Below are 139742 nucleotides of genomic sequence, written 5' to 3' on the forward strand. Positions count from 1 at the left end.
ACCCTCTGTACCAATTGGCTACCTACCTAGCCGCCTTGGATCAGCTCTTTGACGAGCAAGCCAACATTCTGAGGGAGCAGACCCATCGAGCCGAGCAAGCAGAGCTCGCGGTGAGACTGCAACAGGTACGAGCAGCCCAAGCCGAGGCAAGAGCCGCAGCCGCGGTCAGCAGTGAAGCAATCGCTCAGAAGAGCCTCAGGCAAGCCCGAGACCAGCGTATGCAAGAATGGACCAGAAGTGGAACCCCGGTCCCGGCAATTGGGGAAGACCAAGTTCTACTCGGGACACCCGTCATAGGATGGGGACCACTCGTGATAACCCCACAAGCCCCACCCGAGAACCCTGGAAGGACTACTGCCGCCGATGAAGGAGAAACTACTACGCAACCCTTGGCAAATGGAAACCTAGAGGACGGTGAACAAGGACTACTTGCACACTCCGCCCCAGAAGAAGGCTCGCCCCGCGAGTAGAATGCCCGATGCAATCCTAGTGTGGTACCCTCCCAGCTTCCCTGGCTTAAGTTGTACCCTGAAGTGTGAACCTGTACTCGGTCGTGTAGTACACATTTTAGTCTTGCCTCGTGTTGTACCCTCCCTTGCAGTAATGAAGTTGTTTGTGCTTGTTGTTTGCCATGTTTGTGTGCTTCTTAGTTGTGTGCTTATCGGCAGAAGTTAGATAATGCCTTTTCAAAATTTTGAATTAAATAACTTAAACATCACTTAATCCCAGTCTCACAAAACTCTACCCAATTTACAGATGGCCTCCCGAAGCGTTACGAGGGCCTCCCGCATTCGGAACCCTGCAGTCGCTGGCACGGGAGTGCAGCCTAATGGACAGAACCCTCCCCAGGACGAACAGGAAGTGAGTCAGAACCGAGGAGAGAATCAAGGAGAAGTGCCACTGCCACCACCTCCACCCCTCGGAGATCTGGCCCAGATAATTCACAACCAGACCCTCATCTTGGAAACACTGGCCAATGCTCTCGTAAACAAGCGGCCCCGAGAGCAAACCATGAATGACAAGCTGACGGCTTTTCTGAGGACCAAGCCGCCCGCCTTTGCCGGATCCAGCAACCCATTGGATGCAGACGATTGGCTGCGTGTGATTCAGAGGAAGCTCGAGCCGTTCGAGTGTCAGGCACGAGACAAAGTCCTGTTGGCAGCATACCAACTCACCGGGACTGCCTTAGCCTGGTGGGAGAATTACTGTGCCGCCGCCGAAGATGCCTCCACCATCACCTGGAAGGAATTTGTGAAGGAATTCCGCCGATATCATATTCCTTCGGCCACCATGAAGTGCAAGGCAGACGAGTTCCGCGCACTATAGCAAGGGAGTATGTCAGTAGAAGAGTATACCCATCAGTTCATGGAGTTGGCCCGATATGCCCAGAATAGGTGAATGACGATGAGAAGAAGCAGGATATGTTCAAGAAAGGATTAAACCCAGAACTCAGGACCTTGCTTACTCCATAGATCTACCCGAATTTAATACCCTGATGAACAAGGCTATTCCTACAGAGAGGGCCAAAATTGATGAGAGGAAAGATAACAAGCGCAAGTTTCTGGAAAGCAAGTCCCACCAGCAGGACCGCTTCCAGAAACCAAGAAGCTTCAACTATACTGCACCAAAGTATCAGGCTCCAATACAGTATAGGACTCAATCTCAAGTGACAGGCCCACAAGCCTCTAACACGCAGTTCCGGAGCCAGAACACCATAAAGGCCCCACAGAGCAATGCAAGCCAGGTGGTCCAACAACAGTAATGCTAGGGTTTGTTTCAACTGCCGAGAGACGGGGCATTTCATTGCCAACTGCCCAAATGCCAAGAACAAGCCGGCTACATCAGCCTTCTCCAATACAGTGAATGGACCAAGGACGGTTCTGTCAGGTGCCAACCGAGTGCCCATCCGCAACAACAGCAACGTCAACAACAATAGTCAGCAGATGAGGCAGCCCCAGCAGTCATTTGGACGAGCCCGCGTCAACCATATCAATGCACAGGAGGCTCAAAGAGCTCAGGGCGTAGTGCTCGGTGAGTACCTAGTCAGCTCAGCTCTTGCAACAGTGTTATTTGATTCTGGAGCATCACACTCATTTATATCCTCATGTTTTGTGGAAAAGCACAACATACTTACAGTACTACTAAAAACACCCCTAATAACCCGGACGCCTGGAAGTGACATCAAGTGTCAACTAGGTTGTCTACGGGTAAGGATCAATTTAAGTGGGGTAGAATTTTTAGCAGACTTAGTAGTACTAAAGTCCAAGAGAATAGACGTGATCCTTGGAATGGACTGGCTAAGCCGACACAATGGCCTCATAGGTTGTACGGACAAGGTGGTACACCTGACAAACCCGGAAGGAGTACGAGTCACCTGCCATACCCGGGTAAGTGGATCAGACCCAATGGTGTTTACCATGGAAGTCAAGTCCTTAGAAGAAGTCCCAGTAGTAAATGAGTACCCAGATGTTTTTCCGGAGGAACTTCCAGGAACGCCACCAGATAGGGACATAGAGTTTGTTATTGACCTTGTCCCTGGAACCGCCCCTATAGCCAAGAGACCCTATAGGATGGCAGCTTCCGAATTGGCAGAACTAAAGAAGCAGTTAGAAGAATTACAACGAATTGGCTTCATCAAACCAAGCTCGTCGCCTTGGGGAGCCCCAGTACTATTTGTCAAGAAGAAAGATGGGAGTATGAGGTTGTGTGTAGATTATCGGGCGCTGAACGAAGTAACCATCAAGAATAAATATCCCCTCCCCAGGATCGATGATCTTTTTGATCAGTTAAAAGGGGCCAAGTACTTCTCCAAGATCGATCTGAGGTCAGAATATTTTCAGCTCAAGATCAGAAAGAGCGACATCTCAAAGACAGCCTTTGTCACCCGATACGGGCAATTTGAGTTCACTGTGATGTCTTTTGGACTCACAAATACCCCTGCTTATTTCATGAACCTCATGAACAAGATATTTATGGATGAGTTAGATAAGTTTATCGTAGTCTTCATCGACGACATACTTATTTACTCGAAGAGTGTCCAGGAGCACGAGCAACACCTGAGAGTAGTTCTGGAAAAATTAAGAGTACACAGGCTATATGCCAAATTCAGCAAATGTGAATTCTGACTGGAGAAAGTAGCTTTACTTGGTCATATTCTGACCGCGGAAGGAGTAGCAGTGGACCCCGAGAAGGTCGAAGCAGTCTCCAACTGGCAGCAACCGACCAACGTCAGTGAGATCAGAAGTTTTCTCGGATTAGCTGGGTATTATCGGAGATTCATTGAAGGATTTTCCAAGATAGCCTGGCCCATGACAGAGCTGCTCAAGAAGGAAAAGAAATTCACTTGGACAAAGTCATGTGAAAGGAGTTTTCAAGAATTGAAGAATAGGTTGACGACCGCCCCAGTGTTGACCCTACCGGACATTCATCGGAATTTTGTCATCTATTGTGATGCATCCCGACAAGGATTGGGTTGTGTACTCATGCAAGACGGGAAAGTCATTGCATATGCTTCCCGCCAGCTCAGGCCTCATGAGTAGAATTATCCAACCCATGATCTGGAACTTGCAGCTGTAGTGCACGCACTTAAAATTTGGAGGCATTATTTGATTGGAAATAAGTGCGAAATCTATACCGACCATAAGATCCTGAAGTACATCTTCACCCAACCGGATCTGAACCTAAGGCAGAGAAGATGGCTGGAATTAGTTAAGGATTATAACTTGGAAATCCATTACCACCCGAGGAAAGCAAACGTAGTAGCCGATGCCCTAAGTCGAAAATCCTATGGACCCAAGGATGATCATCTGCGAGAGGAAATGGCACGACTAAATATGCACATTGTCCCTCGAGGTTCCAGCCAAGTGCTGAACGTCCAATCCACGCTAGAAGACAGAATCCAAAAGGCACAAAGTTCTGACAAGGGGCTGATGGAAATCCGGAGGCAGACTGGAGAAAATAAGGCACCAGATTTTAGAGTGGTTAATAAGGGAACCTTATGGTACAAAGATAGAATTTGTGTGCCCCAGAAAGGAGACTTCAGACAAATAATCATGGATGAAGCTCACAACTCGGCATATTCCATTCACCCAGGATCCAGCAAAATGTATATGGACTTAAAACAAAAATACTGGTGGAATGGGATGAAGGCGGATATTGCATGGTTTGTCGCCCGTTGTGATACTTGTCAAAGGATCAAGGCCGAACATCAGAAGCCAGCAGGGCTGTTGCAACCCCTACCCATCCCGGTTTGGAAGTGGGACGAGATAGGAATGGATTTTGTAGTGGGTTTGCACAGGACCCAGAAAGGTCACGACTCCATATCGGTAATAGTGGACCGACTCACTAAATCGGCTCACTTCATACCCGTACGAACCAACTATGGCGGGGAAAAGCTAGCAAAGCTCTATGTGAAAAACATAGTAAAGCTGCATGGTGTGCCCAGCCGAATTGTCTCAGATAGAGGGACCCAGTTTACCTCCAGGTTTTGGAAAAATCTGCATAAAGTCATGGGCACCAAATTGGATTTCAGCTCTGCTTATCACCCGCAGACAGACGGCCAGACAGAAAGAGTGAATCAGATCATGGAAGATATGTTGAGAGCATCTGTCCTTACTTATGGCAAAGATTGGGAGCAGAGTTTACCTTATGCAGAATTTTCATACAACAACGGCTATCAAGCAAGCTTGGGCATGTCACCGTTCGAAGCTCTTTACGGGAGAAAGTGCAGAACTCCCCTAATGTGGTCAGAAGTTGGAGAACGGGTCCTAGTCGGACCCGCACTCATAAAGAAAGCAGAAGAAAGAGTTGCCGAGATTAGAGAAAAGCTGAAAGCAGCCCAGTCTCGACAGAAGAGCTACGCGGACAAGAAAAGACGTGAAATAAGTTTCAACCCAGGAGATTTCGCGTATCTCAAGGTTTCACCCATTCGAGGAACCCGAAGGTTTCAGGTACAAGGAAAGCTGGCCCCTCGGTACATTGGACCGTACCGAGTTCTGAAGAAAGTCGGAGCAGTAGCGTACCATCTGGAGCTACCGGAAGAAATGTCGGATATACACCCGGTGTTTCATGTCTCGCAATTAAGAAGATGTTTAAAGGTACACGAGGCGGAACACGTGCCAATAGAAGCAATAGATCTGTAGCCGGACTTGCGATATCAGGAGATACCGGTCAAGATTCTAGATACTGTAACCAGGTGAACGAGAAATCCCGAAGTACGGATTTGCAGAGTCCAGTGGAGCAGACATAGAGTAGAAGAAGCTACGTGGAAATGCGAAGACGCTCTGAAGAAGGAGTTTCCCCATCTATTTAGGAGCCAGCCGAATCTCGAGGACGAGATTCATTTTAAGTGGGGTAGGTTTGTGACATCCCGGAAAAATTTACTAATTAAATCACGCGCTAAGTTATTTTTCAAAATTTATTTTTCATCGTTGAGCTCAAACCCTAATTCCTCCCCAGAGCTTTCCGCCGTCCCGACACCCGACTTCATTCATCGTTCCATCCTTTTTCCGCTGACCGTACTTCTCTCTTTTTCCTCGCCGCTGTCCCATCCCACGTCGCTCGACCGCCGGTCGGCCACGAACGACCGATCGCCGCGGTCGGCGCCGACGCATCTCCCCCTTTCTCTTTTTCCTCTCCCCTTTTCTTTTTCTTTTTCCCTTTTTCCCATTTTCTTTTCTTTTCTTTTCTCTATTTTTCTTTTTCTTTTTCCCTTCCTCCCTTCCCTCTCTCTGCCCCGAGTCAAGATGGCAATGGGCACAGAATACCCGCATACCCGCGGGTATCAAACCCGACGGGCGCGGATTCGGGCGCCAATATGCATCCGCGGGCACGGGCGTGGGTAGACTTTGAAACCCAACGGGCATTCTTTAACGGGTAAGAAAAGAGTCCCCCCGTATCCGCAAACCCGTATACCCGCTGACAGGTGGGGTCACAGCCAAACAAATATCCCCTCTCGGCCATATCTATTCCCTAATCCCTACAGCCGCCAGCCCGCCACTGCCTTCCATCCAGATCGAGCCCGTGCCTACTGCCTACTCGCCTCGGCGCCGTCCCCGCCACGCCCATGCGCCGCCGCCTCGCCTCAGCGCCATCCCCACCGCGCCCGCACGCCACCGCCTTGCCTCAGCGCCGTCCCCACCGCACCCGCACGCCGCCGCCTCAGCGCCATCCCCGTCGCACCGGTCGCCGTCCCCGACTCCCCGCCCCCGTCGCGTCGGTCACCGTCCCCGAATCCCAGCCGCCGACGAGCCGGACGCCATCCCCAACTCCCTGCCACCGTCGAGCCGGATGCCGTCCCTACCGCTCCAGGGCCGCCGGCTCCCCTCCGGTCGGCGTCTCCCCCTCCGGTCGCTGCTCTCTTCCACCTCCCGCTCTCGGCACCCTCTCCCACCCCGACCAGGCCTCCGCAGTCCGCAACCGGCGCCAGATGCGCCGCCGCCCAACGTCCCCGCCGCCGTCCGCTGTCCCCGCTGCCCTCCGCTGTCCCCGCCGCCGTCCCGGCCGCCACCGCCCTCCGCCGTCGTGCCCTCCCCAGAGCTCAGATCCAGCGGCCGGCCTAGCGGGTACGGGCATGCCCGCGGGCATGTGTTACCCGCGGGTAGCGGGCGCGGGCGTAAGTTGGTGCCCGTTGTGGGTGATGGGCGCGGGTGCGGGCACGGTTTTTTCTCCACGGGTTCGGGTTTACAGAGTCACTATCCGCGCGGATAGTATCCGTTGCCATCTATAGCCCCGAGCACGGCTCGGACCGGCCTGCCCCGGCCCCCTTCCTCCCCTGTCGCGCATGCCCGGCCGCACCGCCCCTCCTCCACGCTCGGCCCGCCGCCGCACCTGGCCCACGCGGATGCGCGCGCCCAGCGGCCGCCTGCCCACGCGCGCACGCCCCCGAGCCACGCCGCACTCCGACCGCCCGAGCGCCCCTCCCCGCTCCGGCCAGTTCCTGGCCGCCACGCTCGCGCCCACCGCAGTGCCCGCTCGCCCGCGTGCACACGCGCCACCTCGGCCTGCCCGTGCGCCCGCGTGCGTGCACGCACGCGGCGCTCGGCGCGCCGAGCCGCGACACGGGCGCACGCGCACCGCGTGCTCGCGACGCACGCCGTGCCACCCGTCGCTGCCACCCCCGCGTGCCCACGCCGCTCGCCCAGCCGTACCCGCGCCGCTCGCCGTGCCCCGACCCCGCTCGCCCTTGCTACCGGCTCGCCCACGCACGCCCGGCCGCTGCTCCACGTGCACCGCCGCGCCGTTCGTCGCTTAGCAGCAGCGCCCAGCCTCCCCCTCCACGTGCCACAGTGAGCGGCCTCGACGCCCTCGCCGCTGCACGCCGCTCCGCGACAACCCAACGCGGCCACCCGCCATAAATTCCGCCCGCGGAGCTCGCCGACCGACCTCACCGCCACGGCCTCCCCCACCGACCTAAATCTCCTATAAAAGGGCACCCAGCGTGGCTCCCCCTCACCACAACCCCGCTCGCCGGCCATAGCCTCCTTTCCTAGCCCGCAGCGCCGCCGCCGCAGTCTCCTCCACCCGCCGCCGCCAGCTCCCGCCGGCTCGCCTCTGCGCACCGCCCCAGCCCGAGGTGAGGACGGGAATCACACCCGTGCACCTCCCTTCCCCTTTCCCCCTCGCTCCCGGCCGCCGCCATGGCCCTGGACGGCCGGATTGGCCGCCGTCAGCGAGCGACGTCCCCCTCCCCTGTTCCTCAGCGCGAGGGGAGGAAGGAGACGGGGCACTTTTGCCCATAACCCCCTCCCTTCTATTATATTTATTAAAGAATCCCTCCACCCTTTAGCTTTTATGCAAAAACATCCCAGCCCTTTATGATATTCACAAACAAACCCCTCCACTATGCAACATATTTATAAATAAGCCCCTGACCCTTTTTACAATAACCCAAATAGTTTCTAAAATACAAACCAAGCCCCTGCCTTCTTAAATATAATTACAAATAGGCCCCTGGACCCTGATTTAACCCCTAAACCTTTATATAACCTACCATTTCATGCGCCAAACGACCTCAGATCTACCTAAAACTTTACCACGCCTCTCATGACATAATTTTGTCCATGCCATTAGGAAACCACCCGAAAATATTACTCCGAACTCCATATCTTAATTATTTCCTATTCGAGCTCGACGGTAAAACTTTTATTTCTTTTTCTTGATTGTGTGTTTGTTTGTATGCGTCGTAGATCACGGTGTGAATGAAGGAGAGCCTGTTGACGAGCAGTACTGTGAGCAAGCGAACGAGGATCAGTTCTGCGATCTCGAGCCCGAAGGACAGCACCTTGATCAGGACTTCCCCGAAGGCTTCGAAGACGACAAGTTCAATCATGCCCTTTGATGCATGTTTTGTCCTAGTTTTTATAAACACAACCTATTGGCCTGTTTTACAAAATTGCATATGCTTTGCTTGCTGAAAACACGGTTGGATAGCCACCCCTTGATTTGTTATAACCATTCCTTGACCACCTAGGTTAATGTCTGAATGCGTTTGGACGTTAATCGCTATTAGAACGCTTAGGATCTTAAACCCAATACAATTTGTTTTATAAAGGAAAATGTGTGAGTGTGTGGGAAGGGGAAAATGTGAAATTTTGAAAGATGAGTTTAGACGGGATGGATGGCATTTCTGTGTGATTTGCCGATTGGTGTGCTCGTGCCTGTGTGGCAGAGCAAGGAAGGGAGATATCCATCTTGTCACAATTAAGGACCGAGTTGGTGTGTCATCTCACCTAACTCCACTATCGTGCAAACCACTCGACCGTTGAATGGGCAACGGCTTAGCATAAACCCCACTAGTTAGTCTGATAGCCATCAGGAGAGCTGAGAGCAACGGGTGATCAAGGAGAAGGGATTAGCTCTGTGTGACTTATGCCCCGGTTAGAACCTCTGTGATAGGTCGATAACCCCTTGGTGCATCCCGTGATGGCTAGTCAGGTCTAGCTAAGGTGTGTAATGGCTTTATTGGGATCTGCACCGACACTAAGGTGATCGTGTTGCGGTATCCCGCTTGTACACCTCTGCAGAGTTAAGAATCTATTCGAATAGCCGTGCCCACGGTACTGGGCGAGTTATGGTTTGGTCACATAACTAGTGTTTATGGTGGGATGGGTTGGCGTGAGTTGTTTTGGAGATGTGTTCGGCAGTTGTGCTGTGTGCTACGGCGGATGAGGAGTCCGGTAGCAGCTTAAAACTGGGATCCTGTGTGGATCAACCCTTCGTGTTACTCGGTACAAGAAAACTGTTTTTGGAAATATTTTCTTTCAAATGAGCCCTTGCATAAAGTATTGCTTTCCGCAAAAGTAAGCCTTAACCCTATCCTTAAATTATCCTGTGCATTATACTCTGTTTATACCCCCTCCGTGGGTGTGGTTGGACTTGCTGAGTACGTTTGTACTCACCCCATTCTATATTTTTACAGAAGAAGATCCAGACTTTGTATCTGACGACGTTGAGTAGGGGTACCGTCCTGCACCCAGTCTTGCCTATGGATTTGGGTCACCCGCAGGAGATACCGCATGTCGCAAGACTCTGATGACTTTCTTTTTATATTTAATATCGTTGCGTGTGTGGTTTGTAATCCTCGCGATAGTGGTGCTTCTCTGCTCACTACCGCGTAGAGTTGTACGGTAATGAACCATCTGATGTAATAAATGTGTCATCAGTCTCTTAGGACTGATGTTTGTAACACATTTAAGTCTTCTCTTACGAGGGGACGCTTCAGAGTGAAGCTCAGATACTCTCTTTCTATTTGGAGCTTCACTTAAGGCTAACACTGATATATGACGTCGAGTTTGTCTGGGTATCAAATTTTGGTTGTTCAAAAGTAACATGTGCAATGTGCAGCTGCTCTCAAACGTCCGCCGGTTATCCGCATCCAGGTGCTCTCAATGACCAGGCTCCACTAATAACGTTGACAAAACAGTGATAATATGGTTGGATGACAATGGAGACCAGCTGCAAGCTGCTGCCGTGATTCGAGTTGCCATGTCAAATGACCTTTCTGTCCCTCACCAGTCCTCACCGCATGAGCTGTCTTCTTGCCAGGAAGAAATATATATATATATATATATATATATATATATATATATATATATATATATATATATATATATATATATATATATATATATATATATATATATATATATATATATATGCGAGCTCTGTCTTCACTCTTCAGTCTTCACACAGAATAGTTTATCTGTCAGCAGAATAGCAGATTAAGCACTTAATATGATGCTGGTGTTGTGATAATCAAGGCGCAAGCTTTAATCAAGGATTCAAGGTGGTTGTTGCAAATGCGGCAACCGCAAAAGGCTCCGACGGATGGTGGCACGCCGCAGCTACCCTCCTCCCCCGTGCCTGCCCGCCGCCAACACCAACAGCACAACCAGCGCACCACCCAAGAAATGGAGCTGAGCCTCCCCCTCCGCCCCGCCTTTCCTCCGCGCGCGTAGCTGCGCCCCGCTCCCCTGCACTCTCGCCGTCGAGCTCCCATCCGTGCGCGAGGTACTTGCTGCCCCGCCCTGCCGGTCCCCCGGCGCGGATCATTTGTTGGCGTCTGTTTCTTAATCCTTTGGGCTTGTTTTATTCATCTCCCCCCATTCTTTCTCGGTGGGGTTGGGTTGAGTTGACCCTTCCGCGGATCTTGGGCTTATTGGCTTCCTGCGATTTGGGGGGATTTTTTGTTCTTGGGGCCATGCCGCCGTCGGTGGCGTTTATTGGTGAAGTACATCGTGTGCTCCGATCCTATGTGCGTTTTGACCATTTGGTGGCAAGTTTGGTACATTACCTTTGCGTAGGTTGCGGCGTTCGGAGTATCGCTTTATGTTGCTGCGCATGGAGATCTGCCTGTGTCACCGACACCGAGCCGACTTGATGATGTTTGCAGCATCTGTATCTGAGCCATGAGTTGCTTAGAGTTCGTCGGTGTGATCGTTGACACGGATTGCTTAGTGGTGTGTGCTCGGTCCTATACCTTTTCACAGCCTTGGGACCGGAGTGATAGAAGTTGTGTGGAAATGCTACTGAGAATAGGTTTGAGCTTATCAATGAGCATAACAGACGCGTTGCTAGGAAAATCTGGTAGATGTTACAGGCACCACGAAGATCCAATTTTGGATTTTTGGGATGTTCTCTGGATGTAGGTTCATGTCAGTATTCATCTTGTGATGCAGGTGCTGTTTGAGCCGCAAAGATGGCTGCCGTGACAGCTTACAAGTACCAAGCTCAGGCATTGATGAGGGACTACCTGCTAGCTGATCCACTTGTTCCGTACACCTCGGTGCTCATGGGCATTGTCTTCTGCAAGATGGTAGGTTGATTTTCGCTTCCAATGTCTAAGCTATGAACTTACGGTTCATGATTGCATTGGATAATCAACTTAATGTGAGCACCAATCCGTGCTTCTGGCTTACTCACCAATCCGTGCTTCTGGCTTACTCTTTTGCACAGGATGACTACCTTCTGAGAGATTAGTTACACCAAACTGAAGTTTTTCTTTCTTCTCTACTAAACCCAAATGAGTAACACCAGTGTGTCCATAGTGGTGTGAAATGCTAACCGCCACGAATAGGACTAGTTGTTGGCTTATTAATAGAAAGAAGACCAACTGTGCCTACAACATTTATTATTCCTCTGTTTAAATCCTTGACTGTTGATTCGAAATGTAGCTTTCCTTGCCAAGATTGTTGACAACCTCCAGACCTTACAGTCCAGTAATTGTACTATCAATAGCTTCATGCTAACTGTAATTTCCTAACCAGCAATGTTTAGTAGACATATTGATTTCCTCCCTCGCAAGTACAAGGCTTATTAGCAGAAAGAAGACGCAATGCACCCACAATATTTATTAGTGCTTCCTTCTTATAAATTCTTGACCATTGATGCTAAATTTCCTTTTTGTGATTTTGTCACCAACATTTTGACAACCCTTATATCTCTCAGTTCAATCGTACCATTGACAATTTGATGTAACTGTTATTTCACAACCAGCAATGTTGATTGAACACGCTGATTTTCCCATATGAATATCCTTGGGCAAGTTTTAGTTGTGGACTTGTGGTTTAAATCAATTTGTCCAAAGTCAAGTACTGCTGTGTCTACTGTATCCTCAATCCGATGCCATTTTTCATCTGAGTCAAATTAGCCTGTCACAAACAAGTGTATAGATCAGGACAAAGATAACTTTTTTTAGGTGAAAAAGATAACTTATCTGGCGTGAGTTTGTTATTCAAGTCCCGCCATCCTCCAGAAACAACAAAAAAACCTTCTTGAGTAACTTCTATATGTGACAGAATATATGCCATCGTATGGCTGGTTGCTGGCCTTTACATTTCTGGACCTTGTCAGCAACTTTTTGTATGACAGAAGTCAAGTCTTTTGACAAACAGCATGCTTTCTTGTTTAGGCTTATGATTTCACTCGGATATTGAGCTCCTTTTACTTCAAGGGCTATACTTCATTAACAAAAATACAACGCATCGAATGGAACAACAGGTTAGTATTGTGTGAGAGCTATTATATCTAAATGACTCATATTCCCATCTTTTCTTTTCAGAATCTTCATACTGACGATCAATTATATGTTTTAGGGGTATGTCCAGTGCACATGCAATCTTTATCACAGCTGTGTCGTTATATCTTGTTGTGTCGACTGATCTTTTCTCTGACCGGATCAAGGGACCTATTACATTCCGTAATTCAATCATATCCACTTCTGCATTGGGGGTACTGAATACCATTTATTATCATAAAGTAGCATTTCTTTTATTTTATTCTTTATATAATGTGCTTACATTTCATCTTCAATTGACATAGTTGTGGCTTGAATGTATGCTTTACAGGTTTCTGTCGGTTACTTCATCACAGATCTTGCAATGATCTTCTGGCTGTACCCTTCCCTTGGTGGAATGGAATACGTAGGTGCCCACTAAACATTACATATATGCACTAAAAGGTTCATAGGTGTCCCTGACTAGCATTATCTAATGGTTATGTATTGCCGTTTCAGGTCCTCCATCATACCCTTTCCTTAGTTGCAATAGCATACACAATGTTGTCTGGGGAAGGGCAGTTTTACACATACATGGTTCTTATTTCAGAGACAACCACCCCTGAAATCAACTTGCGATGGTAAACCAACTGAATTGTTTTGTTTATTTCTTAAAATTGGATTCTCAATCATCAATACTTTTTTTGAAAATCGTCAATACAATTTGATTGTAATGTGCTGTTTCTTCTGCTTTTCTTTAAAGGTTTCTTGACACAGCCGGACTGAAGAAATCAAGCGCTTACTTGGTTAATGGAATTCTGATGTTTGTTGCATGGCTGGTGCGTATACTAGTATTTCTTGAACTAAGAAACAGCCTGTCTTACCTTTTTTATATAAAAAAAAAGAAACAGCCTGTCTTTCCATAAGTATCTCAGCAGCAGGTTGCCATACTGGGATCTTTTCCCTTTCACAACATCATTTGCATGGATAACCATTTCATTCCCTGATATTGAGCTGATGACTCATGATGATAGCATTTGTTCATATTTCTTTCAGGTGGCAAGGATATTTTTGTTCATATATGTATTTTATCATATCTATTTGCACTACAGTCAGGTACAAAGATCTTCGTTCCAAATGCATCAATCTTATTTTACTCAAGTACAAAACATCTTCGAGCCATCTGACACATTTTCTATTCCAAATTACTTAACTACAGATTATGCAGATGCACGCCTTTGGGTATTACCTGACATTTTTTGTGCCATCAGTGCTCTTTGTGATGAACACAATGTGGTTCATGAAGATCTTAAAGGGTGTGAAGAAAACACTGGCAAAATGGCCATGAGAGCTAACAAGACTTGACGTTTCTGGCAGCACCGTGCGACCTTGATTTGTAAAGTTATGAATATCAGGATAACTAGAGAAAGTTAATGTGTAAAGTATTGGCAAACAAGTTAGGTTAGATGAAATAGCCCTATTTTCGGCAAAGCTGGAATTTCATAACCAGTTTGGTTTGTACCGAAGTTCTAGCACGCTGTTACGCTTACACAATCTGCGCCATGTGTATATCCGAAGAGCATTTGAATGGATTGTTTATTCACCAAATAGAATCCCAGCTCTATGTACTTTGAATTTGTTATTCAACAGTTCAAGACAAGAGCTGCCAACACAATTTACCCTTATATTTAACGGTTCCATGCAAGGAATTTGGAGATTAATTTACTCTCAAAATGTAACTGTTGTGCCCGGAAGTTTAATTCCACCAGTGTGTCATATAAACAGGAAACGTCTTCTTTTCTTGGTTTCTGCAGCAATTAAAACTGCGACTGGGTTTACCATATAAAAGGCACTGCTGATCTAGCATGAGTTAGACTGAGGTGAAAACCCCAACAATTGTGATATATGCAAATCTGATAGGAGTGTGCGCAGTCGTATGATAAGAGGACAATCAACATTTGAGTAACACTATCCGTGCAGTGATATTCCAGTATTAGACATTTACATGACAAACACATGAGAAGAAAAGAAGAGGGAAGCCGGAGCATTATCAGGCTGGAATGCAGCCACACAGAAGACTGGGATATTTTGTTTAACTTCCTCTGGTACATTTCACAGGTTGAAACACAGATTCAAGAGCAGCATGAAGAACTGCTGACCATTCTCTCATTTGGTCTCTGGTTCAGAACCATTCCAGCCTGTGGGCTTGGATCCTGTTGCCCTTGGAGCAGTCTCTTTGCTGCAAAGGGAGTAGAAGACAATTAATGTGTACAATGTTAGAACGTAACAGTATCAGCAATAAAAAGCAAGAAACTACCGAGATTATTAAGTATTATAAATAGAGAGATTGTGGAGTGAAGGCACAGTGGATGGTACTATGAATTCAAGATCTGTCTGTTATATCTGAATGTTCAGCCCATGGACCACTGAATTAGAATGGAACTCAACTCACCGATCTCATAAAATATGTCATTCACATTGATCGCAGTTTTTGCAGATGTCTCCATGAAGAAAAGTCCATTCTCCTGTGCATATGTTTTTGCTTCCTGCATCAAAAGAATATTATATAGGACGCACATATCAACAAAGTTCAACTGATTGTAACACACATGGGCCACTACAGACGAAAAAGATGCTATAGCAGCAGGATGCAGTCCAGGCTTATGTATGCTAATTGTAGATTGCAATATTTTTTTTGCCTTTATGCTATATCTATATCACACGGCATGCAAGTGGGGTTGGATTGAAAATTCGGATAGTGTCATAGTAGAAAAATTTTGTGTGCTAAGTTCTCTTTTTTGCAAGGTAGATTGGAAACTTACAATCAAAATGGATTAATTTTATACATAAAGAAAAAATAGGCAAGGTGCCAGAAGGGGTTTATGTGAAGTCAAACTGCCAGACAAAAAAACAACGATGACGATGATGACAACAACAAAAACAACCGACTCAATCCCAAGCAAGTTGGGGTATGTCAGATTTCAAACCCAACATGAGCCACCAAAAAAGGGGAAAGAAAGAGAAGGGTCGTAGGGCATCAATAATAGTGATATTATTAGGCTATTATCAGGCAATCTAAAGCCTCCCGAGATGGCATACCAGAAAACAAAGCAGCTAAATGTTATGACACGATGCTACGCTATATACTGAAACAGAAGAAGGCTTGAACAACATGATTAAGGAAGACAGTAAAATAAATAGGGAGAGGAAAGACAGGGGAAACAGGAATTGCATACCTCTGCTGACACCTGCCTTGCATCTAGCATATCAGCTTTGTTGCCAGCAAGAGCCACTATTGTATTCGGGTTTCCTACACCAAAGTAAAGGGAAAATTCGTTACTTGTGTATCAACAAGCTACATAACTATTTCATGGCTTTGTTTTTTTCATTATTTGCATTACCATCAACCATACCCAAACAAAATGGGCTGGAGGAATCTAAGTTTCAGGAAAAAATAGATTCAGTGCACTATCTCTATTTTTTTCCAAATGATTTAATAGCCACAAAGGAGGTACGAAATAAAAAATAGTATACATGAAGTCATGAACATTACAAGGTTTAGATCAAATGAAAAGGTATAGGCTAAAAAGGGAAGCCTAAAGTGATTTATATTTAAAAAAAAAGACCACTAGATACACCATCATTTAATACTGAAAACCAGAGCATTGGGCGTCGAATGCCATTTTGAGCAAGTATATCAAATATAAAGAGCAGATCAGTGCAAAAAAAGGAACATGAATATACTTCTTTTTGGGTAGGCATAGAAAACATTTCTTTGCAGGAAAACAAACTTAAACATAGACGGAGCATCCTAAAGCTTGAAGTACCTTGAGCTTGAAGTTCTTGGACCCATTTCTTCGCACGAGTGAAGGAGGCCTAACAGTAACATAATAATGATTAAGTACATGCTGTTGTAATTGCATTTAGCAGGGGAAAGGAGATAAAACTGTTGAATGATGTGTTGCTTCTGAATTTTAGCCCCAACTAAATCATTGCATGATGTATGAACAAACAGGGAGCACGAGTGCAATAGGGAGGTGCATAAGTGGTTGGAATACAACAACAACAACATAGCCTTTTTTCCCAAGCAAGTTGGGGTAGGCTAGAGATGAAACCCGAAAGAAAAAAGTTCAAGGTTCAGGCACATTGATTAGAAATTAGAAATTAGAAAAAAGTTCAAGATGAAACCCATCATAAGTGGTTGGAATATGGATACAAATTAGAAATTACAAAATAAGAGAGATAATACGCATCCAAATGCAAGTGTTTATAAGTGAATGAGCAGGCATGTTAAAATTGATGCACATCAATTAGTGCAGAGCATTGAAAGGATCATCATATATAAGTTGTCAACTATGCAAGTATGCATTGCCAATGGCTTTTGGCAATAGCATCAACCAGATATGTATCATAGAAGTATAAGTCATCCAGGACCCAGGCAGGCACTCCATGTCATTTTATCACTGGCTAAAGGCATTTACTATATTGAAAGGTCAAGATTTCTTCACATTACTGAAAGGATGAAAAGCTAGACCTTGTGATATTCCTACAAACATCTAGTTTTAATCCATGTTATACAGTCGTCCGACTAATCGCGATTAGTCGCGATTAGTCGACCTTATCGCTCCGCTGGCTTCGATAAGTGAAACGACTAGCTTTTGTCGATCAGATGTCTGATCGTCCGACTAATCGTCGCCTAATCGCGATTAGTCGTCTGACTAGCTACTTGGACGATCAGGCCAAAACCAAAAGATGTCCAGCAGACCAGCACTCTAGCCCGCCGCCTGTACTGGGCTCAATTAGGCCCATTAGCCATTAGGGTTAGGTTAACTATATAACTTGCACCATTAGCCATTAGCCATTAGCCATTAGGGTTAGGTTAACTATATAACTTGCACCATTAGCCATTAGCCATTAGCCATTAGCCATTAGCCTGTACTGTGTGGGACAAGAATATGGAGTTCTGGACAGTTCAAACATCAAATCTCACAAGTAAGTGTCACCAAACTGACTATCATTGTGGTCCTGCTTGCTATATAGTATATAAGTACATATACATGTACATATATGTCGTGGGATATATAGGACGACTATAGCGACGACTAGGACCGACTAGGGTCGACTAATCGTCGACTAATCGACCTGATCGACGACTAGTCGCCTTATCGGTGCCCTGGCGACTAGGTTCGACTAGACGACTGTATAACATTGGTTTTAATTGCTTGCATCACAAGAATACCATGCATGAATGGAACCATCTGAAAACTTTTGCTAATTATGGTTTCATTACTAATCAGTGCTCATCTCAGCAATGAACTGGTATGAGAGTTGTAACTTCTCATTAACCCTCTAACCGTTATTATTAACCAAAGAATCCATTAAACTATGAACCTTTGAAAGAAATTGCTGGGTGCTAAATCCTGATACATCAATTTATCCAGAACAAGCAAACTATTAGTGTTTTACTAACCGGATTTGTGATATCGTAGACAACGATGGCAGCAGCAGCACCCCTATAGTACATGGGGGCCAAGCTATGGTACCTCTCCTGCCCAGCAGTATCCCAGATTTCAAACTTAACAGTCTCATCATTGACCGCCAAGGTCTGGGAGAAGAAAGCTGCTCCAATTGTTGATTCCTACGAATAGGTAGACCGAAAAATGAGCACAAAAACTAGCAACACACTATCTCATCACGAGAACTATTTCAAATGATTCACCTGGAATTCGACAAACTGTCCTTTCACAAACCGAAGCACCAAACTAGATTTGCCAGCACCCACATCTCCAAGAAGAACCTGACAAATCGAAATATCATGAAACGCTTGTATTCACTTGAGCAGAGATTCTACAATGCAAAATTATATGTTTGACACTTAACTGCAAGCCCCCCACAACCTCGAGAAGTGGAATTTATTCACGGATAAGGGACCAATTAGGACTTCATTTACCACCAATACTAAAAGGCCAATTAAAGTCATGACCCGAAGCACATTTGACAACCTCAAGCCACCAATTGGCAACCAAAAACGCAGGTAATGTTTATCCAAGCTAACGCAGAAATTAACCAGAAGCTAGCCACTTATCTAGAAACATAAGCTGGGTAATTCGCAAAAAAGAAGAAGTATAATTTCTTAACACTACTATCAACAACCATAAAAGGAATGACCCCATCTATTTGTCTCGTCGTAATAATCAGTAGGCAATAAAGAACGTATACGATTGCGACCAAGCCCACGCGACTGAGCACCAACCAGTCCAGCACCGGCGATCAAGATCCGGCCGGCCGGGATGCGATCTGCGGCGAAACCAAGAACGGGAATTGAGCGCTAGGGACAGGGAATTCGCACCAGCTTGGCGTTGCGGATCTTGTTGCCGGCGTTGGCCGCCATCGAATTCGATGGCGGATTGGGGCAGCCGCGGCCGCGCCTCCGACGAGATCAAATCGCACGGAAGGAACCGGACTGGGGAATTTCAGTTCGCTTCCGCCGCTCCCGTGTTCCGCGTGAGGCTTCTCCCCTTGTTTCTTTGGCTTAAGAAAAAGGGTTTCCCACTCTAACCCTCGCTAAGTTACATAATTGCCCTCAGGCTTTCTCAGCACCACTCGATGACTGGAAAACCCAGTTGGTTAATCTGAAGGCTTGAGGCCTCGTTTGGTTGCGCTCCGTAAAATTTTTGAAAAGTCATTTTTCTATATTTGAAATACTAAATATAGACTAATCACAAAAATAATTACAGAACTCGTCTATAAATCGCGAGACGAATCTAATGAGCCTAATTAATCCGTCATTAGAGGTTATTTACTGTAACATTATTGTAGCAATTTAGCATCTGATTATAGCCTAATTAGGTTCATTAGATTCGTCTCGCGATTTACAGACAGCAGTTGCAATGTGTTTTTTATTTCATCTAGATTTAAGTCTTCATGCAAGTGCCGGAAATTTTTTTTGGAATTTTGATTTTTGCATCTAAACACGGGCTGAGCCTTCAAGAGAGTAGCCATGGGTAGAAATGGTCCAAATGGGTGGGACAGAGGAGTATGGAGCAAGTCCACATCCATATTTCCGTGGCGGATATGAAAAGGAATTGGATTGTTTCCAAATTATTTTTTTTCAATCTCGGAAGATGCTAAGTGTAAGTACGAACCTCTTCCTAAATTCGGATATGCTGAGGGTGCGTGCATTATAAGAAGGCATATAAAATAAATGCATTGCATTGTTGCATCTAAGTTCAAATATTTTTTTCAATTTGAAAATTTTACATCATGGTATAATTCAAAAAAAACTCGGGTAATGACTTTAATACAAATGGCCATAGGTTTGTGCTATTGTTCGGCAGCCTAAATTGATCCTCCATCACTGCGGAATGGTGGCACATGCAAGCAATTTTAAAACTAAAAAGTTGTAGTTCTTAAACTATTCATCAAATACAAATTCTGATTGCACAATTTTATCTCTTTCGAGGAGACCTTCAAAGCAAGACCTCACTTGAATATATTTCGATAATATTTTTCAAAACACATAAATTGCTTTATGTACAATGAAAAAATGCCAAAATCAATAAGTTAAAATGCTCGATTGATCTGCTAAAATTGTCTATTATTGATCATACCATTAACATTCACCTGTCTAACAAAGTTGTTTATCATTATCCACTATTGACATTAAACGTTCTATCTTCACAATATAAACACCAATATCCACTTAATTGAACTCGGGCATGCAAAAGCAACATTATATAAACCCACAAGCAATTTTTGCAAACATTATAAGCAATTTAGAATACGCGAAAAAGTATTTTCTCTCAAAAAAATTATATAATTAAAACATAGTGGTGTGAGATTTTATTTTGAAGCTTTTATTGAAACAAACACATCTGTGCAATCGGATTTTGATTTTAATGCTCGGTGTTGAAATTATGATATTTTCTATTTTGAAATTATGTGCATGCATGTGTTTTTCTTTCTCTCCTTGCCTCTCACATACATGCACACATACCACTGATAGAGACGGCCGTACCACCAGTCTAATTCGAAAAACTCGAGCCCTGTGGGAATAACCTTCCCCGAGGTTCGACACGAAAGATAGAAGTTTTCTCTTCGGCATGGTTGAGAAAAGGCCACGAATCCCGGCTATGTATCACGCTGCAACCATCAACCATCAGTGGACCACACATTTCCTATTAAATAGCACAACAAGTAGCCTTTTTTTTACTCCGTGTCCGTGAGCACCAGCATACTGAACCTGGGGTTCGAGCACTAGTGGGCTGGCTGCGCACCGCGAGCCTTCACCATCCGAGCTAACACTCGATCTCGTCATGTTATAATTCTAACCAATGCATTTTTAACTTTATACAATAATATGAAACAGCTCCATATATTTACTATGTAAGGTAGGTGCTAGTTGATTGATTAACCATTACAAATATAAATATTGAGAAAAAGATATTTGAACAAAGAATTTCCATATGTTTTCGCATGTGTTATGATAATGATTTGAATTCGGCGACAACGTTTGCATGGCTGTTATACTTAAATATTGAGTGACTAAGGAGCTGTGTGAATTGCAGTCATACCTCACCTCGCCACAAGTACGACGGCCATACTTGCCAAGATTGCTGCTTGGTTGGCTATTAATTTTTGACTGCCACAGTTTTTTCATGTTGATATTCTCGCCAAGCTATAGTGACCGATTTGCTCGCCACAACTCCGGTGGCCGCGCCAAAGCTCGCGTGGTAGGCGTTGGCTGAAATCCAAACAGCCCCTAAAACATTTTGTATAGTTGTTCTTAAACATTCATTCTCTTCCATATTTGCATTGTTCATAATCCACCCAGCCTCTCACTAATTTCCATATTTTATTTCTTAACGCCCACACATTTACACCACTATATACACAGCTCCGGCATCAAGGTATTTATATGCACCATGGGAGGCATGTCATCATCAACAACATATTATCAAAAACACTCTCGCGCTGGTGGTTCTTGTATTATTTAATCAAGACACACAAATGATGGGAAGAGCAATAACGTAGCGTAACAACAGGAGCGAAGCCGAAAAATACGCCACGTCGCCAGGCTGTGTGCCACCGCCTGCCCCTGCGGTACGCGCACGGCACGGCTCGCCACCGGAAGGCTGGCGGCGAGCATCAAGCCGCGCCCGCCCGCGGCGTACGTCGACGACGAGAGCCGCCGCAGAAGCAGAATACTACTGTAGTTTTCTCTCTCGGTGGTTGGAGGGAGGGAGGGAGAGGATGAGACGTCGCCGTCGAGGCTGCTGTTTTGGACACGGGCATGAGGCCGAGGCGGGCGGGCGGCACCGGCAGCAACCAGCAGGGTCATGGTCGTCCCATCTCATGGGCAGTGGGGGCAGCCGGCCTTGAGGAGTGAGGAGCTTGACGTGCCATTTGCCGTGGCGCGGCAGGGCTACGGCCGCGCGGCAGCGATCGCAGCGGTGTCTAGGGCCTGATTCCTTTGACCGCGCTCCAGTCCTCCGATCCACCCATGGCTCTGCATCGTCTCTCACCTGCCGCGCCAATGAGCTAGCTAGCGAGCTACCACCCTCTGCGCGCGCCAGCCTTGCCGAGCCCCCGAGTACTCCTCTGTCTTGTTGCGCCACCACCGTCAAGAAACTGATCGAGCCCGGGCACCACCAGTCCACCATCCATCTCTCTCTTCTCGCCGGAATTCTCTCCGATTAGTTATCCTTTTCCCCCTGCCCCTGCGTGCTGGCTGCTGTGCTCCTGCTTGCGCTGGCTGCAGCATCAATGCCTGCGCCTGCGCCACATTGCCCGGCCAGTCGTGTTACTGTGCAGTAGGTAAGCACCACAGTAACTTTTCCCTCCTCCACAGCAGCGAGCTGCTGCCTCGAGTCAGTCGTCACTGGCCGGTAACCATGGTAACAATTTTTGTCCGGCTGAGGCCGCGTTCACTTTTCAAATTTTTTTCTATAGTACCCGTCACATCGAATTTTCGAACACATATATAAAGCATTAAATATAGTTGAAAAAATAACTAATTATACAATCTAACTGATTAGCACGAGATGAATCTTTTAAATCTAATTAATTCATGATTAAATATTATTTATCAAATAACAACGAAATATGTTACAATTCGCGAACTGAACGGGGCCTGAATGGCCTGTGTCTGGCTTGTTTTCCTCTCCTCTCCTTGTAGTGCGCCTGCCCCCTCTATCTGTCTGCCATCTCTGATCAGGATCAGTAGCCATCAGTTAAGCCGTGTTTGGTTTGACTTGAAAAAAATTTCATGAAAACTTTTTACCTCTTTAACTATTGATTAGAGGTGTTAAATAAAGTCTAATTACAAAACCACCCCACTATGATACTGTAGCAATTACTCTAGCTAATGAGGTCTTTGACCGAATGATTAGAAAATAATTAGGCGTGGTTACTGTAGCATCACTGTAGCCAATTATGATGGAACTTGGCTCATTAGATTCGTCTCGAAAAGTTACGTCCTTCCGTGAATAGGTTTCGCAAATAAAATTCATGCATGCATTTGTCTTTTTGTGAAAAAAATTCGTGTGGGAATCCAAACACGGCCATGCTGCGGTGCTGGGCTGCTGGCCGTTTCATACTTTCCTTGGTCTCTTCCCCTTGGCCCCGACGAGTCGACGACTGCTTGCAATCGCAAACTGCTTATTGGAATCACTTTCACTGCTCGCTTTTTTCTCTTCTACGTACTGCTCTTACGATGCAAATCGTGGAATCGAATACAACGAACCTTCTCTACAAGCGATTATATTGATCGAGCGTTGTCGCCATGGATGTGATGATGATGAGCATGGCACATGTAGAGAATGCTATGCACATACGTGCATGCAAAGGATGGCATGCGTGTACAACTACAACTAATTCTGAAACGACTATGAAGGCATGCATGCATCCCCGCTAGCTGCTCAGCTAGCTAGCTTTACCTCTCTACAAAGCTACTAGTACAACTCCTTCTCATCTTAGCACAACTCCTTCTCGGCTGTGTTCAGTTCCCCCAATTTTCTCCAAAATTTCCAAAATTCCCATCACATCGAATAATTAAATGTACCAAAAGACGCATGCATAAAATATGAAATGTAGGTAAACAAAATAACTAATTTCACAGTTTAGATGTACATTTCGAGACGAATCTTTTGATCCTAGTTACCCCATGGTAGGATAATATTTACCACAAACAAACGAAAAGTGCTACAGTTCACTATAGTGCCAATTTTACAGGATTTCGCAGGATCTACACACAGCCCTCGTCTCATCCTACCACTGATGTGATGCGAGGAATGTACAACGTGCGACAATGATGCTAGCTTGCGAATCGAGATCGAGCGGCGGCTGTATATATAATTGTTGTGCAGTGTGCACACATCTCGGACAACATGCATTGCAGCCTTCTCCATCGCATCGCATGGCATGCATGATCACCATGACAAGGTTGGCGCTTTAGCAGCATGTAAGAGATCAACTCATGGCTCATGACATATGAGCGCTCCTTTTCTTTTATTAAGTACTCACAATGAGACTTAGACGACAGAGATCTTTGCTTTACTTTACATGCGTAAAACCAGAGAAAGATTGCACGAATCCAAGAGCCCATATTATATATCTAGGTCGTCACTAGTATAGGAACACATCCAACTCTCTTATTTATCTCGATAGGAATTTAGACCCGGAACTAATAGTTTAATGGTCTAAATTTTATGGGCGCAGAGCTCTTTTTAGTCCCAGTTAGTAATATCAATCTAGACTAATGTAAGACCATATAAATAGGTTAATTTAATAGAAAAGCATCACACATCATATAATGGTAAAGAAGGTATGCGCCAGCCAAAAGATATTGCGTTCAAATCCCGCGGATTGTAGAATTGGAGATGCACATGCCCGTGGGTGTTGGTAGCATGGAGCATAGAGTTCCTCTGAATACACACAGTAACTTATGGATCCAGGGGAGGGTCGGGGGCTCAGGCCCCAACCCCACCTCCACCGATCCCGTCCAACAAGGTTCGGGCATCGATGCCGGAAAAGAAGAAAAATGAATGAGAAGAAAAAGATGGAAAGGAAGACGAGGAAGAGAGAGGTGGATGCGCCCTCTATTCGGCAGGCGCCAGACTGGTATGAAAATTTTGATGATGGGGAAGTAACTTTTGATGCTAGTTGATTGATTACTATGCAAGGTTGATGCTAGTTGATTGATTAACCATTACATATATAAGCATATCAGGAAAAGAAATATGAACAAAGAATTTCCATATGTTTTTGTATGTCACGGTAATAATTTGAATTCGGTAACGACGTTTGCATGGCTGTTACTAAAGCATTTTGTAGAATTTTCTAAAACATTCTTTCAAAATGCAAAAATAATGACAAATCTGATCACTCTTCCATGATTGCACTGCTCATAATCCACCCAACCTCTCACTAATTTCCATATTTATTTATTTCTTATTCTCTTCTGTCAATTTGGTTCTTTTCGCAATTAGAAGAGTAATGACCACACGTTCACACCACTATCTACACATGAATACACCTTCAGCATCACATACTAAGGTATTTACATATATGCACCATGGGAGGCATGTCATCATTCATCATCCATCAACATATTACCGAAAACACTCTCGCGCTGGTGGTTCTTTTATTATTTAATCGAAATACAACAAATGAGGAAAGAGCAATAGCGTAGCGTAACAACAGGAGCGAAGCCGAAAGATACGCATACGCCACGTCGCCAAGCTGTGTGCCACCGCCTCCCCCTGCGGTATGCGCACGGCACAGCTCGCCACCGGACACCACGGCTGCAGGCGAGCATCAAGCCGCGCCCGTCCGCGGCATACGTCGACGACGAGAGCCGCTGCAGAAGCAGAATACTACAGTAGTTTTCTCTCTGGGTGGTTGGAGGGAGGGAGAGGACGAGACGTCGCCGTCGATGCTGCTGTTTTGGACACGGGCATGAGGCCGAGGCGGGCGGCCGGCACCGGCAGCAGCTACCAGGGTCATGGTCGTCCCATCCCATGGGCAGTGGGGGCAGCCAGTAGCCGGCCCTGGGAGTGAGGAGCTTGACGTGACATTCGCCGACGTCATGATCTTAAATTTTGATGATGGGGAAGTAACTTTTAGGTCTACATCCAATGATCTTAAATTCAGTGCGGGAGGAGCCAAATAAAATATGTACATACCCCATGGTTGGGCTCTTTGAAAATTTGGAGCTCGCATGATGCTACAACATATGCTCATCAGTAGCAAGCATGGTTGGTTTTTCAATCCCTAAGGCTATCTCCAACCATTCCCCCTATCCAACTCCCCCTAAACATACTTTCTAATATATTTTACTATCTCCCCCCAAAAAATTCCTCCCCTTATAAATCCTCTTCTCCAACCATTCCCCCTACTCATTCCCTCTATACCAACTACCATCTATTTTTAAATCATATTCACCTCACATTCCAACAGAACGTATTTCAACTGTACGCGAGCCGTATTTTTATGATGAACAATGCAAATGTACATCGGTGGACATTTGTATAGTTCGGACAAACTAAAAAAATTAGAAAGTCATTATACCCGTATAAATTATATTTTGCAACTCGGTTTTAGGTACATAAACCGTTTCTAACGATGAGGAATACTCATGTATTTTGTTTTTTCATACAAAAGTTGCGGATTTCAACAGTAACAATTTTGTACCGTTTGAATCAATGAAATTCTAATTTGTTTTGCATTACTGTAGTACATGTTGGTGGAAGAGTGTTCTTCACAAAGATGAAGATAGCCTTCTCAGCACTGAGCTTGATTCTCTTCCTAACAACGTAGACGAACTGCCCAACTGTAAGATCAGCAGGGAGCCAGGGACGCTGCTGCTGGCCGCTGCTGCCCCGAGCGCCGCGCGCCAAGGGTTGTCGATCCCTGCAGCCGCATGAACAGAAGAAAAGAAGGGAAAAGCAAGAGCTAAAACCGAAACTTCGAACTCAAATTAATCACTCAAATCTCAACCAATCCAAGCGAAATTTTGGTCATAGATGCACAACCAAAAGACCTAATAGATACAAGAAGACGATTGCAAAAAGGCTGACTATTCGCTGCGAATCTAGAGAAATACCGAACGTCCCTCTCCAGAACATGATTTTGTGAAAACTCAAAATCCGAGCCGATTCGCGAGAGACTTGAGGGAGGATTGAATCAAATTTTCTCACAAGAATCCTAGCAAGGAAACCCCTCAAACAATTTCACGAATCCAAGCCGAAATCATGACGAGCAAAAATTCATCAAAAAATCATCCGAAAATGGAGAAAAAGAAAAACACCCGGGATGATAAGATGAACACGAGATGAAAAGCGGCACGGTGGGGGCCTGCCCTCATCCACGCGGAGGCGGCCGCCGCCTCCCCCTCGCCCGCCAGCGCCACCTTCGCAAAGCCCTCTTCCTCCTGCGCCAGCACGACGCCGAGTCCCGCAGCTTCCCCGCGCCGCCGGCCTCCCCGCGCAGCTCCTTCCGCTCGCGGGAACCGGCCCTCCAACGACCGCCAGCGCGTGGGGGGAGGTCGTACTCCCTCCACATTTGGGGGGAGGAGCGAGCTCTCCCCGCGTGGGGGGACGGGATGGCGTGCGCCGTTGGAGGAGCGAGGGGGAACACTGTTCCCCGAACGTAGGGTGAGGGGGACTGATACGGGGAACCGTTGGAGTAAGCCTAACACCAAATTGTTTTCTACACATCAAATTGTAACTGTTGGGAACCGAGGAGTCCCTAATACTCACTATACTGAGACCTACATCTAACATGCACCAACTCACTCTAGAGTCGGATAGTCTTTTCAGTGTATAAGATACTTTCGACGACAGAGACGCCTTCTCGCTTCCGGGTGGAGCCTACCAACAAATAAAGCTGGCTTTTGAGCCAACCTACGATAGATCACAACTTATACACTAAGTAACTTAGAAACTAGGAGACTAACATTTACAAGAGAACTCAAACCTTTATTCACAACTCAACTTGATACAACACAAAATAACACTTGCACTCTTTATGTGACTATCCTACTATGACACTACTACACTACATGGCAACCTTGGTATCACTTACGTGAGACCTCTTATGTCATGGTATAGCAATAGGGAGGGGGACACCCCTATTTATAGGACTTTATGGTTCATATGGTGTTACCATGTGTCCACCTTCTACACTCTTCTACATTTAGTTTCTTGTGATTTTCACAATCTTTTAGAATGTTCTAATTATGCATTGCATATTTCAACAGTAACTATGGAGGTATGGTACATATATCGCCAAGGAGCCTAAAAGGCTTGTTCCTAGGGATGTAATGCAAGTTCCATCTTTTTTAATTTAGTCCTTACTGATCATCTAGATTTGTTATTATGAGCTAGGATGGCACATGCCACATAATTTGTGTGTTGGAGAGAGAAACTAAAATATGACATGCAGTTAATTAGCTGAATAAAAAAACACCATTAAATAAAAATTGCACCCCGGCAGTTGTAGCACGATTGTAAAGAACACTTCTCGTTAACCATTCGGTTCTAGAGGCGGAGCTAGGTAGTAAGCTATAGGGGCGGCCGCATCCAGAAAAAAAATACATAATCCCTTATCCCTTCTAGATTTTTATCATATTTGCTTCAATACTATTCATGAAAGTGCCGCACTCTCCTCTATTTTTCTCCAGCTCTGCACCCGGCTACTTCATTTTCTCAAATCACAGTGGCACAGTCACCACAATAAACTAACCCATCGGGCCATTGTATCATGATGCAAACAGCAAACGATCAAAGCATCAACACGTGAGAACCAGGAGTAACTATGAACCAATTTTTTGACATCATAGATTAACCGGTCGAGCTACTCCAGTAGTAGAGATAACCAAAAGATCTCTCCAAGACTCTAGCTAGCATGCATGAATAATGGCTGAATGCATCCTACGACAGTAGTCTAGACTCTAGACCTGTCCGGTTCAGGACGATCAGAAGTTCAGAAAAGCAAACCCAGCGAGCTAGTCACATGCATGCAGAAGAAAACTCCCAGGCGTCTCGGACTCGCCGCAGAAGGCAGCGCGCACGCGCTGACGGCCTCGAGCTGGCCCAGCATCGCCATGCAGCAGCGCCAGCACTCTGGCAGGACGATCTCGATCTGGTGGACGCTCCAGCCCCACTCGTTCGATGGCCCGCGGCGTGCGCGCATCGGACTAGCACGCAGAGTCTGGTTCCGGCAGCGGCCGCATGCTCGGGCACGGCAGCGGCCGCATGCTCGGGCACGGCGGCGTCATCATGCGAGACGGGAGGACCTGCCTCACTTGGGGGGCGCCGCGGGGCCGCCGCCGCCGCCCTTGTCCTTGTGCTTGGCGGCGGCGAGCGCCAGCATGGACCCGGCGAGCTGGTTCACGGCCGCGGCCAGCCCGGCCACGCACTGCTCGCCGGCCTCGCGGCGCGCCTGCAGCGCGCGCCCGCGCCGCTCCTCCACGGCCATCACCTCCCGGTGCCGCCGCTCCTCCGCGGCCTCCCGGCTCTCCAGCGCCTCCGACAGGATCGCCGCGCACCGACCGATCGCGCCGCTCAGGACCTCCTCCTCCTCCTCGTCGGAGCGCTCGGAATCGGAGCTCTCGCCGTCGCGGCCGTGATCGTCGTCGTCCTCGCGGTGGTGGCGTCCTTGTTCCTGACGGTGGACGTGCGGTCCCGGCGCTGGTGGCATGCTGCTCCCTGTCCCTGGCCGCAGCTCGTCCAGCGATGGCCGCCTCCTCTTCCTCTCCGGCGACTCGGGGCTGAAATGCGCCACGCCGTACCCGTGATGCCGCGTCTCTTGTTCTTGATTATAGTGAGAAAGAAACCAGTAATGCACATCACGATCGAGCACAAAATGGCGCCCAAGAACTCAGAGAGAACGCGACAGAGACGTACCTAGAGGAGGTAGAGATCGGGGTAGGAATTGGGCGAGCGGGGAAGCCTGCATGGGGACGTCGAGGAGGCTGGAGGACGCCCCGCCAGCGCCACCGCCACTGCCGCCGCAGCCGCCCAAGCTTATCCTCCTCTCGATGACCTCGCCCATGGCGTTGTATATCTCGCGGAGGAGGTTGCTCGGGAGGCCCTTCTCCTTCCTCTCCGCCCTGCCCATCGCCCAGTAGCTGGGCGCTCTGCCGGCGCCGGCGCCGGCCAACTCGTAGGCGCGCACCTTCTTGTAGTCCCGCATGAGGTTGTCCCAGCGGTCGTTGCACTGGTTGTGGCTGCGCCGGCAGCCGGCGCGCCAGCAGTAGTCCTCGACCCAGCGCCACCGCGCCAGGCCCTGGTCCCCAGGGTGCCGCTCCTCGTGCACCTTCCGCTTGGCCTCGATCAGCAGCATCGTCTCCGGTAGCGTCCAGTTCCCCCTCCGGTAGTCCCTCGCCACCGTCAGGGCGCCGGCGCCGGCCATGACGACGCTCCTGGACTGCTCGTCTCCCGTCTGGCTGAGCAGGGCACGGGAGCCACCGTCCATGGCTGCTGCCTCACTCTGCTGGTGGAGTGGTGGTGTTAGCTTTGCGGTGCTGAGATGTGAAGCTATTTTGTAGCTGGAAGGTGGTGAGATCAGTGTGTTATTTGATGTGATGGCATGCTGAGATCTCACAAGTCACAAGAGGAGGGGAAGCCATGACCTCCTACCTCCTGGCTTTTTTTTTTTTTTGAAGAACTCCTACCTCCTGGCTAGGTGGTGCCTAGTGATGCCATTGTTGGTGGAAGATGTATGTATGATGAGGGTCGCATGCACGATGAGGGGAGGTGAAGTACCACCAATAACTACTTCATGCTTGCAGTAGATTGTAGAATCACATGGGCATCTTGAGATAGCAAGGAGAAAAGTGGCATCTGTTTGGCTCTATGCATTGCCTTTTCATCCTCTCTGCTCTCTCCTCTCCCTTTTGTGTGGGCTTTTTTGACCTGGATTTTGTGAGGTTCTATTGAGTTTGACTACCTTGTTCTTTCTCCCTGCTGGCTGTATCTGATCATCAACAGATGCATGTGGGAGGAGTTTAAGGTCAGAAAGACATGAAGCTTTATTTGCTTAGGGTTTCAGGCATGGGAATGTTTATTCCTCCAAGCTTAAAGGAACTGAGTTATACTAGCACGGTGGTTCTATGATTCTCCTGTTAAAAGGCTCACTTTTTGGGAAGTGGGCAGAACCACTGCAATCATTTGCTGAGGCAGTGATCAGGCCCCATGTTAAGGCATAATAGCCATCTTGTTTTGGTAATGTGAGAGGGATGTGCAGGTAACTAAATTAACACTGGTCTTGGGGAGCAATTGTACGACTGATACCAGAGGCACCACATGGAGTTGGAGTGTGTGGTGGCAGGGGAAAAAGGCTGGAGAAAAGAAGGCTGGGGTGTAGATTGATTGCAGCTACATAGCATCAAGGTTTTTAGGGTGTGTTTAGATCACTTTGCATTTTGAGTTTTTAAAAAGGAATCTTCAATATTTGAAGTATTAAATGTAGACTAATCATAAAACTAATTACAGATCTCGTCTGTAAACTACGAGACGAATCTAATGAGACTAATTAATCCATCTTTAGAGCAAATTTACTGTAGCATTACTGTAGCAATTTAGTGCCTAATCACGTCCTAATTAAGCTCATTAGATTTGGCTCGCGATTTACAGTCCATTTGTATAATGTGATTTATTTTTCGACTACATTTAATACACCATGCAAGTGATTTATAGAAAATTTGTATTTTATTTTTACACCATCTAAACCCGGCCTTAGGCGCATGTGATCTTTCAAGTAGAAAGGTATGTGCATCGACTGACACGACAAAGGTCACCATTCACCACTGCTATTTGGGAGCTTTTGCTTCTACAGAAAGCTCCAAATGCTACAATCTACCCCGTTTACCCCAAACGGGGTAGATTCTCCAAACAGTGAACAGCTCCAAAAGCCTCTTTTATACTACAAGCGAAGAAGATGGAGAGGACCAACTTCCTGAGCTTTTGCTCGGACCGACGCCTCCCATCCCCTGACCACATCTCCGCGCCGGTTCGATGGCGCTCCTCCCCTCCGCGTGGCCCGACGGTGCCGCCGACCCTCCCCTCCACGCCGGTCGCCGCAGCTCCTCCCCTCCGCGTCGACGGCCGCGGCCGCCCCCCTTCCCCTCCACGCTGGCGGCATGCAGCTCCTCCCCTCCGCTGCCCCCAGAACCGTCGCCGCTCACCCCCAGAACCGTCGCCGCCCGCTCGCATGCATTCGGCAGCCTCCTCTCCCCATCCCTCGAGGTCGCCGCCCCCCAGATCCAGCGCGCGGCGGCACAGGAACCGGCAGGGTGCGCGCGGGGCGCAGCTCAGCGGTGTGGTGCGGAGGGGCTCGACAAGCCTCGGCGGGGTGCGGAGGGGCTCGATGCAGGGGCTGCAACGCCCGCGCGCGGCAGGGTGGGGTGCGGCAGGGCGCGGCGCGGCGAGCCAGGCCCGGCGTGGTCGGCACGGCTGGCGGGGCTACACGCCGGGAGGCGAGCAGGGCGGCGGAGGAGGGCGAGCACGACGATGGTGGTGGTGGCCGGCGGGCAAGGAAGGAGGGAGAAGATAGAAGCTGATGGTCAAGAAGCTCCGCCAAACAGACATCTCTAGCTTATCTGAAAAGTAGTTTTTTGAATTAGCTGGTGGAACTTTTCCAAATGGAGCTTTTGGAGAAGATCCAGCTCCCGCAAACAGAGCCTTCCACATTTTAAGACATGTTATGGTGCGCTTTTGTCCCTGCCATATTAATACATCCTAAATCTTCACAGAATTCAGACTGAATTCATGGAATGTTTTTTTACTCCCGAATAAGGTTCTTCACGTGTAAAAAATAAACTTTTTTTTTGCATTTCCCCTTGAATTTCTCAACAAACTAAATAAAACAACCACCATGTATGAGGACAAATCACCCAAACAAGCTGCCCCAGAAGCCAAGCAACAGGGGGGGACTGACACCCGAGGCACCGACGGCGGGCCCACTCTACATGACCGACAGCTCGCGGGTAATGCCCGCCAGCGTAGCACAAGCATTTCCGGCCGCGCGAGGTTTCCTTCCTCCCATCGATCTGTACGCCCTCCCCACCGGCCGCCGGTCGCGCGCCTCCGCCTACCTCCCGGCTCGTCGCCGTCCGTCTCCGCCCCCAAAACCCTGCTGCCCCTGCCGGCTACGCTGCTCCCCGCCCGCGCCATGGCCACCAACGGCAGCTCCCCGGTACGCGGCCCAGCGCGGTTGACTCTGCTGTTTATCCCCTGTGAGGTGGTGTGGTGGTGTTTTGGTTCATATTTTGTTTTGGGCGCTGGGGATTTTGCAGAGGGTTCGGGACACGGAGAGCAGCCTGGAGAAGGTGAAGCGCCAGCTGTCGTCGGGGTCCGGGAGGTACCTGCTTCAGGGGCCCCTGCTCAAGCGATCTGAGACGGTATGATGGTTCCTGGCCTAGATGTTCATGGGGAAATGGCTCGTGCGGGGTTAATTAGGCGTGTGAAGATTCGAATTGTATGCTAGATTTTGTTAACCATAGGGTTTAGGCGTGGGAGGGTTTGGCTTTGGCGCTGAATTTGGTGTTAAAATTGGACTACCGATTAATTATGCAGTAGTAAATCGTACGGTTGGTAGCGGCAACTTTTTGTGATGCGATTAGCTGAGTGTGTTTCTGTACATTGTCTTAGCATATCATGATCATGGGACTTAGTTTTATGAAAATCGCCAGGCGATAATTGGGAATGGTGCGTTGAATTGTGTCTTCCACATAATTTGGTATTGTAGTTTTGGGTTCTAGCAGGGACAGGGAGAGAAAAGAGAAAAGTCAATCTTATTGCATCTGTACAAGTACCTTTGTTGTCCTAAGAAAGGTAGAACTGATTGAAATCCTTGCCGCTGATATTGTGGATGTATCATTACATTGTGAGGGTGGAACTGTGAATGGTTTGGCTGGCCACACGTTGAAAAGTAACTCTGTCGGTGTTCGTTGACTTGCTACTGTCCTAGAATTTACTTTTTGATGGTTCACCTGGAACCAACTGTTTCCATGTACACAACTGTATGATCATAGCGAACATAGTTTTTCTTTTTTCCTAATTAGGTTTATACCTGTGAGTGTTACCCAACAGTTTCACCTTCCAAACTCTTATGATCTTCTTTCAAACAGCTGCGGAAATGGAATGAACGATGGGTCATATTGGACCCCACATCTGGAAAGATGGAATACAAGTATGGAACCTCGCCTGTTTCATAACTGAGAATGCCAAGTAAATTACAATTATCACCTTAGAAAGCACTGATGTTTTGGTGCAGACTCCGGAGGAATGAAACTGCCATAAAGGGGACCATTCTATTTGACGCCTCAAGCACCATTACTTTATCTCCTGTGAACTTTCAGTAAGACCTCTCATCAACATAACCTTTCCATGATATGTTGTACCTAAGTGTTAGGGTTATAACCTACAATTATTTCTCCTTTTATGTTTTTGCAGAGGGATGCCGAAGTATGATGGTTGCTGCTTCTGTATCCTATTTTTCTATATTTTGATCTCAAATTGTTTTTTTTCAGAAAGCATGTTTTAAAATAGTTATATATAAAAATATCGCATGGTTTAAGCTTTTAGTATTCCTTTACTGTATTTAGATATCGGAACTCCTCAAAAGAAGGATTACTTTCTTTGCGCTGAAACTCCTGGTGCTGCGAAAGCTTGGGTATCTACATTACAGTAAGCTTTCTGATCCCTGACCAGTGAATACCTCAATCGGTTTGTTTCACACTGTCTTGTATATTAATAGGCCAAAGACCTAGCAAAAGTTTATCTCAGTGCAAAATGCAAACTCTAATGTGAGTGTAAAGTCAATATGAGTTTGGATTGTCATCCATTTGGTAATTGGATGATTACAGTGTCCCAGTGGAACCTACTGTCTCGAATTTCCAATGATGCAGATCTATAGGATATCATTCATTTCCACATTGATCCGAGAATTTATGATAAGACTCTTCATGCTAAGGCTAGGGATTATCTATTTTCTGTACTCCAATAATGATAAAATAACCTGAAGAACCTTCAATGGAATCAATTTACATGATGTGGTGTAGCGGTGAAATCAACACCCCCCCCCCTCCCAAGCCTGGTAGTTACTAATTTGTCATGTTGCAGTATTATGTTGAATTCCACTTTGCAATTGCATAGTTAAGTTATTCAATGTCAACTGGTTGAGTCCTATTCCTGTTGGTGCATCCTGTCTGTAGTTTTTTTTGTGTGTTTTGTTGCCACTGTACCATTTCCTTTGCATAGTTAAAGTACAACATTGAAGTCATTCTCTTTACTGTATTCTGACTAGTTATCTGTTGTTATTAAACAGCGCAACTCAGTTAGTACTCCGAGCTCATAAAGAGGCAGTAAATTCCTTGGCTGGGAATGGCTCTCCAGCTACATTAGGCACTGTTGCTACTGCGGTTGCTAATGCTAATGCAACAGCCATGGAGGCTACCAAAGAGATAGAAGCTGCAATGAAGGTCTCGATGAGGGCAGCTCTTGGGTTGGGTACAAATAATTCCAATCAGGGCCAACTAGATGACCTAACAATCATGAAGGTCTGCATTCATCTCTTAATGATTTATTTATTGAAGGAAAACTGTGTGGGTGTTCCCCACAGATCTCTCTTAATGATTATCACTTCATTTTCTGTTCAAAAATACTATTCTGATAACACTTCTCTAAAATAGTTTCTACTGGTAACACCTGCAAATTACCTTAATTTTTGCTGCAATCACAGTAATATACCCACGTAAAAGTTAAACTTTGCCTTTTATGGTCATCATATACTACACACATCATTTCTTCAGTATTTTTATACCATTAAGGTTGATGTTAGTTAAGATGCTTGAGGCAAAATACAATGTGCTATAACAAATTTATTTAAAATTCATCACTAGAACAGAACGCTATGAAAAATTTTGTTGTGTTTCATTTTCATACTTCCAATTTTTTGCTGATAGTATAGTAGTTCCATCATTTACATTGCCAAACTGTTCAGATGTCCTTGTGTGGTGACTCATGACTGGGGCATTCTTAATTATATCATCATGCATGATTTGATCAATTCTTCTTGCTCTGTTTTTGCTCTCTCAGGAGACTCTCCGAGTGAAAGATGAGGAATTGCAGCATTTGGCTAAGGATATTCGTTCTCGTGATGCTACAATAAAGGAAATAGCAGACAAATTAACAGAAACTGCAGAGGCTGCAGAAGCTGCTGCTTCGGCGGCACATACAATGGATGAACAGAGACGACTTTTATGTTTGGAGATTGAGCGCCTAAAAAGTGCCTTGGAAAGGCAAATAGAGCAGTCAATGCTTAAGGTAGAATTTCACGTTAATTTTTATTTGTTAGTCCTCTAAATTCATGACATGAACATGGTCTTGGGCACATTGCAGCTAAGACAATCCGAAGAGAAGGTTATTAGCCTGAGCAAAGAGAAGGACCAGTTGATGAAGGAAAGAGATGCTGCATTTCAAGAGGCTCATATGTGGCGCACTGAACTAGGAAAAGCTAGAGAACAAGCAGTGATTCAGGAAGCAACTATTGCCCGAGCGGAGGAGAAGGCAAGGGTTTCTGAAGCAGATGCTGCAGCTCGGATAAAGGACGCTGCTGAAAAACTGCATGCTGTGGAGAAAGAAAAGGAAGAGCTTCTAGCCCTGGTTGGTGTTCTCCAATCACAAGTCCAGAGGTTTGTTCACATTCCTACAACATATATGAAGTTAAAAATTTAATATGCATCAAACATAGATTCATTCATTACACTATGTGATTGCTAATAGCCAAAACACAAAATTCACTTTCGCAGAGAACAGAGCAGCACAAAGCAAGTATGTGAGGAGAGGTCTGAATCATGCTCCGGTGCCGACAATTCTCCTCCCTTAACAAAGCACGTTGATGCATCAGACGATGATGTAGACAAAGCCTGTGTAAGCGACTCTAGATCAGTCCTGGTTTCCAGCGAAAGCACCGAGGTCCAACTGGCTGTGGATGGGGTGGACATCCGTCCTATTGGTGATGCAGAGTGGGGCAGCTTCCAGCAGTCAGAGGCTCTGATCGCTGATGTGCGGGAGGTCTCCCCAGAGGCCGAAGGCTGCAGCTTGGATATTCCTGTGGTAAATCCCCCACCAGTCAATGATCATATGCAGGGAGGCGCGACTCATCCTTGAATGCCCGGTTTGCTGCTGGCCTGCTGCCACCTTCTGAGATTGTGATTGCTGAGAAACCGATCGGGATTTGAATCCTGGAGAGAATTGCCGTTGCTGGTATTTTGCATTGATGCGGGTTGTATGTTCATTGTATTTAAGTACACAACTGAATAAAAAGATAAAGTAGTGTTTGGCTGTGAGATTGTAAATTATTCACCTGGTCCACTTTCCTATAACATTTCATGATGTGAAAAATGACGCAGAGCGAAGTATCGAGGTAAAATCAACAGTGAGCTGAATAAAAATAACCTGAGATATTGGTTTGCCGGTTAAATTCTTATGAAGCATCGCATAAGCAATGTCAGATGTACAAGGGGCCTCCCTTGCGAAAATGAGTATATTGGAACATTAGCAGGTGTCTGAGCAAGACATTCCATTTACAGGGGCGGCACGTCAATTTGTCATGTTAATGTCAATACAACAAACAGTTACCATCAGCAAGGAACATAAGCATTTATCTGAGCTCGCAACAATAAATACATGCTATAATACTTGCAATGAAGGTGATGCGCGATTACAATATCAAAACCTTACACTTTCAATGGATTAGAACACAGAAGTAGTAGTAACCTAGTAAAACAAATAAACTTACACACGCCGTCATAGATAACACCTGAAAATTTTACCACTAAGCCTCTACAGCATTGGGCCCTCTCGGGCTACCGGCACTGCTCTGCTGCTCATACTCCTGACTTGGGAAAACCTCTGGCAGCAGGCTCGTGGAGATGTTGTTCGCGTGAAGCCACGTCAGCTCCCACAAGCTGTCACCCCCAATCGTGCTCCTCTTCGCAAGGATCCCCTTGTTCTTCATCACGAGTAGAATGTTCTTGAGCAGGTCAGGGATCACCTCTTGCAGTTTGTCGCTTCGCTTGCCTCGGACCTTGATCTTGATGTACTTCTCCATCCGGCTCAGGACTCCCAGCCACAGTTTGCAAAAACTGCTTAGGCCGAAAAGGTCTGGCAACAGTTGAAGATATACTTTCGCAACTAGTTTCATGGCAAGCACAAGGGAACCTTCCATGTTTCTGTAGTCCTTCTGGGAGTGATTCTGGCTGATCTCCAGCAAATCATCGAGCAGGGCAAATATGACTAGATCAAAGGCATGAGACCATGTCGCAGACTGGAGGCAAATTTCTTCTGCTGCTGTTAGGCACCGTTGGAGCGAAGCTAGCGCATGATTTCGCACCTCCTCTCTCTGATCCAGGCTCAGTTTTTTGAGTGATTGCAGCAGTTTGAGCCACATCTCTCTGATTGCCTCCAGCCTTTTCTCACCTTCTTCACCTGTTCCTTTTATCTCTTGGGACCACAAGGCAAGACTTCTGACAGAGTCAGCCATCAAATCCAGGGCACGGATAGACCTATCAGCTAAACCAACCCTGGACTCAGCAAACTGCCGTGATGCTTCAATGCAGAAGCCATAATTTGCTAGTGAAAGGTGAGCACCTTCTGTCATGATAAACATGATAGCCTCAAAACCTACTTCTGAAGCATCAGGATGGCGAGCTGTAATGGAGAGCAACATTACTACTGTTCTCCAGCCCATCTGTGACTTTATATGTGCTGCATTTGCTTTGACAAGGCGTGCAACCTCCTGTGTGATGTTTTCGCTGTATGCATCTCCTACACGTGCATCGAGCTTCAGAACTAACTGGAGTGACCTCAGTAATTCATCAGCAAGGTTCTCCTTGTATGGTAGTAACCTCTGGCATATTCTCAGGAGTCCAAAAATAGCTTTCTCCACTAGAGCACATGGCATAACTGTGGACTGAACTATGTTGGCGATATGCTCATATACACCTTGCCAGAGGAGCACAATTCGGTCTCGGTTATTAAGTGTTATGGCAATCAGCAGCTCCAAGCAGAAAACTGCTGTATCCTCATCATCTGGCGAACTGGTAACCTTTTGGGGTCGGCCTGCTGCCCAAATCAGAGCCCTGGCAAGTTGCAATAGTGAATCAGGCTGCAAGAATTTGCTCTCTGTAAATATACTATCAATGCGACATTTCTGAATTGTCTGAAGAGTTCTTTGGTGAGCAGCAAGTTGCTGCTCAGTTGGTTGTGATCTTGGTTCTTCACTGTCAAGAGAGAGCAGCTGACTAAATCTTCCCATAAGCCCAGAAGATTTCCGAGGAGTACCCATCACTGGAATATGAGATGGAGGAACGGCACTAGGAGCAGCCTTTCCTTGGACAGCTTCAGCAGAAAGTTCGGAATCATCAGCGGCATCACTAGCAACACGGGCAGGGAGAAGCCCTAGCTTATGCAGCCTAAGGATGCAATCCAACACGTTCCTCCAGCCAGTACATATGTAATCACCATATCTGTTAGCTATAGTAAATAATGTCTCGGTTGCTAATCTAGCTTTCAGGTCATCTCCAAATGCAGTAACTGGTTCCTCAACCAAAGAGGTATTCAATAGTGTGGTGAATTTGCACAAAGAAACAACAAGATCATCCAAGACATCCTCAAGATGATGAAATGCAGAGATCTTCGCAACACCTAAAAAGCCATCCACGCAGGTCAATAGAACGTCTTCATGCTCCGAATGATCAAATACCACCGCAATGGCTGCAATGGTAGGGCCAGACATAACAGCAAACATATCATGGTCAAGGAAAGGCTGAGAGTCACCAACAATATATGGGGATGTAGACTTTGACTTCCGCATCAGATCTATCCAACGACTGGGAGACATTTCAAAATATCCCATACCCTGCTCAGGGGTGGTCTTAATCTCATTTCGGCAGATTGAATGGTATAGCTCAGATAACATCTCACGTGGGAGGTCGCTGCCCCCATTTATGTTCCTGTTGTTCTTGATGAAGTCCTCCTCAGTCATTTTCTTCTTCACTTGCATGTTATGTTGATCAGTGTTCAGCATTATAATGGAATAGGACAATAGTAGAGCAGTGTCTTTGTTTGCGAAAGCCTGAGGAGACTGCTCGTAGTATCTATCTGAGAAGGCCTCAAGAACCCTCTGTATCTTCTGAGATTCACCGGGAAGCCGGAAAGTCTCCAAAAATAGACGCAGAGCTGTATCCAGGTTCATCTCCTGGAAATCAAAGGTCTGAGCAAACTCACGAAGCACCTGAACACAAAACTCATCATGATTGCCTAGGAAATCTCCAACAAGATTCTTATCCAAACCAGCTGTGTAGCGGAAAAAACAAGCCACACTTTGGGGATCAAGCTTCTCGGGCAACAAATGAGTGCCTTGAAGAAACTCCAGACCTTTCTTTGGGTCCCTGTTGAAGTGATCAGCACCAATCATTAGCCTCCTTTTGACATACTTTCTTTGACGGACAAATTTCACCCAATGCCGAGGATCAGAAAAGTTCTCGCACTTAACAGTCCAGAAAGGAGTGTATTCATCGAGCTCCACAGGCAAGAGCTCAGGGCGTGAGGTTGCATTCCCGATACGATCAGCCATTCCCTGAATCACAGCAATCAAGCCTTCTAGAGCAAGTATGTGCATGGAAGACAAGGGGCAGTTGATAGGAAAAGTGCTCCTCGACAGAAGATTTGCAAGCTCCTCAAAAACATTCCTACAGGTTATATCACAGTCAAGATTGGCATACATCTCCACCATAAAATTTTTCTGTCGACAGAAGTCTACAAGAGCTTCCATTGCAACCTCCTGTTGATGGTATGTTGCTCCAAAACGGGGTTGTGCAAGCCTTATAATTATACAAGAAAAGAAGGCCTCAAGCTGCAGCTTGAGCTCAGTCCGGAGGTGATGATACAGATTCAATGCAATACTGCACACTATTGAAAGGATGAGTGGACTCATTGACAACCCGAACTGCATTAAGTTTCTGAAAAGCTCATCTTGCACTAGGGACAACAGCTTTGGATGTTTCTGAATTGAAGACCCACCAAGCTCAATTGCTGAATTGATCAACTTAAGAGCAAACAAAGGAAGATCTTCATCTAAGCCAATCTGTTCAACAACATTGAGGAGAGAGCACAAGAAATGGAAGATTTCCACCATGCAAGGGACTCCATAAGGCTCCACAACAAGACCACTGCCATCCGCAGAATTCTCATCAGAGGTACCTGTCTCAGACATGTAGCTTCCATTACCATTTTCCATTTGCCTGATACCAAAAGGATGATTCATATCCGTGCCACCCATCTGTCAAGAACATAAAAAAGCAGTCACTAAACCTTTTCCATCAACCAAAAATACTAGCATGTTGTGCATGCAATAACACTTGGCAACGGTTCACAATAGGGAAACAAACACCAAGGAAGACTTCCACATCTAAAGGCCCTTTTCTGATACTCCAATGAGCGAAACAATTATAAGGGTGTAGACTGACACATACCTTGTTAATTTTTATTCCACCTAGATAAAACTCGGATGCACGGACATAAAATTGCCAACTGGGTTACCTTACTGTTAAGCAAGTTTACTTATTGGATGCAGCGATCTCTGTGTATTCCTATTTCATGCTAGAAATAGCAATTTCCAATGGTCCGAACAAGATTTCTGTTGTAAATTCACCAAACTAGTTGAAAGTTGAAACACATAAAAACACTCCACAAACTAAACCCAACACGACCTTGATTTCCTCTCACGACCCGAAACAAAAACTCAATTAGCAGTAGGATGGTTGAGTTGCAACGCCAGCTGTTACACAAGTAGCGTAGAGCTAGAAGATGCAAGTCAGTCAACAGTGATGCGGCAGTGTCAGTGTGTCACATAGGCCAACTTTGTTGCAGCAATGTCGCATCAACTGTTCGTGTAGCTATATTTGAGGAGGGAAGCTACAAAGGCAAAACATCAAAGGCCCCTGTAGTGGTGATGCTACTTTTGAAACAGTTGTCATGTTAACAGAGTAATGGAGTAATGGAGTGTGTTTCTCAAATTAGCTGATTTTGGCTCTGATTTAAGAGGTAACTTTCATGAGTTCAAGTATGAAGATGTTTCTTCCCAAACTTGTCATAAAAGCTTCATCGACCATATATGCATCAACATTTTGGGATTCAGCCTGTTTGCAATGTTATCAAGCGTAAAAGGGTAGATAACCACCATTCTCTGCCTCACAGATCTACCTCGCTTGTTCCACCATACAGTTTCATTTGCATTTTTCACTCGATAAGAGGCGCTACAGAGGCATCTCCAAGAGAGGTCAAGACAAGATATGAAGTTAGATGACACAAAACCACCACCATATCAAAGGTATATATTTCTGAAACCTAACACTTAGATATAATGGATGCACTAAAGGTAATTCCCATCTCAAGCGTGTGATTTTCTACCACGATGGTTTGAAACTACACAAGAGATGTCTATCGTTTGGCCAGTGTAGCACTGAACAAGCTATTTAATTGAGAATGTCGTACTAGAATCCCATTTTGTGTGTGCAATGCCGCTTTTATATCCAGTAACTTTGGTATGGTCAGGAGTGAGATGCGGGGTTGACTGGCACTTGTAAACTCAGCGCAGGACTAGCAACTATTAATAGCAAAAGCGCAGCCTCTTACCTCTGGTTTGACAGCACTGTTAACTCCATCAGCACTGCCTATCTGCGGGAGGCGTGCGAAGATGCAGCGGATGAGCTCGTGCATCGCGTGACGCGAGAACCGCTGCAGGAGCTCGCCCTTGGCGGCGGCCTGGTGGACGACGCGGAAGCAGGTGTTGACGGCGGTGCAGACGTGCTGATCCCCGAGCGCCGCGGCGGCGGGGGCGAGGAGGCAGGCGAGTAGCGCCTGCAGCATCCTCATGAGCACGGCCTCCTCGGCGGCGGGCTCGGCCCCGGCCTCGAAGCGGCAGCTGGCGACGGCGTCGACGACCTCCCTGAGCGCGGCGCCCGGGAGGGCGGGCCCCGTGAGGGACATGACCTCGTGGAGCGCGGCGAGCGAGGCGGAGGTGACGGCTGCGCCGGCGTCCTCGGAGCGGACGGCGTCGAGGAAGGGCCGCAGCGCGGCGGCGGGGAGGGCGGCGGAGGCGGCGGGGGAGAAGGCGAGGCGGCGGAGCGCGCGGAGGGAGGCGACGAGCGGGTGCTCGGCGGCGGCGTCGTCGGCGCGCGGGTGGCGGAGGCCCCGGCGCATGACGGCGAGCACGGCGCTGGCCTCCGCGGAGATCGCGCAGGCGAGCGCCGCCGGGTCGGGGCCCGGGCCATCGGCCGGGGAGGCGCGCGCGTGGTGGGGCTCCTCGGCGATGGGGTCGATGCCGGCGGCGACGAGCGTCCTGGGGCGGCCCATTTTGGTCCGGGGCTGCTAGCGGCTAGGGCTCGGCGCGGGGAGGCCGCATGGGCGGCGGATCTGTTGAGAGGGATCGGGGACAGCGAGGAGCCGCCTCGGTGGAGACGGCGAGGGAAGGAGGGAGCAGGACAGGGGGGAGTTCGTGCGGGGCGTTCCTGCCCTGCTCGCCCTTTTTCCTCGTGTCGGCTTTAATTTTTCCGCGCCGTGCCGCCGGGAGCGGAGATCGGCTGGGGTTTTTGAGGTTGCGGGGCAGCGGGGGTCAAGCCAGGCGTCAAGGCCCGTGGCCCGTGCTCCGGGGGCCCGGGTTCCGCTGCGGGCTGCGGCGCCACCGGCGGCGAGGATCTCGGGCGAAGTGAGCAGTGAGATCCCGCCGTCCTGGCTGGCCTTCCTCGGCACTGGTCGCAGCAGCGAGCTTTTTATAAGAGGGGGACAATCCTTTCCTCGATCCTAGGGGCTTTGGACTTCGGAGAACATGCATCGGAGTTGATCACCGGGCATCCGGGTTTCTCGAGCCATTGGCATGAGAGCATCGCGCAGATTCTGGGCCCGTTCAGTTTTCAAAAAATTTCGTGTGCTACAGATATTTAACAACTAATTAGAAGTGTTAAATGTGGATCACTAACAAAACCCATTTCACAACCCCAGACAAAATTGCGAGACGAATCTAATGAACCTAATTATACAATGATTAGACAATGTCGTGTCACAGTAATCAATCTCTAATGACGAATTAATTAGGCTTAATAGATTCGTCTCGCGATTTCCCGCCATCCGTGTAATTAGATTTACAATTAGATCATATTTAGCCCTCCTAATCTTCGGCTGAAAATTGCTACAGTAATTTTTCCTAAAAAATTTTTGAGAGCTAGATTGCTACTGAAATGCTGGAAATATCCTGCTTTTGATTTTAAAGGTTTTACTTGTGTTCTGACGTTATATTGTTTTTTGCTGGAAAAAAAACACATTTATTGTGTTCGCTTGGTTTATCAGCCAACCAGCCAGCAGTACTGTTCTCTCATACTAAATCAGCACCAGCCACCAGCTATCAGCCAGTCAGCAGTTCTGTTCTCTCATAACAAATCAGAACACAAGTAAAACCTTTATAAAATCATGTAGGTGATGCGCGTATACAGTAAGGGTGTGATTGGATGGGTGGCTTAGGCCCTAGCCAGACTTGCACAATGTAGCCCACGAATGATTGGATCCCTGCATAGGCCTCTAAGTCTGGCTTTACTAGTGCAAAAGTGCTCTCCCAGGCTGCATTGCTGGAAACGCAAAAATCGAGCATATCCAGCTAGTGCAAGGTGGCTTGCACCCAAGCTGGCCTTCCCCTTGTTCTGCTCACCTCCATCTCTCTCGCATCTTCCTCTCTGTTGCGCCGCTCGTGGCCAGCAGCGCTGCAGCGCGTGGCGCTCGTCGACTGCCTCCGTTGCCTCCAGAGCCCCACCGTCGAGGACGCGCCGCCCGCCGCGGGAGAGGGACGGAGCCCCGCCGCGGAAGGGAGGACCTGGCGAGGACACGCTGTAAGGATCGATGGACCAAGAGGGGGTGAATTGGGCCTTTTTCAAATTTCTAAAACAAGGTAAAGCAACCTTAACCTATACAATACTAGTAAGGCTCAATTCACCAACCGGCTAGCCAAACAAACTACACAAGCTTACAAAGAAACAACTAGATATGAAACTAAGCAAGGTAGAGCTAAACTATGATCTCTAAGGTCAAGCACATGAATAATTGCATGAAAGTAAGTGCTTGAAAGTAAAGAGAGGGCAAGAGACAACCAGATTTTTTTCCCCGTGGTGTCGATGTGTTGGCACACCCCTAATCCGCGTTGTGACACTCACTAAGAGTCTTGTCACCTCCCAAGTCACCGAGACGAGGGCGCTCACTAAGAGTCTCCGTTCACCATCCCGGCGTGGTGGAGCTCAAGCCACGTACAAACTTCTTCGGGCTCCCACAATCGTTGGCAAGCTCCGGAAGAAACACCTTCAGTCACCAAGATCGCCTAGGTGCTGCCAATCACGAAGAGTAACAAGCTAAGCCCTTCACTTGAGTAAGAACCGATCACCAAGAACGGATGCACACAAGCTTCTCTCTACTCAAGTCCTTAATGTTGCTTCTTGATTGATTGGATGAACAAGTATGTGAAAGATGAAGCTCAAGGTGGCTCTCAATAATGTATGAGTGTATGAATGTAGCCTGGTGTTAAGAGTGTGCAAAATGACCCATTGGAGGGGTATATATAGGCAGCTCGCACGAATAGAGCTGTTGGAGAAAAGCTGCCAGAAAACTGCGTAGCGCCGGTTAATCCGACGATCCTCCAATAACCAGCGTCGGTTTAACCGATGAATGTAAACTGCCCCTTCTGAAAATTAGCCGTTATAACTTGGGCAGATTAACCGACGTATCATCGGTTTAACCGGTGAGTGTAGTTGTCCACTGATCAACTGAAAAACCAAGTCTCTGGACAACTGCATCGACGTTAACTCAAAACCATCGTCGGTTTAACCGGTGAGTACAACTTCAGAAATCCCTGAAAAACCCAACTCACTGGTCAATTGCACCGACGTCTCATTTCAAACAGCGTCGGTTTAACCGGTGTATGGAACCTTGAAACACCCTGGAAAAACCAACTCTGGACTAATGCACCGACATTAAATTCAAACACGTCGGTTTAACCGGTGTATTGACTTGTCCAGACTCTGCTGACTTCGTTTAACCGACGTATAGAAAAATGAAAGCGTCGGTTAAACCGGTGTTAAAGACTTTTTCTGATTTTGCCTTTTCTGTTTTGAGTCTTGAATGAAATCCAAATATTCTTGAGATATAAGTTGAAAACCACTTATTTGAACTTCTAGGAACCTGAGTGACCATAGTGTGCATCCATTTTTGATTTACCATGTCCATGCTCAAGTTACTTGGCCTTAACCCCTCTTAATAGTGCGATCACTACAAAACTATAAAACCTATACTAACCTAAGTGTCCTTCTCAACCTTATGACACTTAGGACTAGAAAGATCCTTACTCTCGACATATATTAGAGTTGAATACCGAGATCGCCTTTTTGGATAATGAAATTGGGGGGGGGGGGGCACTTTTGACTTATGACCAAATGAGCGGTAATGATTCATTAAACTGCACAAACTCATTAGTCACAATAATGGTTGTCATTAATCACCGAAACAAACCTTGAGGGCCTAGATGCTTACACACGCAGCAGAGGCGCGGCGAGGGAGAGCGCGGCAAGGACGTGCGGCAAGGCCCCGCGCAGATCCGGTCGGAGCTCCAGCCGGGTCGAATCCCACAAGCCGTGGCTGTTCCGCCTCGCATCCGCGCCGCGGCTTCCGTCCCGCAGCTTGCTTCGCGCTGCGGCCGGCGGATCAACGCGCCGCCCCCGCTCCCTTGCGGGCAGCCCTGCACGCAGCGGCGAGCGCCTGGGCCGGTCGGAGGGCGCCACCGCGTCGAATCGAGGGAGGGAAAGGCCGCGGTGGAGCTCCACAAGCACCAGGTCGCCTCGCCGGCCGAACTTCGGGCCTCCTCCGCGCCGCCGAGGGAGGGAGCTCGGGAGGAGAGAGGAAGGAGGGGACGGCGCGGCGTGGAGGGGGCTTGGGAGGAGGGAGGAAGGAGGTGGAGGCGTGCGCTGACCAATTCACCGGAGTGGGAGAGAAGAATAGAGAAAGAGGGTGATAATTTCACCAACATTGAATGCAAGGTCACTCTACCAATATCTACAGCCAACCAAACACAAGTTGGACAACACAGACCTACTATTAGCCACCCAACCAAACACAGACGTATTGTACTGGTTAAGCCTGGCCAACTCTAGCCTGGCTTAGTTTTCTAACCAGGCTAGACCTAACCAATGAACCAATCACGCCCTAATATGCTCTGTGGGTGTTTTTTCAGCAGAGAAAGAACCGGCATAGTGGAGCAAGGCAATGGCCGTGTTTGGTTTACTTTTCGTGAATTTTCTTCCGAAGGATTTTTACATGCATGGCACATTAAACGAAGTCTATTACAAAACATTTTCACAGATGAGTGTAAATTTGCGAGCCGAACCTAATGCTATAGTAGCCATGCTCTAATTGTCCTCTAATCGTACGGTCAAAGACCTCATTAGCTACAGTAACTGCTACAGTATTATGGTTGCGGAGATAGTTTTGTAATTTGACTTTATTTAGTATCTGCAATTAGTGGTCAAAATTGCGAAAAGTTTTTGCGAAATTTTTTTCACGCCAAACCAAACGCGGCCAATGAAAAAAAATTGTGCCGGTAACAACGACACGTTGAAGCCTTGGTGCGTTATACGCGGGTGAATGTTTAGATTGGGCCCAGACTTTATTATTTGTGAGAGGTGAATGAGAAAAGGCAGAGGCTATCGCTCTGTTCGTTTGGCTTATCAGCCAACCAACCAGCAGTATTATTCTCTTATACTAAATCAGTACCAGCCACCAGCTACCAGCCAATCAGCAGTACTGTTCTTTCATAATAAATCAGCACCAGCCATCAGCCACAGCTAAGCGAACACAGCGAATATATTTTGTCATTTATGTTTTAGCATTAGCATTGGGTGTAAGTTAGTGACTTTTATGTGCACATCCAACTCTTTTTAATTGAAAATTTTGTACTAAATGTTATATGGTGAATGGTCGGCCCTCCATCATTTAGCAAAAAGTCAATATACACGATCGTTTAAACATCCTTTTAAATGGTCGAAACGGCTTTGCACGGCTAAATCTATCTACACAACTACCCATCAAGTAGCATTTACAGGCCATGTAAACGGAATAGCCGTGTAGGCAAACAGTGCTTAGAGTTCACCAATTGACACCCTATTTAGCAGTTAGATCTGAGTCAAAGTCGAGTCTTTTCCCCCTCTTTTCTTGAGTTTGTTAAAGCACTGTATATTATTACGATGGAACAAGTCTACTTGATGAGGAGGTTAAGTAGACTACCTTATTCGCTATCTTGACGAGTCCTACTCGTGACGTTTTCCTCGGTCGCTCTTTGTTTTCAGCATGGTTTCTTATGCCACCAGCCGAGTAGCCGACCAACTTCAGCTGGTAGTATTGTGCACCATAAAAATTCTCTTGACCCGAACTGCTAAAAACCTTGTTGAGACCGGTGACCCGTTCTCAAAAGAATACCAGACAATTCACGAAGCTAAAGATCGTGACATGACCAAAAGAACCAAACCAGATGTCTCAAGCCTCAACTCATCAGAAATATTCTAGAGGTCACAGGTATTGTTAACCTGAACCAATGTGTTCCTCGAACAAAAGACCAATTCAGTGCGCATCATACAACAAAATAAAGAACACCAGACACTGTCCACGTGCTGCCTGTTTGGACTCCGTTTAACCAAATAAAGCTCTTTGTTATTGGCCCACAGAAAAGGCATAATATAGTGCTGCCTGTTCGGAACAAATGTAAGACATGCATTTCCAGCAACAACAAGCCGACGCCAGTCACCAAAAGACCGCCAGGATGAAATCTCTCCATTCAAAATTTTGGGCATTTTCCAGAATAAATGTATCGCTGCATCAACTCTCACATCCATTGCCATTCGTACGTCATGACTTCAGTTTATCTAAGGCCGTCAGAAAACTAGTCTTGTACGTCTCGATCTCAGCGTATACTGAGGAGTTGGGAGTGGAGCTGACTATTGCATAGGCACCTGCCATGTCCAAAAATCCTGCAGCTTCTTCTGTACATTACAAAGAAAAAGTTATAGGAATAGTGTATAGGAAAGGATAGCCCAAAAACACAAAGTACTAAATCAGTCTTCATATATGTTTACATGTTTGTTGGAACCTTTGGAAGAAACAGAAGAGCTGGACCTTCCAAACAAACTCTGTTCAAGCAAATGCCATTTTTAACATAGCTTCAGAGGATTTTTTTTTGTCAACATGGGTGCCCTGCAAATGAAGCTGGATATGACCCCAGCTCGCCACGCAAATTCACTGGCTCACCATTTTTTTTACGAAGGATTCTGCCACCCTGAGTTCGGCCAGCCGCTGGTGAGAAAACCAATGGGGCAGTGTGATGCAAGTTTTGGCTCTCCAATTATTAGCTTCCATACAAATGGTCAATGCTGTGGTCAGTGCCAAAAAATTGGCAGGGCAGTGATCCAAAAGAGGCCTAAGTTAATTGCACTACCATGGGATGATGGTTTCTTCCTAAAGTTGTGAACTGTTTTGGGTTTCTCTGTTGTGTTCTTGATGGGATCTTTTGATGTTCCCAATTTTTGTTTTCTTGTAAAACTTTTTCTTCTATCAATGAATAGCAGAGCTCCTACCACATCATCAAAAGGAAAAAAAAAGGAACAAAGAGCAAATGCAAGAAATCATGATCACAGAACGGGCATACAGCAAGTGTTAAATGTTAGGTAACACAAAACAATGGCAATTCAGCAACATGACACAAACGCTCCTAGAGCCATGACTCATGAGAGTTGGACCAAATCACCAAAGTTGATAAATTCCAATATTCTTGGCAACCTGAGTTGTGCCTTCTTTTGGGTGTGTAAAATCTAATAAACTTTCAAAACTTCAACAATCAAAATAGAACTTGGAATCATTACAGATTGACCTAGATGAAGAGAGAAACAGTGGGAAGTTTGTCAATGGGATCTCCTTTTGTGCAAAAGCTAATCAGCGGCCATTCAATCATTATAATGCATATGTTTTTTTAAAAAAAATAATGATAATGCATAGAGTAAATGTAGGAAGGATAGAATTGGTATAATTGATGGATTGTATTAGCTTGAGGCCTCGGCCGGTATATATAAGAGTACAAGACTTGGGGTGTAAGGCAACCCCACCGGATATGTATGGTAGTCCAGATACAATATCTAAACTATCAAATATACTCTAACATCCCCCCGCAGTCACAGCGAGAGCACTGCAGACGGTGAGACTGGAGGAGAAGCCGAATGTAGGAACCGACGGACTGACATCCCCCCGCAGTTGTAGCGTCGGCGCAATGCGGATGCTGCGACTGGAGAGAACCGGCGAGAAATTTATGCGGATGGTAGCCCTTTGTGCCGATGTCGAAGAAGCCGAACTGGAGCAAGTAGCCGTGGTCGAGGAAGTCGTTCGTAGGGTAGCCGTGGTCGATGGTGAGCTGTCGAGGTCGCCGATGGTAAGGAGCCGCACAGGAATCCGCGGGCGCACGAGGAAGCGCCATGGTGGAGGCGTAACGGAGACGACGCCGGAGATGAAGGCGGCGACGCGTCGAGGCAGTCGAAGAGAGAGTCGATGCCGCAGTCGACGCAGACACGCCATCGAGCGACACATCCCCGGGTTTGCCAGACCCGTGAATGCATCGGGGGCGATGGCACGCACCGGTGTTGCCAAGACCGGACGTGCGAGAGAGAGTGCACCACCAAGACGCCGTTGTCTGAGGGACCAGCAGAGAAGGCCTCCACGACGGTCGCAGGCGCAGAAGAACAGCGAGGAAGAAGATGCCGATGCAGCCCGCAGTTGCTGGAGTAGACGAAGGGGTAGAAGTGGATGGCGACGAGGTGGTGCTGGATGAAGCGACGAGGTAACCCGGATGATCTGGCGCAAGGCCTGATGAACCGGAGGACGCGGCGGCGGAGCTCGAAGAACTCGAACATGGTCTTCACCGAGGTGTTCGAGTTCTTCGTCGCCTTCTTCGAGCTCCGCCGCCGCGTCCTCCAGATCATCAGGCCTTGCGCCAGATCGTCCGGGGTTACCTCGTCGCTTCGTCCAGCACCACCTCGTCGCCATCGTCGCCGTCCGCTTCTATCCCTTCGTCTACTCCAGCAACTGCAGGCTGCATCGGCATCTTCTTCCTCGCCGTTCTTCTGCGCCTGCGACCGTCGTGGAGGCCTTCTCTGCTGGTCCCTCAGACAACGGCGTCTTGGTGGTGCACTCTCCCTCGCACGCCCGGTCTTGGCAACACCGGTGCGTGCCATCGTCCCCGATGCATTCACGGGTCTGGCAAACCCGGGGATGTGTCGCTCGATGGCGTGTCTGCGTCGACTGCGACATCGACTCTCTCTTCGACTGCCTCGACGCGTCGCCGTCTTCGTCTCCGGCGTCGTCTCCGTTACGCCTCCACCATGGCGCTTCCTAGTGCGTCCGCGATTTCCTGTGCGGCTCCTTACCATCGGCGACCTCGACAGCTCACCATCGACCACGGCTACCCTACGCACGACTTCCTCGACCACGGCTACTTGCTCCAGTTCGGCTTCTTCGACATCGACACAAAGGGCTACCATCCGCATGAGTTTCTCGCCGGTTCTCTCCAGTCGCAGCATCCGCATTGCGCCGATGCTACAACTGCGGGGGGATGTCAGTCCGTCGGTTCCTACCTTCGGCTTCTCCTCCAGTCTCACCGTCTGCAGTGCTCCCGCTGTGACTGCGGGGGATGTTAGAGTATATTTGGTAGTTTAGATATTGTATCCGGACTGCCATACATATCCGGTGGGGTTGCCTTGCACTCCAAGTCTTGTACTCTTATATATACCGGCCGATGCCTCAAGCTAATACAATCCATCCATTATACCAATTCTATCCCTTCTACAGTAAAGACAAAAAATGAAAGGACTTAGGAATATTTAAACAAAACACTTTGAACTGACAGAGAAACTAAAATTAACAAGGATGCAGGGACAGGAGGTGTCAAATATTTTTACTCACCGGATTTAGAAAGTGCAACAAGAGTTTTTAGAGCTTCTTTACGTGTTTTATCATCTTTAGCACCTTCCAATACATTAAGAAGTTCCTGAGCTCCCCCCATCTCAACCACCTTCATTCTTCTTTGGTCTGTGCCCATAGGAATTAGTAAAGAATATTACATAATTGACATAGAATGTATAAAGCAAATAAAATGAAGACTGAAATTAAATGTCATGTTAACAGAAGTGGAATATTTAGCCAACTTGAAACTATAAGACTTAATTTTATATTTCTAGGTAGGATTGGCACTCGGACTATGGAAGAAGTGGCATGCAGCTATTGGCGATCAGCTTAGAAGTTTGGAACTTGGTTAATAGCATGGAGTTATGGATCACAGCGAGTGGGTACTACTGCAGCAGACAAGACAATGTGAATGATAGCAGCCAACATGATAGATTGATAGTGATCTTTAAAAGTTTATGATAATTGACAACCTTTAGTCAAGAAGCCCATAATGCATGGCCCCATGTCGATTAAACCCAAATAAGTGTTAACTAGAAATCTGGATTGTTTTAAAAAGCGAACATGTGTGAATTGTTATCTCATTGCAAAATAGGATGAAAAACCAAGCATCTAGATATTTTGCTGATTACCTCCCCACAAGAAGATGAGAAACATTCTTTTAATAAGAATCTGACCAATATAAAAAAAATGTGTAGACAGATACCTAAGTACAGCTCTAAAATGCAATAAAATGAGACAAGCCAATGTCGTAGCCCTTTGAGACCTAAAATCTTAAGCATTAGGACAGGAAAACAGTAGGGGGAACCTACACTGCTATATAAGTGTGAAAGAGATAGACCATCAAGGGTCTCTAAATTAACTAACATTCTTAGTTCTATGGAACAAATAAACAATGCCACTAGCAGATGAACTTTACTTTTGTGCAGTTTTCTAGTATTTATAACAGCAGCACAAAGCACAAAAGAACTACTCCCTCCGTCCCATGAAAAGTGCAATCCTGAGTTTCAAAAAAATCCCACAAAGAGTGCAATTCTAAAGATTGGATCTCAACTACCTGCCTAATTAAGTGGTCAGATTTGAATTGCATGCTAAAACTAACCATATGTGGCAAACAAATGAGGGCATGACTGCATGAGAGTCTTTTCACGCTATTACTAATCCGACTGAAAAAATCTAGAATTGCACTCTTCATGGGACGGAGGGAGTAAGGGTTAATTGTTAAGAATAAGACCCTCCATGTTGTCATAAAGTAGTATCGTAATGACGAAAAGGACCTCGGTCAAGACTCCAGAGAATCAAAACGATCATCAATAAGTGATAAGTGACAATCATAACAAGCATCCAAGTCAATTATACTAACGTACTACAACAAGTTTAGTTCTTTCTCTTTAAGCAGTTAATTATTATCATGTTCTAAAGCTCAACAATGCAATAGATAAATCTTTTGAGACCAGCACAAATGCTTAAGTAAATTAATTACCATCCACTGCAAAACGAGTTAACCGGGAAGCTCCCATCCGCTTGAACAAGGGATCCTTAACACGCAAAAGTGAAATAGATTGCTGAAGTAGGTTATCCCCTGAAAACTTGACAGGCAAAGTAACATTTGGAGGTCAATCAGAAAATATCCTATGCAGATAACTCAATCCCAGTAGTGAAAGAATTGATACCCATATATGGAAAGAATTGGTAGCCAACTAGGCCAGCAGTTCCTAGGAAAAATATCTTCAATATCCATCCAAACTTCTTCTCAGCTTCTTCCTCGAGCGCCCTGTCATCTGCGCACCATTTCAGTTGAAGCCAAAAGACAAAAAGCACACTAGTGTTTTCAGCAGGAACCAGAAAATAACAGAACATAGAAATAAACTTCATAAATTCTAGCTCAACACAATACTCTGCACAAAAGATATCTCAGCATTGCATATGAACACGGTTCCAAAAAATAGTGACACAACAATAGTCCAGGAAAAAAAAGTATTCCATCAACCGAGATCCAGTAAGGAAATTCTACAACGACCAGACTAGGAAGGCGATTTCAGAACCAACGAGTGTAGGGACAATAGGGTATGCGCTTGATCAGGGAAATTAACAATCCCAGGACAAAATTTGACAAGCCTAAGTATCCCCATCAGATCGATCAACCACAAGAACAGAAATGAAGCCACCGGAGCCCGATGTACCTCTCTCGTCGTAGGTGCAGAGCCTCCGAGCCAACCAGAGCCCCTGGCCGCCGCCACTCCACTCGCTCGCTGCTACCTAAAGCGTGCGATATCAACAAGAGTCATGGGAGCTCAGACAGGAGTTCGACGCGGATGGATGGAACTCAAAACCGCTAAATCTAAGAGAGGGTCGGGGACGTACTCCGGCGCCACCAACTCGGGGCAGCAGGATTGATCCTCCGCCGGAAACAGCCTCCGCAGTGACCGGCGCAGCCCGGCGAGCGGCCGCGGCGGCGGACGGCGGCGACAGGAGGCGTCGGAGCGTGAGCTGCGAGACCCGCTGCATGGCGACGGTGTGGTGGAGGGGTTTGCGGCCCAGTGGGCCGTAAAGGTTTTGAGGAAGATGACGAGACCAGACCAAACACGGCGGTTTTTTTATTTTTATATTTTTTATTTCCATTTTTTACAAAAATATATTTTCGATTTAGAAATTTACAGAAATATACCCCGGCCGCCCCGCTGCCGGGCGGCCGGGGCTTATCCGCAAAAAAAAACAAAAAAAATTACCGACAGGTCCCTGGGGACCGGTCGCCTGGCAGCTGGGCGGCCGGCCTTATTTTTTGCAATTTAGCCCTTTTCGCGAAATAATTTCACATATGTGCTCTTTTTATAATTTTTTTTGCAGAAATAGACCCTGGGGGTCGGCGCTGTAATATGTGGCGCTGAGATAACACGTCTTCGCCGAGGTGCCACGCACGCACAAGCAATCTAGTGAATCTTCGAACTTGCCTTTAATATTTTCGGACATTTTCAGGAGACTAGAATACTGTGAACCACACATCAAATATAACGGTAATAATTAATAACTAAAAACTGCATTACACAATGTAAACCATTGGAATTACATCATAATACAACGTTAATGAAACACACATCAGACATGCAGTGGCATGGCAGAACCCGTTACAACTACGGTAAACAGATTCTAAACTAAGCTAATATGCCTTAGGTAATTTAGAAAAACAAAACAAACACAACGATGCACCATGTGACTAGTACTAATAGTCCTAGTAGCAGTACCCCCACGTAGCAAACTGCGTTGAGCCTTCTCCGCAGTATCCACCCATTGCAGGTGGTGCAGGCGGTGGTGCCGGAGGGGCAGGGCCCTTCTTCTTGTGACAAGGACAGTTGCAGTAAGGAATAGTGCATGGTTCATCCTGTGAAGCGGCAGTATTGCTGGTATCATCATCTTCGTCGTCTTTGTTACCCTCGCTCATTTCCTCGTAATGGTTTACCTTGCATTCCAGATCAAAGATCTTTATCTGGAGGTACTCGATGAACTCCTGAACTGAATCAATTGGTGCAGGATCGACCCACCTGGTAAAACCACAGTTTTCTGGAGCATCTGAAGACTGCAAAATAAATTTCATGTAAGGTATCTCAATGAAGATAAAGAAAAAAAACAACCGAGTATTAACCATGTGTGTGGGCATTTGAAGAAACGCCGACCGCCATCCATCCCGTCGGTGCACATCTGCACTAAGCAATCCTCACCATGTCTGCATTTTGGTCACGGTTCTCTACAGTTATCGTATTGTCGTAGAGGAATTTCATTGGTAAATTCACTCTTGTGCTGTGGCAGAAACTCAAACACTGGTTCCGGAAAGGAATCAGGTCCAAGAGGTCCCTCCCATATTATGGGGTCTCCCTTTCTCCCCCCTTTTCCTTTCCCAAAATCGTAGTAATTCAGTGAGCAATCTAATTGAAGCAGCCATGCGGGACCACAAGGAACCGACGTCGATGCTTGCGACGATCCGTAGGAATCCTCGTACTCCGTCCGTGTACCAAAGGCCTGAAGGATACCTCGGGCTCTATCACGTTGAGTGGTCCAGGCCTCGAGTTGTGCCGGCACGCTCATCGTAGACCCGCCATGAATTCTCATTACATTCAGTGAGCAATCTAATTCAAGTAGCCTACATGACTCGAACTGCAACAAAAAAAACTTAGTATACAAATATTAAAAGATCGAAAATTTCGTCAACATTTACTCACCGCCCCAGCTAATGCCTCATCCCTATGTCGTGCATAGCGATCCTGCGAAGTCGCAACATGCGGCTGTGGAAGCATGTCAACATACGTCAAACGACAACGAGTCTTCGGTTCGTACCAGGTCAGGTACGCCCGAAACGAAGGCTCAGTGTGTGGACCGGTATCCTCAGTCAACTGCTCGTCTGCATCATCCCACGCAGCCACTCATGGTTGTAATCTAGTCACCCACATTGTCGAGAAAGGATGTCCAGCCCTTGATAAACTGCACGTTAAATAGAAATTAGTTTCACGTTATTAGTACATGGGTGCTCATAAATTTTTGTTACCTATGATCATGGCGCTGAACACGATCCAACGCTGAAGGCACAGGGAAAGATTGGCGTCGACCGAACTGCCTCATGACTCTATCCGGGCAGTGGGCCTCAACTGCAACATTGTACACCAAAGCTGCAGTAGTCATCCATAGGCCCTGGTCCTGTGTGCACACCGAAGATTTCCCAAGCGGTGTATGTGCGGCTATAGCCGAAGGACTGTATGGCTCCCACACAATGTCTTCTGGGGTCAATCGATCAAATTCGGCAACAAACTCAGGATAAGACCGCCGGGTTTGTACATGTGCCCATGTTTTCTGCAAAAATAAAAATTATGTGTCCATAAGAAAGGTATTGAGGGAACAATGTATGACCATAGTATGCATAGAATTAAATTTTTATCGGGTCCATACCTGTCGAGAGTACCAGAGAGTCCCCATGGTGAGTCTGTCGTCCTCCGTGTCACCGTACATATCCGGCGTGTACGGTGACTGGTCAATCATGGGACGACCGATAGCAATCCTCTCGTAAGACTAAAGCTGTAGCATAATTGGGCACCCCGTTAGGACAGCATTCCTATCATTCTGCCGTGATGCCTTGCAGAGTCCACGATATGTGCATGCAAGAACCGCTGAACCCCAACTATATAACGGTATGACATCCTCATCTGCATCGGCGATCTCCTGTGCGTAGGGCAGAAGCACCCTATCCGCACAGTGCCCGTGTGAGTTGTTGAACATGATGTACCCAAATAACCACAGTAGGTATGCCTCGAGTGATCTAGTCACGCTGTAGTCATCAGCATCGGCTGCCAACAGATCCGGCTGCAATGAAGTACGAACATTGAGAATAAGAAACACATGAGTTATTTCAAAGTCATAAAATATATCAACACATCGTTTTGTACGAAATTGTATCTGAAACTGTAGGAGCCATGACTTGGAAGGGCCTTTCGACTGTGGGTGCTCATTGAAATCTTCAGGATCAATCGTGGTGGCAACACCTGCAAAATGTTCCTCAAGATCCTCCAGCCACGTAGAAGGTACCACGCGGGGCCCGACAGCGTCTCCGTTGATAGAAAGACCAAGCAGCATCGCAACGTCCTGCAGGGTCGGTGCCATCTCCCCACAAGGGAGGTGGAACGTGTGGGTCTCAGGTCTCCATCTGTCAACGAGAGCTGAAAGTGGAGACATGTCTAGCTTCACCAAAGCACTCTCAGCAAGACGAGCCACAGTGAGAAGACCTGCCTCGGTCAGCCTGCATCATACAGTGCTCAAATATTAATACATTATATAACGAAATGTATAACGGATAAAAACAGAAAATAGACGACATATCACCTGGGCACCCATCGTGGGTCTACAGCAACCAACTCTGCAGGTGGACGTGGACGCAGCACGTTTAATTCTTGGTGCTGAACCTTCGCAAGGAAGGACCGGTGACCCGAGTCTATTGTTGGGTCCAGCAACACAGGAGTAACCCCGGCCATACCTACCACATAAAATCAAAACAATACAATACAATCACACACATCTAAATATTTCTAATACTTCCTTATATTTCCTAAATAATTTCTAAGATTTTCTAACCATTAATAATAATTTCTAATATTTTCTAACATTTTATAAATTTTCTAATATTATCTTGCAATTTTTAAGATTAATTAATTAGATTGCTAATGTACTATATCAACGCTAATCACTACAAGTAACTACACCTAAATGTACCACTAATCAGTCCTACAATGTTCTAACATTTTCTACAATTTTCTAACATTCTCTACAATTTTCTATAATTTTCTACAATTTTCTAACATTTTCTACAATTTTCTAATATTATATTGCATTTTATAAATTTTCTAATATTATCTTGCAATTTTTAAGATAAATTAATTAGATTGCTAATGTACTATATCAACACTAATCACTACAAGTAATTACACATAAATGTACCACTAACCAGTCCTATAATTTTCTACAATTTTCTAACATTCTCTACAATTTTCTATAATTTTCTAACATTTTCTACAATTTTCTAATATTATCTTGTATTTTTTTATTTTCTAATACTTCTCTAACAATTTTCTAGTATTTTCTAATACTAAATCTAACACTAAATGTACTATGTCAACGCTAATAACTACAAGTAACTGCATCTAAATGTACCACTAATCACTCCTAACAATAATTGAACTTATTGCTAATCTACTGTTTTAAAAAAATAATTGCAACATAACCTATTTATAAAATGTAGAAAATTTTAATTACCTAAAGTCGCCGGCTTGAAAATCCGACAGGGCTTCGCCGCTTTGCCTCTCCCTCACCCCTCCTCTCCCTCCCTCTCTTTTCTTTTTTTCTGGATTTTTAGTAAGACAAATGAGGGGGTGAAGGGCAGCCAACACCTTATATAGCGGTGGGGGCCGATCGCCCCGCAGCCGGGCGGCCCGGGGGGCCGGCCGCCCAGCTGCCGGGCGACCGGTCCCCAAGGACATGTCTGCAATTTTTTTTCGTCTTTTTTTTGCGGATAAGCCCCTGCCGCCCGGTTGCCGGGCGGCCAGGTCCCGGCCGCCCGGCAACAGGGCGGCCGAGGTATATTTCTGTAAATTTACAAGTCGAAAATATATTTTTATAAAAAACGAAAATATAAAATATAAAACGCGTTCTGATTTCTGCTTCCCCACCCTGGTCCCCGTCGGCGGCCGTTGCGCCGTCGGGCGCGACGACGGCGACGGACCGCGTGCGATTCCATGCCTCGCACGCTCTCCTCACGCGACGGCGACGCTGCCTCTCCGATCCCTAACGCCATGATGCGCTCTCGCAATCCATCACTTGTATTGGCAGGTGCTCGTGTCGGCCGCTCGATCGTGACAGGGGGCTCCCGTTTGAGGAGGTGTGGTGTGGCTGCAAGAGATGCGGGCGGTCCCGAATCACGCGCGCCCTCCAGGTGCTCGACGGATTGCGCAGGCACCCGGTACACGCGCAGTGCAGGTGCGTGCGTCCTCCCTGAATTCGAGTGTTAACTTGTGCCGATGACCACGCGCTGCTTCGCTGCTCTGTTGGTATTTCCCTTTCCTGATCATGCGAAATCATTACGAAGTGACCCATGCCTCGTCGCGCTTGGGTACTGGACCAGTGCCGTTACGACAGTCCGTGTCAGTGCCGCATTTTACATGATAACTCTATCCGCTGCAGCCTCTGAAACGCTGAACCATACGCCTGAAATTAGCTTGCGTTTGCATATACTACAATTTGTGTCAGTGCAATGAAAATGGAACGCATAGCAATGCGTGCAGTCCTGTCTTGAAGCTGCAGTAGCAACTGCATGTGATCCGTCCAGAAGAAGGGGATCATCTCAAATGGTGTTCAGCCACGCTCAACCGTGATTAATTGATTATGAACAGCTTCGATGGCATGGTTTTAGGTCTGCACTTTTCACCTCTGTTCTTACTCGGCATTGCACACAAGAAAGATTTAGGTAACCGATCTGCTGCCATAGGATGTGGATAACTGACAAAAACAAAATCAGAAAGAAGAGAAACTAGTACCTTCCATGAGCTATAATCCAAGTCACACCCTTCAGCATGGGACCCAAATTTAGATGACTAGACCATAAGTTGAGATGTTATAAAATCTTCAATTGCCGCTGTAAAGCGAACACACAGGGGGAGTTTTCCAAAGGTGAAAACAGTACAGTTGTGTAACTCAGTGACTGTCACCTTTTTTGGTGTTCAGTATTTATTTTGAAAAGGAATGTTGAACTGATGAAGCTTTTACAATGTCTGTATTAATTCAATTTCTTCAAAATAACAATACTGAATCCATTTCAGAAACAGGGTTCATTATTGCAAAAAGTGACCATGACACTGCAGTACCACAATTTTACAATTTCAATAGGAAATCATATCACAATTACAATGTTATAGTAAGCTCGATTCAGTAGGTTAACCTTTTTTCTGAGCAGAGTTGGTCGATTATCTTTATTGTGAGTATCAGAAAGCAGAGGAGTATAAGAGGGAAGAGCACAATATTGTGGTGCAACGTGCAACCACCAACTAGGTAATATGCATGGATCCCTTGATGGTGTAGGGTCCGCATCACGGGTCAAGTCAGGTACACCAAGAACGGTGACCTGAGGTGTGAACAATACTGCTTGCACATGCTAACCAACTCCCCTTCTTTTGTTAGGTCCCAGACAGAAACGGGTTAGTATATCTAAGCATATGTTATCAACTCAATGATTGTGTTGTGAGCAGAAGGCAACTTCATAAAAAAGCCAGACAGTACTAGCATCTATTCTCATGAATCTTATGTACATTCCAAGATGGCATGATGAGAATACAGCAAACTGATAAGTGGAAGGGATTTCAGCCTGAGAAGAGGACTAGATGGTCTACACAAGCCTTAGGATGGATGAACTCTTCAATACAGTGTCACCGATGATTCATTTCCAACCTGCGAGGTGCTGTACTTCGTGGCTGATTCTGACTTCGACATGTCACCGGACCGCCTCCGGAGCATCTGCCGCATGCCGTCAGCCACCCGGACAGCGGGGTTTGACTTGAACATCTTGCAGAACGCCATGTGAGCCCTCACAGCCTCCTCCACGCCCGGCTGAGCCTTCTTCCTGCACGCCTCATCCCTGACTGCCTCACAGCACAGCCCGCACAACCATTGGCCGTGGAAGCTTGCTCTCACGCTGGCAATGTAGTCCAGGGTGCAGTCCTCCCTCAGGCCGCAGCACTCACACTTGACTGACTCTATCTCCATTGCTTGCTTCTGCTGCTTTGTGCGCGCCTTGGTTCCTTGGACTGGAGGCTATTTGTAGGGAGGTTGTTATGGCTGTGAGGGGGCAGTGGTAGGGATGGATGGATGAGGTATTTATGATGGTGAGGTATCGGTGCATGTTCTGAGGTCAGAGATTTGAGACAGAGTTAAATGGGTGTGAGCCTCATTTGCTGGCCTTTTCCTGGCATTAAAAAATTCTGGCATCAGTTGGTGGCTAGAGGGGACGGGGCTTGCTGGTGCTGTGTTTTTTGGGGGGGGGGGGGGGGGGGGGACTGTTCCGGTATCTTACTGGAGCCTAAACAGTACCGTGTTGCAGTACTTTTGCTACAGTACCTGTAAACAGTAATATCGCAACAGTGATTATTTTGTCTTTTGGCTCAAGTGACTGAATCTGCGTCGGGGGGGGGGGGGGGGGGGGGGTCCTCAGGAAATACAAAGTTTGTCCCTTTGCTGAATTCTGAGAAAGAGCACGCTTTCCCATACTAATCAGCCCACCTTACCACCTAGTTTTTTTTTTTCTGGTTAAGAGTTTTTGCGTTGGCCCTTTCTCAAGATTCAGGGCGCGTTTGGCGCAGCTTCAGCTTCGCTGGAACTGTGCGGGACTGTGCTTCACTGTGCTACTGCACTATTTATCGAAGCTGTGCTATCGAGCTTCACCTACAGTCAACGTAAAGAAGGGAGAAGCCGGTGAGGCCAGGGTTTGGCCGCTTCGCCCGACTTCGCTACAGTAAGCTAAGCTGAAGCTCTTGTAAGCGTGCCAAACGCGCCCTCAGTTTCTTTACCCAGCGCCCTATTTCCTTTCCAACTCTCAAAGCTGAATTCTTGATAGCACAGCAAAGAATGTATTAACTTCATGACTTCATCCGCTATTATGAAGAGTCTTAATCAGGTGCTATACAGTCATGGATTCCTGCAATGTTTGAATCCAAACTCAAACTGTTTTGTTCCTGATAATATAAAAGCCAACCATCTGTCAGGCTGAGGACATCTCACCCTGCTAGCGGATTAGACTCTATGTGCTTACAAGACATCTGTCATAAATTCATAGCAGAGCACAGTCGTCACTTGTAAAGGAAGTTTAGGCTGGATGTCGTTGTCAACCTATATTGGTTATCCTTTTTTTTTAAGACAAAGTTGATTCAGAGTTGGTTCCCGAGATAACCTATTGTGGTCCTTTGCATAATTCTGAGCCTGGATGTTCTAAAATGACTTGCATGTTAGCATTATCTTCTAGTCTTTGTGACATGGTCTATGACGAACTTTAGCAGGTTGGTGCTTCTTTTCTTGAAGGATAGCAAGAGGTGGCTCCTACGATTTGGACTGGCCCATGGAATCTTGTGCTGTGGTGAGTGCCTGCTGCTTTTCTCCGATGAAATGGAATTAGTCACTGCATTATGGAAGGATGCACCGCTTTATAGGAAATGTTAATTATGATTATGCTTTAACTGGTGTACATTTTGTTACTGAAGTTTGTGTTCTAAGCAATATTAAAAATAAGCAGTTGGAGAACCAAAAAAAAAGGGGTAAATACGACTCCAGAGAAGATTTCCTCATGAAAAGTTCAGCGCATTTGAGTCCTTTAGTCCTCCAATTTCAACTTGCAAGTTCAAAACCTGACCTGCTGGTTTATTTGAATTTTTTTTACAATCTCGCGTTACATATCAGGTGCCATAACCAGGTTAGTGCCATTCAATTTCCTGCATTTATGTTTAACTGTAGCAGCATACACTAATGCTAATGACTTGACAGCGGTCTGAGATATTGCTAGATTATGGTATGTGAGCATATTTATAGAATAATAAATTATTGAATAGATACATACTGAGAAAGTATCATGGGAAGGAGTCAAGGACAATTCCACACCACCCTATATTATGTGGAATATTTTTTTTCCTGAAGGAACACGAAACTGAAATCCTCAGTGGCCAATTTGTTTTGATCTTGACTTGATGTTCATGGTTTGGGAGTTTGATGCATTAAGTAGAAGCAATGCACTTGGAGAAGATGAGAGGATTTAGCTGGCGTCTTGTTAAAAATATAACTGTTATCTAGTATTCAGCAATCAGTACCATTTTTGCAAGGCTGTTATTATACCAAGTGTTCCATATGCTCTACATAGTACATAAGGACATGGGGTCTACAATACTAATACGTCAAAGATTAGGCCATGAAAGAATCTAATGCAAGGAGGCACTTAAGTTTATCTTAAAATCTGTATGCTGGGGATTAAGCTTAAGGAAGCATTTAAGCAGAAACAACCCTAGAATTATTAGTATATTAACTAAAAATACTAAATTCTTGTCAGGTGTAACACATATTCTACTAAGTTATGGGACCCAATAGATGACTTTCAGAACTTGCATATCCAGTATTATAATCTTAAAATTGTTGTGCTCCTCTAGTATTGCCTAAAATTACCGTGCTCCTCTAGTATTGCCTATTGAGTCCAATCTGTACTGCCTTTCGGTGAAGGTTGTCATTATCCTGCTTTATACAGTGCACAAAAGAAAAAGATCTGGTATGTGGAAATGATATTATCATGTCTATCAGGTATTACCTTTCATTTCCATTTACTGCCTTTCGGTGAAGGTTACCGTTACACTGGTTCGTGTTCGGCCTGTCATTGTGTGGTATTCTAGCTGATAGTTGTTAATTGGTCACTTCTCTCTGTCTTATTTTCAGATCTTTCCAAGAGAAATGAAGATTTTCTTATTGTTAGCTGGAAAAGTCATTGTCCCCTGCTATACTATCTTATACCTTTTTTTTGCTGGCTAAACAGAATCACGTATTTGATCTTCGCAGGTAAACTTTCTGAATACTTGATACAGCGCAATCAGCATTCTATATTCACATATCACTATTATAAATTTTAACCATGCTCAGGTTGCTAGATAAGTTAAGAAATCATGTAGATCATCTGTCTCAATCTTCCATTTAAATACCATTTATATGCACATGGTGCTTCTTCTTTTTGTAATTTGATTGACCACTAGAATCTAGGGATACATTTTAGGTTGTCCATAGCCAATCTCATCCACCCCATGCAATGATTTCTTTCCCGGAGATGGTGCTCATCCACATAGGCACATCGTGCTGTATACGGTGCAAATGTAGTTTCAATCAATTTTAATTTGGGGTCATGAATTTTGGTCCCTTTCATGCTGTTTGACTTCCAGTTCTCTGCACATGATGCTACTTAATTGCATACTCTGTGAGTATATCGTGTGTGTGTGGATGCCATGCGTGTTACTGTGGGGAATGTTAAATAGGTCATAAGTTAGTAAGATTGCCTATCAGTTGTCAGGTAGATTACTCTAGTAGTTAAAGGTAACGTGGTCTATCCATGTGATACTCTATTATTTAGTTTGAATAAAACTTGGAAGATTCATTAACTTTTATTGAAAATTTGATAATTGAACAGATATAGATCAACAATGAAAGACCAATTCCATGCCGATTACACTAGTAAAGGAAGATAGTTCTGTTATATGTTACATTGCTACCAAAAGTTGAGGTATGCTCCTGGTGAATATGACTAATGCATAAACCTCAATTTGGTACAAGATGAAATGTTCGATATCCTCTTAAACATGCAGCTTATGAAACATGTGGACATGTTGTGGCATTGGCAGTAGGCAGTGGCCATGTTGAAGCTTAATATGGCTGAGCATAAACGCTACATTAATTTGCACCTATCAGTAACATATACAAGTATAGAACCGTAATCTGATAGCTTCCCTTTTGTAAGTTCCAATTGCATAAAGTGAAGAATATGAGCAGTGCAATTAAAGCAAATGAGCTAGGCCAAAAAAAAAACTATAATCTATTTGCCATTGGAAGGCCTGGGGCTAACAAGGTCAAAAAAGCCTATGGTAGGTGGCTAAGTCTTGGCTGTAACATCACTTGAACCCCAAAGGTTCAAAGCTAGATATTTGAACATCTAGAACAGCACTGATCCAGTGGAGGTCACAATTATAAATCAATTTTCCAGTTAATAAAGAGCAAATTGACAATGTATTTGTACTTTATTTATTTTGATACGCTATCTTCTTAAGGATCGCCAGTTCATAACTTGTGCTTAATGAAAAATGTTGCTGGATATTTTTACCTTTGAAAGCATGATTACCTGCAGAGAACCTCTAATTATTGAGTCCAAAAAACGAAGGAAAACAGCCTCTTGTAAAATATAATTTTCCCCATCCTAAAGAGGAATCTTAGGCTGGCCACAACGGAGGGAGCAAGAGCAAATTTGCTCCCTCCTCGTTTCCTACGCCCTCTCTGTCTACAGTGCCAAATAGTGCATCTACAGTGTCAAACAGTGTATTTGCTCCTTCGTTTGCTCCCTCCGTTGTGGACGGTCTTATGCACTTATGTACAATAAAATTACACCATGCCAATCAATCTTTCCACTTCAAATGTCCTTGCCCGTTCATTTCTGTTCTCCAGGGGATCGACTGGCAAATTGACAGAGACGCAATGACTGAATGACAGCGAAACAGATCATGAATATATACCGGGTGGCTGCATTTCAGCATCATCTCTCTCCACGGCTCCACATGGGCTTGGCTGCGGCACCTCTACACATATTATCCGATTCCCAAGGCCATTCATTGATGTTCATCTCTGGACACAGAAAAGGATGAGCAATGCCTTGTGGCAGGACCCACGGTGAATCAGCTTCAGAGACAAGATCGGAAAGGCAGCCATGGCATGCTGCCATTCTCTGTACTCCGAACCAAACCATGCATGAACAGCACGGGCCACCATCGCTGGCACAGAGATTGGCTGCGTAAGTGATTGTGGACATGTGATGTGTGCGGACGCGGCAAGTTGCACCAACGCATGGTGGGGTTCAGTGTTTGCATATGAGCCGTCTAAAGGAACAGGCCGGCAAATGGCACTGGCCGTTTGCCATGTGAGCTAACTGTTATCGGGCAAGGAGAAGCCGGCTGCAGGACGACGGCGGTTTTCCGGTGAACTGTGGGCCGGTACACATGCATGCGTATGGAACTGCTGATGCTATGCACAAAAGGTGCATGAACTGCTGATACTTTCCCGTCGCCATGGACAGTGGCCTTGATCTTTATGCATGCCTTCGTTCGTTTGTTGGTGACTCTCATGCTACTGTGGTGACTGCGTGCAGGTCACAGGATTTTCGGGGCTGCATGCAGGAAAACGATATGAGATAATGAATGTCGTGGCCAAGGCTCACATGATAACGGTGATCCTTGTCCTTGCCCTCCCACAGCCGCATGAGAGGCTGCTGCATTATCATCGCTATCCGGTACCGGAAATTTATGAGGCACTGTCACTTGCTGAACAGGCTGGCAAGTCCATTTCCGTCGGGGAAAAAACAAATGAAAAATCATGGTATTTCCTCCCTTACATTATTACATATGCCAGGTAAACAAATTAGCAAATAGTGCACACTGCATTCGCATGATCATCCATGTCAGATATACTGAATTTGTTCTGCCCCCACGATTACAACTTAGGTTTACGGATCTATAGAAATTAGTAAGTACGGTTCTAGAACAGAGAGTAGCATTAGGAGGGTAGACACCCCTCTTGATAACCTGCAAAAATCCTTCATCTGATCAAAGATAAGTTTCTTATCAAGTCCGAATTTATTTAGTTGCTTTGTCATCAGGGGTCCATTTATTTTAGTTGATTCGGCTTGACAGTATTCGTGCTTCCACGCACACAGGTCAATGAGTGGGCACATGGGAGTTGCTAGCTGCATTACCTAACAGATGATCATGCTGCTATCTCGTCTGATACATTGGTTCGGTACTGTGTCAACCATGTTTTTCTAATGTCCCACTCCCAGCCACATGCGCGCCGTAGACCCACATGCCATTTCTCTTAAGAAAAACAACACATGACCTTGCCCTTGCCACACTCTAACAAAATATTTTTGGTTGCCTGGCTCGTGAGTCCAGGATACAGACATATCTGTGTATACCTCTCCCTGTTATGCGGCTAAAAGTTCTCTTCAAAAGGGAAAAGAAGATGATGCCACTAAATAAATTCTTTTTCAGATTTTTCTCATTTGTTCCTGATAAACAACTGTTTGGTTTTTGCCACGGCGCTCTTTGGCTCTTATTAGTTATATCTACTTTTTATTCAGGCTAAATTCGCTGAGACGGTGGGAGAACGAAAAATGTGACGACCGGGCTATTGAAATGTCTCGAATCGATGATGCTGGCCCATGCATATACCGGGCTATTGAAATGTGACGATTGGGTTGTCATCCCAGGCGGTCAGAATTCCGCCGGACGCTCCAGTCTCTGTCGGCACTCCGGCCGACCTCCTTCCTCCCTAGCCGGCTTCGCAACTGTGTTACACGTGACTCCATTGGGGCGTCCGGCGGAATTCTGACCGCCTGGGATGACAACCTCTGCACAATGACCACCTCGGCTAGTGAACAGTACACGCTCACCACCTGCTTCCGCCTTGCCCAAGACACGGCCGAATTCACTTTTTACCAACGTGTATGCCCCTGCCCGCCACGAAGATAAGCAGAGCTTCTTCTCTGAACTTGCTGCCGTTGCCGCTAACATTCGTGGACCATGGATCGTTATGGGTGACTTCAACCTCACTCGCACTCCGGTGGACAAGAACAATGACCACTTCAACGCTGCGGAAGCAAATGGTTTCAACGACCTCATCAACTCGCTTTGTCTCATCGAGATCCTGCTGTCGGACAGAGCTTACACCTGGAGTAATAAGCGTGAGGAGCCCACTCTCGTGCGGCTGGAGAGATGCTTTGTCAACGTGGAATGGGATGATATCTTTCCCAACACTCTCCTCTCCTCCTTGACTCGCTTTTGCTCTGATCATGTTCCACTCTTCCTCACTGCCAGCACAAAAATCCCACGTAGCACTTGCTTCCGCTTTGAGAACTCCTGGCTCCTGAATCACAACTTCAGCTCGATGATCCGGGGTGTGCTGATGACGCCCGCGAACGGAGGCAGAAGCAAGGCTTTCATGCAAAAACTTAAGCACTGCCGTGGAGCCTGCCGTTCCTGGGCAAAGCACCTCGTCCCGATTGATCAACGGGCGCACGACACGCGTATCCTGATCAACGCCATTGATCTCCTTGAGGAACACCGCGTGCTACACCCCGACGAGCGAAACCTGCGCTGCTTGGCGACTCAAGGCCTGCATGACATTCACGCGGAGAAACTTGCGCGCTGGCGCCAGTGCTTCCACACTCGTGTTGCCGTGGAGTGGGATGAGAACTCGCGCTTCTTCCACGCCGCGGCGTCCGGCAGACGCCGGCGCAACAACATCGTTGTCCTAGAGGGGGACGGGATTGTGGCCACAACGCATAGCGCCAAGCACACTATCCTTCACAACTTCTACTTGGATTTGCTGGGACGCTCTAGGGGCACCTCCTGGAACTTCGCTCTTGCTGATCTTTACCCCTCCCTTGATCTTGCCTCCTGTGACCTCTCTGCCCCCTTTTCTGCAAGCGAGATCACCACCGCCCTCTTCGCAATGGACATGCACGCGAGCCCTGGTCCGGATGGCTTCAGCCCCTCCTTTTACAAACATTTCTGGTCACTGCTCCGGGAGGACATTCTCCTACTATTCGATGACTTTCACAGTATGCGCCTTGACCTCGACGCGCTCAATTGTGCCTTACTTGTATTACTCCCTAAGAAGACCGGTGCGCGCACTGCGGACGCTTTCCGTCCCATCTTTCTTCAGAACTGTCCCATGAAGCTCTTCACCAAAGTGATGGTCAACCGGCTCAAACCGATGATTCCCCTTATCATTGACGCCGACCAAACTGGGTTCATTCATGGGAGGAGTATCGCGGAAAATTTTGTGTATGCCGCTGACCTTTTGAGCTGTTGCCACAAGCGCAAAACCAGAACTGTTGTGCTCAAACTCGATTTCAAGAAAGCCTTCGATTCCGTTGAGTGGGAGAGCCTTGATCTGATTCTGGGTGCCCGAGGTTTCGACGATCGCTGGAGAAGCTGGGTTTCCCAGGTCCTAACCACTGGCAAAACCGCTGTCATGCTGAACGGGGTTCCTGGGCGCTGGATCAACTGCCGGCGCGGGCTCCGTCAGGGCAATCCTCTATCCCCGTACCTCTTTATCATCGTTGCGGATGTTCTGCAGCGTCTCATCCGCCGTGCTGCTGCCCGTGGCGATCTCCAACACCCAATTGATCCGACCCTACCGTGCCCTGTCCTCCAGTACGCCGACGACACTCTGATTCTTTCGAAAGGCGATGTCGCGTCTATGGTGACCCTTAAACGCATTCTCGATGATTTCTCCGCTGCCACTGGCTTGACAATCAACTTTCACAAATCCACTTTCGTCCCAATGAACGTCGATGATGCCGTCGCATTAGAGATGGCCGAGACCCTGGGTTGCTCCGTCTCCTCCTTCCCGCAAACCTACCTTGGACTCCCTCTGTCCCCCCCCCCCCCCCCACAAACTCAGGTTTGCCGACTACCAGCCCCTCCTGGACTCCTTTGACCGGTACCTTGCTGGTTGGAAGGCACGTCTCTTGAGCACTGGCGGCTGTATTGTTCTGGTGAACTCAGTGCTCGGCAGCTTGCCGATTTACTACATGTCCTCCATTCTGCTGCCAAGGAACGTCAGGGAGCTTCTGGACGCCAAGCGATGCGCCTTTCTCTGTACCGGTGAAGAACATTGCCACGGCTCTAGCTGCCTGGTAGCGTGGGATGATGTGTGCCAGCCCAGAGAGCTAGGCGGCCTTGGTGTGAAAAGCCTTGAGGAAATGAACCACTGCCTTCTTCTTAAATTCGTCCACAAGCTTCACGATCCTGAACCGCTTCCCTGGAAACAATGGTTCATCTCTCATTCGGACCTTGGCCGGGGATTGTCTAGTGACTCCTACCTTGGGAAGCTTATCTCGAGTGAAGTGCAACGCTATCAGCACCTGACACGGGTGCGCGTCGGCGATGGCGCACACACATCCTTCTGGCACGATCGATGGCTCTTTAACGCCCCGCTTCAAGAGGCATTCCCCGCCTTGTACTCGCACGTCCTACTCCGTGATCTCACTGTCCGTGCTACTTTGGACACCGGCTTCCAAACGCACCTGCGGCCCAGGCTGACGAACGCTGCTAGCAGCGAGGCAGCCATCCTCCTGAGCTGCCTGGAACAAGTCCAACTTGCTGGTTACCCTGACTCACGCTTCCTTCACTCGTATCAGGAGCCCTTCAGCTCACGCGGCGCCTACCGTTCCATGCACGGGGAGGCTCTTCCTTCTGACGCGACGCTGCTCTGGACAACCAGACTCCCCACAAAAATCAAGTTTTTCGCCTGGCTGCTGAGCCGGGGGCGCCTTAACACTCGCTCTTACCTCCACCGCAGGAATATACGTTCCTTGGATGAATCTTGGTGCGCTCACTGTCCGGGTGTGCTGGAGACGGACGCTCATATCTTCTCCGGATGCCACAGGGCGCGTGGGGTTTGGGCTCGCCTTGGCATCTCGGTGCCGGATGCTATCGTGCGACGTCCATGGGACATTGGTGTCAACGTCCCCCTTCCCGATGCCGTCCGCCTTGATATCGTCCTCCTGATCCTTTGGCATCTATGGAAATGCAGGAACGCCGTGGTTTTCGACCAAAACGACTCCGGCTCACTTGATGTGCTCACTCGTGTCGACAGAGATATGGATGCTTGGATGAGTAGATACAGGAAAGTCTCACCATCTGTCCAACAATGGAAAGCGTGGCTCAATCACTGTGCCTCTGCTCTCATGTAACTCCCCCGCTACTTCTTCTAAACCCTCTCATGTACTTCCCTCCTGGAATGCTGGGAGTATTTTTGTAACCTAAACCGATTAAGTTAATAGTAGGTGGGGATCTCCCCCCATATTGTTCGAATATATATATATATATATATATATATATATATATAGCACCGAGGGGCAGGCCATGCTAGATTGCTCGGCCTGCAGTGAATATACTCCGGAGATTGGGCTGGGCCTAAACACTATCTAAAGAAAAGGTCAATAGCATACTTCTGCTACCAAAAAAAAACAAAGCCCAGCAAGGCAGCACCCAGAAGTTTGAGTTCTAAATTATAATCCCGTCGCATTGCAGAAGTTGAGAAAGATGGTCGCCTGCTGATGATGGGAGATGCGCACTGCTTCGTATCAAAATGAAGTACTTCTTGAAGCTGTTGGTTTCACGAGCTTCCGATACAGGCCGGGGGTATTTCCCAGTACTTTGTTCCTTTCAAGCGCAAATAGGGAAATGGTCACGAGCTCTGCAGCTAAACAAAGTTCAGAACCTTTTTTTTTGTGAAAGGAAAGTTCAGAACCTTTCTATCAGCAACTCCACAAAGAAAAGGGCTGGCATGCTCTTCCAAGTTCCAAGCCTAGCAAAAATCACAAAAAGGTATAGAACCTGTACTGCTAGAGAATCCATGATGAGCTGAGCTCAGTGCTGCTGCCTAATGGACGGATAGTACAGCAGACATGTTGCAGACGCGATGGAGAAAGAGACATTCATGCGAGTGCTGTGGATCCTGGAAAGGGTGCCAAAAGGAGGCGGGCGTGATCCACAAATCCCAATAAAAGCATAGCAGTTGGAGTGAGGTCATGCAAAAGTGACCGATCCTTGTCCTCTTCGATCAAGAGCACCTGTCGACCTCAATGATGCCATGTCATCTGTTCGTTTACAGTGGTAAAAAAAAAGCTCCTGACAGTTCAGTTCATTTAAAAGATTGCAATGAAGAATGAACAGTGACGCCAGCAACTTGCACCCGCAGGCCGCAGCATCTTGATACAAGTTTAGGGACCATGGATAGGTTGTGATGATTCCCCCTCCTCCGTTGCAAAAGATCGCAGAAGACGTTGGTGATTTTGGGGACATTTCGACCGGATTCAGGTAATGCAAAACTACCCGTCTACACCTATATATGTTCCATGTTTGTTGCCTCAAAACTTTTCTGTACCAAAACGACAGGACACCAGGGCAGCCCTGGCGAAGGGAATCTCTCCCCGTCTCTAAAGCAAATCAGTGCTGTGCTGATCGATGGATGGTACTCGGGGCGGTGACGTGATACCCGGCCTATCCAAAGCTCTCTGACATCAGTGATGTAATTGTGCTCCAATGTCCGGATGCAATTATCCATCACAGCAAGTATATATATTGTAAGCTGACTGGATGCTGAGATGAAGCAGAGACGAGAGGAGAGAAAGGATAAGCGGTCTGTAAACTTTCCAGTCGGTTTCGATATCAATACAAGAACTAAAAAATTTTGTGAGAGAAACAAGTGGACCAATATTAATAATGAAAGACTAACTACTATATGAGTGAATTAAAAGATAGGCTGTAATAATTTTTACCGTCAGCAGCATGCTAAATAGGGGTGCCAATTGGTAACTTTTAGGTGCCCCTCCAACCCTCTTTAGTTCAAAATTTTGTACTAATTTTTCAAAATCTCAATTTGGAAAATTAGTACAAAATTTTGAACTAAAGAGAATTGGAGGTGCACCTAAGGTTCACCCATTTGTAGTCCTAATGCTAAATTATTAACCTTGCTCTCAGATGTGAGGTGCCCATGGCTCGACCCGACGATGGTGTTGGGTTGAATCTGGTTCATGGCTCTGCCGGGTGGCCAAGACGCAGCTGATGCATCCATGGTTCCAGATTGTTAGGAGTTCCGGAGCAGCCGCATGACCTTGAGACGTGCAGGACGCTAGGACATCATCATCATCTTTAAGTGTATGTTGAACAACGGCAATTACTACTACTTGACAATGGGTTTCCCCACAATGGCCTTCTGGGCGAGACATGCGGCGATGTGCCCTCAGTGGTGGTGGATACAATTTGCACTGAGTGGAGTTCCGAAAAACTTGGACAATTCTTTCGAGTTCTGAGTGGACTTTTCTTTGTTTGTACTACTTGACTGAAACTTTTGTGAAATGTTAGTCTTGAAACCTAGTCTTGAAATTTTGAGCTCAGTCTTGAAACTTCAGCTCTGGAAACACTGTATCTGTATTTGAAACCTCACTGGAAACATGTGAAAACATATGCCGCTTTTTTAAAAGAAAAAATAACAAAACTTACTATCAAAACTCCCATGAGACTAACGCAGGTGCCGGATCTTACACTCGAATGAAGCTTCTCTAAAACAGGGACGGTGTGCCAAAATGCCATACTAGCTTCCACGAAACATGATGATATGCGCAGATCGTTTGTGTACGCCAGCCACGCATCTTTGCCGTTGCAATCGTTGGCCCCTCTCCCGTCTCTCATCCATCATGATCCATGTGCCTGTACATCAACGTTCGTCTACCTCTCGTTGATCGCCGCAACAAGCCGTCCACGAGACGAAGACCACGAGCTGCTCGTCGCCCACGGTTCACCCTCGGTGCTCGTCGTAGCTAGACTGCTAGCAGATGATATGTTAGGTGTGGCCGTGTGCGGTGTTCGTGCGGGCCTGTGGGGGCAAGATGCTTCCTAGCTGCCTGAGAGTACGAAGCAACGCCGCATTGTTTCAGCGAGCTCACTACCTCCAACCATGTCCATCCATAGCCTCGTGAGGTCACCAGCGAAAGCTGCACGCGCCCATTACGCTCGGTTGGAGGGCTTGGCACCAAAGCGAGGCGTCTTCTCTTCCTCTTTCTTTTCTTTTCTTTTCTTTTCTTTTTCGTGCCTGGTCCATGAGCAGCTCCTAGCACTGCGCTGGCATGCATCGCATGCATGCGCGCACGGTACGGACGTGCGTACACGGAGACGCTGCCCCTGGTCGTACGGATACACTGACGCTGGCGACGACTGCCATGGTTCAGTGGCTGCAGGGTTTGCAGCTAGCCGGGCGGTGGTGAGCTTTTATTTCCTTCGGGCTACAGAGACGGAGGGAAGTGGAGGACGGAAAGAAAACGTGTGCGTTGGATGTGATCTCTGATTCTCTTCAGTCTTCACCCTCTGTGTTCTGAAGAATCTGATCCAGAACAGCGCTCCTCGCAGACCAGATTGAATGAGTATGGAACTACGGATATGTTGTTCAGGTTTTTTCGAACAAACTACTGCACTTTTATGAGAACTGAACTGATCGAGTGCTGGGTAGAATTATGTGCAATGTTTTTCCTCCTATTTCAGAAAACACGTTCAGGCCACTTCAGACAATTTTATCTACGAGTTAATAATGCTCTGAATTTCCTATTTGAAGGGACATTATGGTGTGTAAATAAGAAGAGCTCAATTATTTGATTCGGACCGGCCTAATTTTTCCGCATCAGTGTCAGCCTATCAACTCAATCCCTGTACTCCTATGTGCTATTTCAGAAAAAAAAGGAGAGATTTTATACCATTTCAGGAGTAAACATCTACCTGCTCTACATCAGTTATGACCTGTCTCCAACCTCATCCGCTGGATTAATTGCCTAGGGCAATTCTTGTGCTAACGAAACGCTGTTCAGTGATTAGGACGCTCCACACGTTGGTAACCACGACCTCAGAAAGAATTACTCCGCTCAGACAACATCAATCAAGAGACAAATTCACCCATCACCCACTTGGAGCTGAGCAGGACAGCTTCACAAATGGGGGTGCTGCTTCGCCTCAGCTCACTGGGTTTTCAGATGGCCTGTGGGGTCATGGTGGTGACACTATGTCCCCGTCCATCTTTGACTTACCTGGTAAATGACCTGAGGGTGAAAAATAAAAAAGGTTGCATTCTGTCAACAACTATACTGTCATGAGCCACATGGCATGCATATATGCTGCAGTCTTATTTACCACAGGCAGATCATATAATCATTGGTGTGCATTATGCTTGCATGGATCTACATGATTGCTCCATGTTTGATTCAAAGATCTGGCATGCATGCCTTGTTGGAGGGACTCTTTTCCCCAGAGTGAGCAATATCACTTTCCAGTCAAAATTGCCAAAAATTATGGCATGAGACATGGAGTAGGCTCAAGGCAGAGCTAGGTTGCCGCCTACTTCTAGAATCGAGATCCTCTTATTTTCTTCCTTTCCGGTTCAAGGCTTTTTGTTAACATTAGGCATCATCAGTAGCCATTGATTCTAATCCACTTGACCCTAGCTTTTGTCCTTGGGCCCTCTGGGCCTACACTAAAGCACCGAGCAAACACACACTAGATAAGACACCACTTGGTGGTAGCCACTGTGTGGTGGCCTATCCCTTTTCCTCCCACTAGAGAAAATCCTCCCTTCATGTTACAGCCAAATCACCATACCCGCAGCAGCAAGCTGTGTGTCAAGATCTCTTAATTCCTGTGGAAGTTTTTTTTTTGTTGGGTGTCAATCGTCTCTTGACCCTGTTGGAGTTTCTTGCACCCTTGCGCTGGAAATGAGTGTGTGGAGAATATTGCCACAATCACAAGGTCGTCACAGCTGCAACTGCCAGGCCTACCTCTTCCAAACCTCACAGACTTTTTGGATGTCAAAATCATCCATCTAGCTGTTTTTTAATGCGGAAAATGAGCATATAGATGGAAGCTGGTTATGTACCTATTGGTAACATGCATGCATGCAAGAGATCGGAGAGAAAGTGCCAATATGGACAACAAACTGCGGCACTAGCTGAAAGGGCCACAAGTGTGCGCTCCAGAATTTCGGTTCATGAATTGGCATCTTTTTTTTTTGCCCCTCAATACAAAGCATGTGAACTTTTCCCAACTGGCAAGTGCATTGTGGGCTAGCTTCTTTCATGCCCCTTTTCGAATGCATTGGTGGATGAATTATAGTATCAACGTTATATATAGTCTAGACTATACCGACCGTGCAATTATTCAAGCCCTGCCGACAAAGTGGTTTTCAATATTTAGGCGATACCTTAGAAATAGGTACTCCTGCATAGCAGAGTATATTAAAGGTCAAGTATATAGTGTTTTTTTTCTTAAGAATCAATGATCGTATATACTCCCTCCGTCCCATAATATATACACTTCTAGAGTTCAAAATTTATCCTAAAATAAATGCACCTTTAGATAGGAGACAACCTAATTCTAGTTATCCCTTTCTATTTTCTGTTTCCAAAGTGCATGATTACACCTTATAGAGGTATATATGTAATTCCTTAACAAATATTGATCTCTCCACCTCAAATCGAGGAGTACAATTATTTTGGGATGGGATGGAGTATGTTGGAGAATAAGTTTAAGCTATTTTTCTAAGAGTATCTGTACTACGAGTATAGTTAATATAATGGTTCGGTTCTCTACTGCCTTGTCAGTGTCAATGTGTCATTCTCTGGGAAGCAATAATTGCTGCATAGAAGCTTGTTAATTAAAATACTGGTCACCAACAGAAATATTCTGTTGCATATATTTATGCTGTCAGTCTCTAGATTGATAGCTCTGCTCACTGTTAAGGAGGAGCAGGAATAAAAATATTCTGTTGATTTTGCAGTTCCTCAATATTCTCGTCCCAAGTTAACTACCGTATTGGAAGAGTTTCAACTCTGCCTGGAATGTTGGATAGGAGAATGGGGGTTCCACTGAAGATGCTCAAGCAAGCTAAGTTTTAAAGGGAGCCATGGACCAATTGAGGAAGGCAAAGCCTGAGAGTGAGGTGGAGCCGTGGAGGAAGCGAGGTCCATGGACGCATCGCAGCCACGGAGGAAGGCAAAGCCTGAGAGTGAGGTGGAGCCGTGGAGGAAGCGAGGTCCATGGACGCATCGCAGCCACGCCGTGTCCCGGTCCCGGGGACAGCGAGCCTTCAACAGGGTTTACTGTTTCGGTAGGAAAGATTGAAATTTTGGTACTTTTTCCCGTTTTCGCTATTCACCGGGAAGCGAATTTCGATCCGGAAAATGGGTGATTTCGGTTTCAAATTTAAAAATATGAAAGTCAAATTTTAGTCAAAAAACGAAATTCAAAACAGTAAAAACGAAATGGTGAACTCTGGCCTTCAACCTCATCTCCTGCCCACGCCTCGCCCGGACACGCATAATTATCCACTGCCCACGCCTCGGAACCCGCGCCGTCCTATCCGTCCTCCCGCTGCGATCGCCGAACACCACGACGCGGCGCGGCCGGCCGTTCCGCCGGATTTCCTACCGGCTGCCCCGGGGCCGCCGCCGCTGGGGGCCTGGCGGTATCGCAGCCGCCCGCGCCTGCAGGATCGATCGAATCCAGACCGTCGGATCCGGCCCGTCGCGGGGCCAGGCCAGTCGCGGAGTGGTGGTCCAGTCCGAGTGGGGGCGCTGCACACACGGTGCCTGGGCCCGGGCCGTCGGTGGCCGTGCGAGGGCGTAGAGCGGGGCCAGGACGCGGGGACCCACCGGGGGACAGGACGCCACGTGGCGCGCATGGCGCCGCACGGGAAGGGAGTGGCGTACTGGCGTGGGTCCCCCCACTCTGGGACGGGGCCTCGCCGCGCGGCTGTCCGTTTCCACCCGACATGGGGGAGGGGGGAGCAAGGCAGGCAGCGGTAAAAAAATTAGAAAAGGGCCGTAGGGGTGAAATGGAAAGCTCCCCGGCGGAGTCACCGCGAACGCTTACTGTATACTGCTACTGCCGCCGCCTGTGCGCGTGTAAATGCATCTGAGCTCGAACGGCGGTGTATGGCTTGAGCTCACCTTCTAGGAGTACTCCACCTTCTAGATGTGCGCCCGCCGCTCCAAATTCTGTAACAGTTGAACACCACTATACTCCTAGCTCACCTGTCCTTTTTTTTTACCGTAGAGAGAGAGATAGAGAGGGAAGGTCCAACTCTATGACAAGATGACATCGCAGAAAGGTCAAACTCTACAAATGGGGGTCAAGTAGGTCAAACTCTACAAATGGGGGTCAAGTTAGCTGTGCTATCTTCTTCTTGTTTCAGTGACTCCGTTTCATCAAGGACATGGACATGAACCATGAGCAAACGGAGGCGCGCCAAGTTTGCAGTAGCCAGCTTTTTTTTGGAAGGAAAAACTGTGGGGGAGATCTCCCACAGTATCAAAACCTTTAATTAAAGAAAGTCCAGGAAGAAAGTACTTACGACAAAAAAAAAAGATTGGTTGCGTTGAAACTTCAGACTTTTCCCTGGACCTGTCGACGCACCGCTGTGCTCTCGGCCGGAGCCAACACAGAGGCCCTGGTTACTAGTAGTACTAGTAGCACAAAATTTTTGACCAATAATTAGGGGTACTAAATGAAGGTAATTTATAAAACTAACTCCACAGTCATGTTCTACTTCGCGAGATGAACCTAATGAGGTCTTTGACCGCACGATTAGAGAATGGTTAATGTAGCATCACTGTAGCCAATTATCGATTAATTACTATTATTAAATTCATCGTGAAAAATTACACCCATTCGTGAAAAAAATTTACAAATAAACTTTTAGTATTCTATACATACAAGATTTTTTTCTCGAAAATTACGTGTTATGCTACGCTAGGCAAAACCAAACACGGCCAGAAGGAGCAGGCCGTACCCGTGCCTGCGCTGCACTGCACGGCTGTGAACTGAACTGACCTCTTTTCTACGTAGCAGTAAATGCGTGCGTTGCGACTTGCGAGGGCACCGTAAGTGCCGTGGCGCGTGCATCTGTCATTTGTTCGGCCTCCAGTCCAACGGTATTTTTCTCTTACACCACTTCAGCACCAGTTTTCAGCCACCAACCAGCCAATAATATTTTTCTCTTACATCACTCCAACCACCAGCTCCTGCTCCGGTCCATCACCAGTCGAAGCGATAAGATCACGAATTCAACTGTGACGACATTCTTATCATATACTATGCGAGACGAATACATAGTCCACTTTCATTTGGTCTTCAGATCATAGCTGTTGCGGAGGGTGTGCTTGTAAAAGCTTCACGGGCCTTATTTAATTCCTCCGTCAAAATTTTCTTAAAGAGAATATTACTATTTAGGACTATTAAATAAAATCTGATTACAAAATTTTTTGCATTGATGGATTGTAAATTGCGAGATAAATCTAATAAGACTAATTAATTCATGATTAATAGATTGTTACTGTCGCATCACTGTTGCAAATTATAGATTAAATATGTTCATTAGATTCGTCTCGCGATTTACAACTTATCTGTGTAAACAGTTTTATTTAATACTTCTAATGGTAAAATTCCTTTTAATGTGATGGGTGTGTAAAATTTTCGAAGGGAAACTAAACAAGGCTCCCATCCACCATTAGGTCGCCAACCGCATCATCCTGCGCTCCTCTGTAATGCAGGCATGATGCTTCTTACCCATATACGTGCAATTCATCAGAACCTTTTTTTACTTTGAAATTTTGTATGGATGTAGAACCTAAACTCATGAATAATTGATATATTGTTTCGAGAATTCTTCAAATTTACCACGTAGGAATCGCGCGCCGCGCGCCGCGCGCCAACATGGAAAAGTGTAACGCTCGCGTGACTTCCCTTCCCTCCATCCACACCAACACTAGTGCTAGTGCTACTGTTGGTTGCAAGAGGCCTAGAAAGAATCCTGAAGAGCACGCGCGCTACAAGCGCGCTAGACGACACTATTTGCTGTCAGGCATTTGCGCCATGCTAAACTGCCAACACGCTCTCCTGCTTTATCTCCACTCCACCACAGCCATGTACGTAAAACAGGTGACAGTCGCACATAATGCATCCATTTTCGTTTTTTTTAAGGAACAGCATGGAGGACCCTGCTGGATTTTTATAAATTTTGTTCCATACGTAGGCCCAAAGAGAAGACACTAATAAAAGGAAGCTAGTGGAAATTTAGTAAACATAAATAATAATTCATCTGTTTTCTACGAGGAGTACGTTTAATTTTCTCCATTGATGTGTATATCGTTAGGCTTTGTTTAATAAATCTTTTATGTCTTAATACATATTGGCTTTGTTTAATAAATCTTTTATGTCTTAATACATATTGGTTGAGGTGAAAATATATCTGTACTAGTTCTGGCCGATCCATGATATTCTATCCTTTTAAAATTGTGATAGTTCTATTCTAAATCAAACTTTTCTGACCTATAAATCCACCATAAATTATTTCTTACAGTGCCTCTATTATGCACTAGCCTATCAACCCATGCTGGCGACGGGCTAATTAGAAGTAATACAAAAATAAATAAGAAATATAGTTAATAAAATTATCTATCTTATATCCTTTTTCATCTATTAAATTTTCTAACACATACTCTAAAATACATATTTATTATTATGTAATTGCAATACATTTCATTTTACATCATATCTTCATGTATGTTTGATATATATTTAATTGAACGAATTGGTATTCTTGTCTCTTCCATCGTACAAGAATACACGGTGACACATATCATGTGTAGTATTTGTATATAAACAATGATATAAATAATATAATAATAATGATAGAAATAATAATCTAAAATTTTATATTGGTGTACTATAATATTTTGCTATAATTATATAATTTAGATTCAGATTTAGAGGTTACTTTAATTTTTAGTAGTAATATAATTAGATAATTTATATGCAAATTTAGGATATTATTTATATTATTTTAATAATAGCGTAGGTCGGTAATTTTATACAAAGATTATGAGTTATTTTAGATTTTTTTATAGTAGCTGAGGTTAGTAATTTAGACACATGTTTAGAGGGTTATTTTAGTCTATTTTCATAATAGCAAAGATGGGTAATTTTATTAGAAAAGATAACAGATCCAATGACTATTATGATTAAAGTTGTCGGATTGATGGTCAGATGTTTAGAGGGTTATTTTAGTCTATTTTTAGAGTGTCCACCTAAGATCCTAGGTGACTTTCGTGAGGCTTCAAAAGAAGTCTCCAATTAGTAAAGTATTCATATAGGATTCTATGTGGCTTCACGTGAAACATTTGATTGTAAGTAGATCTCTTTCTGTTTGTAGATCTGCTTCAATGTACAGTTTCATAGCACAGTTACCAAAACTGACAATTAGATAATTGTGCCGGCTGAGTTTCATGGATGAAACTCATCTCCCATTCTATGAAACTTTCTCCTTCTCTATTCTCTGTGAGAAAAAAATAATGATGTGACATGAAATTTAATGCTACGAAGCTCTTCATGAAACCCATTAAGAATGACATAAATTTAGTTGAAACATACATTTTAAAAAAAGTAGTATGGATCTGAGGGGATTCAGCCTAATATTCGTCCCAAAGGAGAATAAACCCCCTCCTTTGCGTCACACCGTCACCGTTTGCCCACAACCCGTGTTTCCGCTTACTTTATCGTGCAAAAGATACATTGTAGCGCAATCATGATCGCAAGTACGACCGCAATTAACCAGCGGTGGTTAAGCCATTGCACTTGCATCATCACCAAACATCACATTCACATCGGACAAATAAATCGCAGCGAATTCATCAACCAGAAAAATTACAGCGGAAAAGAAATCCTGACGATCTGTTCCTACTAGTCTCTAAAATTGGTGGTGATGCGCGCGTGTGCAGGTTTTAAATAGAGTTAAATACGACTCCCACTGCCATTCTCCCCTTCCCCCCTCCCCCCGGCCGGGAAAGGAGAAGTGCGAGAGGAGGAAGAAGAAGCCTCTCCGTGCTGTCGAACGTTTTCTCTCCATTGCCCCCGGGGAAAATGGAAGATTAGCCGAGAAAAAAAAATCCAGGCTCCGGGCCTTGTATAAATACAAGAACCCCACCCCACCGCCCAAGAACCGCAGAATCGAGCAGACGCCTTTCCGGGGTTTTCCCTCCCGGGCTTGGTTTGCCCCCCCCCCCCCCCCCCCCCCCCCGATCCGGGCGGCGGTTTCCGGCGACAGTTTCTAGTCCGTCTCTCGGAGTGGTTTCGTTGATAGATATCCGTGTGTGCTCTTCCTTCTTCGTTTTCGTTCCCATTCGTCTCGTCGATCGGAGGCTTGCGTTCCTGCGTCGCTGGGAGGCAGAGCGGGTGGAAGCTTTGAGTTCTGAACTTCTGATCGAATCCGAGGCCGGAGCAATGCGGAGGTGGTAGGAGCGGCCGGCCATCGCTGCCGGGTTTGATCCATCCAAGGAGGAGGCTGCTTTCTGGTGAGCTTTTTTCGTCCTCTGCGCCGTCTCTGTTCATTCTTTAAAGCGACTACGCAACAAAAGCGGTCGCAGAAGTTGCCATCTTTTCTCCTTTCATCATTGCTGATGGCACCGCCTGCCTGCTCACACTCGCGCAGGGACGCCATGCTGCCCAACAGATCGAGGAGAGCGGTTGGTGGCGGTGCCAAGCAAGGAGGAGGAGCAGGCGGCCTCGTGGCTGAGCCCCCCGCGGCCACGGCCGCCCAATCGCCGAGGCATCCGTCTTCTTCCGTCCCCGTGTTCCCGTCCCCGAGGCCGTTCATGGCGATGGCGCTGCCCCAGGCGGGGCTCCTGGACGGCTCCACTGAGGGCCCCTCGTCGGCCATGAGCCCCACCTCCATTCTCGAGACCAAGCAGTTCTGCTGCTCCGCGCTGCCCCCGTTCCTGTCGGAGCGGAGCCTCAGGCGGGCGCACCACGTGGACGCGGCTGTCGCACCGGAGCCTGCCGGCGTCGGCCTCGCTGACGTGCTCCGGGACCACGGGGGCGCCAAGCTCGGCGGCGGCAAGGTGGTGTTCGGGTCCCAGCTCAGGATCCAGGTCCCCTCCGGCAGGGCCGTCGAGCTCGTGTCCTCCCCGATTGAGTTCGGCGTCAAGAACCGGGACGCGCAGCTGGCCGTGCTGTCGCCCGCCAGGAGGTTCCTGCCGGAGGTGGTCAGCTCGCCGTCCGCCAGGGTTTTCGCCGGGGCCGTGGCGCCCGGGGAAGTGGCCATGTCGGAGGACTACACCTGCGTCATCTCGCGGGGCCCCAACCCAAGGACCAGGCACATCTTCGACGACTGCATAGTTGAGAGCTGCGGGGATGTGCTCGTCGGGAAGATGGACAAAGGCGCCGGCGCTGCTGATGACGGCGGCGCGGCTGTGGCGAGTGGCTTCTTGAGCTCTTGCCACGCATGCAACAAGCAACTTGGGCACGGCAGTGACATCTTCATCTATCGGTGAGAATTATCTCCTGGTTTCCTTCTGTTTCTGCAGTTATGATTTCTGAATGAAAATCCATTTGGGTTCTTGACAGTTCAGAACATTACTGCCAGTTTTCAGCTACTGACACTAGAAGTCTTGAAGAACTAGTCGCGGTATTTCAGTGATTCATTTGGGTTTCTCTGCTTCCTGCTCACAAGTCACAATGTTACAAGCATAAATGGCCTGTTAATATATTAGGAAGGTGAAATCGCTGTCAGACTACTGAAAATTACACAATGATATTCTAATCTTAGGACACCAACTTTGGGAACAAGATCCGCTAGATCTGAACCACACATCAGCAAAAACAAAATAACACATTCAGAGAAACCTCCACGCAATTCATGTGTTACGTGTTTAAGGTTTAAAGGGTGCAGCGGTAAAATGAACTTAGTATTTGAAACTAAAATTGAAAATGCATAATGTTCTCCTAGTGCATGTTCTTCCTATTAGCTATGCAGTAATGTAAAATGACACCTATTTTGTAATTGCTGCCTAGATAGTTAGATGTAGTGAATACTCCTGTATGTCTGACACGAATTGATTTAAGGCAAAAAATATTGCATTCTTAATGTACTATTTATTTGACATGGAGATGGCTTCCATCATTGCCTGGGGACCTTGATGAGTAGTTCTAATGTTAGAGACGTTTATGACTTTCTGATTGGAGTGTGAGTTATACAATACATCTTCAGTGGATCTTATCAAGATTATATTGGCTTTTACCCGACCAATCTTCGCTGATAGTTTGATACCCTTTTAATTCAATATACTAGGCACTGGTCACCGGAAACCAGTTGCTTGCCCATTTGTGATTATGATGTTTCGATTCCCTGTTGCTTTCCATGGGAGACTTGCTCTTTGTTTAAGCCACATATTAAAAATACAGTGCTATTGTGCATCAAGCCCTGTGTTTACTTGGAGTAGCTGCTTAACATTTATAATTCTCGACTGTTATGTTTCGCTTTCACATAGAAAACTACGCAAAGGAGTTCATTATCCTAGTGCAGGGGGGTATACTAACAAATTCCAAGGGAATAAATTATTTGGCACCCATTGATGTTGCTAAATGAGGTCCACGTCCCAAGCCGTGCTTGTCTTGGTGCTCCTACTCCAAACTTCTCCTGACCATGAGCAGGACCAGCTATCATCACCAAAAACAAAAGTTTTGACATCGTAGTTGTGAGTTTGACAGCCTCTTGTTACCAAAAGATATACATAGTTTGCTTGGATAAGACGGCGAAAGGGATTCGCGCAATGTCTAGTTCTCATTTTTCCTTGCTTGCTGCACATGATCCATTTGAGTGCTAAACACTAGCTTTGATATGTGCTCCAAAAAAACATTTTTGCTTCACATCTTCTGATGCTATAATTCCTCGAGCACAGTAGTTTTATTTGTCCCTGTTCTGTTCTCAAAGACATAGCATGAACAGGGCAATTGACTCACTTTTATAATTCAGAAGTTAGGTCATCACTGTTGTGTTATGATATAATTGGCCCTTTTTCTCTCTTTTTTCACCAGAGGTGACAAAGCATTCTGCAGCAGTGAGTGCCGGTACCAGGAGATGCTTTTCGATGAAGCAGTGGACAATTTGCGCTAGATGATGATCGAAAAGAGGATGTTAGTGGAGGAGAAGGCATGATGATCCTGAATAACCGAGACATTTTTTTTTGCTTCTTTTTTCTTCCTTTTTGTTGTGTCACCTTTGCGAGATTGCATGCTGTTTTTGGTCATGGAGGAGGGAATGATTTAGTCTTTTGCGGATTAAAGACCTTTGTCGCCCACTTTTGATCTGGACTTCTTGTTCATGCGACTTTCCTGGTTAGTTGCAAGTTCTGATGCTCCTGTTCTACTTCTATGTTTATTCATGTGACTCCCAGAGTGAATTCCAAAGCAAATTGAAGAAAAGATAGCCCCTCTGCTCTGTTTCTCTTGTGTCAATCATCATATTGTGTGCATGATCACCCATCAGTATCAGATTTGTACAATATATCAATTTGCCAAAAGGAAAGATGTTGGAGAAAACAACACAACTTTTTCAGTGATTCAGAGGACAAAACAAGGGCTAAGCATCTTGAGAAAAGTTTACCTCACAGTCCCAGGTTGGGTGGAGCTTGGTGTAGCAGCTGGACTAGCTCATGGGGGCCAGCCAGCCAGCAACCCTGCCAATCACCTGTAATAAACTGTAGGAGCCCCCACAAGTATACTAACAGCTCAACAACCCCTAATCATCATAGTGTTTCCTGTAATTGGAGCCCTGGGAGTGTGCTGGACCGATGCTGATTGCGATTTGTCCTGGCATTGTTTATGAGCTCATTCATCTGCTGCATGCTTTGTTCTGTGGACTGTTTGATTCTTCTCCCCTTTCCCCTGCCTTTGGTTGCTGCTGCTCTTCTGCATCATTGCGTTGGCACTTGGCACAGCATATGAAATTATTGTGAATCAAGCGCTTGTGCTTTAGCAGTTGTTAATCATGGCAGAGGACACTGCAACTTTTGACCATGGAACTTTTCTTGGAGACATTCGCATGGAGGTTTGTGGCCATATTTTTGCCTAACTGATATGGCCGGGCGATTCAGTGAAAAAGATGCAGTTTTGACTTCATCTGATTTCGCTTGCTAGTGTTCTCTCTCTCTCTCTCTCTCTCTCTCTCTCTCTCTCTCTCTCTCTCTCTCTCTCTCTCTCTCTCTCTCTAAAAAAGAAAAGAAAAGAAAAGAAAAATGCATTTACATTATTGTTCCATTTAGATATTTTAATGCTGTTTATTGAAGCAAATTATCAACTCTGCACAGCTAATGTGTGCTGCACTTATAATAAGATTCGTGGAATCGATGGAATAATTTTTAGGGAATTGTTTTGCAACATCAGTTTGTACCCCCAGAAGAAAAAGGTATTATAATTGATCTAATTATTCATTATCTTAGGTCATTTAGTATGAAGTGTAGGACTCAGAAGTCAGAATATTCGTACTCCCTCCGTTTCAAAATGCAGGTCGTTTTGGCTTTTCTAGATTCATAGTGTTTGCTATGCATCTAAATATAACATATGTCTAGGTACATAGCAAAATATATGAATCTAGAAAAGCCAAAACGACCTGCATTTTGAAACGGAGGGAGTACTTGATTACGTGGAACATTATTTAAAAGATTCTGACATGGTCATATAGTCCGATACCCAACCAGTATCATTCATGGACGGCAGTTTATTCAGGCCAGATAATCAACTCTGAGTCGCTGACAGCTAATGTTTGCTGCCCCTATAATAAGATTCGCAGATGAATGGAAGCAAGTTTTGGGTATTGTTTAATGGCATTAGTCTTAACACCTGAAAATATATTTTAATGGGTCAAATAATTCGTGGTTTTCTTGGGCGTTCAAATATGGAGCGTAGTACTCAAAAGTCAGGAATCAGGGTATTCGAACTTGATGATGTCCAGCACTGTTTAACAAAATTTCATTTTTTTAGTATTTTCTAAGAAATGTTGACAAGGTCGTCAAGTCAAATACCCTATCTACATCATTCCCCGGAGCGACTTGACTTCTTTTCCCTTTTCTGTTGAGACTGCGTGTACAGTGCTCTTTTTTTATTTAGAAAATGCAAATTGGGACTTGATGGAAGAAAACAGATATTTCTAATTGCGTTACAATGTTGGATTCAAGATGCGTGCACTGTTTCCCTCCTTTTTCACAAGTCACAACATCAGTACACTACCATTCTGGCTCTCTTGTAACAGGGAATTCTTCTGAACTCGAGCCACTGCGACCATTGCGAGTCACGGCCTCACAGGCGGTCGGTCGGACGACAGGAAGCTGTAGATCACGGCGTCCCTGGCCTGGCCGCCGCCGCGTCCGGCGATGTACCTGCGGAGCACCCCCTCCCTCTGGAAGCCGGCCTTCTCCAGCACCCGCGGCGACCGCACGTTCTCCACGTCCGTCACCGCCTCCAGCCGCTCCAGCCCCGGCAGGTCGTCGAACACCCTCCCCACCACCTGCGCACGCGTGGAGACACGACGGTCAGTCGGTCACGAACGCCATGGCCCAAGAACGATCAAGCTGCGAAGCGAACCAGCCGATCGATCAGAGAGCTACCATCCTGATGGCGGCGGCGGCGATGCCCCGGCCCCAGTGGTCCCGCGCCAGGGCGTAGCCGAGGTTGGCCCTGCGGCCGCCCTCGTCGGCGTACGGCCACACGGAGACCTGCCCCACGGGGCGGCCGCCGACGCAGACGACGCGGAACCACGGGTGGCCCAGCACGGTGTCCCGGATCTGCGCCACCGCCTGCTCCCGGGTGGCGCAGAGCGGCCGCTTCAGGAACCGCATCACGCGGTCGTCCGACGCCCACGCCATGAAGGCGTCCGCGTCCGCCAGGCCCAGCGGCCGCAGCGACACGACCGGCGCCGCGGCCGCGGGGGCGTCTCCGTCGTCCCGTCGCTGCCGGTCCTGCGCGTCGCCGTCGCCGTCGCCGGCCGGCGGTTCCATTGCTGCCCTGATGAGCTAGCTTTGCCTTGGAGGCGTGCGCATCGGTGCAACCGCACGGCTTGGATGTACCACGGTTTGCATCAAGCGTGTCGTCGCGGTCGATCGGTCGTATGGATAAGAACATGATGCTACGGCTAATTAACAATGTTGCACGCACTACAGGTGATCTTATCTTCTCTCCATCCTACCTTCAAAATTTCTTATTTTTTATATGCACTCACAGATCATACGTGGCATGGCATACATACAAGAGTACTCTCAATACAACGTTACAGAATCAGAATGCGCTACGACTGTGCGTTGCTGAGGAAAGCCCAGGGAGAGAGCATCGCAGCCCATTTACGGCCCACTGGGCTCGACGGGCTTCATCTGCTGGCGACGGTCCGTATCGAGGAGGCTGAACATGACCATGTCCCTGGGCCTGCCCTTGAGCACGATGTACTTCCGCAGCGCGTGGAACCTATATATCTTTCAGAATTTTGTTTTTCTAATCATCTTCCAGTGTATGAGATTCGTGCAAATCAACTGCAACCATTGGATCCCACCTAAACTATAATCCCCACCTCCTACATTCTCCCTCTTCCCTCCCACTGCCCGCCGCCACCTATCGCCGGGGGCTGCCCCGCGGCCGTGCGCCGCCGCGCCCCCGGCCCGGCCTCCTCCTCCTTCCCCTACCCCGTGCACCGCCGCCACCTCTGCTCCCGGTGGCTCCGCTCGCCGCCACCTGCTCTCGGTGCTCCGTGTCGCCCGCGGCCCTCCCCTGCACCGCCGCCGCGGCCATGCTCCGCGCCGCCCACGGCCCTCCCGTACCCCGCCGCCGCGGCCCCGGCCGCCACCGCCCTGCTCCCGGCGCTCCGCGCTGCCCGCGGCCCTCCCCTGCACCGCCGCCACCGTTGCGCCCTCCCGGCCGCCCGCCGGCCGCCTCTCCGCCGCGCCTGGCTGCCGCGGGGAGCGCTGCCGCCGGCGTCGGAGTTCGGAGAGAAGCCCCGCTCCCCTAAAAAAAATGTTGACATAGGTTTAATAAATATTGAATCTATTATATCCAAATGTTGAAATAGTTTATAAGAGATGTTGAATCCATTATGTCAAAATGTTGAAATATTTTTAGATAATGTTGAATCTAATTTGGGCCTCATGGGCTTTAAAGATGAATGGCTTATCTATCTTCCACAAGATAGATAGGGACCCCCTTCGCAGCGTCCCCTCCCTGACGAAGCCAGCCTTCTCCAGCACGCGCCGCGATGCCGGGTTCTCCACGTCGGCCACGGCCTCCAGGCGCAGCAGCCACGGCCACGCCGCGAACACGGCCTCCACCGCCGCCCGCACCGCGCGCGTCACCACGCCGCGGCCCCAGTGCGCGCGCTCCACGCAGTACCCGGCCCCACGGACGCCCTGAGTGCGCGCCCGTCCTCCCCGGCGTCGCGGCGCTGGAAGCGGGCCACGCGCGGGTCCGACGCCCACGACATGAACGCCTCGGCGTTCACGTCCGACAGCGTGAACTCGCAGAGGGTGACCTCCTCGTCACCAGGCTCCGCCGCCGGGGATCCTCCCTGCTCGAGCTCCATGCCGGCCCTCAACACCTCGAGCTCGAGCAGGCAGCCACTCTACCGACAGGTATATGTAGCCGGACCTGGACGAGCCGGCGGGCTTGACCAGAGACTAGAGGAGTTGTCCATGGTGTTGACTTGAGAGAGGATTCTGATTTCTGTTGACAGCCAATTCTGGCAGTTCAGAGGCCGACCGGTCTGACCGGTCGGGCTGACCGGTCAGACCGATCTGTCCAGTTGTAATCCGAGTAGGATTTATTTTATTTTGGAAATTCTTGTATAAACCGACTTGGAGAGGGGTACGACTTCCCCGGCCTATAAATATAAAGGCTAAGGCCGATTGATGTATTCCCAATCGAATCAATCAAAATATCGCATTACTTTTTATCTCTCAAACCCTAGTCTTTTCCAACCCTAGATTGCTTTCTTCTTTCGTCTTGACGATGTTTGAAGACGTTCTGAGTGGCCTGCCGACCTCAGAGCAACCCTAGCTCGCGTTTCTAGGTCTTCGCGGTTCTCTGCTCCACACCGGTTAGACCGGTCCGCCAGGGTATCGCTGGTTCAGATCGTTTTGACGATCTCCTGCGCGTTCTAGCGCATTCGAGTGTGTTGGCGTGATTCTGTGTCAACACACTTTTTGGCGACTCCGCTGGGGAAAGATTAATCTGGTTTTAAAACCGATCTAATCTACTCCTTGAAGAAGATGGGCTCTTCAGAGATCGACAAAAAAAACATCATCACAGCTACAATGGAGGAGCTCACCGAAGAGGAGCGCAAGGCCTACCTTCTTGTGGAGGAGCACGTCAAGGCACAATTCTTGAAGGGCTTCAAGAAGGATCGTGGTGGCCTCGTCAAGAGGGTGGAGGAGTTTATACTGCCATCTCTCAAGCTTAGCCAGGATAAGATTTAGGAGATCCCCAATGTAAGCCTCTCTCCCTCTGATATGTTTGATAGAATGTCATCCATGATGGATCAAAAGATTATTGCTGCACAAGCTGCTACGGGTGACGTTTTAATTAAATGGAGTAGTGATGTTGACGCGCTTAAAGGTAAACAACCCATGTCAGATCCTAACTCATCAGATCCGAGTTCGGCTACCCTTGAGTTCACACCTGAACCACTCTATGGTATGCCGCTGAACTCGTTCCCAGGGCAAACCCCACCACCGTCGACCGTGCACACTGCACCTGCCGGACCGGTCCCACAGACCGGTCAGACCGGTATGATCGGTCAGACCGGTTATCAGACCGGTTACTCAGTACCGTCGCCGACGCCTCTCGAGACAATTCCAGGTTCGGCTGCCCCTAGCCGAACTAATGAGTTGTCACTGTATACACCATCTCGCACTACTACTGTAGCGGGAGGGCCACGAGGATCTGGACCTAACCAAGGACCGATGCCGACTTCTTCACACACGATGGCGCATGGAAATTCTAATGCACACCGTTTTTTTGAGTTTTATACCAGCCAGCACTATCAGGCCGATCTCCTTAAGTTCAAAGAAGATCTGGCAAATGCGATTAAAAGTAAGCTTGGGGTGGATATGGGTACTACGCGTTTGTATCAAAAACCTTATCCCGCCGAGTTTGATTTTACCCCTTTTCCTGCTGGTTGGCGTATTCCTGAGTTTACTAAATTTAATGGTGATAATTCTCGTACGACTTGGGAACACGTTAGTCAATATGTCTTGCAGTTGGGAGAAGCCGGTTTCAATGATGCTTTGCGTGTGCATTTATTTTCTTTATCTTTGATTGGAACGACTTTCTCTTGGTTTTCCTCGCTTGCTCCTAATTTTATTCGCAATTGGGCTCAGTTGGAGCATAAGTTTCATGATCACTTCTTTAGCGGGGAGACCGAAGCGAAATTGTTGGACTTAACATCGATTAAGTAAGGACGGGATGAATCTTCTTCAGATTATTTCAAAAAATTTAAAGAAATTAAAAATCGGTGTTTTAGTTTGATGATTTCTGGAAAAGATTTGGCGGATTTGGCATTTAATGGTTTACGTTCTTATTTGAAAGAGAAACTCGAGGGTTTTGAATATCATACCGTGAATTTCTTGCAAGTCAAAGTCATGGGTTTAGAGTTTAAACTTAAAAATGCCAAAGATACCTTCAAGGCTCATCGGTCCAACACGCATATTCTTGATCATGATTCAGATAGTTCGGACGATGATAGCAAGGAGGTATACGCTGCTGAATTTGTTTGGCCATCAAAGGCCAAACCCGGTTCAGTTCCGTCTCTCAAGCCGATTCAAAAGAATCGGCAAGAGGAGCTGAAATTTACTTTTGATGTTTCTAAATGTGATTGGATTTTTGATGAATAACTTAAAAACGGTAACATCCGATTGTCACATGCTATTCCATCTCCCGATGAGCTCAAACGACATGCATATTGTAAGTGGCATAACTCTACATCTCATGCTACTAATGATTGTAATGTTTTCCGTCGACAGGTACAATCGGCCATTAATGAAGGACGATTGGTACTTTTTGAGATACAAATTGACAAAGCTCATTTCCCTGTTCATATGCTGGAATTGAACAATCCAAAGGTGCTCATTCGGCCGGAAAAATCCGAAAGAGCTAAGGGGAAGAATGTTGTCATCGGTGATCCAAGACCGTTGTATACAAGTGACAAAATCCTTGCTCGGGAAGTCATCAAGGAGAAGACTGATGATGGCAAGGATACTCTGAAGATCATAGTCAGAAATCCCATACTCGGGGGGGGGGGGGCAAGGAAGCTCTCCACCAGAAAATCGGTCTGCTGATCAAGCACGACCGGTCAGACTGGTGTCTCCGACCGGTCCGACCGGTTAGACTAGTTCCTCCAGCCGGTCAGACCGCTCTAGTGACCGTCCTCGGGCTTTCAAGCCAAAGCGTCCGGAAGTGGGTACTTGGAAGACCAACGAGGTGAAGGTGCAGGGAAGAACAGCTAATCAGAAGCCCACCTTCAACCAGTTGTTGAACAAGTACACAAAGGCCGTTCAAAACGATCGACCGCTAAAAAAGAGACCGCGATCACCACCGCGTCAAGACCGTCCAGTGTCCTCAAAGAGGGAATCCAGCGGGCGCAGGGGTGATGTTGTCACATTGTATCCTCCCCAGATGTGTGCTACCATGCCATGGGTGCCTCCAGCTTCAAATGCGACAAATGCGACATGGGAGCATGGAGGGATATGAATGCAGAGCTTTCTGATGCCTTATCCTCCACATTATCAAAGAGAAAGCTCCAGAGTACCCGTGCATGACCGATTGGGGCCACGCCAATCTGGTCCAGTGCTGCAGGATGCATCGGTCAGACCGATCGCCATGGACCGGTCAGACCGGTCTCACCAGAGGCCGGGCCAGGCTCCTGTTCCAAGGTTTGAGTATCGCGTCAAGGGGCAGAAGCCTGTTGCTGATCCAGAGAAGTCTAAAGCCGATGTTATTCAAATCGGTGAAATCCAAGTGCCCATAAAAGACACGGGCAAAAAGCCGATGGATATTGAAGAATCCGCTGATGTTCCTTCACAAAAGCCGGTAATAGCTAATGATCATGAGGCCGGTAGCAGCAAGAGCGCAGCGGACAAGTACCATCAGCCTAGGTGGTGCCCTTCAGGTTTAACTCATACACAGAAGAGGAAATTGCAGCGCCTTCGTAACAAAGAAAAGAAGGAGCAGGAGAAAGAGAAGATGAGGGATGAGGACTTCAACAGATACAAGATACATGCTCATGTTCCCTCAGAGTAAGGTTTGGAAGGTCAAGATAGCTGATCAGCCAGCCAGACCGGTCGGACCGCCGCAGCCGACCGGTCAGACAGACCGGTCAGACCGCTCTGACCAACCGGTCAGACCGGTAGAGCCTACTACAGAGCCAGCAGCCGAATCGGCACCGCCCGTTTCGGTTACTTCTATAGACGAAGCCCCAGCAGTTCCTCTGACAGCAGAAGACGAGGAATTGGTGGATTATGAAGTGTCTCCGGAGCGCACCAACTTGGAGATTAATGTGGTGCACTTGTTTTTGGATTACTTCGTGGTTCTGAAAGAGGATTTGGCTCATCTTCTGTTTGGGCCCCGTGAAACTGTGTTCCAAAAGCCAAGCGAGAAGGACAACCATCTGAAGACTCTTTACCTGAGGGGACACATCAACGGGAAGCTGGTGACTCGCATGCTAGTGGATGGTGGGGCCATTGTAAATCTTATGCCCTACTCGCTGTACAAGAAGCTCGGTGACCAAGACGAGGACTTGATCAAGACAAACATGACGGTCAGTGGTGTTGGAGGGAGCGAGCCCCTTAGCGCCAAGGGAGTTGCTTCCATGAAGCTCACCATTGGGAGCAAGACGCTTGCTACGGCTTTCTTCGTCTCGGAGGTGCAAGGTAACTACAATTTGATTCTTGGGAGGGATTGGATTCATGCAAATCAGTGTGTTCCTTCTACCTTGCATCAGTTTCTTGTTCAGTAGAATGGCGATGAGGTTGAGATTGTCCATGGGGACACTTCATCCTTTGTTGCTTTAGCCGATTCGGATTCTATTAGTGCACACGACAACGTCAAGTGTTTATCGGGCGTGGATCTGTCCAATTATGATTTGATTAGTTGCACTAAGGATGGTTTTGTTTCTGCTGTACTAAAGCCGATGGATAATCGGTTAAATCATTTAATGTAAATCAGATGAGTACAACAGAAGCTCCAGAAGCGACCGGTCAGACCGCTTGTGCCGACTGGTCAGACCGGTCCAGTCCCGTTTGATGCACAGATCCGACCGGTCAGACCGGACGCCCCGACCGGTCAGACTGGTCCAACACAGAGTGGTTACAGCAGAGGCTAGATCAGTATCGGGCGCGTACGAACGATATGTGTGAAGCCATTGAAGATTCTGAAGATCTAGACAAGCTGGGCCAAGGGTTTGCATCGGCCGATCCTTTAGAAAAGATAGACATTGGTGATGGAACTCCTAGGCCGACCTTTGTAAACAAAAATTTATCGGCTGAATATAAAGCCGATTTGGTTAATTTATTGAAGGAATATGTTGATTGGTTTGTTTGGGAGTATCATGAAATGCCCGGTTTAAGTCGTGATCTTGTTGAGCATCGTTTACCGATTAAAGCCAGTTTTAGACCTTATAAACAACTGGTTAGGTGTTTCAATCACATTATTTATGACCGAATTAAAACTGAAATTAATCATTTACTTGATGCTGGATTTATTCGGTCTTGTCGTTATGCTGATTAGATCTCTAATATTGTGCCCGTTGAAAAAAAGGATTCGGAAAAAATTAGAATGTGCATTGATTTTAGATATCTTAATAAAACTACTCCCAAGGATGAATATACTATGCCTATAGCGGATATGTTGATCAATGAGGCTTCCGGACATTGTGTCATTAGTTTTCTTGATGGTAACGCGGGTTACAATCAAATATTCATGACCGAATAAGATATATCTAAAACTGCCTTTAGATGTAAATGATTTGTTGGCTTGTTTGAGTGGGTTGTTATGACTTTTGGTTTGAAAAATGCGGGTGCTACTTATCAAAGAGCTATGGATTTAATCTTCCATGATTTGCTTGGTGTCATCTTGGAGGTGTACAATGATGATATTGTCATTAAATCGGCCGGTTTGGATCATCATTTAGCCGATTTGAGACTTGCTCTTGAGAGGATGCGCCGGTATGGTTTGAAGATGAATCCACTCAAATGTGCTTTTGATGTATCGGCTGGAAAGTTTCTTGGCTTCATTATTCATGAAAAGGGAATAGAGGTTGATCTTAAAAGAATTGAAGCCATGAGGAAGGTTGAAGCCTCTACATGCAAGAAGGATTTACAGAAATTCTTGGTCAAGGTAAATTTCTTGAGAAGGTTTATATCTAACTTGTCTGGGAAGATTGATGCTTTTACTCCTATTCTTCGGTTAAAAGATGAAATCGAATTTACTTGGGGGGCAAAATAGCAAGAAGCGTTTGAGAAGATCAAGGTTTATTTGTCTTCGCCACCCGTACTCAAAGCACCTAGGAGAGGAGTACCTTTCAGAGTTTATGTGGCTGCTGAAGACAAGGTTATTGGGGCTGTTTTGACTCAAGAAACCGAAGGGAAGGAGTATATCATTACATATTTAAGCCGATGACTTATTGATGCGGAGACGAGGTATACATTTATTGAGAAGTTGTGTTTGTCTCTTTATTATGCTTGTACCAAATTAAGGCATTATCTACTATATAGTACTTGCATAGTAGTATGTCAAACCGATGTGATCAAACATATGTTACGAAAACCGATTTTGAGTGGTAGAATCGGCAAGTGGGCTAATGCTTTGGTTGAATATGATTTGGCTTGTGAACCTTTAAAATCTATGAGAGGCCAAATTGTAGTGTATTTTATTGTTGAGCATCGGATTAATGACAAGCACGATATAGAAGTCGGCTATATTACTTGCACACCATGGAAGTTATACATTGATGGATCGGTTTGTGATGATGGTCAAGGGATTGGTGCTGTTCTTATTTCTCCGAATGGTGCTGTTTTTGAATTTTCAAACCGATTGAAAGAAGAGTGCACAAATAACCAAGTTAAATATGAGGCTCTTCTATTTGGCTTGGAATTCTTGCAATCCATGGGCGTGAAGCATGTTGAAGCCTTTGGAGATTCTCTTCTGGTGGTGCAGCAAGTATCTAAGGTATGCCAGTGCTATAATGATTATCTAAATACATATCTTGATAAATGCCTCGATATTATTTCTTCTTTCGATGAATTTATTATCAAACATATTCCGAGGGAAGAGAATAGAAAGGCAAATACTCTGGCTCAGCAAGCATCTGGCTATAATATTATGAAAAAATATTTCAACATTCGCAAGCCGATGCAAATGAAAGTCGAGTGTCTAGTTCTGGATGCACCGGTCCGACCGGTCAGCGAGACCGGTGAGACCGGTCTGACCGGTAATGCAGCTGTTGGTTCTGATTCGGCCAAGAAAGACGATTCAATTGTCTCGGCCGAAGCTCAGGATTGGAGGGTCCCTCTTATATCATATTTGAGAGATCCTGGTCGTGGAGCGGAGAGAAATATTCGGCGTTTAGCTTTTAAGTATGTTTTAATTGACGATGAGCTTTATCGTCGAACTGCTGAAGATTTGCTTCTCAAGTGTTTAGAGTCGGATCATGCCCGGTTTGCTATGGGTGAGGTTCATGAATGTATTTGTGGTACTCATCAATCAGCTCCCAAAATGAAGTGGTTACTTAGAAGGGCCGGTTTCTATTGGCCCACCATGCTATCTGATTGTTTTAAATACTATAAAGTTTGTAAAGAATGTCAGCGGTTTGGTGATTTGCAATTAGTGCATGCTGCGTTAATGCATCCTATTATTAGACCATGGCCGTTCCAAGGTTGGGGGTTGGATTTCATTGGACAAATTAATCCTCCATCTTCAAAGGGGCATCGCTTCGTGTTGGTTGCTACGAATTATTTTACTAAATGGACCAAAGCGGTTCCTTTGAAGAATATGACATATAAGCAGGTAATTGAGTTTATTGCTGAGCATATTATTCATAGATTCGGCATTCCACAAACTTTGACAACAGATCAAGATTCATCTCTATTTATATTAAAAGAGATGCGTGCCTTTGCCGAATTTTATAAGATTAAGTTGCTCAATTCATCTCCATACTATGCTCAGGCCAATGGGCAGACCGAGTCTAGTAATAAGATTTTGATCAAATTTGTCAAGAAGAAGATAGAAGACAATCCCAAGAGGTGGCATGAAGTGTTATCCGAAGCATTGTGGGCTCATCGTATATCTAGATATGGTGCTACTAAGGTTACTCCTTTTGAGCTTGTGTATAGTCAAGACGCCGTTTTACCCGTTGATGTAAATCAGGACGCATATAGATTGGCAAAGCAAAATGACCTCTCCGCTGTTGATTACCATAATTTGATGATGGATAATATTGATGAGGTGACCGACAAGTGTTTGAAGGCTTTGAAGGAGATTGAGAAAGACAAACTTCGGGTGGCCAGAACTTACAACAAAAAGGTAAAACATAAATCTTTTCGGGTTGGGAATCTGGTTTGGAAGACAATTTTGCCTCTTGGGATGAAAAGCAACAAGTTTGGCAAATGGTCGCCAAGTTAGGAGGGTCCATATAAGATTATCAAAGTTGTCTCCGGTAATTCGTATATGGTGGAGACGGTGCAAGGTGAGCGTCTACTAAGGGCTATCAATGTGAGGTACTTGAAGAAGTTCTATCCTAGCGTATGGCAATGTGCATGAGGACGAAGATGACCAGTATTGGATATCACCCTTAGTTTTATTTTTTAGACTTGTATGCTCTGTGTAAAACATGTACATCAGGATAGTTCTTACTTTTTGGCTTGTGAAACTCACCAAAAAAGTAGGGGGCATATGTTGACAGTCAATTCTGGCAGTTCAGAGGCCGACCGGTCAGACCGGTCTGTCCAGTTGTAATTCGAGTAGGCTTCGTTTTATTTTAGAATTTTTTGTATAAACCGACTTGGATAGAGGTACGACTTCCCCGGCCTATAAATATAAAGGTTAAGGCCGATTGAGGTATTCCCAATCGAATCAATCAAAATATCGTATTATTTTTTATCTCTAAAACCCTAGTCTTTTTCAACCCTAGATTGCTTTTTTCCTTCGTCTTGACGACGTTTGAAGACGTTCTGAGTGGCCTGACGACCTCAGGGCAACCCTAGCCGCGCAAGCTCCGACGGGGTCCCTCCCGAGCTCGCGTTTCTAGGTCTTCGCGGTTCTCTGCTCCACACCGGTCAGACCGGTGTGCGGAACCGGTCAGACCGGTCTGCCAAGGCATCGCTGGTTCAGATCGTTTTGATGATCTCCTGCGCGTTCTAACGCATTCGAGTGTGTTGGCGCGATTCTGTGTCAACAATTTCAGACCACGCACCGCCACACTACTGTGACTACGGTACACCGTACACGTCAGCATGGATTCTGCCGGCGGGCCGGTCCGGGTTGCAAGATTCCGTTTGCCCTCTCATTCTCATCGTTGTTTCTTGGAGATTACTATTGGTACAGTACAATCCTTGGAATGAAATAGACCTTGTAATCCAGGAATCAGAATGGCCACCACCACCGTACTTCTTTTGCAATCGCGTGCATCTTCTCGTCGAGGACACTTTCAATCCTTGCTCTATCCATGGTACTTTGTCTTTTTTTTCCATAATAAATCATTGTCAAGTGATAAGTACCAGGTGATTCAACCACCGTTAGAGAATCAGAAGTAAAAAAAAAGGATTACTGCACATTGCTTTATGATTCGTGCCGATTTTTGGAGCGAGGCACAGATCCATCCTGAGCCGCGGGTGTGAGCCTTCTGCCATGTGTCCCGAGCCGCGCTGCACAATTTCCCCTGCTTGGCTGCTTCACTGACTTTTTTTTAACACTACCGCTTCACTGATTTGAACCATTGAGTTGCTCCTACTTCGTGACGAGCGTGCAACCATACCACCCCCTTTGTGTGATTCTCAGGGGGACCTTTGCCGTTGCGGTAAAAACGATTTGAGCTTAAAGCATGAACCTTTTCAAGGAGAAGCAAGAAAGAGAAATCATACATGAAATCGGCAATTAAATTACAAATGTTTTTGTAAAAGTATGAAACGTAAATTTAGTATCACGGCAAGGCAAAGCAAAGGGCAAATGTTAATATCACTTTAGGAATTAGGGGTGTTTCTAACGGAACGGATGGGTAATTCCCCTAAAAACACGAAGATCTCTTAGATTTTTTTTTGAGAAACTCTTAGATAAAGATTAGAGGACACGAATTGCTTGCTCTCTCTCACAGCACAGGCAGGCTGCATGCATTGCTGCAAACAATTATAAACGAGTTTATCTAACATCGGGCCCAGCCCAACTACGTTTGTGGGCTGAATCGTTAGGCCGAGCGAGCACGCACGCAAGCAATTCGTCGTCGTCCTCGTTGGTGTTCCTCCGACCCGACGCCGCGAGCCAGATCCATCCATCTAGGAGGATCTAGCCGAAAAAGCAGGCAGCAAAACCCAAACCCAGAGGAGGCGAGCGTCGCCGGAGGCGGCGGCGATGGATCCTCTCTCCGTGCTCCGCGACTACGCCGCCCGCAACGAGCTGGACAAGATCATCTTCTCCGGCGACGACATCCTCTTCGGCTCCGACTACACCTTCCCGGCCAACACCCCCACCGCCTTCACCTCCAAGCAGTCCAACCGCCCCTACCCGCTCTCCGCCGCCGTCTTCCTCGCGCAGCACCACGACCTCAAGCACACCGACTTCATCCAGGCCGCGCGCCTCCGCCGCATCCCGCCCGTCTCCCTCCCCGACCGCAAGACCTTCCTCGACTTCCTCCGCTTCGGCCACAACTCGCTCCCCACCGCCGACCCGCTCCTCCCCTCCGCCTTCGCGCCGCCGGAGACCCACCTCCACCCGCCCTCGCCGCCGCCCGAGGACCCCGCCGCCGCCGACGAGGCCACCACGGGGGCGCAAATCCGCGCGCTCGAGCGCCCATTCAAGGACCGCAACGCGCTCCTCGACGCCCGCGGCCGCGACTTCCTCGCCGTCTTCCAGGCCGCCCTGCGCCGCCAGGACGAGCAACGCAAGGCCGGCGGCAAGGACGCGGCGCCATCCTCCCGCACCGACTCCGGCGCCGGCGCGGCCGCCCTCGCCAAGCCCAAGGTCGTGGACAGGGCCCTGGGTGACGGCGTCGTGCCCATCATCCTCGTGCCCAGCGCCTCGCAGACGCTGATTACGATCTACAACGTCAAGGAGTTCCTCGAGGACGGGGTGTTCGTGCCCAGCGAGGAGAGGATGCGGGCGACCAAGGGAGGCAAGCCGGAGAGCGTCACGGTGCAGAAGAAGCTGATTCGTGCGGAGAGGGCGGGCGCGGCTGGGGGTGCCGTCTCATTCGAGGTAAGGGACAAGCCGGCTTCGCTCAAGTCGGACGATTGGGGGCGGGTGGTGGGCGTGTTTGTGCTCGGCAAGGAGTGGCAGTTCAAGGACTGGCCCTTCAAGGACCATGTAGAGATCTTCAACAGAGGTGTGGCTCATGACCCTTTCTTTATACATGGCATGCTTCAAGCATTTGCAATATGTTTGACATGGTCCTGTTGCTATATTGTCGTTACAATTTATGCATGTAGCTTCATTTGAGTAAAATACAGGACACGGTAGCTTTGGTGTCATGTCATTTTGTTAGGAGCTTACTTTGTTATCACAACTGAGTTAAATAGATTTGTTTCACCATTGGCTTTGAGCAAGAAGTTAGTTTTTGCTGCTCTGGAAATTAAACAGAAACATGTACTAGTTGAACTTCCCTGTTTAGCTTCTTTGCACTATATGTGATTCCACCCTCCCTTTTGGTGACAACTATTGAACATTACCATCCACCCTTTTTCGTAAGAGGTCTATCAGTTTAATACTGGAGGAACGTTTTAACAACTGTAAGTTCAGATCACATTATTCTCCCATATTCGACTACTCTATATCTGCTTCAAAGTTTTCTTAATATTGTATTTCTACACTTCAGGATATGATTAACTTGGTAAGAAATGCTGCATTGAGTGCAAATAAGGGAACTCTAGGTTGTTTTGTTTCTCATGCAGCATGATATATGGCTTACTATTCATGTGGTCTAACATCTTGAAACTTTCCTCAGTTATTGGTTTCTATGTGCGCTTCGAAGATGATAGTGTGGAGGCAGCCAAGGTGGTCAAACAGTGGAATGTGAAAATCATATCTGTGAGTATGGGATAAAAGCTGAAATTTTCTTGGTTTCAATCAAATTCAGTGCCGCAAATGTTACATCAACATGGTTGTGTTATGCTGCAGATAAGTAAAAATAAAAGGCATCAAGACAGGACAGCTGCTCTTGAGGTATGGGAGCGCTTGGAGGAATTTATGCGGGCACGCCCATAATTGAAGTGACATGTGTACCATAACTGTGATCATGTAAGCTTTCTTATTTCACTATTTCTCCAATGAAGTTCCTGAATTCTGGTTTAATTTCACAGCTGAGTTCTAGCAGGATTGGATATGTTATATGTATAACCAAAATTTCTGCTCAGTGACTGTAGAGATATATCCTGTATTCACTGCTATTTTGTTTCAGGGCAGTTGTTTACTCTTATAGTCTTATATAACAATTAACTTTTGGTTACATAGTAAAGTGTACACATTTATTTGTGTGTAGCTAGTGATTTAGTGTGCAGTCTTCTGACCTGAATAACTTTCTTCGGGATCCTCGTCTGTCTGTAAAATGTTAAAATATGTATCATGGATCAGTATAACATGGCTTGTTGAATTTTGTAAAGTTAATTGTTTGGGCATTGTTTGCCTTGTATGTGTGGACAACAGTTAATGTCTGTAAGTGTCAGTGCTTACTATTGTAGTGACTATGCATGGTGATTTGTTAACTGTGAAATGTTATTTTTTTAAATTTGATTCAACTGTTCTTGAAGTTATGTTAGCATTTCTTCCCATATTCTAAGTTATTTTACTGCAGTTTAGTCATTGAGCCATTTGCTGAAATTCAGCTAGTAAATATCCTCATCATAATTATGCAACATGGTTGGAGCTTGTGATGATATAAGTGGTTATTTGCTGATGGTGGTAGCTGTGCTAGGAATTGTACACACGCATTTTATTATATTATATACGGAGTATTTTCTTCAGTATGCATTTTGCTAAGGGTATTTACTTCGCCATTTTATTGTCTTGGCCTCCGGGCAGTAGCATATATCACATTCTAATAAATTATTGAAGCATTTCTGTGGTATCATGCTTCTCGGTGACCCTCATTCTCAGTGTCATTTTTCAGTGGACTATTAAAGGCCCAAATGTTATGTTGAGCTGGAGGCTTTGTCCTGATAGTAGATGGCAGAACGTCGTGTCTGGAAGCTACACCCACCAAGATTACATCTTTTGTACACTAGATTAGGCTACCCTGTGCTCTGTTTGATTGTAGCATTGCACTGTAGCGGCTAACTTAATAACTTTCTTGGCAAGTATATGTGATTGCTTGCAAGTCTCGAATGAATTTCTTGAAACAAGTCTTGGTGCTTCTCTATGTTGCTGAAGATATAATGTTTCATGCTTGTGTCATTTTCTTAGTAAGTACGAGAAACATTTCATCATTCTGAAATGCATTTTTGTAGTGCTGATTTTGAGTTCGTCTAATAAGTGGAGCATCACATTGGTTACCTCAACATGTCCTTCCCTCTTATTTAAAAATTGTGTTTAAAAAAACGAACAATTTCATGAAATGTTGCGGGCAACGAAACTTTGTGCCAAAGAACTTTGAATATCCAGAAAGCAATAAAAGAGGACATTTGAACTTGTACAAGTGTTAACTCAGAAACATCTTCTACTCTACCAGTCTAGCCCATCTAGCTTCCCAATCCAAACGGGCAGTTTCTAGAAGCAGCGCCATGTGTCTGGGTCTGGAACCTTCTACATTGGTCTACGTTGGTTGAAGAGTGTCGTTGGTTGAAGAGTGTCTTGTGGTAAAGAGATATTTTTTTAATGGTTAGAGCAAAAGCCACCTTTTTTTTATTAAAGCTCGTCCCTTTATTTAAAACTCATCACTTTATTTAGGGACCATCAGGCTCAGCAGGTTCGCAAGCCAATCAACTGTTTACAAAACCCGGGAGAGGAGACATTCATACAGACGGATGATCCAGGTCCGCATTACACCCAACATGAGCTAGACCATGAGCAACTATATTACAGACACGGGACACATGCTTCACCATTACAGAGTTAAAAGTAGTAGCCATAACGAATTTCACTTCTCTGAAGAGCACACCCCCTTTGGCTCGAACAAGTTCTTCAGAATGTAGGGCCTTCACCAGTGTTTGTTTGTTAAAAGCAGTAGCCATAACGAATTTCGCTTCTCTGAAGAGCACACCCCCTTTGGCTCGATCAAGTTCTTCAGAACGTAGGGCCTTCACCAGTGTTTGAGAGTCTGTTTCGATGATGATGTTTTGCATACCATGGTCCGCCGCTGCCTGCAAAGCAGCTAAACAGGCATGAGCCTCCGCGCAGAGAGCATCACCCACCACAGCTATCCGACCCGCTCCTGCTAAAACAACATCAGACATGTGGTCACGGATAACCCCCAAGCTCCCTGCAATTCCTTCTCCCAGAACGCTGCATCCACATTGATCTTCCACACATTTGGTGGAGGCGGCTTCCAATATCACTCCTGGTTCCTTCTAGTACTATTGCCTCCATTTGTGATCATCTCTGGCTTCAGATTAGACAGCAACCAGGCTTTGTATATCACCTCATCAATTGATTTTCTATCTTCTCCTGCATTAATTTTGTAGCGCGCCTCCCACCGGGCCCAGAGCAAACCAATGATCAAAATTTTCTTTTCGTCAGGCATGATCAAAAGCCACTGCAAGGAAGGGCCTGAAACCTTCTACAATGGTTGAAAATTGTCTTGTGGCTAAGAAATATTTTTTTAATGGTTAGAGCAAAAGCCACTGTTAAAGGATTTCGGAACCAATGATTAAAATTTTCTTTTCGTCGGGCATGATCAAAAGCCACTTTAAGTGCAAGGAAGGGCCTGGAACCTTCTACAATGGTTGAAGAGTGTCTTGTGGCAAAGAAATATTTTTTTAATGGTTAGAGCAAAAGCCACCTTTAAAAGATTTGGGGAGAACATGCTTCTCTCACCAATGTCCAACCTAATTCAATCCCCAAATTCACGTTTCTAGACGCGCCCTCCTTCCTCTGTAAAACAATTGCCCTGTTCCTATCTGCTAGCGAATCATTGGCCTTGTTTGGTTTCCTAGATTTTCAGGAATAGTAACATTTTGACCTCTAATTACTGTATTAAATAAACACAGTTTACAAAACCAACTCCAGAACCCTGCGCTAGGAACCCTGACGAAACTAATGAGGCCTTTGACCACGTGATTAGATGATGGTTATTGTAGCATCATTGCAGCTAATCATGGATTAATACCATTATTAGATTCGTCGAAAAAAGTTAAATCCATCCTTGAAGAGGTTTTGCAAATAGACTTCATTTAGCCCTTCATGCGGATCCTAGAACACGTACTTTTTCTAGAATTCTAGGAAACCAAACACGGCCTTGCCTACCCAATGGCTAGGGTAACGCCGGTGTTCCTGACGAAGACGTACGCGATGGTGGAGGACCCCAGCACCGACGACACCATCTCATGGAATGACACCTGCACGGCCTTCCTGGTGTGGCGCCCCGCCGAGTTCGCCCGCGACCTTCGCCCTAAGCACTTCAACCACAACAACCTATGCAACTGAACATTACTCCTCTCATTAGGAGAATGCAACTGAAGTATAACTCTCAGCAAATCATGGAGTCTCAGCAAATACTGAACACAACTCCTTTGCTTATCAATCAGTCTATGCAAGACCGACAGATGCCTAATCAGGGATTTCAGTTGGAACAAGCTAACCAAATCCAGCAATCCAAACATGTTCATAATGATACTCTAATGGAAGAGAGGCAGCCAGCAAAAGGGAAAACTCTAGTCTTGCAATCAATTACAGCCCCTCATGGAAATCAAGGTCAAAGCAACATACCCAAGGGCTACCAGCCTAACCAGTTTCAAACGGGAATGACCATGACACAGGGTGGAATTTTGAACCACCAAGGACAGTAGGTGCAGGGGAATCAGCAGCAAGAGTACATGCAAAAGCAACAGGAGGACAATCCAAGCAACTTGGCTCTTCTTTCCCCTCTCACCCACCAAGATGCTGCTAATGCCAAACAACCCCCTATTTTCAGCACACAGTCCTTTATTCCTGTTCCATCTTATAGTGCAGACAATGACATTCAGGGCCCATCTCTATAGGAATATTTCCACACTATGCCAAATATTATAAAGCCAAATCTTCTTGTTCCTCATTCTTCTATGCAAGCCATTCTTCAGGGTCATCCTCTCCCTCAAGCTCACACCTCCATTCCACCACAACAGAGCTCTGTCCAAAATAGAGAGCTTCCCGCAGAGAAGGTCTTCAGCACTAGTGTTGCCCCTATAGCAATACTTCATGGATCTCCTATTTTGTCTGAAATCCCAGCTCCCAATGTTTTGCAAACTCCATGCAAGGTACAAATCGATTCTTACTCCCCACTCAACCAGTCCAAGAAAAGAATCCTTCATTTCTCACCGGCTCTGCAATTTCCTCATACAAATGCTTCTTCTATGCCAACTAGCAACCCGCCTGGCACATGCCACGCCTAGCATCATCACTACCCGCCCCTCTCGCCTGCTCATTCTGCAGCTAGCTCATCACCTCCAAATGTTCTTGATGGATCGTTCCATGTCGGCACCACCACTGCACAGGCCAATGCAAGACCTCAACCTAGGAGCTTCAGCTCCAAATCTAAAGGAAGCTCAAGAACTTGCAAGATTCAGTCTCTGGGCAATGTTCAAGCTAAAGTTTCGGGCTGTCGCCGGCCTAGGTCTCCTTCGGTGCAAGGCTCAGACAGATTCCAGTCGCCACGACACGTAGCTGGTCCCAATGCTCCCGAAGGAGGAGGAGAAGAAGTTCGTACCAACTCCGGCAGAGGCAGACTACGCAATAGGCCTAGTGGCTGGGATGAGGACCCTCCTGTCCTTGGTGGAAAACTCAATCCCGCTCACAGGAACTCCTCTTCAGGTACTGGCTGCTATCCCGATGGAGGAGCTTCTACTCAAGCCCATCCAGGTCAATATTGCTCTGTTCCTGGCTTTCCTGCTGGCAGTGATGTGGAGGCAGGCTTCAACAATCATGCTGAAGAAGATGCTCAAGGTCCAACTGTTCAGGCCAATATTTGCCTCTCTTCTGCAACTAAACAGCATTCAGGGTCAGCAATGGGGAGAGATATCAAGAGGCAAGCGCTTATGGCTGATAGTGGGCAACTTGGTCCTTCACACATTTCTGTCAGGGGGATGGGTGTGGATCCTGTCCATATGCCTTCTGCTCCCTCAGGCCAGGCAGTCAATGCAGTTCAAGGTCAGGATGTCCGTGCTCATATTCTTCTACCTAGTACTTCTGGCCAAATCAGCGGAGTTGTTTTGGAAATGCCTCAACGGGCTTTGGCGCCATGCCCAGAGGCGCCACAAGACACATGAGTCTTCTAGCTTGGAATTGCCGAGGATCAGGCGGGAATCTCGGCGGTCCTAAAATGGGGCACCTTTCCCGCCTTGCTATGGCTACAAAAGCTCAGGTACTTTTCATTTCTGAAACTAGAAAATAGTCAGTTAATAAAGCTAATCTGCTTAATAAGTTCTGCTTTGATGATGCTTGTGTAGTCCCTGCAGTAGGTCTTTCAGGTGGTCTTTGGTTGCTGTGGAAAGGAGACTTCAGTCTAGATGTCGTCCAAGCTTCTGATAATCTTATCTTAGCTAATGCTGTATATAGGCCTTATGCCCTGAACTTTAGCCTTATCTGTGTGTATGGTGACCCGCATCATGTCAAAACTGATGCTATCTGGCAGGCTATCTTCAATTTTGTTGTAAATAATCCTGATGTGCCTGTGTTATGTATGGGTGATATGAACAATATTATGAATGCTAATGAGAAGCTTGGTCCAAATCCTGTTAATGCTAGAAGAGTTTCTAACTTCTGTCATTGGATCAAACAATGTTCTTTATTTGATTTAGGTTTCAGTGGTCCTGCTTACACTTGGTCCAACAAGAGGTTTGCTTCTACTCCAACTTTTGAAAGACTTGATAGATGTTTAGCTAATGCTGAATGGTGTTCTATTTTCCCTTCTACTACTATTTTTCATCTGCCTATGATGTATAGTGACCATGTCCCTATTTTGATTATGCTTCAAACTAACAGACCTAAAACCAAAAAACCTTTTAGGTTTGAAAACTGGTGGGCCCTCGAACCTGATTTTCATCATGGGGCTGCTCAAAGTTGGAATAAATCTGCCCAGAGACCTTTTCATCTTAAAACTAAATATTTGGCCTCTGATCTTAAAGTCTGGAGAAAGAAAAAGCCTCATATTAATGATCAGCTTCTTACAATTGAAAATGCTATTTTTCAGAATCAACTAAAACCTATTCCTCTTCAAAATCACAATCTTCAAAAAGATCTTATTCATCAGCATCATCAAATCCTCTTGAAGCAAGCCGAATTTCATAGACAGAGAGTCAAAAAGGTTTGGGCTATTAAAGGTGATACTAATACTAATTTTTTCCACAGGGCAATTATAAGGAGAGCAACCAAAAATAGAATAGCTTATCTGACACAAGAAGATGGTTCTCCTGTCACAACTCAAGATCAAATAGCTTCTGTGTTTTACAATTACTTCAACAAACTATTCTCTTCTCAGAGCACTACTTTCCAGGTACCACAGCAGCACAATGGTAAGGAAGCATCACCAATACAGTATGAATATACAACCTCTGTCCCAGACAAACAAGAAATTTGGAACATTGTTAAAAATATGAGATCAGATGCAAGTCCAGGCCCAGATGGTTTGAATGCAGGTTTCTATAAAGTGGCTTGGCCATGGATTGCTGATGATGTAGTTCACCTGGTCCAACAGTTCTATAATTCAGCTGAACTTCCTCAAGGTATTAACTCTACTTACATAGCTCTTATTCCAAAGACCAATGCTGCTCATACTCCACATCAGTTCAGACCTATAAGTCTTTGTAATGTCATTTACAAAATCATCACTAAATCTTTAGTTGAGAGGATCAAGTTGCATTTGCCTAATTATATTCACTCGTCTCAATCTGCTTTTATACCTGGTAGGCATATCACTTCCAACATAATAGTTGCTCAGGAAATTGTTCATTCTTTCTCCCTGGCTACTTGGAATAAAAAAACTTTCATGTTGAAGATTGATCTGGCAAAAGCCTTTGATAGAATAGAATGGAATTTTATTATCAATGCTCTCAAGCAAAGAGGTTTTAATGATCATTTTACTAATCTTATTCAAGCCTACATCACTGCCTCTGTTTTTTCCATTCTGGTTAATAGTCAGCCTTCAAACTACTTCACCTCCGAAAGAGGTATCAGACAGGGATGCCCTCTTTCTCCTTATCTTTTTGTTCTAGCTATTAATGATCTGTCCAAAAGGTTGCAGGTGGCCATGGTGGAAGGTAACATTCAAGGAATATCTCTAGGACCATCTTGCCCTCCCATTCACTCTCTACTTTTTGCAGATGACTTACTAATTTGTGGTCAGGTCAATGATTACGAACCTCAGACGCTAAGAATTATCATTCAAAATTTTTGCAACTTATCTGGTCAAACACCAAATTGGAGTAAGTCTTCTGTTCATTTCAATAAAAACTGTACCATTCATGACAGACAAAAGGTTCAGGACATTTTCCCTGTTCAAGAGATGAATGCCAACACTATGCATCTAGGTCATCCTTTGCTTTTCTCATATAAAAATAGATCCAATGCTTACTCTTTCATTCTTAATAAATTCAGAGCCAAATTATCTACTCTTAAGGCCAATAAAATTAATCATGCTGGCAGACTTGTTTATATAAACTCTGTCATGTCTTCAATTCCAATCTATTATTTAACAAACATCCTTTTTTCTGAGAATTTTCTTGACAGGATTGAGGCCATTATGAGAAATTTTTGGTGGGCTGGTCACAAAGAGGAAAATGATGGTACTAATCCTATTGCCTTCAGATCTTGGGATGATATATGCAGGCCTAAAAAGCTTGGAGAGCTTGGAATACGAAAAAGCTTCACAAAGATTCATACAGTTAACAAGAGTTTAGTTCTCCATTCAGCTTGGATGGTAGTTTCAGGTAAAGATCCTTTTCTTTCTTGAGTTTTAAAGGCTAAATATTTCTCCAACTCAACTTTCTAGAAATGTTCTAAACATGGGTCAAAATCTGTTTTCTGGAGTTCTATTCAAAATGTTAGGCAATTCCTTTTTCAGAATTCTATTTTTCAGATTCATCAAGGAAATATTAACATTTGGACAGAACCTTGGTGTCAAGGATGGGACAACATTCATAGCCACATACAACTCCCTGTTTCTGTTAATCCTATTCCTAATCAGGTTAAAGATCTTTGGTATCCAAGCACCAGGGACTGGAATATACCTTTGGTTCAAGAATTGTTTGATCTGAATTTTCAGGAATTTATTTTCCAAACACCCATAGTACACCTGCACGAAACTGATAAACTTATATGGAAGCCAGCAAGAATAGGTATATGCTCTTCCAAGGAAGCCTACAACTTCATTTCAAGATTGAACAATCATCAATTGCCGGATCAAGGGTCAAGAAGCATTTCTGCTCCAGCTCTAGACCTTATCAATAGAATATGGAAGAATAAAAAGGTACAACCAAAACTCAAAGCTTTTATGTGGAGACTTATCAGAAATGCTGTTGCTACAGCTGAAAGAGCCTCAAGATACTCTACAAATATAAACAATCTTTGCAATTACTGTGGCCAAAAGGAAAATGACATGCATCTTTTCTTTCATTGTTCTCTGCCTAGAGCAGTTTGGTTTTCTGCTAACCCCTCCTTAAGAGCTGATCTTCTTCCAAATATTGAACATGGGTTGCATGATATTTTACCCTATATTTTTCCTCCTCATACAGATGACAGTCACTTGATCAGTGTCATCACAACCTTGTGGTACATTTGGAGAGCCAGAAATGATAATCGTTTTAATAATAGAACTTGGACAGTCCAACAAGTCCACTTTAATATTCAAGCTGAAATCTCTGTGATCACTAACAGTCTTTCAGAAAAGTCCTCAATGAATGATGACCACAACCACTTGTCCAACCAGGATGATACAGGAGAAGGAAGTCCACAAGGGGAACAACATGATACAACTACTCCTTCAAACACTAACAATATTTCTTGCTATGTTGATGCTGCTATTCCACCTGAACATTTAATTGTAGGAACAACGCCTGCAGGGATAGAAATCTATATCACAGGGGATGATCAAGCAACAAGACTTAACATAAAGATACAAGCACAAATACAAGATGGAGTTAACCCTTTGATGGCTGAAGGTTTGGCAATGGAACTAGCTACAAAGATCACAACTATCATGGGTTTGCAATCCTATTCTATTTTCACAGATTCTCAAATCTTGGTTGAAGCTTTGAATCCAGGATCAGGGAAGGCAAAACCTCCTCCGTGGAGACTCAAACCTACTTTATCTACCATTCAAAACCAGGTTCAAGGGCATCAAGTCTCTTTTTCCAAAATCAAGAGAACTTTGAATGTTGAAGCTCATAAACTGGCTAGGAAAGCTAGGCAATCTTTTCAGCAGCAGGTTTTTACAAGATGCCCTAACTGTTTTCATAACAGTCCCTGTGAGCTCTTGCATTTGCTCTGTACCCAGTCTTGGAGAAACTTTAGGCTCTTGTATGTTTCATGTGAATAATCAATAAAGAGCCTTGCCTTGATAAAAAAAACAAAAAAACCCACAACAACCTTCCCACCTTCGTGCGCCAACTCAGCAACTACATGCGTGCCCAACCACCCCTCCCCGTCCCACATCTCTTCTTCTATTACCCATTTACCCAACGGTCTGCACGGTTAAATTGAGATCATGATGGGTTCTGTGTTCTCTCCGTGCTGGGATTCAAGAGGGCGTCGTTGGACAGGTGTGAGTTCGCCAACGACGGCTTCCGGCGAGGGGAGAAGCACCTGCTGGGAGGGATAAATAGGAAGAAAGGGACCGGAGCCGGGGCCGCGGGGCGGCCATACCGATGGAGATACCGATCATCTCTCACCGCCCACGAGCTCCGGCGGGGAGCTGGCGGTCTCCTTGTCGCCGCCGCGCGGCTCGGCGGCGGGGTTGAGCGGCGCAATGGCCGAGTTGGAGGAGAAGAACGCGCAGCTGGCTCGAGAGCTGCCCCGCGCGCGGCCCCTCTGCTATGGCGTGCGGTACCTCATGGCGTGGTACGGCCACGGCGGGGGGGGGGGGGGGTGGGGTGGCAGGATGATCCCGCGGATGGCGACGACGGGCACAGAGGCGGCGGTGAGGGAGTCCCTGGCGGCCACCGAGCAAAGCTGAAGCTGTTCGGCGTCGCCATTAGTGCCAAGCGCCCGTGCGGCGGGGAGGAGGAGGACGTGGACGCAGGGCCGGCTCTAAAATTCCGAGGGCCTAGAGGGAAGGAAAACTATGGGCCCTTTTGGCAAAATATTTTTTCCATTTTATAATGTGATAGAGGATATGGTTGATATTAATAGCGTGCATGTACTTATTTTTTCTGGAAAAAACAGTGTTGATGCATCAAACGAAAAGAGAAGCAATATGAAGTTAGTATAATTACCTTGAATAAGAACCAAACAACTCCATCGACAAAATGCTTCAGTGCTTAAAACATTTCTTGGAGTGTTTCTTGCGAATTAATAAAATTAAGCAACTCTCATGTTCTTTTATCCTTTTCTAACACCTAGTAAATCATAAAAGGTAAATACTGGAATTGAAATTTTAAAACACTAGCAAATAATAGAATTACTATCATGACTCGCGATGCCTGGTCAGGCCCGTGCCCAGGGGGCGTGCGGCCCGTGAGGCTGCACAGGGCCCCATTTTTTTTGGCTCCAAAATTTATAGCAGCCCATTAATTCTCTGCATCCTTCTTACTTGGCCGGCTTTAATGCAAATGGTGAAACGGACGCATGCCACGCCCCTGCCCTGCACAAAACAAAAAGGCCCGCAACACTGAGGAGTCCTGGCGCCCGCAGCCCGCTAGTTTAGTTGTCGTGCCGTCTTCCTCTAATCCTGTGCCGATTCATCTTCAGTTCTTGTTTTTCACGAGTCATGACACCAAGGGGCGAGCTGTCGGGGCAGATGCCAGACAGCAGGGCAGGCAACACCGTGTCACCGCCGAGGCCATGATCGCAAGTTCGCGACGGCGATGCGGTGCAGCAGCCGGCCAGCGGCCCTAGGGCATGCGGAGAATTCAACGACGGCAGGTCTGCGATTTCAACTCTTCACACAATTGACTGGCTTAAGGAAAAGGTAAATAAATATTTCTTTTAATTCCCCAACTGTATTGATATACATATATACTTGTATCATTTGAGTCTTTAATGGATTAATTATAATTTTATTCTTTCATCTTTTATGTTAGAAAACGATCGATTGAAGCCATATTTTTTACAAATCTATTTAGAAAATATGATTCTGGCAGCCAAAAATATAAAAATGGTTAGTCTAGTAGACATCATTTCAGAATTTCACACAGCCTCCGATTTATGCCGGCACGGCCTGTGCCTGGTGCGGTGCGCCGGGCTGTTGGTAGCGTCAGCTTGCGAGTTTATACGAAAAGCGAATGACTGGATGAGCAAGGATGTGATCTGTTTCGCGGTGGCTAGATCGCAGCGCAGTATTCGACGGATACTGCCTTCTTCAGTTTTCTAGAGTTATTATGGACTTGCTGTCAGCCATCAAAACCAACACATACGAAGAGGCACGTAAAAAATCCTGGGTCCCTTTCCAGCGTGGGCCCTAGGCGGTCGCGCCTCCCGCCTACGGTCAGAGCCGGGCCTGCGTGGACGGGGCCGCCGAGGAGGACGAGGAACATGACGACGACGAGAGGCACGCGGCGCGGAGGCGGGGGAGCAAGGCCTCGAGGAGGAACTAGATTTCGAATCTCGACGTGCTGGTGCTGTCCGTGCGGGCGGCGGCGGCGGCGGCGAGGCCGGGGTGGAGGGGTCGTGTGACCGCAAGAGCCCGGTCTCATGACAGCCCGCGCAGCTAGGACTGAAATCAGTGAAACTCGTGTAGTCTCGCTTGTATTGGCAGATGGAAGATAGTGAAGGCGAAATTGCGTAAACTGAGGCCATGTTTAGTTTGCAAAAAATTTTGAATTTTGGTAATGTAGCACATTCGTTGTTATTTGACAACTAATATTTAATTATAGACTAATTATATATGCTTAAAAGATTGATCTTGTTTACAATTAAATTGTATAATTAGTTATTTTTTAATTATATTTAATGCTCCATATATATGTCCAAAGATTCAATGTAATAGCACTGGATGCTTAACTCCTTTCAAGAATTATCTGCTTAAACTGCTCTGTGTAATGTAAGCAATGGCCTGATGCGTGAACATCTACCATCCTTCGATCTCCGGGGCCAGCTGTAGATTCTGTAGGATAAACGTTTTTATTGTAACCGCACAAAAACAGGATGCAGCTTCAACTTATAATGTATCACATCACATGTTACATCATTACATTTGCGGTTGCGAACTTGCAATGGCTTAGCAGGTTACAGCTACGCATACATGGTTGCAATTGAAGCGAGAAACACGGTGACGAGCACAGTGCCTGCAGCCATTCCTCTGGACCTCGTGGCGCCGGCTGCATGCAGCAGCTGGGGGAGCTTCGACCCGGCGCCGGCCGGCGCCGTTGCGGCGGCAGGAGAATCCTCGGCCGGATCCGGTGGCGCTCCTGACGCGTCTGGATTGGCCGCCGGCGTGCCCGACGATGGCTCAGTCGCAGGTGTGGTGGCTGCCGGAGTCGTCGTCTCGGACGACGGAGGCGAAGTTCCTGCCACCGACGGCGTGGAGGCCGCCGCCGGCGCGGAGCCCTCGCCGTCGCCAGCGGCGGCATCATCTGCAGCGTCACGAGCAATGGCAACATGTCAGACCGGCGGGCACCGTGCCAGCAGCGGCCGCGGCGATGACGCGCAACGTACCGTCGCATGGGTTGGGCAGGTCGCAGACGTTGGGGATGATGGTCTGCGCCTGGCCGAGGAGCAGGCCGACGGGGCTGGGCGCGAGCTTGGACGCGGCGCAGAGGCAGGGCGCCTGCGCGCGGAGGAAGCCCCGGAGCTGGGAGCAGCAGGCGGTGAGCGTCGCCGAGCCGACGCCGAAGACGTAGCCGATGCACGGGGACAGGCTGAGCGGCGCCGGCGGGCAGCTGGGCAGCGCCGGGAACGCCGCCGCCGCCGCCGGCTGCTGCTGCTGCGCCGAGGACAGCGTCGCCGCCGCGACCGCGACGACGAGGGCGAGAGCCATCTGGAGCCGCCGCCACGCCATGGCGGCACGCGGCGGGCTGTCTTCTTCGGCCGCAAGGACGTACGGCGGCTAGTCGGCTACGCGATTGCACGGGACGAGACGCGGCGCGGTTGTTCTGTACGGGACGCGGAGGGGGGGATCAAGAGGCGCCGGTGGTTTATACTGCGGACGGTTGCGAAAAATTTGCGGCGGGATGGCCGGATGGGGGAAAAAAGCTCGTGTGCCTGCCTCACCAGGTGGATGGGCCGGTCTATCTAACTCGCTTTGGAGCGGGAGTTCCTACTGGTTTGCACGCCGCGAACGCGACCCGGGGCTCTTCGCGAGGCTTATCGGTGAGCGGACCCGAGAATGTACGTCTCTGTCTGCGTCCATGACTTCACGAGATGGTGAGAAGAGAACCCCCCGGTCCAGAATCTAGTTGAGCCCGGCCAGGTTGGTGATCAGCTCGGTCGCTTTTGTGTGCTCCCAATGGTTGCCTTCCCCTCTAACTTGGCTGTTGGCTCTGTTGCTACTGGAGTCGATCAAGATGGCGATGGATAGTTGAGAGCTGGGCTTGATGGGCACCTGGATGAATCTTCCACTTGGCGGTTTCGGCCAGTAGGGGCGATTCACAGTAGTGAGGTATCTTTGTGCATCCTGGGGCAGAAGAAGGTTCAGTTTCTTGGGCGCGACAACCTGTTCGGAAACTGAAAACGATTCCAGAGTAGGTTGGTGGTGTCGCTGGTGTGAGTCGCGTGTAGGTACTAGGCGGGTCCCGGTGAAATCAAATAAAAACGCGACCTGCGTGCAGGCTGCAGCTAAAATGGTGCGCAAACAGTTGGGCGTTTTCGCCTGGAAGACAATGCAAGGCCATTCTCGTTCACATGGAAAAACAATGAGGAGCTGTAGCCATCGAGCGCGCCGGTCTGACACGAGACAACGGCGGCGTCCCTTGCCTGTGCACCGCCGCACCCCCACGAGCAATGAAGCAACTCGACTCATCGCCGCCGGTCGCCGGCATTTGTGCCTCTATCGCGCTCTGCAGCTGCAAGTCTGCACGCAATGAGTGCAGAGGATCGTTGCCTCCTCCTAAATTTCGCCCTTGTACTCTTCGTTCGTTGTTGGTGTGTTGCTTTTTTCAGTCTTCGTTCACTAGGGCTGCTGGAAATGATACTTGTTCCACATGAAGCATGCGCTGTTCTTGTGGTCAAATTGCAGGAAAGTTGAAACAATGGACCTGAGTTTGTTGTGCAACCCTGAGTTTCGTTCATGCTTTTCGAAAGATGACGATGAGTTTTATTCGTACTCGCAAAAAGCCCGTATTACACCCTTGAACTATCACAAAAGTTTGTTTTCAATCTTCAATAACAAAACTGAATAACCCTTAGACGGTTTCTAAGGTGGTTTTGTATTTTTTTTAAAAAAATCTAGTTAGATCTAAAAATCAAATATGATTCATTTTAAATCAGAAAAATATGAAACTAGTACCACAATTTTTCTAAAAGTGTAACATATCTATTATTGCTCTATTTGAAGCCTAACTATTCAAAAATAACAGACATAACTACAAGCAACCAGATATTATAAAAATAAAAATTGATCTAAATAATTAAAAGAGAATTTATGATACCCTTTTCGTATTTTTTGATCTAAAATAAATTACTTATGAATTTTTTAGTTTAAATTTGAATATTTTTAATTCTCACAAAATGGAAAACCAACTTTGAAACCACCTAAGGTGTCAAATTTGCCCAATTTCAATAGTTGGATGGCCTATATTATCCGATTTTATAGTTAAAAGATTGAAAATCGGACTTTTGTGAGAGTTCAATGGTGAAAACCGAACTTTTCTCTTCTTCATACTCATACAATCTCCTGGAGGTGACTAAGCTAGTCGCTGCTATCTAAAGATCGAGGAAGAGAGAAGTAATCTGAAGATTAATTGCTGCAAGTTGGGGATCATAGTCATGGAACTCTTCAACAAATTCGGATGGAAATTCAGCAATAGAATTCAAGACTAGTATCTTTAGGTCTTTTATATCTGTCTCGGTTCTAATGTTCTTACTGTAAGGTGGTCTGAGTATCATGGTTAAACTTGTCTTTGGCTGTGTATGCATCCACCATATGGGTGTAGAGGCTGGATGTTTTTATCCTTAATAAAAAAATACCATCTCCTGGAGGTTAGGCTACAGCCGTCCAAGGCAAAGCAGCCAAACGGGCCATCTTGGAGTCAAATCAGACATGTAGCCTCTGGACTGGAGTCCAATTCACGTTTCAGTGAAATTCATTAAATTGACGCTTAATCTGTAGGAGCAATATACACGAACGATGAGGTCGGTGGCAACTCTGTTCGGGAGGTACAGCAATCGTGTTGCTACCACTCGCTCACAAACGTAACAAATGTTCATTCAACTCCTGCGCACGGTGCGGTACACGACTGCGCGCGGTTCGGGAGGTAGTACATGTTTTTTAGTGAACATGCTACATGAACGGCGTGCTACGAATCCACATCTGAATGTACACGACTAAGCACATGATCCGATCAGAGTTCAGAGAAGATAGGCGACGAGCAACGAGACCAGAGCAGCGGCGGCAGAGACGCCGCGGTAGCCTGCTGGTGCGGCAGCAGCAGCTCCCGAGCCAAGCACGCCTGGAACTGACTTCACTCCACCACCACCGGCTGGCGCGGTCGTGTCTGCACCCGTCGGCCCAGTCCCCGGCGCCGCCGCGGCGGTTGTTCCTGACCCTGACGACGCCGGCGTCGTCGTTGGACCAGCCGGGGCACCGCTCACGGTCCCCGACCCCGAGCAGGCGTTGGCGGGCAGGTCGCACGAGCTGGGCAGCAGCTGGCCGATCGCGGACCCGAGCTGCGAGGCCCCCGACGCCATGGCGGCGCACAGGCACGGCGCCTGCGACTGGAACATGGCCCGGATCTGGGCGCAGCACTCGGCCGGCGGCGACGAGGAGTTGCCGATGAAGAAGCCCAGGCACGGCGACAGGCTGGCCTGCGCCGGCGGGCACGCTGCCGGCAGGCTCGGCACCGCGGGCGCCGTCGTCGTCGCCGGCTGCTGCGGTAGTGGCAGCGGCAGCGGCGGTGCCTGCGGCTGCGCCGTGGTGGTGGAAGCGGCGCACATCAGAGCCGTCACCGCGAGGGCCAGGCACGGCATGGTGACCGGCGGGAAGCCGCGCTGCCGGCGCTGAGCCATCGTCGGAGCAAGTGCACGACGAGGACGACGCCGACGCGTTCGTGCCGCCGTGTCGTTCACCAGGTGGGGGAGTTGTGTGAAGTTGCCAATCATGTGTCGTGGTTTATATACACGGTCAGTGTGTGAATGTGACACTGACACGAACAGAAGGCTGCTTTGTGGTCGGGTAGATGCCCTGCCCTATCTAACTTGTGAGAGGCATCTGATGGGTTTAACTGTTTAAGACCGATATACCTTGCGTTGCGACCAATAGCAGCAGGTTGCACTTTTTGCAGGGCATAAACGTTGCATTCTCCAGCGACTTTGGTGAGAAAAATCTGAGATAGGATGGGTCAACCACTTGAAATTGACAGTGACACTATCAAGTTAAAACTCCCTCCTATAATACAACTAAATTTAGATTTGTTTCTAATTCAAACATTTTTATGTTTGACCAAAAGTATCTCTAAAATGATTTATTTCAAATATAAAAGTTACATATGTTATGGTAGTTCGTTTCCAAATGAATATACTAATACCGCTTTTACATTGACGGCCTATTATTTTTTAAAAATAATACAGATATGTGTCCTTTTTTTTAAAAAATATATTAATTTAGTACAAACCTAAATGTAGTTCATCAACTTGAGGGAATATATCTAAACGTTGATCATCATATGCTAAATACAGATATGTGTTTTTTTGAGGGTCAATACATGGTATTAATTATACATAATTGGCTCATATAAATCAAATTTATACAATATTTCCAAGAACACAATGTAGAATTATCTGCCAATCACTAGTCGTGTTGCTGCACATGGGCCGAACATGCATACAACATGCTCTTACTTTTCATACCTAAAAATTTGTTCCAACTCTCAAGTCCCAAAATCCTTCCTGTAATAATAAGTTCTTTTATCCTGTTAAAAAACACCAAAAATAGACTCCTTATTCTCCATATCAGCCTGGTTCCAATTATCACATTCATGCCTAGTAAAAGGACACGATTACAAAAGGAGATGTCAATATACCTATAGTTATATACAATTTCATCATTTACAAAAGGTAGTAACTAGTAAGACAATGTGATGGAGCTTAAAAGTAGAAAAAAAGAAGCATAAGAACTCTTATCAACTGACTGGTACGTACGTTATGTTTGCTTGCAAGAATGAAAATAACACGACATTTCTTTGAATGAAATTAACTTATTAACCTGCTAGATTGAATGGTTTCTAGGAAAAAATAAGTTTTCTGTAAGGTGTGGAGAATCATCTCAGAAATATATTACTACGCGCTAGCAATGTGATACGACTTTTTACAACTTCCCCAGGTCAATGTATAACCTTTACTCTATACTGTATTTTTCTTCCATATAAAACGGCTCAATACTGATACAATGGAGTTGCACTGCATGTATTAGCTTGTGAAAAGCGTTGGTATCAGCAGACTAATCCAAGCTTCCGTTTCACAGGCCAGCGAAGTCATCCGGCATCTTCTCTCTCTCACCATACAGCAGTCCTCTGTTCCTGTAAAGCACATAAGCACAGGTGAATGAGATAACTACTAGCTCGTTGGCACAGTGAAAGATCAAATGAGAAATTGTAGTTCAGACTAAAAAAAGACGCAAGAGAAATAACAAGGTGGAGAGTAGAGAGACACCAACGACGACGTACCATTGCCTAGGACTGCAACAGGTAAAGATGTGATGGACGAAGCTGCATGGACCTTGTTCGGTGCCTGCTCGTAAGCTGCATTGATCCATGGCTGGCGACCAGGAGCCACTGCTGAGGTGATACTGCGTAATACAATATCTCATTGGATGGTAGCACATGATAGTGTCGCCTACAACGGCAGGCAATGCCATGGCAGAGGCAACGAGAGCCCTCCTTTGTAGAAAAGTGGCCTTGTCTCCAATGCTTGTCACAGGGACATCTCTTCCCATGACAAGATCCGTGAGTCTGTAAACTAGCATCTTGGAACGAACGACATCACTATAGCCTATCACCAGGATCTCCGAGTCGCACCCAAGAAGACAGGTCCATACAGCTTAACGACATTGAATGTGGCGATCAGCTTTGCGGGTTGCAGCACTTCGCCTGGCAGGGGTGTGTCCATCTGGAAAATCTTGGCTGCACGGCCATACCCCAACTCATACGCCACCGTGTAGGCCGTGCCCTGGAACGAGAATGGTCGTAGATGGCTTGAGGGATGGTGGTTCGAGGGTGACAGAGTCCATTGGTGGTCCTGTGAGGTTGCAACGGCCACACGGCATTGCGCACTGATCGCAAGCATGACGGTGACGACACCATCGGAGAAGGTAGCAGTAGTGGTATAGGAGATGGATCTGAGATAGGTAAGCTTCTCTTGTGCGGATAAGGATAAGTCATGGAAGTGCAGCTGCGGGAGGAGAGTCGAGAGTGGTGGCAGGTCGAGAAGGTCGCCGGTGAACGGGTGGAGCAGGCGGATGGCGGTGTCGTGGTCCCGGTGCAGGACGAGGAGGCCTTCGTAGGAATGGAGGACGCGGTGGTCCTCGAACAGCGGGATGCGGACGCGGACGAAGGCTCCCGTGTCGAGGTTGAAGAAGCGGACGTAGCCTTGCAGGTCGGGATGGCCGGGGTGGAGGCCGTGGCCTTCGGGCAGCAGCGCCCAACGGCGCGGGTGGAAGTGTGGTTCGACGACCCCGCGGCCGCGCGGGGAGGCGGTGCTGGATCGCCACGGGGCGCAGACGGCGCGGAAACGGACGTAGTCCAGCAGGTCGCCGGCCAGTAAGCGCGAAGCTACCAGGCGAACCAGATCGTCAGGTAGAGACGGCCAGGGGGACGTTAATGCGTCTGAGGCGACGGTGGTCGGCGACGTCAAAGGTCCGGCCATCATGCAGTTCTTCTAATCAGTGGCGAAGCCAGCCTGACAAGTGACCTAGGGCGGAACAGTACCAGTGAAACAGTGCAATGCGCCACGGAAGGCATGCGTGCAGGCTCGCTGGCCGCCGGTGCCCGGCGCTCCAGGCCTCCGGCCGCTCCGGCGGAGCAGCGCAGGGCCGCCGCAGCCCACAGCGCCGGCCGCCGCCCGCCTCCGCCCTCCGTCCACCGGCCGCCGCCCCACGCCCCCGCCGGCTGCCTCCACCTCCGTCCACCGGTCGAGGCCGGCTGCAGGCGGCCAGGCGCGCGGCCGGCGGGAGGCGCCGCCGCCGAGGGCCGAGGCGGGCTGTGGGTGCGCTGCGCGCGCGGCCGGCGGGAGGTGCTGCCGCCGAGGGCCGCACGAGGCGGCCTGCAGCGGTGCACGAGACGCCCGGATGGCCGGGACGACCGGATGGGGCGACGGCCGACGGGCGGCCGGGCGGCAGGCGCAAAGGCCAGAGGACGAGGCGACGAGCTGCGGCAGGCGCAGGCGGGCGGGGGCCGGGGGTGTGGTCGCGTCGCGCGGCTGGCTTGGGCTGCTGGCCAAGCGGCCACCAAACCCCACGCAAACCCTAGGCTGTGCTGGGCTGAAGCCTGAACCGTCCCGCAGCCCAATACTCGGCCCACGAGCCACCAAGTCTCGGCCCAGTACGCGGTTGCTTGTCTTCCTCTCAAATTTCAGCGTCGTCCTCGCTTCTGGCAAGCGCCGCCGCGATTTGCTCCCTTCCCGGCGGCGTGGAGAACTGAGGTCTGAGGATATCCTCTACTGCTCGGCCAAGGGGACCTAGGGTGGCCGCCCGGGCTCGCCCTAGTGGTGGCTCCGCCTCTGCTTCTAATCGGCCTCCCTGCTTCTAACCTAGGCTGCTTATCTTGATGGAAAACTGGTAGGGCTTGGGTAAGACTTTTCGCGGGCGCGAGAGAAATTAGGTAGAGATTGCTTTCGCTGGCGTGGTCCCCCAGAACAAGGGCATCTCGAACAAACTCGGTATCACGCCTGGACTCGCTAAACAAAACCAGACACCGTCGAAAATGCCCTCCAACGGACTCGCCATCGAGCTCGCTTCGCAATTCGGCTCGGCAAACCCGCGCGCTTCCTCGGTATATTTCACAAGGAGACTGACTCGGCATCCCACCCTCCCGCGTGCCCGACCCCTCGCCTGCACGCGCCACACGCGCAACCGCGCTGTCGGGTCGCCATCCGAGCCGCTCCGAGGTACTGTTGCCGCTGGCCTCTCCTCACTTCCCGAGCCTGCCTTGGCCTCCACCCCGAGACTGCAGTGCGCCGCCGGAGCTCTTCTCCAGCAGCCATGGCCGCTGTTGCCATCCCCACGCCATGCCCCAAGCTCCACCGCTCACCCACGCCCGCCAAGGGCCCCACCGGTTTCGCGGTCTCCTCCTCTTTGCGGTGGTGTTTGCCCCGCTGGCAGCCACCGCCGTACCCATTGGTGGCGGCCGGCAACCGCCGGTTGGCTTGTTGCCTTAGCTCGGCCCATCTGCTGAGAACAAAAAGAAGGGGCTAGGATAAGGCTGGGTGAAAAAAGAAAAATCCAAAGTAGAGGTTCTATGTGTCAAGTATACAAGAGCCAAATTTGGCTAGTCCGTTGGTTTCACCACCCTTTGGAAAGCTAAATAATAGCTAAATAGTTAGCTAAATGTGAATTTGGCTAGTAGGATTTACTTAGCCTCTTAGAGATAGATGCTCTTACCAATCCGACTTCTGTTGCTGGAAACTTTTCCTTTCCTAAAAAAGGATTTCTATTGAACAAGCAAACGTAGTAATCATCTCATAATTTCTTCTATCTATCTATATCTATCTATACTATAAAGATCTAAAACAATTGAAAAACGTTCGCCACTCTAATCGAGTCTGGATGCACCTGTCGGGTTTGAGGAAGGTGGGAGGGAGGGTAGACCCATAAAAATTGAATACTAGAGTATGTTTTTGCCTGTAATAAATTTTTTTCTCACCAGATGCGGTCGTACCCGACCGCCCCTCTTCGCTCATGCCGTTCCGTTCGCACCCGCGTGTGCTCGGGTAGCTACTCGCTGAGGAGCGTGAGCCCGAGTGTAGGGTCGAGATGGCGGACTAGAGGGGGGGTGAATAGTCCTTTCTAAAACTAATTGCGCCGGCTAACCGAAACTTATGCGGAATTGAAACTATTCGCTTAGCCAAGACTTCACCCCTCTAACTATGACTCTAAGGCACCTCCAAAAAGATCCTACACAAAGCAAATGGAGTGCCAAGCTAGTAAGAGCTCTCCTAACAATTCTAATGCCAAGTCATACAAGCCTAAGCACTAGTACTTCACAAACCGGGGGAGCTCCTACACAATTCTAATGAGCAAAAGCACAAAGCCAAACCTAAGCTCACTAGATGCTCAAGGACAAGGATACACAATCCAAATCCAAGAGCTCAACTTGCTTAGCTACACAATCTAAGCAAGAGCAACTAATTAAGCTACACAAGCTAACTAGTTACACTAGGATCTCTACTTCTAGCTACACAAGTAAGAAGATGATTAGCAAGCTAAACAAGCTAACTAATCACTAGAGAGCAGCTACACAAGCACAAGAAATAGATGAATGTAAATACAAGGCTTGTGATTTGGAGAATGCAAACCACTGAGAAGAGTAGACAAGATTGACACGGTGATTTTTATCCCGAGGTTCACTTGGTTGCCACCAAGCTAATCCCCGTTGAGACAAGCTCCAAGGTTGCCGCCGATTCTCTTGCTAGTGGTGACTCTCAAGACACACTCTCCCACGTGGAGTGCTCCCACCGAGCTCTAGCACATGATCCGGCCGGACCACTTGTTGCTCTTCACGTCTCGCTCAACTAGAGTTACTCTTCGTGGCTCCCGCGGGGTGAGCACAATACCCCTCACAATCTCTTCTCCGGAGCACCGCACAATCTTCTTGCGGGCTTCAACGGAGCCTCTTGCCACCAAGCCGTCTAGGAGGTGGAAACCTCCAAGAGTAACAAGCACACCGGCTTGCAACACGATCACCTAGTGCCACTCGATGCAATCTCTCAAAACAATCGCACTAGAATCGCTCTCTCACTCGATCGGATGATTACTATCAAGTTAGAGTGAGTAGAGGGCTCTCAAGCACTCTCACACATGGACACCAAGTCCCCAAGGTGCTCAGCCACCTCAAATGGCCGGCCACACCCTCTATTTATAGAGGGAGGCCCCAAACTAGCCGTTACACTCAAATCCCGTGAAAACTGTGTTTTCGCGGACTGTCCGCCTTACAGAGACTGGACCGTCCGCCATTCAAAACCAACGGCTACAACAACAATGATTATGTGTCAGAGTCGACCATTAGAGCCCCGGGCGGACTGTCCGCGCCCTTGGGGCGGACTGTCCGCGGTTCAAAACTTCGAACCAACCGATTTGCAAACGTCTCTGACTAAATCTGGAAGTGACCTGCGGACTGTCCGCTCCCCAGGGGTGGACTGTCCGCAGTTCAAAAAGTGAGCACACACAGAAACCGCAGTGTTTCTGTCCCAGAATTTTCAGTAGGAGGCGGACGTCCGCCCCCAAGGACCGGACGGTCTGCAGTTCATTTTGGACCACCAACAGAGCCAAAAACGGTTCTGTTCGAGCTCATCCGAGATAACGGCGGACCGTCCGCCCCCCTTGAGCGGACCGTCCGCCCCCCTTGAGCGGACCGTCCGCAGGTATATTTCCAGCAGAAATGTATCTCGGTAAAACGGCCATAACTCTTAGCTCCGATGTCCAAATTAGGTGATATTGGACTCTATGGAAAGCTAATTCAGAGGGCTACACAACCCAACTGAATACTTGATCTAAAACACAATGGATCAAAGCAGTATTCCACTCCAAGAGACCACCTAATTTCCGGAGAAAACCGAAAAACCTTTCTTGCTTCCCAAAGTTGATCAACATCAACTCCAACTCTTTCTCCTTTGCAAATGTGCCAACACAACCAAGTGAACAACACCATGTGCATGTGTGTTAGCATTTCACAATCATTTTCAAAGGACTTTCACTTGATCTCACCACGCCACTCGATCCTAGCAACATCGCAATGTTAGATTGCTCAAGTGGCACTAGATGACCGATATGCAAACAAGTTTACCCCTCTTGATAGTACGGCCATCTATCCTAAATCCGGTCATGCACTTCTCTACACAACCTTTGACCGGTGAAATGAAATGCCCTACAAGTCATACCTTTGCCTTGCGCATTCCATTTCATCTTCCCAAATGTTGATGCCACACAAGCACCAAACTCCATCAAGTCTTTTGATCATCATCATGAGTCAACACTTGGCTTGATCTTTCTTAAATGATATGATCCACTCCATATCATCACATGACCTCTTTGGTCCATCGATCTTGACCTTGCTCGCTCTTCACCGTTGCCTCGGTCCATCGGCGCCAAATCTGGCCCAAGGTTCACCGCCTCGCGGTCCCTCGCTTCAAAACCTTGACTTGCCCTTCTCCATTGCAACCGGTCCATCAAGCCTAGCCTTGTCTTGATCTTCTCCACTTTGGTTACATAACTCCATGTTATGTCTCATATGCAATGAGCTTCTCGATCACACTATATGAGCATAGCATCAACCCTTAGCCATTTCTCCTCCATGGCACATGTTGCTCATATTAGTGTCTTTGTGTGGACTAATTTCCTGTGTATCTCAATCATAAATACTTATTAGTCCACCTAAGTTGTCACTCAATTACCAAAACCAAACAATGGCCTTTCAATCTCCCCCTTTTTGGTAATTGATGACAACTCTACAAAGATATGAAAATTAAGCATATTCCAAGCTAGCACTTCACACACGTGTAAAAAGCTAACTTGGTTTGGATTTTATGTTTCTTATCCACCATTAAGACTACTTGTAAAAGATTGGATAGGCACCATAAAAATCCGACTTGGTAGTGATAACTCCCCCTACATGTGTGCTCAAGAGATTTGGTTTTAAACTCACACACATGCATAAATATGAAATTTGTGGGATTGTTATCACTACTAAGTGATGCTAAGGTATATAGGATAAACCTTTGAAGCGTGATACCAATTTGAGTTGCATCCTTGAAGTTCATTCCTTAGCATCAATTAGTAACTAGACATTCATCAAAAAACTCAAGATACCTCATGAGATCAACAATATTAGCAAGGCTCTTGATTCACTTGTAAAAAAAATGTTTAGCTACAATCTATGCATGCTAGTTATCAAATCATCAATCAAGTTCTATGACTAGCATACATCACACACAAGCAATGCAAATATAAATTTTAAAACTTATGTAAATGCAAGCAAGCACATGAATATGCATATATCAAATGCAAACAACCAAGTTCATGAGCTTGCTCCCCCTACTTGTGTACTCCTCTTGTCCAAGAATATTGATCCTCCTCAATATTGCTCCTCTTGATCCATGTCCATGATCGCACTCTCATCTCATCTCCCCCTTTGTCATCCAAGGATAATTCATATCTTTGTTCATTCCTCTCCCCCTTTGTCATCAATGACCATAAAAAGGGCCGAAACCACATGAAATTTGCCATGTGAAGATCAATGGCCACCACTTGAAGTTGTACCTCTTGTACTTGTAGGGTTACCACTTGGATACCCCTTGTAGGCAATCATATGAAGCGCTTGTGGTTTGATACAAAGAGTTGGACTTGGGTAGATGGTTGAGTCTTGAATCTTCATTTTTGATGGACATTTTCAATTTGATTAAAATTGACACCACTTATAACAACAACATGTGAAAGCATGAAGACAACATTGAAATGCCACATGTAGGATACTAGTAGGATTCTTGACCTTGATACCTTGTAGTGGGGGCTCCTCCCCCTATGTCAAAGTGTTTGTCAATCTACTTGAGTCTTGAGCTCTTCTTGATGAGGGTAGCTTTATTGATTTGAATTGATCACTTAAAGTTGAGGATCACTTGTGGAACCACCATTGTTGCACTAGATCTACTTGAATGAATACCACTTGTATGACCATATATATCACTTGTAGAGACACAATGATATACCTTTTTGTTGAATCTAGTATCACTTGTAAAATCATGATGGACCAATTTGTTGAATTTGACATTGATAACCAATTCTTGAACTAGATTGTTTCCATGAGCTTCTTTCTCTTTGACTTGATCTAGACTACTTGCCCAAATAATTCAACTCGGTTTGAACCAATGCCAAGCTTCTTCACACCTCATTCTAAGGGTTATCTTGACAATGTTGAGTTAAACACTTGAAAGCTCATTTTCTAGATCAACTACTTGGGTTTACTAGCTCATGAACATGTCATATGTTACCACTAGATCATATCAAGCATAGAAGCAATAGTGGCATCATAAAACATTTAAAATTATTTTATTTTTCATGAATGATCACTATATATGACTATATGCACTAATCATGTCCTTAGCATAGTATGAATGCATATATCAAGCAATTTCAACTTTCTATGTTGGAGGAGATGATAGTCATTAGATTCCAATGTAGCTCTCCAACTAGCATCATGAAGTCCAATTATAATAGCTTGGTGAAGACAATGAATACCAATATAAAAACCATTCTTCACCCATATGAAATGAATATCACTTATCATCAAATGCACTATCTTGTTGTGGTTGGCTTGCTTCATCTCTTTGATCCTTGCTTGCATGAGAGAATACTATTTGAATATCACTTGAATTTTCATGAATCTCTCTACTTTGGGTGTTGCTTGCTTTTCTTGATCAACCCATTTGATATCTTCAACTAAGAATCTCCAATGACTCTAGATCACCACTTCCATATTGGCCTTCCAAGCACCTTGCTTGTCAATCCCATTATTGGGCGGCTCGGTCCCTCTCTAGGGAGAAGTGATCTCTCCAAGAACCATTCTTGACACTCACTTGAATGACTTTGGTTGATTGATCAAGATGATGGACTAGAAATGATGAATAATCTTCAAGTCTTCTTTAAGTCCCTTTCTTTCTATTTTGCTTAGTCTTGATCTTCCAATTTGAGTACCAAAAATGTGATAAGTACACTCAAATGGTCCTGTACCCAACACTCGTCATGCTTCTAGATCATATCAAAACCAAACCTAGGTTCCTCAACCACTTGTAAAGATGATTTCAACTTGAGGACCTTTCAATTTAAGTGACTCAAGATCAATCCAATATTTGTCACTTTTCTGGGCAGATTCAACTTATATCAGGCGGACCGTCCGCGGCATACTTGGCGGACCGTCCGCGCTTGCATAGTGGACACATCATCGGTGTAACCGAAGCTTACCGGTGCATCTGGCGGACCGTCCGCGATCCATGGGCGGACTGTCCGCGCTGCAATTTTCTGCAGATCAGAGCCTCTGGTGAAAAACTTCATAAATGGCGGACCGTCCGCCTCTTACCCACGGACCGTCCGCTCTACCAAATTTCAGACAGCCCAGAATTTTGCCAACTTTCACAATTTCAACTTTGAATTGGGATCATTGCTCAAATAAAATTCCAAAAATCTCTAAACTAGCATGAATACCATCCAAAGACTCATATGAGTGAGTAAGAACGAGAAATCAAAAATAAATCGAGTAAAATCAAGAAAACTCATAAATAGCCCATAAATGCCTCAAAAATTCAGAATTTTGAACCAAGGAGTGCACAAAAGAACCAAATGTCATAAGAACTAGTTTTCAAGCCACATTTGAGAAGTAAATGACATTTAACTCATTTTTCAATTTGCAAAAAGATTGTTCATCCAAAAACAAGGTTTAACACAAATAAATTAGCAAGCCAACAAATATTTCCAATGAATTTCTCACAACTAGAAGAAGATACTTGTATGTTGTAGCACTTAGACTTCATTGTTTTGATTTAGCATTGGGTTGTATAAATGCAAAGAAAATTTCAATTCCTTGATTCAATCATAAATCATAAGATCAAGAATATGAATTTTATTTGAATCAAGCCTCCAATGCATTTGGTACCTACACACATTCGTCCACGTTTTGATGGTACCCAAACTAGGTTGGGTCCTCTCAAGTTAGGAGCAACATACTTTGGCAAAGCCTTAGTATGAATAGCGGGATATTTTGTAATAGCAACAAATGAGGTACCATTACCATCCTTTCTAAGCATAATATTTGCATCAATTGAAATAGGTTTAGAATTATTACCTAAGGGACATGAATAAGCCATGTGTCCCCTTTCCCGGCATAAGTAGCATCTTCTCTTTTGTTGAGCCTTTTCTTCCTTACTCATTTGATGCTTCTCATTACCTTGCTTCTCATTGTTTGCTTGAGCCTTCTTCTCAAGCTTGTTTGGGCAACCCGAAGCTAGGTGACCCAATATTGCACAACTATGGCACTTGATGTGAGCATGTGGATTCTTATCTTGAATCTTGTTCTTGCTCAACATCTTGGCATCTTGAATATGAGTTGGATGCCTTGCTCTTGCCTTGCCACCCCTTCTTGTTCTCTTTTTCATCATCTTCAAGTCATCAACTTGATCATCAAGGTTGATCTTGACTTGAGGTTGGGGTACCTTCTCTTGCTCAACTTGTGACTTTGGTTGAGGTTCTTGTTGCTTCACCAATTGCTTGGTTGGGCTCATTGAGGTGAGGTGACCCCAAGTGCGGCACTTGAAGCATTTGACATGTTTAAGCTTCTCTTCTTCCTTCTTCACCTTGAGGTTTTCTTTGTTGGGGCAACCATTTGCAAAGTGTCCCGTCTCATGGCATTGAAAGCACATGAAATGAGATAGCTTCATTTCTTCTTGCTTCTTCATCTTCCTATTATATTTATTCTTGCCCCATTTCTTGCCTTTGGCCTTGCTCTTGTTGGAACCAATGCCGCTCATATCACCGAAGCTCCTTTGATTTTTGATTATGCTTTCAAGGGTGACTTTTGATTTTGTCCATCTCTCTATCTTGTTGCTCAAATACTTTATTTGACTTTGGAGCTCTTTGTTTTCTTCTACAAGGTTAGTCTCATATTGCATAGTAGAAGAAGAACAAGCATCTATATGTGAAGTACATGGCATAGACAATAAATCATCACATGAGGTGGATACATGTTTTTTGCCTACATCACAAGGGTTAGCAATATTTTGCAATTGATCCTTTGACCCATGTGATGAGCTCTCACTAGTTTTAATTCCTTCATTAGAAAGCTTGTTAGTGAGTAAAGCATGATCTAGTACCAAGTTCTCATGAGCAACACTAAGCTCCTCATAAGTCAATTTTAACTCTTCATGTGAACAACTCATGACATAAAGTAGATGCTTTTGTTGTTCACATGTGTCTTTGAGAAAAGAGTTTTCTTTTTCAAATTTGATTGTTTTGGCTAACACTTCCTCAAATAATTTGGTCATGCTAGCATATCTATTCAAGAGCTCATCATATGAATTAGGATCAATCACATTGCAATTTGATACCTTTGTGTCACCTTGTGACATGAAGCAATGTGATGATGGAGATGAGCTTGAAGTATAAATATCATCCATGCATGAACTAATTTTATCAACAAGTGTGCTTGGAGTAGAATCATCATTTGTAACACTTGAATCATCACCATCAATTATGTCAAGTGAGCTTGTTGTAGATTGATCATCATCATTATCATCAGAGGCCGCCCCATATTTCTTATTGAGATAACTCCAAATCTCGTGGGCGGTTTTCATATCCATGATCTCACCAAGTATACAATTATGCAAAGATTTAAACAAAATGTTAGTAGCTTGGATGTCTAGATCTAGGCATTTCTCTTATGTTGGAGTTAGATTTCCTTCATCTAACACATGAGAAAAACCTACATCCACCATCCACCACATTTGAGGGCAAATAAATTTGAAATTGTATATCATCCAAGTTTTCCACCGTGTAAAGTGTGTGCCATAAAAAATGTGTGGACACTCAACATCTAACCCATAAGTCGCCATCCTCTCGGGTCGGTAAGGACACAAATGAGAGACCTCGGCTCTGATACCACTTGTAGGGTCGAGATGGCGGACTAGAGGGGGGGGTGAATAGTCCTTTCTAAAACTAATTGCGCCGGCTAACCGAAACTTATGCGGAATTGAAACTATTCGCTTAGCCAAGACTTCACCCCTCTAACTATGACTCTAAGGCACCTCCAAAAAGATCCTACACAAAGCAAATGGAGTGCCAAGCTAGTAAGAGCTCTCCTAACAATTCTAATGCCAAGTCATACAAGCCTAAGCACTAGTACTTCACAAACCGGGGGAGCTCCTACACAATTCTAATGAGCAAAAGCACAAAGCCAAACCTAAGCTCACTAGATGCTCAAGGACAAGGATACACAATCCAAATCCAAGAGCTCAACTTGCTTAGCTACACAATCTAAGCAAGAGCAACTAATTAAGCTACACAAGCTAACTAGTTACACTAGGATCTCTACTTCTAGCTACACAAGCAAGAAGATGATTAGCAAGCTACACAAGCTAACTAATCACTAGAGAGCAACTACACAAGCACAAGAAATAGATGAATGTAAATACAAGGCTTGTGATTTGGAGAATGCAAACCACTGAGAAGAGTAGACAAGATTGACACGGTGATTTTTATCCCGAGGTTCACTTGGTTGCCACCAAGCTAATCCCCATTGAGACAAGCTCCAAGGGTGCCGCCGATCCTCTTGCTAGTGGTGACTCTCAAGTCACACTCTCCCACGTGGAGTGCTCCCACCGAGCTCTAGCACATGATCCGGCCGGACCACTTGTTGCTCTTCACGTCTCGCTCAACTAGAGTTACTCTTCGTGGCTCCCGCGGGGTGAGCACAATACCCCTCACAATCTCTTCTCCGGAGCACCGCACAATCTTCTTGCGGGCTTCAACGGAGCCTCTTGCCACCAAGCCGTCTAGGAGGTGGAAACCTCCAAGAGTAACAAGCACACCGGCTTGCAACACGATCACCTAGTGCCACTCGATGCAATCTCTCAAAACAATCGCACTAGAATCGCTCTCTCACTCGATCGGATGATTACTATCAAGTTAGAGTGAGTAGAGGGCTCTCAAGCACTCTCACACATGGACACCAAGTCCCCAAGGTGCTCAGCCACCTCAAATGGCCGGCCACACCCTCTATTTATAGAGGGAGGCCCCAAACTAGCCGTTACACTCAAATCCCGTGAAAACTGTGTTTTCGCGGACTGTCCGCCATTCAAAACCAACGGCTAGAACAACAATGATTATGTGTCAGAGTCGACCATTAGAGCCCCGGGCGGACTGTCCGCGCCCCTGGGGCGGACTGTCCGCGGTTCAAAACTTCGAACCAACCGATTTGCAAATGTCTCTGACTAAATCTGGAAGTGACCTGCGGACTGTCCGCTCCCCAGGGGTGGACTGTCCGTAGTTCAAAAAGTGAGCACACACAGAAACCGCAGTGTTTCTGTCCCAGAATTTTCAGTAGGAGGCGGACGTCCGCCCCCAAGGACCGGACGGTCCGCAGTTCATTTTGGACCACCAACAGAGCCAAAAACGGTTCTGTTCGAGCTCATCCGAGATAACGGCGGACTGTCCGCCCCCCTTGAGCGGACCGTCCTCACCCCTTGAGCAGACCGTCCGCAGGTATATTTCCAGCAGAAATGTACCTCGGTAAAACGGCCATAACTCTTAGCTCCGATGTCCAAATTAGGTGATATTGGACTCTATGGAAAGCTAATTCAGAGGGCTACACAACCCAACTGAATACTTGATCCAAAACACAATGGATCAAAGCAGTATTCCACTCCAAGAGACCACCTAATTTCCGGAGAAAACCGAAAAATCTTTCTTGCTTCCCAAAGTTGATCAACATCAACTCCAACTCTTTCTCCTTTGCAAATGTGCCAACACAACCACGTGAACAACATCATATGCATGTGTGTTAGCATTTCACAATCATTTTCAAAGGTCTTTCACTTGATCTCACCACGCCACTCGATCCTAGCAACATCGCAATGTTAGATTGCTCAAGTGGCACTAGATGACCGATATGCAAACAAGTTTACCCCTCTTGATAGTACAACCATCTATCCTAAATCCGGTCATGCACTTCTCTACACAACCTTTGACCGGTGAAATGAAATGCCCTACAAGTCATATCTTTGCCTTGCGCATTCCATTTCATCTTCCCAAATGTTGATGCCACACAAGCACCAAACTCCATCAAGCCTTTTGATCATCATCATGAGTCAACACTTGGCTTGATCTTTCTTAAATGATATGATCCACTCCATATCATCACATGACCTCTTTGGTCCATCGATCTTGACCTTGCTCACTCTTCACCGTTGCCTCGGTCCATCGGCGCCAAATCTGGCCCAAGCTTCACCGCCTCACGGTCCCTCGCTTCAAAGCCTTGACTTGCCCTTCTCCATTGCAACCGGTCCATCAAGCCTAGTCTTGTCTTGATCTTCTCCACTTTGGTCACATAACTCCATGTCATGTCTCATATGCAATGAGCTTCTCGATCAGACTATATGAGCATAGCATCAACCCTTAGCCATTTCTCCTCCATGGCACATGTTGCTCATATTAGTGTCTTTGTGTGGACTAATTTCCTGTGTATCTCAATCATAAACACTTATTAGTCCACCTAAGTTGTCACTCAATTACCAAAACCAAACAAGGGCCTTTCACCGAGGCGTGGACTGTCGCGATGGAGTGCGTGCTCGGGTGGTTACTCACCGAGGAGCTGGCCGCCGGTGCCGACGAGGACAATAACACGGTGGTGCAGTGGGAGCCCGAGGCCTGGACCGTCACGATGGAGCGGTGCTTTGCGCTGATGGACACCGAGGTCACCTCCGCTGGTGAGCGCGCCAGCTGCCAGGCCCGATGATGCACCGCCTGGTTCATGCTCGTCGGCGGTACGATGGGCGGGGACTGGGGCAGGATCCGGGTCGCCGGCTGCTGGAAACGTCCAGGTCTGAGAGGCGGCGGAGCAGTGGGAGTACATGTCCTTACTCTTTTTTTAATCGAATATGCAAGAGAGTTGCGTATCTTTGTATTAAGGTAGAAAGGAATTTGTACAACGAGCCAGTGCGCTACCTGAGAGCTCCAGGGGAGATTACAACACAATGAACAACCAAGGTACAACAATTGCGGCCGTTGGGCCGATCAACAAGGGCTGGCTACTCCCAAACTAAGCAACCGAGCTTCCTAGCTCCCGCAACCAGGTCCTTGCTCTGATTCCCCTCTCCTCAATCTCCTCGGTGGAAGTTGAGGAATGTTGAGTACTCTGTCAACCGTGCGGTGTGATCATGCGCTTGGTCTTTGGATTGCAGGTACACGGGCGTCGAGTGTCGACGGGGAGCTGCCGTGGAGGTGCTGTGGCCGATGGACCGTGCGGTGGACGGCGGTGAAGGGCAGACGGGACCGGAGCTCGGACTGGGCGGCAGCTGTGGCGTCCACTCCTGGATTGAGGGCGCAAGTGGCGATGGAAGGCGGGATTCTTGGTTTGCGCCACAAAACCAAGGAGGCGGACGGCGGTTGAAGATGCCAAGTCATGGAGGTGACGGGCGTCGGTCTCGGGACTGACAGAGGCGATGGGCGTCGACGGCGTCTAGGGGCTCGCTGTGGGCGAGGAGGTGACGGGCGTCGGGCGGCATCTATGGCCGTCAGAAGGCCGAGGCGGGAACGGCGTCTAGGGCCACGGCGCGGAGGCAGGAATCTTCCCGCGCGTGAGGTTTTGGCGGTTTTCTGAAAACCGGCCAACTACCCGGGTTTCGCGGACCCTCCAAAACCGCGGACTGGATCTTCATCAAGACGGCAGCATCACGGAGAAGACTTCGTTTCGAGGAAAGAACCTCGGCCGTTGGATGAGATCGTGTACAGGGGGTGTTGCAGGCCAACCGGTCTGACCGGTCCCTGGCACCGGTCTGACCGGTCTAACCAACCGGTCTGACCGGTCCAGCGTACCGGTCTGACCGGTCCCGCGGGTATAAATACCCCTTCACTTGTGTTAGGTTAGGTGCGGCTTTTGTATTGTGTCCGTGAATTCTCTGTTTCCCCAGGCCGCCGCCCCTGTGTTCCTCTTCCTCAGTTCATCTCTTTAGGATAGATTTGAATGTTGTTTGTGTGAGAACTCTTGTGGATTTGATTGGGAAAGGAGGTCCTAACCTCCTCGTGCCCTCTGGGCGGTTTGAATCAATCCATCTCCTCGTTTTGTGCCTTGTTTGATGAAATTTCGATTTCGTTTTTGGTGCACTTGATTGCGAGGAGTCCATGTGTTCTTTGCTGTGATTCCCGTGCTCCTAACCCTGTCCTAAACCCTCTGGAATCACAGGCGTGTTCGAATTCGATTTCTTGAGTTCTTGAGAAAACCCCAATCCCTTTTGATCTCCCCCATAATTCTCTCGATTCGTTGATCTTAAGGACGAGATCTTCTGGGGATATGTTCATGGGGTAGGTGCGAAGCAATCCCCCAAGTTTCATCGGTTTTCGTGGTCATTTGATCGAGATTCACCGTTTGAATCTAAGTTTTCGGGGGTTTTCTGGGTGCCACCGGTCAGACCGGTAGGCAAGACCGGTCAGACCGGTCCAGTGCACTGGTCAGACCGGTCCAGCGCACCGGTCAGACCGGTCCAGGCAGATCAGTTCTGCAGTTTTCCCGAGTCGCTTCCGTTTTGCTTCGTGGTTTCGCTCACTCGTTCGAGGCCTTTTGTGTTGGTTTAGCTTTTCCATAGCTATTTCAAACTTTGGCCAGAACGCTTGAGGGCTTGGGTGATTTTCGGGATATAGGCCGACGGTTTGAATTTCGGAAGAAATTTTTATCGGCTCCCATTCACCCCCCCTCTGGTCGCCGGCTTCGGTCCTTCAATTGGTATCAGAGCTTGGTTGATGTTTTCAGTACCTTAACCGGTTCGAAAACCACTTGGCGACCATGGCGAGTTTTGGTAAGATCCCGGTGTTTTCGGCGAGAATTATGCCTACTGGAAGGTTCGCATGAGAGCCTTCCTGTAGAGCATGGGAGCCGAGGTCTAGGAGATTACAAAGAACCAGCTTTACGAGGTGCTGGCTGTTCGGACCACGCCTATTCAGGTGACCCAGCACGAGGCTAATGCCAAGGCTGTCAATGCCTTGTTCGCTGGCGTTTCTCGTGCGGAGTTCTCACGCGTCCAGGGTTTTCAGGAAGCCCACAAGATTTGGACGTGCCTTGAGAACTACCACGAGGGTACACCTCAGGTGAAGGCCAGACTGTTCGAGACTCACCGGCGTGAGTACGAGAACTTCACACAGGAGCCGGGTGAGAGCATTGACCTGATGTTCAGTCGTTTTCAGTCGATTGTGAACAAGGTCAATGCGAACAGATCTGCTGGTGCCCTTGAGTACACAGAGCACGAGAAGGCTCTCAAGTTGCTCTACGCACTTGACCGCTCTGTGTGGGATCTCAAGGTGAACACGATCATTGAGTCTGCAGGCTATGAGACTCTGACCGTGAACGAGCTTTTCAGCAAGCTCAAGGCCACGGAGGTGGATAACTAGACACGAGCCAAGCTCAATGGTGCCCCTCCTTCCAAGAGCGTCGCTCTTGTGACTGGCCCAGGTGGCGGATCGAGCTCTAACGCTAACTCTGCTCTTGGCTTTTCTCTTGCCTCTTTGCCTTCTGTTTCAGATGAGCAGCTGGAGACACTGGGCGACGACGACTTGTGCCTTCTCATCAGCAAGTTCCAGTGCGTCTACCACAACAGGCAGAGGAAGAAGAACCCCGGGTGCTACAACTGCGGCGATCTGAACCACTTCATCGCCGATTGCCCCAAGAAATCCAGCGGTGGCCAGAACAACTCCTTCGACTACTACCGCCACCGCGACCGCGACGAGGGAGGCTCCAACAAGGAGCGTCGGCGCCACAAGCACCGCAGTCGTGACCGGGGAGGACGCTTCGACAAGGAGTCGCTCAAGAAGCGCTTCCAGTACAAGGCCAAGAAGTGGGAGAAGGCCTTCCTGGCACAGCTCAGCGACCTCGACAAGAGCTCCGACACCGACCGCTCTTCTTCACCGACCTCCGACGACGACGACAAGAAGAAGAAGAAGCGGGACAAGGAAGCCACCGGCTTCATTGGCCTTTGCTTGGCGGCCGGTCGACGCAAGAGCTTCTGCACCATGGCGGGCGAAGCCGATGGTGCTCGTGCGTCTTCGGGTGGACATGCTACACCGACGCACTCCGGCTCTTCACCTGGATCCGAGAGCGATTCAGAGGTAAACTCCACGATCGACCTGCTTGATACAGAGGTTAGGGGGTTGTACGCCGCTCTCGACAACCAGAAGAGGCTGCTTAAGGAAGCAGCTAGAGAGCGTAGAAAGCTTAGGGCTGAGCTGGCTTGTGCTAGGGAGAAGTCTAGTGAGGATGAGTGCGCTGGCTGCATATCTCACATGAACGATTTTGTTGCTCTCCGTGCCAAGCATGATGAGAACGTCGCGAACTTAGATGTTGCTATGATTTCGCTTGCTGACGTGTCTCATGAGCTCACGAAGGCCAAGCATGAACTAGAACTGGTTAAGGATGCTCCTATTGTTAGCGATGTGCTTGAATGCGAGGAGTGTTCTATCTTTAAGTCTGATCTAGCTTCGTTGCAGTCTAAGTTTGCTACTGTTGTGTGTGAGCTAGAGGAGATGAAGTCTAGGCCAGTTTTGCTTGGCGCTTGTAAGCTTTGTCCCACGCTTAGGTCGGAGCTAGAGGAGAAGAACGCTTTGATCAAGTCTTTTGGAAAGACTAAGGTCGTAGAGTCTAGCCCACCTATTGACTGCTCTGTTTGCCCTGGTTTGATTTCTGATTTGAATAATCTTGTGGTAGAAAAAGCCAACCTGGAGAATGAGAATACCTATCTTAGGGCGATTCTTAGTTGGGTTTCTGCTAGTGAGCCGCAGTTGGGCATGATGATCAAGCAGTTCAAGCGTGGTGATGGGTTTGGGGTCGGTTACACGTACACGAAGTCAGACTTTGACAGGTTGTACGGTAAGATTGGCAAGGCTGCTGGAAATACTGCTAGCACAAACACGCAGCCTTCGCTTGTTGACCCCGTGGATGGTGTGCTTAAAGAACCACCGAAAGCACCTCCGCAGAAGCAGGTTTGGGTTCCAAAGCCCAATGAGCTGAGGAACTCCCTCGACACGCTCCTTGCTGCCACATCCCAGGTTGCCCAGAAGAAGAGGGCTGCTCCTCCCCGTCCGCAGGCTTGGCCTCCACCTCCCAAGCGTGAGGTGAGGTACCACTGCGAGTTCTGTGACAGGGAAGGTCACCTGGAGGAGTTTTGCTTCAGGAGGAAGCGGGCTGTGAGGAGAGAGCAGGAGAGATGGAACGCGGATATGTACTCTGCTCGGGTGCATGGTCCTTCTCGGCGTGGTGATAGGCGAGATGCTAGGGCGCGCCGTGTAGGTGGAGGTCAGGGAGACGGTGGTGGTTACCGTGCTCCAGCGAGTGGTCGTTTTGCCGGCCGTGCTCCTGGTCGTTTTCAGTATGGCTATGGACCATGAGACCGAGGCTTTGGAGGAGGTTTCGATGCTCCACGCTTTCCTCGTGGTGGTGTTCGTCAGTCACGCGGTAGACGGGATGGGGGATACGCTTTGTCTGGTTTTGCTAACCCTTCTGTAGAGCAAATGGCTCGACACTGGTTTGCTTCTCACTTTGCTAACCCCAGTGTTGAGACATTTGCTCATCCTTTGTCTCACTACTGATGTGCAGGTCGGAGGCTTGGAGAACAAGTGGATCATGGACTCCGGTTGTTCGCGCCACATGACCGGAAATGACAAATGGTTCTCCAGCCTCACCCCGATGTGCTCAAAGGAGTACATTGTGTTCGGGGATAATGGAAGAGGAAAGGTACGTGGACTTGGCGCTATTCGAGTTTCTGATCGCTTTACCTTGCGAGAAGTTGCTTTGGTTTCGAATCTTGGTTTTAATTTGCTCTCTGTCTTGCAACTTCTTGATGAGGGGTTTGAGGTTCGCTTCAAGGAGGGCTGTTCGCGTGTTTTGGATTCTAGGGGAGATTTGGTTTGCCGGATTACACCTCGCGATCGGGTTTTCTTGGTTGACTTCTCTGGAACTCCTTTTGGCCCTTCTCATTGCTTGATGGCTGGTCCTTCTTCTGATTTGTGGAAGTGGCATAGGAGACTAGGACATTTGAGCTTCGATTTGTTGTCCAGACTGAGCTCACTTGGCCTGATCCGAGGATTGCCCAAATTGAAGTTTGAGAAGAACCTTGTTTGCCATCCGTGTCGCCACGGGAAGATGATTGCCGCTTCTCATCCGCCTGTTAATCAGGTGATGACCGCTCACCCTGGAGAGTTGTTACACATGGACACAGTTGGTCCTTCTAGGGTGATGTCTGTTGGTGGGAAGTGGTACGTTCTTGTGATCGTGGACGACTTTTCTCGCTATTCTTGGGTCTTTTTCATGAGAACCAAGGATGAGGCTTTTGAGTTTGTTCGAGACTTGATCTTGAGGTTGAAAAACGAGCTACCCCAGGCCATGCGAGCGATTCGCAGTGATAATGGCACAGAATTCAAAAACGCTCATTTTGACGCCTTTTGCAGTGATCAAGGGTTTGAAGATCAGTATTCTTCTCCCTACACTCCACAGCAGAATGGAGTTGTAGAGCGGAAGAATCGGACGCTGGTTGAGATGGCAAGGACGATGCTCGATGAGCATAGGACTCCTCGCAAATACTGGGCTGAGGCGGTTTACACCGCTTGTTACGTGTACAACCGCATTTTCTTGCGTGCTTTCATGCATAGGACTTCTTATGAGTTGCGGTTTGGACGCCAGCCCTGTGTTGACCATCTCAGAGTTTTCGGTTGCCGGTGCTTTGTGCTGAAAGATAGAAATCTTGATAAATTTAAGTCTCGCTCGTCTGACGGTATTTTTCTCGGTTATGCTTCTCACTCTAGAGCGTACCGTGTGCTGATTATTGATACTAACATCGTCAAAGAGACTTGTGAAGTCACTTTCGATGAGACTGCACCGTGCAATTCTTCTGGCTTTGAAGTTGCAGGAGATGATGAGCTCGGCACCTCCATCTTTGAAGATGAGGAGGAAGAAGCTACAGATGGCGAGGCTGAGGCTACCACGCGTGCTGTGGACCCAGCTATCTCTACTACGAGCTCGGACGATGACGACGGCCCCGACCCGACTACGTCTACTTCCCGGGGGCTGTTCGAGGAGGTGACTCAAGCTACACCAGCTGCACTTGAGGAGGCACCAGCTTTGGTTGAGGAGGAGGCGACTTCGACACGGGAAGCACCACGACACATTCAGCGTCGCCATCCCCCTCAACAGATGCTAGGTGATCTCAACGAGCGAGTCACCGGGTCCAAGGTAATAAGTATCGCTGGCTTTGCTCATTCAGCGTTTGTTGCCTCTTTTGAGCCCAAAGATATTGGACACGCTCCTTCTGATTCTAATTGGGTCAATGCCATGCATGAGGAACTTGAAAATTTTGAAAGAAACCAAGTTTGGGTTTTAGTCGAGCCTCCACCTGCTTGTAATCCCATCGGAACGAAGTGGGTTTTCAAAAACAAGCAGGGTGAGGATGGTTTGGTTGTTCGGAACAAGGCTCGTCTTGTTGCCCAGGGGTTTTTCCAAAAAGAGGGTATTGATTTTGAGGAAACTTTTGCCCCTGTTGCTCGTTTGGAAGCTATTCGAATCTTTCTTGCATTTGCTGCTTCCAAGGGTTTTAAGGTTTTCCAAATGGATGTTAAATCTTCCTTCTTGAATGGTTTTATCGAAGAAGAGGTTTATGTAAAGCAACCCCCTGGTTTCGAAAATCCCAAGTTTCCAAACCATGTTTATAAACTTCAGAAAGCTCTTTACGGTTTGAAACAGGCACCTAGAGCTTGGTATGATAGATTGAAAACCTTTTTGCTGGCTCAGGGCTTTAAAATGG

At 46.9% G+C, this 139742-nt stretch overlaps 12 protein-coding genes, 2 long non-coding RNA genes and 2 pseudogenes across 24 annotated transcripts; 7 read left to right on the forward strand and 9 right to left on the reverse strand.

The window, feature by feature from the left end:
• The first annotated feature begins 10182 nt into the window (after positions 1-10182).
• Positions 10183-14178, forward strand: LOC120688370 (TLC domain-containing protein 4-B-like). Its single transcript, XM_039970672.1, has 9 exons — positions 10183-10509; positions 11178-11314; positions 12410-12498; positions 12594-12729; positions 12846-12920; positions 13013-13134; positions 13257-13332; positions 13550-13609; positions 13713-14178. Exons 2-9 carry the CDS (start codon positions 11198-11200, stop codon positions 13839-13841), a joined length of 804 nt encoding a protein of 267 aa, XP_039826606.1. The 5' UTR covers positions 10183-10509; positions 11178-11197; the 3' UTR covers positions 13842-14178.
• Positions 14179-14389: 211 nt separating this feature from the next.
• LOC120688371 (ras-related protein Rab5A-like) lies at positions 14390-19084 on the reverse strand. The gene is made up of 7 exons (XM_039970673.1): positions 18843-19084; positions 18213-18290; positions 17964-18131; positions 16321-16369; positions 15730-15803; positions 14946-15039; positions 14390-14732 (listed from the first exon to the last, which is right to left on the reverse strand). Exons 1-7 carry the CDS (start codon positions 18882-18884, stop codon positions 14626-14628), a joined length of 612 nt encoding a protein of 203 aa, XP_039826607.1. The 5' UTR covers positions 18885-19084; the 3' UTR covers positions 14390-14625.
• A 9658-nt stretch (positions 19085-28742) lies between these two features.
• On the reverse strand, positions 28743-30317 carry LOC120687853 (trihelix transcription factor ASR3-like). The gene is made up of 2 exons (XM_039969926.1): positions 29401-30317; positions 28743-29307 (listed from the first exon to the last, which is right to left on the reverse strand). Exons 1-2 carry the CDS (start codon positions 29969-29971, stop codon positions 28796-28798), a joined length of 1083 nt encoding a protein of 360 aa, XP_039825860.1. The 5' UTR covers positions 29972-30317; the 3' UTR covers positions 28743-28795.
• A 2179-nt stretch (positions 30318-32496) lies between these two features.
• Positions 32497-36903, forward strand: LOC120690788 (switch-associated protein 70-like). Its single transcript, XM_039973598.1, has 10 exons — positions 32497-32692; positions 32793-32897; positions 33627-33688; positions 33773-33856; positions 33952-33983; positions 34104-34185; positions 34826-35057; positions 35596-35823; positions 35899-36191; positions 36309-36903. The coding sequence occupies exons 1-10, from the start codon at positions 32669-32671 to the stop codon at positions 36667-36669; spliced, it is 1503 nt and encodes a 500-aa protein (XP_039829532.1). The 5' UTR covers positions 32497-32668; the 3' UTR covers positions 36670-36903.
• Positions 36904-37066: 163 nt separating this feature from the next.
• LOC120690787 (ARF guanine-nucleotide exchange factor GNOM-like) lies at positions 37067-43461 on the reverse strand. Its single transcript, XM_039973597.1, has 2 exons — positions 42199-43461; positions 37067-40843 (listed from the first exon to the last, which is right to left on the reverse strand). Exons 1-2 carry the CDS (start codon positions 42916-42918, stop codon positions 37337-37339), a joined length of 4227 nt encoding a protein of 1408 aa, XP_039829531.1. The 5' UTR covers positions 42919-43461; the 3' UTR covers positions 37067-37336.
• Positions 43462-48119: 4658 nt separating this feature from the next.
• Positions 48120-54128, reverse strand: LOC120692444. 3 transcript variants are annotated; one of them, XR_005682629.1, is made up of 7 exons: positions 53953-54128; positions 53772-53847; positions 53262-53369; positions 53072-53170; positions 51589-51714; positions 48720-49568; positions 48491-48626 (listed from the first exon to the last, which is right to left on the reverse strand). XR_005682629.1 is itself a non-coding variant. In XM_039975744.1 (6 exons), exons 1-6 carry the CDS (start codon positions 54094-54096, stop codon positions 48493-48495), a joined length of 687 nt encoding a protein of 228 aa, XP_039831678.1. In that variant the 5' UTR covers positions 54097-54125; the 3' UTR covers positions 48120-48492. The 3 variants fall into 3 exon arrangements, 2 of the variants coding, with proteins under 2 accessions (XP_039831678.1, XP_039831679.1); XM_039975744.1 differs by lacking the exon at positions 48720-49568 and having other exon boundaries at positions 48120-48626; positions 53953-54125; XM_039975745.1 differs by lacking the exons at positions 48491-48626; positions 48720-49568 and adding an exon at positions 50561-51468.
• A 4662-nt stretch (positions 54129-58790) lies between these two features.
• On the forward strand, positions 58791-67114 carry LOC120692130. 6 transcript variants are annotated; one of them, XR_005682492.1, is made up of 5 exons: positions 58791-59097; positions 62163-62239; positions 63577-63696; positions 65341-65926; positions 66038-66768. It is a non-coding gene; the product is annotated as an uncharacterized LOC120692130 (long non-coding RNA). The 6 variants fall into 6 exon arrangements; XR_005682493.1 differs by lacking the exons at positions 58791-59097; positions 62163-62239 and adding an exon at positions 64316-64408 and having other exon boundaries at positions 62255-63696; XR_005682490.1 differs by lacking the exons at positions 58791-59097; positions 62163-62239 and adding an exon at positions 67025-67111 and having other exon boundaries at positions 62257-63696; positions 66038-66297.
• LOC120692129 lies at positions 60371-61063 on the reverse strand. Its single transcript, XM_039975359.1, has one exon. It carries the CDS (start codon positions 60874-60876, stop codon positions 60529-60531), a length of 348 nt encoding a protein of 115 aa, XP_039831293.1. The 5' UTR covers positions 60877-61063; the 3' UTR covers positions 60371-60528.
• A 3654-nt stretch (positions 67115-70768) lies between the features above and the next one.
• LOC120691364 lies at positions 70769-72906 on the forward strand. Of its 2 annotated transcripts, XR_005682206.1 has the most exons (5): positions 70769-70893; positions 70989-71573; positions 71659-71777; positions 71856-72043; positions 72441-72906. It is a non-coding gene; the product is annotated as an uncharacterized LOC120691364 (long non-coding RNA). The 2 variants fall into 2 exon arrangements; XR_005682205.1 differs by lacking the exon at positions 72441-72906 and having other exon boundaries at positions 71856-72231.
• Positions 72907-81296: 8390 nt separating this feature from the next.
• LOC120690592 (FCS-Like Zinc finger 8-like) lies at positions 81297-84775 on the forward strand. Of its 2 annotated transcripts, XM_039973298.1 has the most exons (4): positions 81297-81847; positions 81985-82821; positions 82899-82959; positions 84369-84775. In XM_039973298.1, the coding sequence occupies exons 2-4, from the start codon at positions 81992-81994 to the stop codon at positions 84372-84374; spliced, it is 897 nt and encodes a 298-aa protein (XP_039829232.1). In that variant the 5' UTR covers positions 81297-81847; positions 81985-81991; the 3' UTR covers positions 84375-84775. The 2 variants fall into 2 exon arrangements, with proteins under 2 accessions (XP_039829232.1, XP_039829231.1); XM_039973297.1 differs by lacking the exon at positions 82899-82959 and having other exon boundaries at positions 81302-81847.
• A 1640-nt stretch (positions 84776-86415) lies between these two features.
• On the reverse strand, positions 86416-87502 carry LOC120687331 (uncharacterized N-acetyltransferase YoaA-like). The gene is made up of 2 exons (XM_039969304.1): positions 86936-87502; positions 86416-86835 (listed from the first exon to the last, which is right to left on the reverse strand). Exons 1-2 carry the CDS (start codon positions 87323-87325, stop codon positions 86620-86622), a joined length of 606 nt encoding a protein of 201 aa, XP_039825238.1. The 5' UTR covers positions 87326-87502; the 3' UTR covers positions 86416-86619.
• Positions 87503-87518: 16 nt separating this feature from the next.
• Positions 87519-89031, reverse strand: LOC120687332 (annotated as a pseudogene).
• Positions 89032-98626: 9595 nt separating this feature from the next.
• Positions 98627-102052, forward strand: LOC120691198 (protein CDC73 homolog). Of its 2 annotated transcripts, none has more exons than XM_039974215.1 (4): positions 98627-99891; positions 100510-100592; positions 100683-100802; positions 101658-102052. In XM_039974215.1, exons 1-3 carry the CDS (start codon positions 98922-98924, stop codon positions 100767-100769), a joined length of 1140 nt encoding a protein of 379 aa, XP_039830149.1. In that variant the 5' UTR covers positions 98627-98921; the 3' UTR covers positions 100770-100802; positions 101658-102052. The 2 variants fall into 2 exon arrangements, with proteins under 2 accessions (XP_039830149.1, XP_039830148.1); XM_039974214.1 differs by having other exon boundaries at positions 101671-102052.
• Positions 102053-102523: 471 nt separating this feature from the next.
• On the forward strand, positions 102524-112555 carry LOC120688736 (annotated as a pseudogene).
• Positions 112556-112945: 390 nt separating this feature from the next.
• LOC120687501 (non-specific lipid transfer protein GPI-anchored 5-like) lies at positions 112946-114062 on the reverse strand. The gene is made up of 2 exons (XM_039969515.1): positions 113499-114062; positions 112946-113416 (listed from the first exon to the last, which is right to left on the reverse strand). The coding sequence occupies exons 1-2, from the start codon at positions 113839-113841 to the stop codon at positions 113076-113078; spliced, it is 684 nt and encodes a 227-aa protein (XP_039825449.1). The 5' UTR covers positions 113842-114062; the 3' UTR covers positions 112946-113075.
• Positions 114063-116055: 1993 nt separating this feature from the next.
• On the reverse strand, positions 116056-117078 carry LOC120693385 (non-specific lipid transfer protein GPI-anchored 5-like). Its single transcript, XM_039976810.1, has one exon. It carries the CDS (start codon positions 117003-117005, stop codon positions 116349-116351), a length of 657 nt encoding a protein of 218 aa, XP_039832744.1. The 5' UTR covers positions 117006-117078; the 3' UTR covers positions 116056-116348.
• Between the last annotated feature and the right edge of the window lie 22664 nt (positions 117079-139742).

This window comes from Panicum virgatum, chromosome 9N, assembly GCF_016808335.1.
Source record: "Panicum virgatum strain AP13 chromosome 9N, P.virgatum_v5, whole genome shotgun sequence".
In the NCBI taxonomy this organism is placed as follows: Eukaryota; Viridiplantae; Streptophyta; class Magnoliopsida; order Poales; family Poaceae; genus Panicum; species Panicum virgatum.

What these genes read in the sequence shown, in the direction of transcription:
- LOC120693385 (XM_039976810.1), bottom strand. Translation starts at nt 117,005, where the DNA reads ATGGCTCAGCGCCGGCAGCGCGGCTTCCCGCCGGTCACCATGCCGTGC.
- LOC120687331 (XM_039969304.1), bottom strand. Translation starts at nt 87,325, where the DNA reads ATGGAACCGCCGGCCGGCGACGGCGACGGCGACGCGCAGGACCGGCAG. An exon ending in CCGCCGCCGCCATCAGGATG is followed by an intron (nt 86,836 to 86,935) that starts GTAGCTCTCTGA and finishes ACGCGTGCGCAG; the next exon opens with GTGGTGGGGAGGGTGTTCGA.
- LOC120692444 (XM_039975744.1), bottom strand. Translation starts at nt 54,096, where the DNA reads ATGCAGCGGGTCTCGCAGCTCACGCTCCGACGCCTCCTGTCGCCGCCG. An exon ending in CCCGAGTTGGTGGCGCCGGA is followed by an intron (nt 53,848 to 53,952) that starts GTACGTCCCCGA and finishes CGCACGCTTTAG; the next exon opens with GTAGCAGCGAGCGAGTGGAG. An exon ending in CCAATTCTTTCCATATATGG is followed by an intron (nt 53,171 to 53,261) that starts GTATCAATTCTT and finishes TCAAGTTTTCAG; the next exon opens with GGGATAACCTACTTCAGCAA.
- LOC120691198 (XM_039974215.1), top strand. Translation starts at nt 98,922, where the DNA reads ATGGATCCTCTCTCCGTGCTCCGCGACTACGCCGCCCGCAACGAGCTG. An exon ending in TGTAGAGATCTTCAACAGAG is followed by an intron (nt 99,892 to 100,509) that starts GTGTGGCTCATG and finishes AACTTTCCTCAG; the next exon opens with TTATTGGTTTCTATGTGCGC. An exon ending in GGAATGTGAAAATCATATCT is followed by an intron (nt 100,593 to 100,682) that starts GTGAGTATGGGA and finishes GTTATGCTGCAG; the next exon opens with ATAAGTAAAAATAAAAGGCA.
- LOC120690787 (XM_039973597.1), bottom strand. Translation starts at nt 42,918, where the DNA reads ATGGGCCGCCCCAGGACGCTCGTCGCCGCCGGCATCGACCCCATCGCC. An exon ending in ACAGTGCTGTCAAACCAGAG is followed by an intron (nt 40,844 to 42,198) that starts GTAAGAGGCTGC and finishes TGTTCTTGACAG; the next exon opens with ATGGGTGGCACGGATATGAA.
- LOC120690788 (XM_039973598.1), top strand. Translation starts at nt 32,669, where the DNA reads ATGGCCACCAACGGCAGCTCCCCG. An exon ending in TGCTCAAGCGATCTGAGACG is followed by an intron (nt 32,898 to 33,626) that starts GTATGATGGTTC and finishes TCTTTCAAACAG; the next exon opens with CTGCGGAAATGGAATGAACG. An exon ending in GCTTGGGTATCTACATTACA is followed by an intron (nt 34,186 to 34,825) that starts GTAAGCTTTCTG and finishes GTTATTAAACAG; the next exon opens with CGCAACTCAGTTAGTACTCC.
- LOC120687501 (XM_039969515.1), bottom strand. Translation starts at nt 113,841, where the DNA reads ATGGCGTGGCGGCGGCTCCAGATGGCTCTCGCCCTCGTCGTCGCGGTC. An exon ending in CCTGCCCAACCCATGCGACG is followed by an intron (nt 113,417 to 113,498) that starts GTACGTTGCGCG and finishes GTGACGCTGCAG; the next exon opens with ATGATGCCGCCGCTGGCGAC.
- LOC120692129 (XM_039975359.1), bottom strand. Translation starts at nt 60,876, where the DNA reads ATGGAGATAGAGTCAGTCAAGTGTGAGTGCTGCGGCCTGAGGGAGGAC.
- LOC120688371 (XM_039970673.1), bottom strand. Translation starts at nt 18,884, where the DNA reads ATGGCGGCCAACGCCGGCAACAAGATCCGCAACGCCAAGCTG. An exon ending in AGATCCGCAACGCCAAGCTG is followed by an intron (nt 18,291 to 18,842) that starts GTGCGAATTCCC and finishes TCGATTTGTCAG; the next exon opens with GTTCTTCTTGGAGATGTGGG. An exon ending in TGACATATTTTATGAGATCG is followed by an intron (nt 14,733 to 14,945) that starts GTGAGTTGAGTT and finishes CTCCCTTTGCAG; the next exon opens with CAAAGAGACTGCTCCAAGGG.
- LOC120687853 (XM_039969926.1), bottom strand. Translation starts at nt 29,971, where the DNA reads ATGGACGGTGGCTCCCGTGCCCTGCTCAGCCAGACGGGAGACGAGCAG. An exon ending in CCGATCTCTACCTCCTCTAG is followed by an intron (nt 29,308 to 29,400) that starts GTACGTCTCTGT and finishes ACTATAATCAAG; the next exon opens with AACAAGAGACGCGGCATCAC.
- LOC120690592 (XM_039973297.1), top strand. Translation starts at nt 81,992, where the DNA reads ATGCTGCCCAACAGATCGAGGAGAGCGGTTGGTGGCGGTGCCAAGCAA. An exon ending in AGTGACATCTTCATCTATCG is followed by an intron (nt 82,822 to 84,368) that starts GTGAGAATTATC and finishes TTTTTTCACCAG; the next exon opens with AGGTGACAAAGCATTCTGCA.
- LOC120688370 (XM_039970672.1), top strand. Translation starts at nt 11,198, where the DNA reads ATGGCTGCCGTGACAGCTTACAAGTACCAAGCTCAGGCATTGATGAGG. An exon ending in CCCTTGGTGGAATGGAATAC is followed by an intron (nt 12,921 to 13,012) that starts GTAGGTGCCCAC and finishes TTGCCGTTTCAG; the next exon opens with GTCCTCCATCATACCCTTTC. An exon ending in TCTATTTGCACTACAGTCAG is followed by an intron (nt 13,610 to 13,712) that starts GTACAAAGATCT and finishes ACTTAACTACAG; the next exon opens with ATTATGCAGATGCACGCCTT.